This window comes from Artibeus jamaicensis, unplaced genomic scaffold (assembly GCF_021234435.1).
Source record: "Artibeus jamaicensis isolate MK-2021 breed Jamaican fruit bat unplaced genomic scaffold, CSHL_Jam_final contig_332, whole genome shotgun sequence".
NCBI classification, from domain to species: Eukaryota; Metazoa; Chordata; class Mammalia; order Chiroptera; family Phyllostomidae; genus Artibeus; species Artibeus jamaicensis.
Genome location: NW_026521788.1, coordinates 2533645 through 2655540, shown reverse-complemented (window position 1 = coordinate 2655540; position 121896 = coordinate 2533645). Strand labels below are relative to the sequence as shown.

The window sequence follows — 121896 nt, the reverse complement described above, 5'->3', positions numbered from 1 at the left end:
CTCTGAGAAGAGCGTGGAAAAATGCAGAAGTGGGCACGCTGAGGATGAGCAGCTGTGGGGAACTGGACAAAGCACTGACCGGGGGGGCAAAGGGTGGCAGGTGGCTCTGAGGGTCTCCTCTGTGACCGGAGAGGTGCCCACTCCACCCTAGGAGGAAGAGGGGGGGCTCCTGCCTGGGCCCATGTTCCAGAGGGCCCCCAAGTCACAGCCACTGAAGAGTCACTTTTTATTTTGTTTGGACATGTAGAAAATTTTTTGAGAGTTTGGTAAATGATTGAGCAAATAGGAGTTAAGGGAGACCCTCCAGCTGAGCTGGAATTTCCAGGACAAATAATGAGGGGCCAGAGTTCACAGGGCCTCACCCACTCCACCCTGGGAAACCAAAGAGAAGGGGCTGCTTTTGTGTGAAGCTGACCCTCCTCAGATCACTCACAGTGGCTGTCTGGACAAGTTTTCTTTCTCTCCTCTGCTCAGTGGGGTAGGCCAGTTACCAAGTTATTGCCTGTCATTTCCAAACACACCCTTCCTTACCTGGTCTGTGATCATGCAGATGGACCGTCAAAGCATTTTGCCTTTGCTGCAAGCACAGTGTTAAGCTTGGTCAGCGAGAACATTGGAAGGACCCTGGGGGAGGATGAGGCTTCTCTTCCTAGTTGCCCTGTGCTTGCCTTTGCTTCTTCTATTCAATCCTACTGCAAAGCAATAGGAGCTGTTGAACGTGGAACATCCATGGATGCTCCCCTACCCCCACCCCAGTGCCCAGATGTGCAGGGCTTGGGAAAACTTGCAGCTTTGGCCTGGTGACCGCCTCACCATGGCCCGGCTGCCATGAGTAACTTGGCATGTTTTACACGCCCACGTATAAAGAACACGCACACATTATACTATCCATAAATAAATGACATATATATGAAGGATGTGAGTTAGCAATGATTACCTCTATGCTGTGGGATTATGAATAATATTTATATTTATATATGTCAGAAATTGAGGCCGAAGAAAAGAAAAATGAATTCTCAAATTTTAAAAGGTAATCGACTTTCTCCCATCTTTCAGAGGTAACAATCGCCCCAGCTAAGCTAGCATATATCAGGAGATTAACTTTCCTCACTAAGTGCACAGGACTATTAAACTGAGCTACTGCATTGCTTTGGACCCCACGAAACACTCAGAAACAGAACAGTCTCTTCGAGTCTAATTACCTGCCACCAAGGACTGTAACAGCCCACCTGGGAGGGCACTGTATAAGATATAGAAAAAGGCATTTTGTGTTTCTTTCTCCACATGTGGGAGGTAGGAGGAGAAATTAAAAGGAGTGAGGAATGCAAATAAATATGAGTGATTATATGTGCATGTACGCACTTTTTCTTTTGGGGCGTTTCACTGTACCCTTGCAAACGTGTATTCCGTAGCCGCACAGGGTGATTGCATCTACCCTGAATCTGCACCTTAGCTGTCCTGTTGCTTTTGGTGTTCCACGGAGGGAAGGCCACAGCAAGGAGAGGGGGTGAGGCGTTGGGGGTGGGTTGCATTTGCAACAGTAATTCTGCTATAGTATTTATTAAGCCCAAACTCTCTGCCTTCTTTTCTGTGGCTTAGAAATGTTTGCCTCTGTGTCAAAGTAAATTTATTCTTTGGCATTTAAAAGAAACACCCAAGTAACATAATCTTAATGTGTTCCATTAATTCGAGTTTCTGAGAACTGAAAGAAAGTGTGTGATCGTGTGTGACTGTGTATGTGTATTTTATGTATGTCTGTAAATTATTTTCCAAGGCACTTGAATTGTACTGAAACCATTGTTATTTCTTAAGAATAGATCCTTCCTAAGTCAGCCACTCATATTTTGAAACTGGCCAGGGTTTAGAATAATTCCATGCATTTTTAGTGCCAAAGTTATCTTTGGAGGAAAAGTTCTACACACCAAACGTTCACCCCAGAAAGGGGGACTCTAAAAATACAAATTTTGGGTCGTTCGTGCCAAGAATCCAGGCTAGAGGAGAAGTGAATTTATGCCTACCCAAGTCAGAGAGAGGAAAAAACCCTGCGGTGTCCCACAGCGAGGCTCCACCACCGCCATCAGGGTTTAGCCTGTGACCCTTGCTGCCCTGTGCTCGCTGACCTCGCCACGCTGGGAGGCGGGCGATGTGCGGAGTTTCCTTCTCAGCCAAGCAAAAGGAGGAACGACCCAAGACGGCCACATCTGCCGAAGAGCTGGGTGCATGGATGGAACGGGCTGAGATGGAGTGAAATCTTATATCATGTTATTAGCCAAGAAACTTTCCCCACTTTTTAAAGCAGTTGTGTAGTCTAGAAAATATATGACTTTCTTCAGGGAAAAAAATCCATCACGGGAATGTCTGTGCACGTCAGGACTGGTACCATGTCGTCTCTGGGACAATTGCTGCTGCTCTGACTAGGATGGGAGACGCTGGCGACATAACCAGTTCTGATTCCGCTTGAATGGGAACACGGCCAAGCTCTTTCAGACAGAGGTTACGGTTTCTCTAAGACGCTCGGTTACTTGGGCTTCAAAGCCCATTCATTTCACAGCACTGCATCCACAATACACACAAATAAATGACCCAGATATGGAAGATTCATTTGATCACAGATGTGGATTTTGTCTTCCAGCCTGGATAACTCGTGCTGCTTCTTTCTGGAAAACTCCCATGCACATGCTCTCTCATTCCCCACAGGACACACTCGTACTTATCTTTCCTGGTGCAGTTTACATGCCCACTTCACCCCAAAGACCAGCCTGAGTTCACTGCCCTTCCTCAGAGCTGCTCTCTCACCCCCTCCTCCCTCACAGCACTAACTAAGTTAGACTGTGGCTGGTTTACTCATCTGCCTCCTCCCACCTGACAGGGACTTCTGGAGGGCGGTGACTGAGTGCTTTATTTCCCGCATTCCGTTTGGCCTAGGGTGGACTCTCCACAAATGACAGGAGAGTTGGCAAGATGCCCTTACCCACAAGGCTGGGTGAGGGTCCACTGAGATGAGGCACAGAAGGTTGAGTTTCAAATGGCAAGGCCCTTCCTGTATGTTAGGTAGTTCTGGCAAAACAGAATACACATAGAACTTGTACTATTGTGTTTGTATCTTAGTGGACGTTTGGAACAGATGATGCCACAGTGAATGAAGGGAGCTGGGAAGTGAATGCACATTCTCTGATCCCTTTGTCTGACCCAGGGTCTTTTCATATACTCTTACCAATCCCTCCGGCAATCCTGGAAGTATGTATGAACATCTCCATTTTCCAGATGAGAAAACTAGAGCTCAGAGAGCCCGAGACATTTGCCAACATCACACAGCACGTAAATGGCAAAGCCAGGATTTGATCGCAGTCCATCTGCCTTCAGATCCCTACAGGATGGGCCTTTGCTTTCCTACCTGGGGCCACTTTTGCCAAGGAGAGACTCTTGCGTCATAGCCAATCACCCCACTTACACCCCCACCCGGCCCTGTTCCACAGACCTGAAAGGGGGGGGCACCAGGAGATATCGCCTAGGACATGCAGCCCAGTGGTGGCTGAGCTGGGGTACCAGTCCAGGACTCTGCACAGGTGCTGATGGATGCCAGAGCCAGGACAGGGCTGCGCTCTCTGCACAGCAAAAGGAAAAGATATCCACCCCCAAAGCAAGGCAGCAAATCCACAAGCCAACGAAGTCTGATAGTTAAGTATATTTTTTCAAGCTTCAATTCTTTCCCCACAAGGGAGAAACATAAGAATTTAAAAAGTGGTGGTAAAAGAAAATCAATATTATATATCCAGGAAGGGGAGGCTGGGTACTGTGTGTTATAACAGCAAGCTAAATTATTACTAAGAAACAGTCATTTACTTAATATTGTATAAATTATATTTTACATTAGATAGAATGTTATATATTGTTTTTATTAGGACAATAGAGTAAAATCTTGAGTATGATGTAAATGCCTATTTGACTACTATGTCCCAACCTTTCTAATATGTGACCTGTACATTTGTGAAGTGGTTTGTGGGTACAGGTGGAAAAGCAGGATTATAGCATCAGGCTGAAGCACATTTGAATCTCACGTGGGAGGTATACTTATCTGTCACCTGAACACATCATGCATTTTAATAGTTAACAAAGGACTAGCTTCCTTTACTGAGGCTGCTCCTTCAATCATGAAGTGACACATACGTACATACACACACCCCTGGAAAACTATGCATTTTTCAAGGTCATGTGCAAGTGTAATGTGTTTCAGAAGTCCTACCAGACACACTTAGGGAAAATTAATTACTTCCTCTGCATACTCATAGATCTTTGTACATACTTCTGCTGTGCTTTTTTCACACCGTGCCATGGTTACATACCTCTACTCCTAGAGCAAGAAATCAACAAGAGTAGGAACTATGTTGACATCTCCATATTCTCAGAGCCTACCTCAGTGCTAAGCATACAACAGATGCTCAGTAAATGATGAACAGGACTACCTGAAAGGAAATGTTTATTGCCCTTTACACCCTCATTTCACCACTAGAGGGCAATATGATCAAAATTACAAACGTCACTCCTGCCGTTCCAGCTGAATAAGAAAAGTAGCTTTTGAAAAGATGTATCTTATTTCTCAGATACATCTGAGATGTGTCTTATTTCTTTGTATATTTTTGACATGCCTTTTATTCAATTTTGTATCTAAATTTAAGGAGACATTCCAAAAATGTAAAAAGAACACTTGAAACAGAGGCTAAATGCCAGAGTGCCAAGGAGTCTAGGAATTAATTGCCTGGCATGGAGAGAAGAAACTATAAGCTACCAAGGAGACTGGAGGTGCCCCTTGCTCTCTCAGATGTGAGAAGCAGCTATCTTAATAGTAGTGCTGTATCTTTTCACATTTTGAAATGTTTGACCCTTCACATTAACCCCAGGGTGAATGAAGCATCACGGCATTTAAGAAAATACCGAGAGACAGAGAATAAGCATTTCTGGGGTGAGTGCTGAGAGAGTACAAACCAAGCACGACTTCCGGTCTAGAACGTTTCTGCATGTCTATTTCTGAGGCATAGCAACTCTGAACCACAGCTGGTTTTCCTTGTCTAGATTTTCAGGTCCTTGATGAGACAAGAATTCAGCGGGCAAGTTTCTAACGAGGCATCTCCTTTGTCAATGTAAATGAGCCTCAGAAGAGATCCCAGTGATCACCGCCAAGGTGCCAGACAGCACCTCCTCGGTGACACCTTTCCCGACCCTCCAGCTACGGCTCTCCACGGGGCTCATCCCCACAGTCCTCTGTGCCTCCCTGACCCCTACCTCGTGTCCCGTTTATGTCCGAGTCTGCCTTTACCCTCCTCCTGGACCACTTTCTCTTCACACACAGCTGATGGAGCAGTAGCACTTATCCACTTTAAACTCGGGTGGACTCTTGTGCAACCAAGAACTTTCCTATCATAAACACTTAGAGCCCGTGCGACCACTTAGCTCCCAGTGACACACAGATGCACACCTCAGCGATGCCTCGAGTTGGGCTCCTGGCCCCCATGCGGTAGCAAGTAGTATCACAATAAAGTGAGTTGTAATCTTTTTTGCTGATAGAGGGTCTTTGTATATAATTTGTAAAAAACACAACACCGGTGAAGCGCAACAAAACAAAGTGTGCTTGTACTAATTTAACCTAACTAGTTCCTTCATCTGTTTTTTCATGGGTAGGGTGTCTAGGAAAATAATAATTTTTTGGAAACAAATTAAAAGCCAGTGTCCCTTTTATTACTTTCCTCTGCCCCTGAAGCCTATGTTTTGAATGATTTGGCCAATCTAACTGCATTTATACATACAAATAAGTGTATTATTATCTCTCTAATGAATTCAAAACAGAAATAATTGGAAACAGTTGAATATGATACTGAGTTGATTGTTGGGAGCCGCCCTGCCTGGTTCCAGAAGCTGTAACCACCCCCATGGCTAAGGCTCAGTGAGTGACCTTCGGACCATAAGCCACCAAGGAGACAAAGCTTATCTCCCTGGCAGGAGCTCCGCTTCTGCCCCTTTTACTTCATCCATAACTGGCCCCCAGTGCTTGATCAGTTAGCCAATGACAGGTAAGATTCCCCAAGGGGGGAACGACCTAAGACAGGCAGGATCACAGGGAGGCCCCAGGGAAGGACTTGGGGGGCTACAGCAAAAGGGGGTGATGGACCCTCGCTCCTCAGCTTTGACATAGCCTGAGTCTTCATTCTGTCTGTAAGAATTCTCCTACTCTCTTGGCTGCCTTACTTCCCCTGCCTGACTTAAGTCTGAAACAATGCCTTAAGCCTGAAACAATGCTGGTGGTGGGTACCGCTGTGTGCTGGAAAGGGCAGGTTCCTGGGGCAATCAGACCTAAGAAAGAATATGTAAAATCCTGTGAAACCTGCTTTGTTCAGAATGCTCTCAATTAAACAATAAGAGTCCAAGGGAGAAGTGGGTTTGTTCCTCAAAGTTTTATGGTTCTTTAGCTATCTGACCCTGACTCAGAATAGGCCCTCAGAGTTCTTTGTATGTTTGATTTTCACTGCCTAATAATGATCGATGAACTTTACCTGTATTCCTGTGCAAAACAAATCCAATAAAAGCTTGTCAAGGCAAGGGTCGGGGTGCTCTCCGCTTGAGAGAGTAGCCGTGCCGTCCCTTTTCCTCCACTGGACTCCATAGTGCATGTGAATTTGTCTCATGTCTCACCCCTGATGCACGGGCACTGCAGACCGGTGTGTGTCTGCATCAGTTGATATCATTCTACCTAAATCATTTATTTGGTTTTTTTTTTCAATGAACATTTAAGTACCTACTGGGTATCAGGTTCTGTTCTTGGTGTTGGGGGTAAAGGTAAATAAAGAGATGCGTACCTGCCCACGTGGTCCTCAAGCTCCATTGGGGCTGAAACCAGTGAGACTTGATGGTTATCAAGACCAAGTGAATCTGTGTAGCAGTGTTTGATCATAAATGTGTGGCTTGACATGGGCCTTTAAAAGTGCGAAATAGCCTTTTAAAGGCTATTAAATAGTTTCACACTTCCCTGCGTCTATGCCCCCTCCTCTGTCTAGGGAACTGGTGGACTAGAAGCATTCTGAGGACCTTGAATATTTCAGTTGCATCTTTCCTGAGTATCAGTTTTCTACTGCGGTATAAAAAAATGAGCACTGCTACAGACACCACCCATTTATCACCCTACTGTTTTGTAGGTCTGACGGCTGGGCAGCCTTGGCTGGGTTCTCTGTTGAGGGCCTCACAAGCTGAGGCCAAGGTGTTGGCCAGCCGGCTCTTGTGTGGAGGCTCTGGGAAGATCTCATTTATAAGCTCATTCAAGCAGTTGGCAGACCCAGTTCCTTGCGGTTGTAGGCTGAGGTCCATTTCCTGCTGGGCAGTCACTGGGGACCCTCTCTCACTCCTGCCTTTTCATGGCCTCCTCCCTCATCAAAGCCAGCAATGGCGTCTGGAGTCCCTCCCACACTGTGAGTCTTTCTGACTCCACTGAGGGCCAGAGAAGCCACTCCACGTTTCAGGCCCATGTGATTAGAGGAGGCCCACCTGGACAATTGTCCCAACTTCAAGTCAGCTGTGCCACATAACACAATCAGGGGGTGAGCTCTCCTCACAACTCACGGGGCCTGGATAGCAGGGCGGGACGTCTCTGGGGACCATTCAGGCATCCTTCCTACCCTACGACCAGTGACATTTCTACCTCAAGCGATCAGTCATTCAGAGACCTCTGCTGCCAGACAGGAAGAAAGGTTTCGGACCCATGATGCAGAGAAGGTTTTTAGAATCATATGAGACCATTTTACTTAACCAAATGGGGGTCTTCTCCACACACACACACACACACGGACCCAATGGAGGTCTTTTAAAAGTGCACGTTGGAATTTGACAGAAACTTTTTTTAGATTGTTTGGTCCCTTTTCCTTCATGTCCTTTCCTTAGAAAACATTATCATTATAGGCTGATCACAGATACAATAAGCACGTTCTAGTACAAAGAATATTACCATCAATGAGCTGTCATTTACTGAAAACTTTTTATGCCTAATCTTCTAAGATGTAGGTTGATAAATGATATAATTTTTGGCCATTTTAATATGCCATTCATTACATTTTAGTATTTCACTATTTTGTGGACAGAGTAAGTTATGATGAGCTGAAAGGCCAAGATGACAGAAGGGTGCATATCAACTTTTATACAGGATTATTCTTTCCCCTTTTATGGAGTTGAAGAATAAAGGAACTATAAGTTTTGTTTAAACTTTCTGATCTATTGACCATTTGAGGTGACAGTTCCATTTTCACTAAGAAACGATTACTTAAAGCCCATTTTCTCCACTTTACCACGTAAGAATCTTAACTATTGTCGTCATGGCTGCAATGAAATCATTTCTATGATAGCAAAGCAGAAAACATATGATTTTAAATTTCAGGAGCATTTATCTATGGCCAAATATATTGGCCCTGGCAAATACATTATGAACAAATGACCCAAACCTTCAAACTATAATTCACTAAATATGACTTAAACTTTTCTTATCAAACTACATATTTTCCTTAGGGGTTTTCCAAACTAAGTTTATGAGGCAACACTTCACCCTCTGAAAGTGATGTCTCCCCAGACATTAGACTAGACCCATCGCCACCTGCTTTGGAATCACCTGGAATAGCTTGTTCAAAATGAGGATTCCTGAGCCCTCCTCAAGGTCACATAACAGCAAGGACTTATTTCATTGCAAGTAACACAAAACGAACAGACAGATAAAAGCAAATGCACGCACAAACTTTTCTCAAAAGAAATAGCAGTTTATGTCAAAGGAGTTGAGTGACTTGCCAATGTCATTAAGCACTGGGTTCTGTTTCTCTCCCTCCCTCCCTCTCTCTCTCTCTCTCCAGCTTCCATGGTGTCAGCTTCATTCTGCAAGAGGCATCCCCAGCTCCCCGCAGAGAGGTACTCCTGACTCCTCATAGGTTGGCGGAGAGAGGAGCTTGTTCCCCAAGGTTCCCTATGTAACGAAGCATCCTCCCCTAAAAGTCCCCAGAAAAAATTTGTTCACCTCTTGTTAAACCAACTTGGGTCATGTGCCCGTTCCTGAGCCAAACACTGTGATCAAGGGATGGGTTTGTGCTGACGCACCCTGAGCTGCGTGCCAACTCCTGCAACCAGACACGGAGACATGGTTCCGAAAGCAGGTTGTGTGTGTGTGTGTGGGGGGGGGGGTTGTAGTCAGCAAAAGAAAGGGAAGACACCACAGTGCCCACTCTACTTTCCGGACTCTACAGTCACAGGGACGGTACAGTCACATTCCAGACAGTACCAGTTTCACAGAAGACAAGGTGAGGGCCTACCCTCCCTCCCCACACCACCTGATGATTTTGCGACGTGACAGCCCTAATCTCTGGTGAGGTCTGAAAGTCTGCATTTTAAGAAGCTACCCAGAGAGTCAACTGCACACAAAGTTTGAGGACCACTGCACTGCACTGTGAACTTCCTGGGGGATGGTTTCATCCTTCTTGTATCCTAAGTGCCCAGTCCAATCTGTTGCCTACTACACAGTGATTAACAATGTTGGTTAGTTGGTGATGGAGCTACTGATTCTGTCACCCAGACAGAGGTGGTCAGGAAGGCCTCCCAGCATGAGACCTTTCAGTGGCACAGCACCCACAGCAGGAGAACTGAGGGTGTCGACACTGGGTCTGGCTTCTCCGGGCTTATGGACAGCGGTCTCAAAGGCAGCGATTGACAACAGAACCTGCCAATCTAATAGGGCCACGGCTGGGAATCCAGACTGGTCTTTAGAAATGGGTTTCCAAAAGAGCTTTGTAATGAGTATGATTACAAAAGCCCACGGTTTTCAAGGTAGTCATGGAACTTCATGACTTTCACTATGCACTTCTTTGTTGGTGGCATTTTTTCAAGAAGGAGATGTTTTAGTGCCATTTAGTGTTCTGCCACTAAGCAAAGCTCCTTCATGATGATGTAAGGATCAGAGGTAAGAAGCAATGGTCCATGATCATCAGAATGCATCGGTGCAGACTCTGAAGCCAGGTACTTGTAGATGTGCCAGAGGGTACTTTGGCACAGATGTGCCAGATGTGCCAGGTACTTGTAGATGTGCCAGAGGGTGTCCTCATGCTGGCAATCCCCACCGCCCGGGACACCCTTTCTTATGAAGAAAAATATGATAGAAATAGACTTGCCCCAGCCCTGGCCAGGCTGGCTCCACTGGTGGGACATCATCCCACAAAGCAAAAGTTGCCAGTTCAATTCCTGGTCAGAGCACATGTCTGGGCTGTGGGCTCAGTCTCAGTCGTTCAGGGCGTGTAGGTGATGTAACCGATTGATGTTTCTCTCCTTTCTGCCCCTGTCTCTATAAACGAATAAGTTTAAAAATAATAAAAGTAGAGTTGGCCCAGGAAGTTCTGATGCACCTGCTTTGTTTCAGGAGGAGATTTACCGTGTACATGCAGCCCATTAGTGCGAACACCTATTGCCTAACTAGTAAACCTGGGAACCCTGATTTCATATTCACCAGCCCTTTAAAAACCAGCTCTGTGTTTCAGGAACACAGGATTTACTAAAATCTTTCCAGAATGTCTTCTGTTGCTCTCCTAATCAAAATATGATTGTCACATAGTAACATTTGCAGATTCCCAAACAGCAGGGTCTTTGAAGCATTTAACATTAAACCGTTCAATAATGGTTTTTTCAGCCTGTGGGCCAGGAGTTTGCAAGAGATGAGGGATCTTCTGTACCAGTCATCAAAACCCTCTGGAGGCAAAAGAATCATTAGCCAAAGATTATTAACTTGGACTGCAACCTTAATAAAGGGTGATTATTTCAGTATCTCCAGTAGAAAACATTCTATCAGGATGCCAGGCAGCAGGGAGGTGCTGGATAGGCCTTCATTCAGTAAGATTCCTTTATTGTGACCACATCTGCCAGTTTATAACATCCTAATTGGTATACAATTACAGGTCCTCAAAAGAAATGAAATGCACATCTATTCCTGCCATAAACATTTTTTAGCAACTATTCTGTGTTTTGTGTGATGAATCTGCACAGTTTACTAGACATCATCCCTTGATTTTCCCATTTTTAAAAGGGGGTAAGTCCCTGCTCTACAGCAATATTGAAAATAGGTTCCTGACAATAATACGTGAACCAATCCTTAGAAAGTGCTTGCACTTACCCAGTAAGTGTTCATCAAGTTAAATTTATTAAAATGCATCATAATCTGCAAAGCACTTTTTAAAAATTTTGTTTCATAACACCTATGCACAAATAAGGAAACTAACTCAAAGACACGGAGATGTTGCCAGGGCCTCATTAATTAGTTAAAAATGGAAGAACCAGAATTAAAAGCCAATTTTCACAACTACTAATTTTACTTTTCAAATATCTTGAGTTGAAATATTGGAGCCTCTTTTCTAGTTCTGAAGAAGTTCATATGCTTTTATAGAGGTTATTATAATTTCTTAACTACTAATCCTAGAATTAAGATGACACCTTTGATTGTGGTTGTGTCTTAACAGCTGAAACAACAGGCTAAACCAGGCAAAACTCAACCACTTGACCAGTTCTGGCGCTTGTGTTTGGCTGTGAATGATAGAAAAACCAATGAACATGGATTTAAACAAAGATCGGAATTTGTCTAACAAAATAAGAAATCCAGAGCTAGGCCGTCCAAGCTGGTGTATCAGTTCCATAACTTCCGATATGTCCTGGATTCCTTCACGCTTCCACTATACTGTCCTCCGTGTTTTGACATTCATCCTCAGACTTGCAGCCTTCTGGTTGCAGGGTTGCGGTGCCTTACACACACACACACACACACTCCTTTTGGGCGGGACAAAGACAGCAGAAACCAGACCAATCATCCGAATGAGGGACACCCATCCCTAGAAGCATTCCAGGAACTCTTCTCTGACACTGTCTCCAGAGACCCTTACAAGCCACATCAAGAAAACATCTGGTTTCGTTTACTCAGAGCTTACCGCGTGCCTCCTGGACAGCATACTCCAGGTACTGCGCTGTGAGTGCAGCTTCGAGGAATGGTTAGACACAGCCCTTCCTGTCTATGCTGTGACCTGTTGGGGTAACAGACAGCTGAGATGTAACGTGATAGGTGTACGAATGTGAGTGTGTGCAGCATGCTCTCGCAGCAGAAACAGTTGATTCTCACCAGGACATTAAGAAAATGGCTTTTTTTAAAAAAAAAATTCAAGTGAATGCTATACTAGGAATTTCAGAGTTTTGCTTTGAAAGATTATTGAAGTGTTTTTAAACAAAGGACTGTCAACAAGTTATGTACTTTGAATAGGTCATTCTATTAACAATTGCAGCAGGCAAAACACTGAAGGCAAGACCAGCTGGCAAGCTATGCAAATAACCTGGGTTAGAGATTTGAGGGCCTTGAGATTAATGGCTATGGGAATCCAAGGAAAAAGAATCGATTCAAGAGAGGTCTCATTCAAAATATAAAGCTTCATGATCACCTGTTCTTCAGTCTTGGCTACATATAACATTGTGCAATTTAAAAAATCATTCTCTAAACTCAGATTTTCTACACCATTGGGGATATTCTAAAGAATGAGTTGTACAGATTCAAACAGTAGGTCAGGATGTCCTGTTTTCATAAAAACAAACCAAGAAGCATTATGTGTGGATGGATAGGTGGACAGATCAGACAGATAACAGACAGATTTTGTAAAGCTATGAACCAAGGTCTTAGTGATTATCTGACATTGGGTAGGATCCAGAGTTTATTTTCTTCACTTTGCCAATCTGTATTTTCTATCTTTTTATATAATGACAATGTATTGTTTAGGTAATAACAAAAAGCTATTTTTAAAAGTAATTTCAAAAAGCTACAGTCATTAAACCCGAGGAACTGTAACAATGTTTTTAACAATGTTGACATGGCTAAAATAAGTTTAGTTCCCCAAGTTTACTACTTTGGGACAATGCCCAAGTTGAAACGTGAGCTATTTTCTTTAAAAAAAAAAAAAAGTTCACTATTTCATTGCTATTCCTTCTATAGTTATTAGTTATAAAGCACTCCTAAAATACCTGTCAGAACTTACTCTGCTATTGTTCACTAGATTGGTATCACTGTACATAATTACAATAGAATGTTATGTATAACTTAGACCTTCCATTACCTTGCAATTTGACCCTTCCTTTTCTTCCATGGAAATAACTAGCGCTCTAACTTTTCCACACCTGCCTTCCAAACCCATCTTCCCCACAGGTATAATGGATGAGCACAGGTCTTCCATCTGGACTTAGGAAAGGTGAAAGGTTTGTCCTGCCTCACCCCCAGTGGATGCTTGGATGCCACCACCATTGCACTTCTCGCCGACACCTGGCATAGCTGAAAAGCATCTTCTCTACACTCTGTATAGAACTCCGTCTGTCCTGTCCCACAACCCTCTCTCTCCCACCTGGGCCCCGGGAGCGTGTTGGTGGCAGCTGGGAACGCGTCTCCAACACACTATTCCCTGGAGCCACCGCTGCAGCTTCCAGAGCCCCTTCCCGCGCTCCAGCTCCCACACTGGGGTACATGTGCATGAAGGAAGGATGGGGGGACCCACTGAGAGCAACACATTTAGCAGGAAGTAAAAAAAAAATCAACAAACCACTTATTTTTGGTATGTAACTCACAAGCTGGATTATCTCCTCCGAGGCAGTAGCAGAAATTAAAATTTCTGACTTGCCTTGTTTTGCCAATATTTAAGTATTTTTTTCTACTGAATGTGACTACGGATACGGACAGACACACTTTTATTTTGTCATGCATATGAAAAGAGAAAGCATAAGGTATATAATTCTCATCCAAATACTATAATAAGAATTACTACATCCAGTTGAAAACAGTAGGAAAGAGAATACTTTCTCTCCTAGGATCCTATCAGCCTCGCTTGGCAGCACAAAATATCTTCAGTTGTAGTTAAAATAAATGCTTTTATTTATAAAATAGCATCTGAATTACCACTGTACTAAAAGATCAGCATACTGACCTGCTAAAAGTGTGAAATAAGTGTACACTTCTCCATCTAGGATGAGTATTTCTGAGGTTTAAGAAGGAAAGAAAATCCTGAAAAAGAATTTTAAAAATAGTAAGGAGGAGAAAGCTTCAAAGTAGTGTATGTATATATAATTTCCCTCCAAGACTAATTAGCAACAAAATACCTTTTTGATGACTATATGGCACTTACTCCCTACTAATTAACATTTTAAAAGTTATGGCAGCAACTCTATTAAAACCAGAAAGCTTTATTAGTAAACGTCAGAATTTTAATTTACAAGGTAATCTTGAATACTAATTATTATTATATTCATCACATTTTTTGCTTCAGATTTGCGTGTTTCAAGTTCCGGGTTTGAAAAACACGCAACCTCATCTCATGGTGCACTGTAACTAGTACTTAGTTATGCTAGTAACAGAATTACGTAAGACAATAGATTAACATAATCCTTCAGTTTGTTTCAGATATATTTTGGGTTCTTATATTTGGATCTGAATATCGTTGATCTGAAAATTCACTCAACCTTGCTTGGAGCGGAGGGTAGGGGAAAAGGATTAAGCAAAAAGGAAAAAAGACTCATGGACATGGACAACAGTGTAGTGATTGGCAGGGGGCGGGGGGACGTAAGGAGATGAAATGGTAATGGAAAAGAAAAAAAAACCTCATCCAACCTAGAATCAAATAACAAAGCCACAATCTAAAACTCTGGAGTTTTTGTCTAGAGATTTCCTATTTTTAATAGGGGATACAGCCTATTCCTACTCTCTCCCTTCGCTTAGATCAGCAGGTGTCTCAGCCCCTCCTACAGACTGAGAAAAGGAAAGGAGGTGGCAATGAAAAAGGGAAGGAAATTGTCTTGGGGGCTTGGGGTTGGGGGTTGAGGGTTTGTTTTAATTTTCATTAAAAGCTCTCCTCTTGAATTTTAAAGTTCTTACCCATGTGAATGATCTGACATTAAGGATTATGCAGCAGAGTTTGGGTCTGCCCATCTGTAAATGACAAAAAGGAAAGGAATAAGGGATACGACGTAGCAAAGGGATACAGGAGAGAACAAGACGTAGGCGCGTGGGAACGGGAAGACAGAGGCGGACTTGGCAGTCAAACGGGCTCCAGAGGAACAGAAATGGAAAGTGTGGCCGGGGCCGTCAGGCCCTGTGGTGGAGAAGGTGGAGCCCACGACGTCTCCGTCTCCCTCCCCCTGCTTTTCCTTTTTTGAAGGGGGCCCTCGGAGCCTCCAGACTGGGCCGGTTGCTTAAGAAAGGGAAGACTGTTTCCTGAGGATGGACAGGCGGGCAGACAGAAATGGCAAAACGCGCAGCCGCCCCTCGCAAACCGCTAGGCGCTGGGGAGAAGACCACCAGCCTAGATCCCGCCGGTCTGGACGCCCTCTGCCCCGGCGTTCCGAGTGGGGGAGGCTGCCACGCTCGCTCCGCCCCACAGGCGCCCCGAGGGCGCGCTCCCTCCCGTCCGGTCTTCCGCGGGCTTCGGCGGGACAACCCCCCAGTCCAGTCCCTCCAGTGTGGACCCTCCGCCCCATCTTCCCCGACTGACGGCGAACGACGGGCGGCGCGTCCGCTGTAGGGCCTCCTACCCAGGCCGCCGCGAGGGCGGTTGCACCCCGCACCTTGGAGCGCGGAGCGTGGAGCTAGCGGGGGTGGCCGCGGGGCGGGGGAGCGGCCGGAGCGGCGTCAGCGGCCCGGCGCGCGCGGGGGCGGGGCGGGGCGGGGCATCCGGGCGCGCGCTGGGCCGGAGCGCGGCGGAGGCGGAGGCGGCGCTGGCGCGGCGCTGCGGTGGAAGCGCGGCCCAGAGCCCTCTCGCGGTCGCGGCGGCAGCAGCGCCAGCCCCAGCCGCAGTCTGGCCGCCGCTGCCGCTTGGCGCTCCCGCCGCCCGGCCCGACATGAGCGAAGCGGATCGGGTGCCCTCGCCTGCCGCGCCGCCGGCGGGTGCGGTGGCGGCGCCGGAGGAGAAGAAAGGGAAGGAGCCGGAGCGCCAGAAGCCACCGCCGTTTGTGTCTACGGACGTCGGCGCGACTGCGGTAAGTGCTGGGTGGGAGCCGCGGGAGCCCCGACGGCGGGCATCGGCAGGGAGGGCGAGGGGCACCCGGGGGCCGAGTCTCCTCCGGGGATCCCCGGGCTTCGCAGGGCGAGGCGCCCAGCCTCCAAGGAAAGAGTTGTGCCTCTTGGACAGCCGCGATCACTTCGCCAGCTGCACCTTCCACCCTCGGGAAACGAAGTGGCCGCGTCCACTGGCTGTTCTTTGGTTGTTTTCTGGCTTGAGGGCAGTGCGTTTTCTCTAAGGAATTGACCAGCGTCTTGAGGTTGGCGTTATCTGTTGGATGAGGATAAGGTGTCAGGCAGGCGGGTATGGGTTTTCCACCGAGCTGCCTGCCTGCCTGCCTGCCTAGGCGCCTTTGAGGAGCGGAGACTCTGCCTTTTTTTCTGCTTCTCTCTCCTTCCTCCTCCAAATTGAATGGGTTCCGCGGCGAGTTTCCACTTGTGACCCTCCGTTGTTGTCAGGGTAGTGGGAGGCAGATGCCTGGGGTGATGGTTTTATTAATATTTTTTATGGTACAGACATGACGTAAGGTGGGGAGGCTTTTTAAACCTTTTTATTTAAATTCAAGTTATCTAAGCTTGACAGGGCTGATTTCCCAGCCCGATTTTCTTAAAGATTATTTGATGAACACTCTCAGGCTTCTTCAAACTAGATGTTGCCAGATGATGTAATGGCCCCCTTCCCTATTTTTGCTGGTGGATATGACTGGTTACTTTGGAAAACACACACAAAAATTAACCTCTGATATTTTGAGATTTTTTTGAAATAATATTTAAATGCTGAGAGGTTGCTTCGGTACATTTAAAGACCACTTTGTCAGGCAGCTGCGAGTGACAAAATAATAAAAGTTAGAGAGCATGATACGTTTTCTTTATTTCTATGTGCAATTCATTTCTTAAAACCTCCCTCTTACATGACTAAAAACTTATGAGAATAAGTCATTCTTTAAAGTATCAGGAATAATGTTTTGACTTGGTACATTTTTCAAAAATAGCTAAGGACTGGTAACTGGAAATCGTTAGAACGAGCTCTTTGTGTTGCATCAGTGCAGCAAAGTGGGCAGTAGTAAAATGCATTTTAAAATATGGCTACAGTTGATTGGAAAGTTGGGGTTATGGTTAGGAATTACTTTGGCAAATCCTTTGAAGGAATTTGTCACCCATCTGCTGGCAGAACCAGTTCCTTCTGTTGGTGCCCTGGGTTTTCAGAGCTCATCCAGGGAGTTCTTAATTTGCCAATAGCTAGTGTTTCAACAGTAGCTATTCTAAGTCAGTTGTTTTTGACAATGAATGCATGTCATTTTAGAAACAGTAATATGAATGGGCTTAGGTCCTCAAGTGAGCACTCTCCCCAAAATATTTATTTACCGCAATGTAATTGAAAAATTGAAGGTTTGGAATAAAAGCTTGGAGAAATTGGTACAGTGTGGACACAGGCCCATATAGACTGTTATCTGAAACCCTTGTGGCTTTGGAGTTTAGAGTTTTTCAGATTTTAGAAAGGCAATTCATATTACCTTTCAGTACATACATGTAATATCCACAGCGAGGTTCTGTCTAGTTCTCCATAATCAAGTGTATTAATAGCTCTTCAGTGAAATATATGTGTGTTCACACTAAATGAAGTCAGATTATAAGTAGCTTAATATCAGTTCAGATCAAGTTGGACTGTCACCAAATGAGCTATGAAAACCTTCCAGTTTCAAGAGCTTATAGGATTTGGAAGTGTGAATAAAGGATTATGGGCTTGCACTACTAGTCAAACAGAAGAGAATTCAAGAAGTTTTTTAAAATCTTAAGTCTTGAAAAGACACAACACAGGTTTAATTAGAGAAGGAGGATGGATAGAAAAAGTTGAGATTTTGAAGGCAATTTCTGGTGCCTAGAAGGTCTTTCATGGTTGGTAGCTGTTTTGTTTTGTTTTGTTTTGTTTTGTTTTTAAATAAGACATTCAGAATTTATGGCTCTTTGAACTGACAGGTTTGTCATTAGCACTGAGGTTCTGAATCATGACAGGAAGGAAAAGGACTTTTTCTCAGGTTTTGCAGCATGAGTTAGAAGAGCAAGGGAGCCCTGCATGAGTAGCTCAGCTGTTTGGAGCAGAGCATCATCCATACGGGCCAAGGTTGCCTTGGATCCCAGTGGGGCACACACAGGAAGCAACCAATTAGTGAACGGATGGGTGGAGCAATGATTGATGGTTCTCCTGTTTGATGTGTCTCTGTCTCCCTCTCCCAGATCAATTAAAAAAAAAAGAGCAAGGGGAAGGTGATGATGATGATGTGTGTACATGTGAATGTGTGTATATACAATATTTGTTAAAGAGAGATGGCTAGATCTGGAATTCTGAGTTAGAGCAGTAAAAAGCACAGGTCAGGGAAGTGTGTACTTGGTCCTGTAGAGCGGGGGTGTCAGACTCATTTTTACGGGGGGCCACATCAGCCTCACGGTTGCCTTCAAAGGGCTGAATGTAATTTTATGACTGTATAAATGTAACTACTTCTTAACCGTTAAGTGAGAGCTTGACACTGCTGCTGCGTAGAAACAAAGTGCAGCCAGATAAAACAAGGTGGGGGCCCTTGTGTTTGCCACCTGTGCTCTAGAGGGTGAGAAAGCCGGATACTGGGATGGTAACTGCCCACTCTAGGGTAGGAAGGCCTTGTGTAGGGGCAAGGAAAGGTAGCTAGTGGCTCCTTTGGTTGTTTTTCAGCCTCCACATGGATTAGAGTTTCTAGGGGTTTGCTTAGGAACCCGATTGTCATCAATAACTTTTTTCTTTCCGCCAGTTTAGTGATTCTTCCTTTTTACCCCAGGTTAACAGCTCCGTGTAGACAGGGTTTGTGACTCCGATGACGTACTGCTGCAGCCCTAGCTTTCTCCCCAAAATTATTGTGTCACATTTTTATGAGAATTTGGATTTAAAGTGATAACTCTCTAAAATAACTAGAAGGCCAGGTTATGAATTTAAAGACTGGTACAGGGGTGAGATTGAGGGTGCCGGAAAGAGGAGACCCAAAACATTTGATCCTAAGATCACCAAAGTGTGAAGGGAAGTCCATTCTAACCAGGAGGTATCTAACACAATGGTCTTAAATCTGAAGGACCACAGAGTTACCTTGATAGCATGTTAAAGTCTTAATTTACAGACCTCTCCCCAGAGAACCGGTTTTTCAACCTTTGATGCACAATAGAATCATCATGGGGAACTTCGGAAGCCATATTTGGCCAGGCTCAAATGCAGGCCCATCATACCAATTTCTGGTCATGGGGCTCAGGCATATATTTTTTAATTGCCAGGTGTAGCTAAGATTGAAAATTGATGCTCCATTTACTGAGTAGAAGAATCTCCATGGACAGAAGAATCTGTATGGAATCTGTGTTTTAACCAGGCTGCCCCAAGTCCGTACTTTGTTTAGGGAGCAGCTTTTGAACTGGACTAGACTAGTGAGAGCTGTGGAGGTACCGCAGAGAGAAACGCACTGGTTCAGTGGTTCTGTTGGAGCTGCCCAGGAGGCTTACGATAGAGCCCTGGAGGACTGTCAGTGTTCGGCTTTGGCCTCTCAGCTGGGGAGAGGTGGTGCAAGCCCACAGAGTGGAGGGTAAGGCACTTGAAGTGGTGCATGGGTGGGAAGGTCTAATGATTGAATATTGAATCTACTGAGGCTGACAGATTGGACTGGAGAAGAATATTATAAATTAGTTGCTGATATAGTGCAGAAGTTAGAAAAATTTGTGAATGGGGAAGGAGAAAAATAGTCAAAGGAAAAGCAGGAATAACAGTGACAAGTGAGGATGAGTTTGTCCACTTCAACCTGTACATCGGGGAAATAGGAAAAAGGGAGGTTTTCCATGGAAGAGGGTAGCAAGGATTGAAGGTGGGTTCAAAGAGGAGCCGGATTTTAACTTAGGTCAGGGAGGTGAAAGGAAATGGAAGAAACCAGTCTCGGATTTTAAAGGGAAATGTGCCCCCAGTGAAGGCCAGGAGACTTATCAAGCAGCTGGAAGGTGAGGGGGAATAGTTGAGGGAAAGCATAAGGTGTGTAGAGAGGAGTTGACAGGCAGTAATAAGAATGAGAAGTCTGTATATGTTATGTCAGACATACAGAAATGGGCTGTGAAGTCGCTGTGCCAAGATGTAACTGCCAATTATTGAACATCCATTATGTTTAGCTTCAGGGTAGATGTTACAGAAAACACAAGGACAAGAGTTTTTTGTTTTTTCGGAAAAAGGTTCTAGCCTCAGGGTAAGCAGGGCTAACACATGAAAACACCACAAAGCAAAGCAGTGTGTAAACACCACATTGAGCTCCAGAAACAATTTACCCTATAGGAGATCAGAGAAAGGAAGTCTGTTTGCAGAACTGTGTAGAAAGGCCTTGAAGTTAAGGTAGTTATTTAAGCTGGCTGGCCATTGAGGATGATAGGACTTGGATGGGCAAAAGAAAGTGGGTAAAGCCATCCAGTGGGGAAAACAACATGAACAAAGCTTAAAGGGAAGAACTGGGGAGTAATAAGGCAAGCCCAATGGGAGCATGCTGGGAATGTGTGGGAGGTGAGTACGCTTGCATGGGGCTGGAGCCAGATCACTAAGCAGAGGAATTTGGACATTTTTTCACTGTGGTTAATGGGAAGCCATTGGAGTTTCTGAAATAAACAACACAGTGAAATCAGTGGTGGTGACTGGAGGTACCTGGACTGGAAGAAAGAGGAGGAAGAGAGCAAAGGAAGGAGCTTTTAGTTCATTCCAGAGATGAAGGGCACATTCACTAGGGTGGCGGCCAGGTGTTAACACGTAAGGGATGGAAGAATCTACGTGATGTGGAATCTAGCTAGATCACAGGCATGAAAGAGAAGGAAGTTTTTAGAGAGAGTCTAGTGTTCTCAGACGAGTTCTCTCACAGAAAAATGTTTACGTAAAAAGGCAATTCAGCCAGCACCACTCTGAATAAACACACGTGCATGTGTGGACTCACGTAAATCATGCCCATCTAGGTGTCTGAAACAGCCTCCTACGTGGAAAATCTTGTGCGCTTTGTCCATTACGTTCCCAACAGGAGCTGAGGCAGCAGAGCCTAAAAGTTGTGCAGGCAAAGGTGTTTTAAGCAGTTAAGTAAATCACAGATTATTACAAAAGTACATCATATGTGTGTTTCCCTGCTTTTTCCCCCTAGTATTGTAACTTAGTTCTGTGGGTGGGGGAACACTTCTTACATTGCAGAAATGTTAGACTTCTAAGCCTTATGTTAATAACTACTTGTTCTTCACTTGATATTTGTCACTTGGTGACATTTTGTAAGCTATCAGAAAACATTTTGGGGGAAGGAGTATAATAAATGAACATGCCTCTTAAAAATAGAAATTACTGACATTTTACTAATGGCGTTTAATTGAAGGCAATCTAAAGTTTGAGCCTAATCATTAAGAAAGCTATATGTCATATAAACTTGGTTTGAACCATATGTTTTTATTAAAGCATAAGAAATTGGTCAAGGAATTGTGACTGCATCAAAGCTCGCGTTTTACAAATAGTCTTTTCCTGCACATGGTTAGTCCTGCTGATGCATTTTCTTCTTTCCCTGTGTCGTAAAGTAAGTGAGTAAGATCTCCCATGCCACCTTGCCTTTCTGATAAATCCTGAAATTTCTGAGATCAGACCAACATTTCTTTTATATTAAGTCGGGTTAATTTTCAGTTATCTCTAAGATCAGTTGTATTGTGATTTCTTTTGGTGTCGCGATTTTGTTTCAGAAGCCGCTTCCTCATTTCCTAGTCTCCTGTGACAGATGTGATTTATATCACCAAAAGGAAGCAGTTTCACTGGGATCGGTGTTATTTAGTTTGGGAGGGAAGTTCTTACCTTGAAAGTGGCTAATTTTTCATATCTTACTAGAAAGATGTAGAACAAAGTTAGCACTTCTAATTTTATAACCCAGCATCCTAACAGGGAACTGTGAAGAGAAAAAAACATGCAAGAAGGAAAAACAAAATAACTGTACCCAGTAACAGGCCCTAAAATAGCCTCCTTTGTAGACTCTCAGTACCGTTGAGGCCTCTCGTCCGATGTGTCCTGAAATGATGGTTTAGGTCAGTTTATTTAAAAAGTTGGTAAAGGAGAGGATCTTAAATGCCTTTTATTTTAATCTACAACATAGAAGGATGTATATTTTCTTCACCAATCTTTTGACACAATAACCTTTGCCCAGTATCTCAGGAAGCCTCTCACCTTTTGTAAAGTAGCTTTTCCATGCATCATAGATGGTCCCTGGCCTCAGTGAGGCTGAAGCGATTAACCTACCACTGAAATATTCAACTCTGAATTCAAAAAATAAATTTCAGTGAGACGTGGCCAGCAGTGTTCAGATTGTCATTGTTACTTTTCTAGCAAACCCTTCTTCCTAAACAATGCAGGGAAATTGTGAATCAGAATAATAATTCTATTCTTTTTTCCTGAGGGTGCATGTTGGGTTGGACCTAGTTCAGGAAAATCTAGAACAGCTCTGTCCAGTTAGAAATATAATGTGAACCGCATCTGTAATTTAAAATTTTCTAATAGCCACATGAAAAGAAATAGCAATAAAGAGATAAAGTTAACTTTGATAATATATTTTATTTAATCCAGCATATCCAGAAATGCATCATCTCAACACTTAATCAATGTAGATGCTTAAGGAGACTTTTGTCTCTTTTTAATACTAAGTCTTTGCAAATTGTGAATTTTACACTTACTAGATATCTTAGTTTGGACTGGCACATTTCACGTGCTCCAGAGCCACATGCGGCAAATGAGCATGTGGGGATTTAAATATCTTCTTGTCCTTCCAAGATTTCTCAAATGCATCCTTAGTTCGAACTAACCTTCATCCGTGTGTGGCAGTCCTCAAAGTGTGGTCCTCTACTTCCTTTCAGAGGTCCATGAGGTCACAACTGTTTTTCCAGTGATATGAAGATGTTCTTTGTCTTGTCTTCTTCCTGCCTGTTGTCTCACTGTTGGCAGTGTCACTTTCTGGAGGCCACGCGACACGTGAGATTGCAGAAAACCTGAGTGCAGAAGCAGGTATCAGAATCCAGCTGTCTTCCGTTAAAGCAGATACTAAAAATTGATTTACAAAATGTGGATATGTATACCCAGTTCGGAAAAATAAAGTTTGCAGCTTGATCAGAAAAAAAAAAAAAAAAATGTGGAACAGTACCATTCTTCTCACTAGCTTTTTGTTTGCTTTTTGGTTTGGAGAAATAGTTATTTTTCCATAAATGGTTTTGTTATTCTAAAAGGAATTAGTACCAATATACAATAATTTTTAAGATTGTAAAGGAGTCCTGAGACCAGAAAGTTTACAAACCCCTACCCTAACGTGTGTTGGATTTCCATTCTGCCATTACCTTTAATGCTTTTTACTTGGTGTTAATGACAATAGGTATTATATATAAGTGAATTTTCCAACTAACCAAGTGCTGTTGGACACTTTGGAGCACCCCATTGTTATGTACCATATGGAAGGTCCTCCAAAGTGCATTGTGTACATTCCTCTCAAACTGAGCACATCCTGGCAACTGGATCCCCCGCGACACTTCGGCGGCAGAGCCAGCGGAACCGGAGTGCGGCCCCTCTGCTTATGTGCTTGCTGTATGCTGTCTCTTTAGTAAATAAATAAGTAAATAAAACCTCTTTCAGCCTGACCCGTCCAAACAGATAGCTAGAATACAACATAATTTTTACTTCATATAGTTTAAAATGCAAGCATTTCCAGCTTGTTTGCAAAGCAAGTAGTTTAAAATGTTACAAATAATGAATTTCATAGACATAGAAATTCCATTCAAAATATTTTCATTCAGGGACTAATGTAGTGAGAGACTATGTCTTTTTAAAGTTTCATTATGAAGCCAAATCAACAATTATTCTTTTATCAAATTTGTTTCAGAATATGAACAGAAATGTTTATCTCCTAAAGTGGCTTTTGGGGATAGAAGGTGAACAAATTAAGTCTTACCAGAGTTTGAATATAATAGAACCTGATGTTGAATACAAAAGCTGTCATGGAAAACCATGAATATCCTCCTTATTGGCATTTGATAGAAAAATATGACAAAACTCAACCCTATTTAAAATGTAACTCAGCTGTAGAATGTCCCTCAGTAAAGGTTGAAAGCAGGAACTTGTGTATTACAATAAAATTTTAAACCAAGTCGGTAATCTTTAGTTATGTGTTAACAGGAACAAAACTGGTACTCTTAAGTATTTGCCTACTTAAATTCTTTGATATTATTTTATATTATAACCTTACCTATAATCCACGTGATTATATAGTCAACAGGACTGTTGAGGTCTGTGTTAGGTACTTGTGAGCTATGAACATGAAATTTTTCTGATGTTTACTAAACCATGGTCAGCCTTTGATTAGACTCATCTATTATTATGCCAGGTTTAAATATTTTGAATTTTTTCCCAGTGAATCCTGCAAATGTCCCCCCCACTGTGTTCCTTGTTTGCACTTATCTTCAACCTGTATCTTCAACCTGGAACAGCTGGTCGGGTGTCCTGCTCCTCTCTGTTCTCCAGCGCATCCAGCTCGTACTTGTAGACTGGCCACGGTCCAGGACTTCGTCTGTAGTGTTTTCTTCTGCAGGACTCAGAGATGACACTTCCCAGACTCCCAGCAAACGCGATGTAATAACTGGTAGAGACAACGCTTAGAAGACTTAAAGTAATGTTCTCTAGCCTTTAATGTAGTCTGAAGTTTGATGCCATATTAATACCCAATAAATTCTTGATTTGATTCTCTAATTTTCAGTTGATCAGTTTACTGTCGCACAACATACCGCCCTGCTTTTCCTCACGAAAGTCTTAGGTTATGTGTAAGGTTTCTCCTGGGTGTGCTAGAATGGGGCAACTGCTATTTGGGGGTTGCTCTTACTAATCTATGATGCACTGTCAGCCTATGAAATTGTGCATGATTAATTTCATGTCATCTCAAGTATAAAGGTATCAAGAGCACAGTCACTTGACAAACAAGAGATTTAGTGGACAAAGGTTTTTTATTTCGTGTTGTTTAAGCTTTTTTGATCACAAGGAGCAGAAAATCAGGCCATTTATGCCTCCTTCGGGGAAAAATGAGATTTAATGGAATGATGCACACAGCTTAGAACCAGAAAGAAAACAGGAACAAAAACCGGCTGTTCTCTGCTCCTGAGCTGTTCTCTCACTCCTGGTCAGTCACTCCATGTACCTCCACCTAAAATTTGGGGAGACCGCCTCTAATTGACATCCTAGGAAGTACCGTTGTCCTTCATGCCAGGCCACCTGTGTGGCCTGCAGAGGGCTGCCTTTCAGCTGAGCGCCCATCTCTGCTCCAGTCCATGGCCATTCCTGCACAAAGAGTAGCAGCAGTAATGTTCTGGGGACCAGAGAAGCAAGCTTTGGATTCAGCAGCTGTAAGCCGCTGGCCTTTCTCCCTTTCCGTAAAGCTTCAGGGCAGAGCAGCCCCTGCTCGTTGCTTTCACCTTCTAGGTTCCTATTTGTTTGCCCGTCCATTTTGGAGGAGTTTCTGCCACCCCATTTCTCTGCATCTGTTGTCTCCACTGTCCCGTGATTTCTTAGTTCATTCTCGTAGGCTCATTTGAGACCTCACCACTCTTCCTCGTGTGACATTGTTGACCACTATTTTTCTTGAAACTTTATCCTTCCTTAGCTTTTGACAGAGTGCCTTCTCGGATATCTTATGTCTTTGGCCATTCACTCTTAATCTTTGTCAGTTCCAATTATACATGCCAATATTTCCCATGGTTTTGACCTTGTATTAGTTCTGCATAACAACTGATACATAACAGTAACATGATGACCCTATCAATTAGAAGACTTGTTGTTTTGGTACGAGAAGCATGCCTTGGCCTCATGAACATTATTAGTTCCTTTTCTAGTCACTCACAAATCATATATTTATATAATCCACTCTGGAGTTGTCTTCAAGTTTTTACACATTCTAAAATTATATATGCCCTCTTTGGGGGGAGATATCTGGTATGTCTATTCTCCTGAAATTTAAAATAAGTCATTTTATTTGGTTTATTTTGTTTATTTTGCAATTTATGGAAGGGTTCTCTGATTCTCACTATGCTTCACACTTGGACCTGAACTAGCTGTTACCATTTTGCCGTTGCTTTGGTCCCGGCAGTTGTTCTTCATTCCCCGTTACTGTTGCTGGTTTAGCTTCTCGTATTAACTCCCCTTCAGTCTGCTCCCTACACCACGGCCAGAGGGATTTCTCTGAGGGGTAGATGTGATCACACCGTGCCCTGGTTATGCGTCCTCACTGATTTTTCTCTGTCCACTTCCAGGATGAGCCTTCAGGAAAGGTCCCTGCTGGCCTTTCTAGTCTCTTCTCACTGGGCCATTTGCAGTTTCTGGTTCTGTATTCCAACTACACTGTTCCCTGAATCTTATTGTTGATCAGTGTCAGATAACATCCAGGACATTTATCGATGAAAAAAAATGCGCTTGATATATTAAGTTATTGTAGATGTTTACAGTAAAAAACAAAGCTCTATTACTGAGGGGGACACTCAGCAACCTCGTTTTACACATTGGTTCCTCTTATTAATTGGCTATTATTTAAGATATTTTAATAGAACAAAACATACAAATGAGCAAACTTGGCCCAGTAGTTAAAGTCCTTCCTTAAGTGTTCTAATATTTATGGCAAGGAATGATTTACTCTTTCAAATGTATAGTTTATTTTGGTTTTATTTTCCTAATCAACATTCTAGTTCTGAGAACTTGAGCATATTGCTTCAGTTTACCAAGATTGTGCGAATTGTTATTACTAAGACTGTTTTATAGAAAAGTATTGCAAATCATTGTCTTATTTATCTCTTTCTCCAATTTTCCCTGTTCTCCTTGGGAATCTACATTCTAAATCTACTGAAGATTAGAACTAATGCTTGTTAAATGGCTTTGTTGATTCGATCAGTTACTTGTTATTTTTTATCATTTGGAGCTTTCACAGGTGAGCTAAGCAATGCTCTGGGGGGGCTTCCTTTTATTAAGAAGCGGTAACAGAAGGGGGAGGAAAATAAAATATTGAGCCTCTCCTAGATTGCTAGGACATAAGGGTTTCCCTAATGTACACTTAGTTTTTCTGCTTCTGTTAATTTTCTCTGGTAAGGTGAGTTGCTCCTAAAGCTATTAAAGTACATTCAGTATATATCTACAAAAGTATAAAAGATAATATCGGCCACAAAGGTTGTTGTGAAACAGGCTGATGTGTGCAGCACACCAAGTATCCATGATAAACCCTAATGCATGAGAGTTACTAGAGTAAGAGACCCTGAAATTTCATTGAGCGCAGATGTCAGGGCCATTCTGGCTCGAGTTTGAATTCCCACCTACCAGCTCTGTGGACTTGGACATGGGACTTTAATTTCCTCATTGTTAAAATGGGGTGGGAATACATATCTCATAGAATGTTGTATTAAAGCACCTAATAGACCACTAGGCATACAGCAGGTACTCAATGAATGACTTGCTTTACTATGTCGTTACCGCAGGAGTGATCATTTACCGACCACCCATTGTGTGGCAGTTCTGTACCAGAGCCTGGGTAGGAGATATTGTCTAGGATTCTGAAACTTCAGGCTTGTAACTAAAATCTATTAGAAGACTACTTAATTTCAGTTAGGCAGTATGTTTAACTTTTATAGGCTGAATCATGTAGGCTAATCCTAACAGAAATATTAACTCAGATTTCATTGAGCCTAAATTTACCCAAGAAGCAAGCAGAAGCGAGTAAAGCTGACAAAAAAAAACACAACAAATTCTATGAACAGGCAAAGATGTCACACACAAAAAATTGTATATAGTATTTTCCTCACGGAAGTTTTCCTCAAGTTCTCGTCTAGCATCTGTCACATCTCTGTTGCTTGTTAGTTGGATGACTTCAGGTGAGTCTCAGATGATCCCAGTTTCCTCATCTGTGAAATAAAGAACTTAGGTAATCAATCTCTAACTTTTTCATCCTGTGTGTACAGTATATGAAGTTTATTCTTAATGCTTCTTTTCTATACTAATCTCTGTTATAAAAAGGAAAACATAATAAATTTACTGCGAAGTACAGGATCAATGCATAAGACTCACTGAATGTCATGCTCTGTGGTAAGGAATTCCTGTCCAGCGTGAAGGATCAGTACGAGAACAGTTATAATTTCAGTGGAATAACTTAAGTGAATTACAAGCAATAAATAAGAGTAATTGATTTTTGTGGAAATGGGGACCACTAGAAAAGTCCTTGCAGAGAAATTATGATAGGACAGCTTATGCTGCATTTAGAAAGTAGCCCCAAGTTGCAGCCTTTGAAAATTTTAAATAGTCATTGTTAATGGTGGAATCTAACATTGGTCAGAGTGGCAGAGACCCTGGCCAGTGGATGTTCTAACACTCATGGTGTCAGTGGGGGAAGAGAGAGGGGAGCTCCCGGTTTGCCCACCTACATGCCTTAAATGCATTGTACTTCCTTGTCCCCTAAAGTCATTTCTATTTGTGGCCATTAGAATGGAGCAGATAGCTCCACCTGTTTGGAACAGAGTGGGAAATACAGGAGAGTGACTGTTTGGTGAGGGTAAATGTTTTTGATACACATGGCACATCAACTGATTTTAAAAAGGAAATCAAGCTCATGAGTGGGGAAGGAGGAGATGAAAAAGAAAGTCCATCCTATTAAAGCAAAGAAATTACACTAGCAGTAACGAAGTGAATGCTGAGGAGTTAATTACTATATTCTGTTAAGCATCTGGAAGTTAGAACGTACCATAATCTGGAAAGAGCTGAGAGCTGAGAATATGCATAAGGTAACTCCACAGCTAAAATACAGATCAGTTATACCCTATGAGTCTTACAGTTATTTTGTAGTCCACCCAAAGTGTAATCACAGTGCTTAGAAAGAAATGAACTCTTATGGGTTTATCTTTTTATCTGAACTTTTAAAATTGCGTCAGAAGGCAAGAACACCCTCCATGAATTGGCCTGAGAAGTATCACATGTACGTTAACTATGGAAAATATTTGTGGAGGTCAGAAGAATAGTGTTTTCTAAATACAAAGTGAGGATGGCAGTCGACTGGAGTGGGTGCTTTGTGCAAGGAGCTCTGCTAATTAATTTATACGCGTTATTCCAGTTAAACCTCACAATAACCTGTGAGGAAGTTACTGTTCCTATCCACATTTCCAAACTTTATTAATTTGTAAGCAGTTAGAGTATATTATTTTTTCATTTTGTACCTAAAATAATTTGATCCTAGGAAAGGTAAGTCAATGTTGTATACATGTTTTATCTGTCTACCCTATACCTACCATGGAATTAAAATCTACTATAAATGTTTATGATTTCTACAATGAAATAATTTAAATATAGCTACTAGGAATTATGCTGCAATGTTAACTTTTCTGCTTTTAGGGTTTGGACAGAGGATCCAAAGGCCAAATTTCCACCCTCAGCAGTTTTGTTTCAAGTGTTAGCCAGAAGAAGGAAGCCGCTGAAAACAGAAGTTCACCTACACATCTCGTTTTCCCTAACATCAAGAATGGTAACATAAATAAATAAATTATGTGATCATAGTTATTAGAAGTACACATAATCTGTATATCTTGACTGAAAGTGTACTTGCAAACTATTGAAAAAGTAAATTTTGCCCTGACCAGTAAGGCTCAGTTGGTCAGAGCATTGTCCTGTAACCAAAAGGTTGCGGGTTCAATGCCTGGGCTTGGCGCGTATGGGAGGCAAGCAATCGATGTTTCTTTCTCACACGGATGTTTCTCTCTCTCTCTCTCTCTCCTCGCTCTCTGAAAGCAATGAAAAAAATGTCCTCCAGTGAGGATAAGAAAAAACAAAGAAAAAGTAGATTTTAATTATCCAGCATTGCCATGATTATTTATGGTAGGTCAAGGTAATTAACATAATGAGAAAAAATAAATAAACTGTGTAAATATGTACAGAAAGCAGCAAAGTCATTTTTAGGTGACTGTTATGTAGAGTAAGAAGAGTGAAATACAAAGCTCATGAATAATAAGAAAGTATGGTTAGGGAGCCAGACACAATGCAAATGCATGAACACTCGGTAGATTTCCTTTATTTGAGCAGCAGTTAGCAGGCTTAATGGAAAATATATTAAACACTTAGAAAAAACCTAGAAGAAAGGGAGCAAAACCTACGTGAGAAAAACTATAAAACTATCAAAGACTAAAAGGTGGGGGGATTGGAGAAACTTACATAAGTATTATAGTGATGTGAGGTACACCCAGTTTGCTCTCTACCTTCAATAAATTTCAACGGCTTTTGGGGGGAACTTAAGAAAATGATTCTGTATTTGATCTATAAGAATAAATGTCTGGGAGGATTCAAGAAAAAAATAAGAGAGCTCATTCTTCCATGGTACCATATGTTATAAAGCTGCATAATGATAATGCTACCACCGAGATAACCAAATAGGTGGAAATAAATAACTAAAGAATATTGTGTATAAATGGTATTATTTAAAAAATGGAATTAGGACAACTGGCTAAACCGTTGAAAACAGTAACTTTAGATTTTTTAAACTCTGTAAAAGTACTAGAAGAAAACTTAACAATATTCTTTTTATAATAAAATTCTTGGAATAACAATGCCAACAGCCATAAAACAAAAGCTCGGTCAGTTTGAATGTAAAAGAAAAGTTGAAACTTCTGTAGGAATTTATAGAGAACAAGTGGGCAGCGACCAGAGGGGAGAGGGAAGGGAACTTAAGGGGAAAAAGGGGGAGGGATGTTGAGGAACAAGTATGAAAGACACAGAGATGAGGACTGGGGTGGGGGGGAATGGGAGGGAGGGGGAAGACCGGGGGGGGGGGGGGGTGGGATGGGAGAAATAGATTTAAAAAAATGTACTTGAAAAGTAACTAAAAAAAAAAACCATACAGTTCAAGAACAAGCATCTCATTGGTAGAAAACATGTCTTTGACTCATTAAGCTCATTAATAAATCTGTAAAATGAATGTTCCAGTAGAAAAAAACAAAGGATGTGAACAGATTAATCAAAAAAGGAAATATGAACAACTAGTACACATGTGAAAGGAAGCTCAATCTCACCAGAATTTAAAGAAGTACAAATTAAAACAAGGAATTACCGTTTCCCAACTCAGCTGTAGAGAATAAAAGGATTTGTATCTGCACTGTTTTGTAAAGAGTGTGAAAATTGGCACTTTTATGAGTGAAGGGTTTGAAAATTGATAAAACCTTTCTGGAGGGCAAATTATGGACATATATTCAGATTTTTAAATGTTTATATAGTCAGTGACTCAATAATTTTATTTCTAGGAATGTATTCTAAGGAAATAACATAGGTACAAAGATAATGTGGGAAGAATGTACATTATGTATAATAGTTATAGTGAAAGCAATCTCAGTGAATAGGTTAACTAAATTATGGTAATCTTATTGTAAATACTATGCCTCTATCAAGAAAAATGTGGTATGTATATTAAGTGTCAAAGAGAAATGCCCACAATACATTGTAAAATGAAAAATGCAAGTTACACACTAGTAGGTACAAAATGACTCCAATTTTTTCAAGTGTGGGCAAACCTTTTTTACCTTTTTTGAGCACATAAAGAAGTAGCAGAAAACATTCTGTTACTGGCTTCCTCAGGAAGGTGTATTATTAATGTGTTCTGTTTCTATATACTACTCTATATTGTTTTAGCACAGGAAATGTCCATTGCTTGCATAATTTCAAGTGCCTCCCGCTCTGTAACAAAACAAAACAAACCTGTGAAAGTTTAAATGTCCCTTAACACTGAAACAGACCAAAACAAACCTAGAAAAGTTTAAGGACACAGTTTCTGGCCAGTTGGCAGTGTCCACAGACTGCACGCAGCATCGGTTATTTCTGCACAGGAGCTTGACATCCCAAGTGAGCACACTAGACCCGTTGTCCACTCTCTCGGGCTAGCACTTACATTATGTCACTCGTCAACCTTTGCCTTTGATAACTTCTTTCTTCCTTTATGTACACGCACAGACGCACACACCTATTCCATCACCTCAGCCTTACCCCAACGAGGCACCAGCACCGACGTGTCTCGGTCCCCCAGCAATACACCCTATAACTGTGATACCATTATAGAAATAAAGAAAATGAGATAGAAATTATTTCCTCATTTTAAGGGTAAGGAAATGGGAGCCCCAGAGAGTTTTAAGCGACTTGCCCTGCATGAATTTACAAAGCTAATGAGTGGCAGAGATGGAAAGAACACAGGAGAATCAGAGGTCATTTTGGGTAGTGCCCTCGTGAAAAGGAGAGTTGGCGAAAGAAGAGGAAGTGAGCCCTGAAGGAGATAAGAGAACTAGGTCGTCCTATGACTTGGAAATCAAGGAAAAAGAAAATTCCAAGAAGAGGGTTTGGTCAAGAGTGTCATTGCCAAGAGAGGACAAGATGAGTAGGCAGCGGGACAAAATAAGGGTTCATCACTGAAGAGAACAGTTATAGGGTGTTATGAGGAGAACTCAGATTGGAGGAAGTTAAAGGGTAGATTAGTGGTGAGGATGCAGCAATAATGCAGGCCGCCTTTAGAGTAGCCAGAACTGAGAGAAAGAAGAGAACAGTGGAGTCTTGCAGAGTAGTGTGGTCAAGGAACGGATCTGATAGAGGGGGCGTGGCCCAAGTTGTGTTAGGAAGGAACGTAGAATGATAAAATGAGCAGATGGAACAAAGAAGTGTTATGAGGATGAGATCAAGGAAGGATACGTGCACTGGAGCTGAGGTGCTGGCTCTAGGAGAAAAGTGCACTTCATACTCAGGCTGTGGAATACAGAGAAGAGAGGCCGTAGGAGGAGGAGAGGGAGGGCAGAAACCCACTGCTTGCCTTGAATTCAGTTGTCTCCTAGAGGGTGTGTTAGTTTCCTAGGGCTGCCCCATACCACAAACTTGGTGGCTTGACACAGCAGAAATGTATTGTCTCGTGGTTCAGGATGCTAGAAGTACAAAATCCAGGTGTTAGCAGGATTGGATTCTTTAGAAGGTTCTGGGGGAGAATCTGTTCATGCCCCTCTTCTAGCTTCTGGTGGTTGCCAGAAATCCTTGGTATCCCTGGGCGTTTAGGTGCCTCACTCTGATCTCCACCTCTTGTTTCACAAGGCATTCATTCATTCTCTCCTGTATGTCTTTTGTGTCCAACTTCTTTCTTCTTACAGAACACCAGTCATTGGATGGGGGCCCACCCCAATCCAGTATAACCTCGTCTTAAATTGATTATGTCTACATCTATTCCCTAATAAGGCCACATTCACAGGTCCAGGACTGGGGGTCTAGGGCCGTAACATATCTTTTTGGCAGACACAGTTCAGCCCACAACAGAGGGTTAGGAACCTTAAGACCACTGAGATGTCTGGTGTGGATAAGGTTAAGGAGGCAAGAAGAAGGGATGGACAGCACAACCTTCCTTGTTTGGACTGTTCATTCAGATTCCTTAGCCTTTGATTCCACACTGATTCCTGTTCTCTCTATACTAATATCTTGATCTCTGAGCCCAGCTTGCTATCTTGTATGTGCACAACCTGCCTGCCTCCTCCCTGGGTGGATGTATTGACTCTGCATATGGTCCACTTACCTGAGCTCCCACCATGTGTCTGCTTCCCTCTCATCTGTGCTGCTCCTGTGGAGCCGGGTCTCAGTCCCAACCTGAAATTGGAGTACTGATGTACACCAGTCTAGAGGAATAAACCTCTTAGCAGACTTCCTTTACCTTGTTGGAACTTCTAGTGCAGATTTCTCCTAGCTGTTCTGTCTGGATGCCACCTGAATTCAGGTGTGGCATGGAATTCATGTGTCCCGACTACTGTAGAAGGCATTCTTTCTTTGAATGGGAATTAGTCGACTAAGTCTTCCAAATGTAAGCATGTTTATAATTCCTTGATCTTTTGGGAAGCCTCTTTTACTTGCCAGTATGATGGTTTTCTCAACGATGCATCATTCTTGGCAGTTAGTGCAGCTTTCCTCCCTCTTCTCTAGTAGCAAGACCTATGGTGGGTATTCTCTAACAGCTTGTCTCCCCGTCTGATCTTCGAGTGGTATTAGAGAAGCTTCAGAAGCCCGGCGTGGGCTTGCCTCACAGCTGAGGGATGCCTTTCCTCCCTGTAGATCACATGACTTGCTATGCCTGTCGAGTTGGCTGTCCTTTTCAAGATCAGCGCAGTGTAGGAGTTTTACCTACTATAACAGCTGCTGGGGATGAGGCATCTCCAGAGAAACAATATACATGATAAGTAATGGTGGGGGGAGGGGAGCACTGTGTTCTCGCTTACTGTTTAGTATCCTCCTTGCTAAGTGATTATGCTCCTTTCAGACTTATTTAACACATCTTTAAACAGCGGATAACATCTTTAAAAGAAATGAAGTGATTTTTCCCCAAACCTTTTAAAATATCTGCACTCCTGGTAATCTGGGAAAGAATAGGCAGGGCCCTGGTTCCTCTCCCAGCTCAGTCCGTTCCGTGAGTTTACTCCGGGAGAGCCCCACCGTGACATGGTGGACAGTGCAGTTCTTGCACACTCTGGGGAAATGCGTCCTTCATCTCTGCCACTCCGAAGTAGCCGAGGGGAGAACAGACCAGTCTGGCTCAAGTAGTGATTGGATCTGTGTCCGAGGGCCTGTCCTCTATTCGCCGGCGAAGTACCGCAGACTTCTCAGTTTCTCCAAGACCAACTTGAGAGGCAGACAGGGAAGAAACCCAGCACAGGACTTGCCACCTGGGGAGAGGAAAGGAATTGGCGATAGCTGCTTTAAGAGTCCTGTCCTGGAAGGATTATCTCCAGGGCCTCAAATGACCCCATCTCCAGGTTTCCTTGGAGAATGAACTGGTTTGGGACTAAATCTCTAAGATGCTTCCCTAGGTCAGAGTGAGTACCTTACCCTTGACTTTTCTTTATTTATATATATATAAATATATATATATTTTAATTTTATTGTTGTTCAAGTACAGTTTTCTGTCTTTTACTCCCATCCCAGCCCCCCCCCCAGTTCTCCCCACCTCCCTCCCATTTCCACCCACCCCTAGTTTTTGTCCATGTGTCCTTCATACTTGTTCCTATAAACCCTTCCCCTTTTCCCCTGAAATTCCTTTCCTTCTCCCCTCTGGTCACTGTCAGCCTGTTCTGAAGCCTGTAGTTACCGCATTTTGATGAGAAAAAAATGTTTCGGTCTTCTGCGCTTGGTCACCCACCAGCGTCCCTGTTGGGAGGTAGACGTGAGTCTCATGGTAGCTCACAAACAGTTCAGTACTCATTGGTTTCAGCACTCATCACGGGTTCCAGAACGAATTAATGACCAGTACTGAGATACCACTGTATTGATTTACTTATCAGTCTCTACTGGTCTGTAATCTCCTTAAGCTTTTCTTTTGGAGAGGGAAAGGGCTATCCTTTTTATTTTTTATGTTAATTTTTTGAATAGATAATGTATTTACATGTTTCATATATCAAAACTATAAAACTATGTTTCATTTGTCTCACTTTCACCCTTTTCCCTGCTGTCTTTTGTATCCTTTCCTGTGTTTTTTATGCAAGTGAAAACAGATATAAATGTATACTCTCATTTTTCACCTTTTCTTAAAGAAAAGGTAACTATATGCACATTGCCCAGTACCTCATTTTTTTAGTTAATGTATCCATTATTTCTATATCAGTACATATTTCTGTATCAGTACATAAATGAGTTTCTTTGTTTTTTTACAACCATGTTATACTGTATTGGACATACTATAACTTCTTTAATAAGATCCTTTTAAAAGAGTTGTGTTCATTCTTTTGCTGTTGTAAACTAAGTCACAATGAATGACTCTGTACGTATGTCATTTTGTTCATATGTAGATGTAACTATAGGATATTCCTAGAAGTGGGACTTTGGGGTCCAAGAGTAAATGCATTAACGATCTACTTGAGTCTTGAACTCATCTCTGCATCTTCAGGATCCGGCTCCCACGGTACATGGACTCTTTACTCAGTAAGCGATTTACTCTATGAGGAAATATTTGGGAGGCACGTTCTCTGGGTTTCTGGCCAGTTTGCCCTGTTGGAGTGTCAAACCTGTCTCAAGGCTGTACCCAGTCTAAGGCATCTATTCCATTAGAGAAAACCTTCTCTGCAGAGGACTTGGGATGTTTTTATAACTAGACCCATACAAACACACACACACATTTAACTCTGTAAGAAAAAAATGCATCTTCAAAAAGCAGTGAATGCACCACTTTATTTGGCTCTGATGGCTAACGTCCTATGAGTCAGAGTTTTGTCCTCCCTCTTTCTTCCTTTCTCTCCCACCTCAATTTTATTTCTTTCCAAATGTTAAAAAAAGTCATCCTATAGCCCATGATGTAAACAACACCTGTTATGACTAATTCCCTCTGGTCTCTCCCTGTTTGAGCTCCCCACTGCGACTGAAGTAGCCAAAAGCAGTGCCCAAGTGCTGGATTAACTACTACCAACAACTGTCGTTGTCACCTTAGACAAACTTAGCTCTCATGAGCTCTCATTTACTCGTTTGTAGAAGGAGGGAGTGAGGCATTCATTAAAGTTGTAAAGTATCTTCTTCACCTAAGGTTTATGATTTGAAGGATTAATTTTTCAACATACTGATTTTGTTTGATCCCTGTTGAGTTTTGTTTTGTTTGACATTTCACAGTTCACTAGCTCCTACCTGCACATAAATGTAGGGTTCAGTTTTGCTACTTGTCTTTATACATGATAGGTTTTGCATTATTTGACAGTGGAAATAACATGGGTTTTATAACTTCACAGGATGGGTTTGAACCCTGGCTCTGTAACTTACCAGCTCGATGATCCTGGCAAAGGTATTTGACCTCTCTGTGCCGGTTTTCCCATCTGTAAAATAGGATAGTAATAACTGCCTCATGAGGTGTGAGGATAAATGACAAAAAAAACACTTGGACATATTCAGTGTCAGGCCTCATGAGATTCAGTAAATGAGTGACAGTACACACGGCTGAGCGGTGACATTGTGGGGGAAGGGAGGGTCACAGGCAGACTTTTCCATTACTCTTCACCCATGAGCAGCTGCACAAATTAACAAATTTGGAACATGTCACACATAGAATGAACTAAACACTTTTATTTGGTTTTAATAACAATGAAGTGAAAACTCATAAACTCAGCACTCAAATCAGGAAAAAGAATGCTACCAGCCTCTTAAAAGCCCCAGTGATTTCATCCCGGTAGCATCGCCCTGCCTTTCTGTCCAGAGGTACCTTCTGCTCCCTTGATTTGTTAAAGAAGCTTGGCGTGGTGAAGACACGGTACAGTGTGCAGACGACGTGTTGTAGAACTGTGCACCTGAAACCTGTATAATCTCGTTAACCAGTGTTCCCCCAGTACATTCAATAAAAAGGAAAAAACAGTTGGTTACCAACTAATAGACACAGACAATAGGAGGCTGGTGACCAGAAGAGCATGGTGGTTAGGGAGAAGGGAGGAGGGGGAACGAGGAAGGTCAGGGGGGTCTAATACACGGTGACGGAAGGAGACTAGACTTTGGGTGGTGAACGCACATTGCAACATACCTATAATATATAATAGAATTGTATGCTTGAAACTTAATATAATGTTATTAACCAATGTTCCCCAATACATTTAATTTGATAAAAAAAGTCATGTTACCTTTGTATATTTCCATGAACAAATACGACTAGTTTTGAAAACCTGAAAAGCAAGTACAAACCTGGATATGTAAAATACAGTACTTGCCACTATTTCGTAAAGATTCCCAGGAAATGATCATCTAAACAGAATCTCAGGATGAAACATGGCTCCATCTTATACATAGTCCATTCTGCAGAGGTCAGTGGACAAGGTCACCAGTGAGTCCTGGGACTCAAGGACAGCGACTGGGGTAGCTGACAGACCCGTGATCTGAACTATGTCTGCAGTAGACGTCTGGCAGAAATGTGGCCTCTCCAGCTGTCAGAGGACCCTGCAGGGTTAAAGCAGTGAAGTGAACTGAGTGTCCTCGGCTGATTCAGATAGCAGAGCAGAAGAATGATTTCCTCGCCCACTGGCTAGACAAGCCGAAGTACAGATAATGTGGGAGAGGTTCACCTTTCATTCCATCTTCAGTTAAAAACGGAGAGTACAAAGGTAGTCAGAGTCTTGGTGATGACAGGCATTAAAATTATTCTCTTCTAGTCTATGCAGAGTATAGCTCTTATCTAAGTCTTTCTGACCCTAGTTCTTTGTATCTCTCCACTTTTTACCTGTGTCTCTGTGTCTCTGGAAGCTTATAGAACCATCTCTTTGACTTGGGGCGTTGCAGTTGCACAGTGCTGCGCCTGCATCTGTTTCCATCCTGTGTGCTATGCATTTGGAAGATTCTCATTCTCCTCTGCTGCTGCTGCTGTCACCTGTGCTGGCCATCCAGGAACAGTCCTCAGTCTCCTAATCATGTGGCCAGTTTCAAATGTCTGACTTCATTGAAGGCTACAGTGTGGAGAGCTACGTATGACTAGTGTTCAACTAGAGTCAGCCAATAATACAGCGCCTTGAAAACACTGAGCTGGCAAATTTGCCGGATCATCTCAGACCCTTATGCATAGTTGTATTATGATCGTCACATTTTTAAAAATATACAGCAAGGCCCCACCATAACTTTACCCTTCTTGTACTGGCTCCAAGTGTTTTACTTAATGTTTCTAAGCAACCAACTAAAATTGGCAACACTATATTAAAAGACAGGGAAAGTGATTACTGCTTATCATTTTAGCACAGAGCGTTCCCATGTATTGGCTGAATGAAAACTAAATGACAGGTTTTCACTGATAAATATATTTTGGCCTTTTTCAGTGTGTTACAAAATTCTATATTGCAGAAAAAGCTCATATGGTGGAACAAAGATTTGCCTGTTCTATTTATAATATTACTTTGAGATTTAATTAATCTCTCACCACCACAGTTATTGATTTTCTCTTTTGAATTAGAGTTTAATAACCATCTGGGAGAACAAGCTGAAAGCCTGTCTCTGGAAACAATGCCTTGATATTCAGGAACATAGAGCAGCTGTGAGCTGTTATTCTTCCTTTCTTAATAGCTGAATGTCACATCCTGTAGTTTGGCTTTCATTCAGTAATGTGAGCAAAGGATTCTGCTTTATTTCTGACTCAAGTTCCATTACCGTAGTACGTTAACATTTTACATTACTCTTCAGTCCAAGTTACCTTCTGAACTGAAAATAAATCCCATCTGGCCCTGTGGTTCTAACCTCATCCGGAATCCTCTTGGCATGGCATTACTATTTCCCCTGTATAAGAATTTCACCACTCTAAGGCTTTGCCAAAATCCAGTTCTCTTCCTAATTAGAGTTCACTCTTCCACCTGAGCATGGTATTAATAAAAATGAGTGGGTTGAAAAGGTGCGTATATGCTCTGTGAGTGAATAAGGTCATTTATATTTGAATGAGTCTGTGTCTCATCGTGGGTGTCTCTAGCCAGGTCGGGAGAGGTGTGTGTGGGAAGGTGTAGGAGAGGGTGAGTCTGCTGAAGAGGAAGAGACTGTAGAGAAGCCTCAAAAGATCATTGTAATGGGACCGGGTGGTGTTGGAGAAAGGAGACTGTCCTCTATTTCTTCCCCATTAATAAAGATTTTCAAACACAATTCATAAGAAATCATTTGTTGAAATAGCTAATTGAGCTGAACCATCCAATTTGTGCTTAAAGTACAAATTACTAAAAATTGGGTATTTCCACGTTTATTACATTTCAGTGTAATGAAGGTATAAAAACCAATTATAGAACGAATTAAAGAAATTTAATTATCTGTTTTATATCGTCAGCTCATTGCTCTCTCCTAAAACTGGTGAACAGTGAACCTCAGTATGATCCCCAGACTAGCAGCATCGGCATCATCTGGAAACATGTGAGAAATGCAGATTCTGGGGCCCCAACCCAGCTCTACTGAATCATAAACCTTGGGGGGAGGGCCTAGTAATCTGTTTTAACAAGCTCTCCAGGTTATTCTGTCATAAAGTCTGAAAACCATTGCTATTGAGTATAAGAAATTGGTATCTCTGTACTATGTTCTAATATTGAAATTTACTGTAATATACATCCTAACACCAGTGAAATGTATTAGTTTATTGAAGTCAGTGACAGACCTTAAGGACAGATGCCTGACTGTGAGAGTGGATAAGAAGGGAAGGAAGACCTGATAGTTATGTTACTGCCGTGGTGACTGATACAGGTGTGCTTGCTCACTCGACAGTACATCCTGATTACTTTAGAGTAGAGTTCAATTCTGGATATGTACATTTCATCATTGTCGAATTTAGAATCCATAAGATAGTAGTCTATTCTATCAATTTGGAAGTATTAATACTTGAGGAACTATGATAACCAGTACAATAAAATGCTTAGAGGATGTTGGGCTCAACAGCACAATGAGAGGACAGGAATTAGTGAACTGGAATACAGAACAATGGAATTACCCAATCTGAACATTGGAGAGAAAGTGGATTAGAAAGAAAAAGTGAACCGCTTGGAGACCTGTGGGACTGTAATGAAAGATGTTACATTCTTGTCTTTGGAATCTTGGAAGCAGAGGAAAAAGAGAGCAGGCTGCGCAGGCGCTCACAGAAATGAGGAAGGCTTCCCGCTTTTGTCCAAGAGACACGACCTACAGGTCCAGGAAGCTGAGCAAACCCCGTACGGCATAAACCCAAAGAAAGCCACATCAGGACATATAATTAAATCTCTGAAAACTAAAGACAAGAAAAATGTTGAGAAATATGACACCTTAACTTAAAGGGAAAAACCATTCAAGTAACAGCAGATTTCTCGTCAGTAACCGTGGAGGCCAGAAGGAAGTGGCTGAAAGAACTGCCAGCCTAGAAGAATCCTGTACCTAGCAAAACTGCTTTCAGGCAGGGAGGGGATATCAAGATAGTCTTGATGAAAGAAAAGTAAGAATTTGTTTCCAGTACACCTATGCTAAAAGAATGCATTTAGAAGTTCTCTAAACAGAAAGAAAACCGTAAAAGAAGGAAATTTGAAACATCAAGAGCAAGATAAGCAAAAAATTGGTAAATACAATAGCCTTTCCTTTTCCTTTCATGTCTTTTAAGTGGTGTTTAACCGTGGAAACAACATTATAACACTGCTGTGGTTTTACATGTATTAAAGAAAATAGTGATGCAGCCAAGTTGGAGGCATAGGTGGACACACTGTGCTTCCTAGCACAACCAAAATTAAGGACAACGAAAATTTAGAAACGAAAAAACAACCAACAGACAGAAAATTGAACTGCACGGAAGTCCAACAACCATTCATTCAGACTGGTTAGAGGGGCGGAGTTGGTGGCTGGTGGAGAGGGGTCATGGCAGGAAAAAGCGGAGGCTGGCAGACCCTGGCACGCAGGCGGCACAGGGCTAGTGGACCCCGGGTGCTGGGAGGAAAAGAGCAGACCCAGTGAGGTGTGTAAGGTGGCTGGCAGACCATGGTCACACATTTGTGCACAGATAAACCAGGCAAAAACGGGCAGTGAGACAGACCATGCAACCCAGGACCCCAGTGACAGGAAATAAAGCCTAAAAGCACCAATTGAAAAGACTTGTGGGGGTTGAGGTGCTGGGAAAGACTCCTAGCCTCACAGGAGAGTTTGTTGGAGAGACTCACAGGCTCCTAGAATATGCACAAGCCCACCCACATGAGAATCAGCACCAGAAAGGCCCAGTTTGCTTTCAAAGGGAAGCAGAGGAAGGGGCTGAAATCTGACAGAGAGTGGAGCAAGCGCCATTGTTCCCTCTCTGACTCTGCCCCCACATATAGTGTCACAACCCAGCAAGGTGGGTTGCCCGGCCCTGGTGAACACCTAAGGCTCCACCCCTCATACATAACAGGCATGTCAAGACAAAAAAAAAATGGCCCAAATGGAAGAACAGATCAAAGCTCCACAGCAAATACAACTAAGTGATGAAGAGATAGCTAGCCTATCAGATCCACAGTTCAAAACACTGGTGATCAGGATAGTCACAGAAGTGGTTGAATTTGGTCACAAATTAGATGAAAAAAATGAAGGCTACACTAAATGAAATGAAGGAAAATGCACAGGGAACCACTAGTGATGGAAAGAAAACTGGGACTCAAATCAATTCAATGGACCAGAAGGAAGGAAGAAAGGAACAACCAAACAGAAAAGAAGGAAGAAACAAGAATTCAGAAAAATGAGGAGAGGCTTAGGAACCTCCAGGACATCTTTAAATGTTCCAACATCTGAATTATAGGGGTACCAGAAGGGGAAGAGGAAGAGCAACAAGTGGAAAACTTATTTGAACAAATAATCAAGGAGAACTTCCCCAATCTAACAAAGGAAATAGAATTCCAGGAAGTCCAGGAAGTTCAGACAGCCCCAAAGAAGTTGGACCCAAGGAGGAACACAGTAAGGCACATCATACTTACATTAGCCAAGATTAAAATGGAGAGAATCCTAGAAGCAGCAAGAGCGAAGGGGAAAGTCACCTACAAAGGCGTTCCCATCAGACTGTCAGCTGATTTCTCAAAAGAGACCTTGCAGGCAAGAAGGGAGGGGCTGGAAAGAAGTATTCCAAGTCATGAAAACCAAAGACCTACAACCAAGATTGTTCTGTCCAGCAAAGCTTTCATTTAGAATGGAAGGGCAGATAAAGCACTTCTCAGATAAGGTCAAGTTAAAGGAGTTCATCACCACCAAGCCCTTATTATATGAAATGTCAAAGGGACTTATCTAAGAAAATGAAGATAAAAATATGAACAGTATGAACAGTAAAAAGACAGCAAACTCACAGTTATTAACAACCACACCTAAAACAAAAGCAATCCAAGCATACAACTAGAACAGGAACAGAACCACAGAAATGGAGATCACATGGAGGGTTAGCAACAGGGGAGTGGGAGGAGTGGGGGGGAGGTACATAGAATAAGTAGCATAGATGGTGGGGAGAAAATAGACGGGGAGGGCAAGAATAGTATGGGAAATGTAAAAGTTAAAGAACTTATGACACATGGACATGAACTAAAGGGGGGCATGTGGGTGGGAGGGGCTGTGCAGGGTGGAGGGGAGTGAAGGGAAATGGGACAACTGTAATAGCATAATTAATAAAATATATTTTAAAAAAATATTTAAGATGGTTCCAAATAGAACAGTAAAGAGATATAAAAGGAGGTATGAATTCAACTGGTACCGTTGAAAATGATGATGATGGCACCGGTAGACTCTGATAAGTTAATGTGTTTATAATGTAGTATGTGGAGCAGCTTTTCAGAAACACTGCAGATAAATCAAAATGGAATTCCAAAGTGTTCAAGTAACCCACCAGAAGGCAGGAACAGTAAGAGAAAACCAAAATGAAAGACGTAAGGCCTAACATATCAATAATTAACAAACGGTCTAAAAGGATGAGTGGGACAAATCACCAAAACCATAAGGTCCCCATGGTGTTAGCGCTGGGCAGGTGTAAGCAGAAGGAAGCATCTGAGAATGGGAGGCTGCAAAATGAGCAGCAGGCACTCGTTGGAGAGCTCAGGAGGCCAGTCTAACAACAAAGACTGACCCTGGAGGGGTTCTGCCAAGAGCAGGGGAATGCAGAGGGCCCATGCTAAATCAGAAGGGAGCTGGTGAATTCTCAAAACTGACTGACTAGAGCCCTCCTCCAGGCCAGGGCCCCGTACTGAGATTAAATTTGATTAATTTGAGAGGCCTCAGGACAGTAGAGACTAAGGAATGAGGGAGGATATCTGAAGTAGAAGTGGAGCCAGGGGAACAGGGCCTTGAGATCTCAAAAAGCCAGCTACCGTGTTTATGGGTTCCACGTGAAAACATAAAGTGGGGCTACACCTCCTTCTACAAGTTTGGGAAAAGTAATTTCAAATAATATTGGCAACAGAGAGATTATTGAAAAATTCTATAATTTTTAATTACAAAATTGTGATAAAAGAAACAGCAACAGCCCCTTGAACAATGACCGCACGCACGCACATCAGAGACAGCCACAAAGATAGATAAAACCCTACTTCAAGAGCAGCTAAAATTCGTTCAGAAAATATGGCACCTGAAAGAGCACAGAACTGCAAAAACTGAGAAGTGAGGTGACAATAAAGGAATTAGGAACATTTTAAAAAGTAAATTAGTAGGAACACAAAAGTAAACAAACATAAATGCCTTATAGGAACTAGATGAAAAGGAAGAAATGTTTAGTGCGTAAAAAGAAACAAAGAAAGAGATAAAAATTTGAGGAAATTAAAATTGAGACAGGCAGAGTCTGTCCGACCTCCCGGTGGTTGGAACGAGGAGGGCTGGCGACCCTGTTCCTTGACTGATCAGCGGTTTCAGAGGGATTTGCCTTGTAATAGTTCACTAAGCCACACATTTGTTTTCTGACGTTTTTATATATTTGTCTTATTTTATAATTAAAAGGTTATGAAGTACAAAAAAAAATAATGAACTGGCAACTGTTTCCAAAAATTAAAATAAAAATGCATCAAAATGTTATGCAAATTGAAAAAAATTCATGAAAATGCTAAAACTCCCATAAAGAATTGCTGAGAATGCTAATAAGTGATTTGGGCATATTCAAAGAGCTAATGAACATTAAAAACACTGAACTTCACTGAAGTATTCCCTGAAAGACAGCTTTTGGGAAAAAATAAAGGGTAAGGAACTCTGTATTACAACTATGGATAAGTTTCACTGTACAGTACAGCATAGTGTCTGTTGTGAGAGAAGTCGGGGTGGGGGGAACGGACCTTCCTGTAAGTGCCCTTCACTGTGGTAGGTTTTTCTGTCGTAGGCCCCAAGGTGAATGCAAAATACAAAATAATTTGGTTTTTGTTCGTGTTGAATCAGTCTGGCATTTTATAATTTGAAAGATGTTTATGATTAATTACATCAAATACTTTTTTTATCCTTCACAGTGAAAGACCCACCACCAGTTTGCCTTGATGTTAGACAAAAACAGCGCATCTCTACAGATGATGCGGTCTCATCTGAAATGAAGGCCCCAGCTGCTCCAGAACCTGCCCTTCCTACCCAGCCCAAAACTATGAAGGACTTTCAGTAAGTTTCGGCTCACTGTTACATAAAGATGTATAGTCATCTGCATGTTAGTACTTCATATAATATAATATTTTGTGTGAGAAATTGAATTTGTGGATCATTATAAGGTATTAGCCAAGCGTGAAGACACAAAAGACTAGCTGTCTCAAGTGGAAGGTGAAAACAAGCGTATAAATAACAGGTGTGGGGTAAATAATGTTACAGCAAAGGAAACGTTAAATAAGAGAGTGTGATCACAACAGGGAACGCAGGAGGTAAAGGCAGTGGCAAAATAATAGCGTGCTTCCTTTTTAAAACACAAGATTTCGGCCACTGGGTGACACATAAAACTATAACAGCTGTGTCACTACCAACAAGGAATCCAGCTGCATGTTTGAAGGCCCAAGGCACAATGAGAAAACAGGCAGAATGTAAATACGATCTCTGAGAAGTTTGCCTCTGAAGTGAAGGGAACTGTGAATTTTAAGGAGCATGTCAAGAAAGAGCTTCTTAAAAAACAAGTGAAAGAGCAAGTTGAAGCTGAGTGAATACCCTAATCTGATTAAGAATTATAAATCCATAAACCATGTTTACATTAACTGGAATATATTTCTGTAATCGGCGTCAGTATTTCAAATTGCATGTTTGGTGACATTTATTTTTGAAGAAGTAATGCTATTGTATCTAAATAATATTTCCTATCATTAAGGTTAGTGCATGTTTTCATTTCAGGGAAGATGTAGAAAAAGCTAAGTCATCAGGAGATTGGAAAGTGGTACATGATTTTTACCTAACAACATTCGATTCTTTCCCAGAACTAAATGCTGCATTTAAGGTAATGATACATAAACACGTTTTTTTATTTTTAATTTTACCCAATACTTTTTCTACCCAACACCAACTTAAGCAACTGTTTACAAGTATATGTGTGTAGTACTTTATGAAATTACTTGTATCACAAATAAATATTACTTAAATGGTATCTCAAAGATTGATTTTATTTGTACTAAATAGTAATGTTTAACTCCATTATTTCAGTTTTAAAAGAATGTTATTAAAATAATTCTTATACATTCATTTTGAGTTTTATCAATTTTGCACTAAAAGTTCTTTTTCTCATCACACCAAAAATATTAGAAATTATTAAGGAGCAGGTTCATATACTACTTATGAACAATCCTTAAAATGTTATATACACTTAATTCTTTAACTGACTTTGCAGAAAGATGCCACCACCTCACTTAATACCATTGAAGACTCTGGGATCAATGCTAAATTTGTGAATGCTGTATATGATGCCTTACTTAATACTGTAAGTATGATTTATGAACACAAGCAAATAGTATCATTCTTTGTCTCACACATTTCAAAAACAGCTACACAGATATAAAATCACTGATACAAATATTGTAAAAATTATTCTGATACAATTTTATAGTAAATGTAGCTAGAATTGTCAGAAAGTTAGATTGTTTTATTTTTATAACTAAATGAGAGTTAAGTCCAGTCCTGGTTTAGGAAGGCTTGCTAAAGTAAAATTATGCTTTACTTAAGCAAAAGTAAGTAAGTTATTTGACTGTATTGGCATTGCACAAGATGAGTGTTTGTTAAACTTTATCATGCATCAGAATCACGGGAAGGGCTTCTTAAAATATAGAGTCCCAGATTCAGAATGTCCAGGATAGAGCCCAGGACTCTGTGTTCCTAACAAGCTCCCTGGAACAGGAGCATCAACGTATCACGTTGACGTGTCACATGATAAGTTGATGCTCCTGTTCCAGGGACCCTGTTCTGAGAGCCCCACTGCTAGAGACCAGTGTATGAGGAACTTACATCCTTTCAATCCATGTGTGTGGTGCTGCCCTCCAATTACGTAAATCTTATTTAATTTCTCTTGGTAAGGCTTTGTATTTTTCTGAGTAAAGGTTTGACATATCCTGTTACATATATTTCTAAGTACTTGATTTTTTTTGCTGCTCTTGTAATTTCATTTTCTAATTATAATTAGTATATGGAAATACTTTCATGTATTTATCTTTATTTACCTTGCCAAATTCATTCATTAATTCTTATAGTACATCACCGGATTAGAATTTCTATGTAAACAATCATGCTGTTTGTGTAAATGAGAGTTTTATCTTTTCCAATCCTTGAATGTATATACATACATATGTATGGTTATAAGTATTTGCCTTATTGCACTGGTTAGAATTTGTTGTACAATTCTGAATAAAGTAAATAATAGCACAAACATCTTTGCTTATTCCTGATCTCAGTACTTCACTATTAAATATATGAAAGTGTAGTTAATAACCTCTGTCATCTGAGAAATAAAGATAATATTACACATCCATCCAGAATTAGTAAAAAAGAAATGTTAAGAACCTTACCAGAGGAGTTCCAGCCAAGATGAAGGAGTAGGTAGAAATGCTTCACTTCTTTGCACAACCAAAAGAAGGAAAACAACCTATTTAAAATCAGTAAACAACCAGAAGTACCAGAAAATCAAACTGCATGGAACTCCAACAACCAAGGAGTTAAAGAAATATTCACGTAGACCGGCAGGAAGGGCGGAGGCAGGAGACGAGCAGCAAGCAGAGAGGATGCGCAGCGAGGAGGTGAACCAAGCAGGCAGGGCAGGGCCGGCTGAATGGGAAACCAGAGACTGGAAGCTGGCGGTAAAATACTGCAGGGGTTTCCACAGTGGGAGAAACTCGCAATCTCACAGGAGAGTTTGTTGGGAGGTGGGGCGAGAGCAGAGCAAGCGAGTGGCATTGTTGCCTCTCTGACCCCTTCCCCACAGACAGCGACACACTGCAGCAAAGAGGGTTGCCCCTTCCTGGTGAACACCTAAGGCCCCGCCCCCTTACAACTTAACAAGTGCTCTGAGAAGCAAAATATGGTCCAAATGAAAGAATAGATCGAAACTCCAGAAAAAAAGCTAAGTGACAAGGAGACAGACAACCTATCTCATGTGGAGTTCTAAACACTGGTAATCAGGATGCTCACAGAAATGACTGAGCTCAGTCACAAAATGAAGGAAGAAATGAAGGCTACCCAAAGTGAAACAGAGCAAAATATACAGGGAACCAATAATGAAGGGAAGGAAACCAGTACTCAAATCAACGATTTGGACCAGAAGGAATAAACATTCAACCAGAACAGAATGGAGGAATAAGAATTTTTAAAAATGAAGAGAAATTTAGGAACCTCTGGGACAACTTTAAATCTTCCAACATCTGAATCATGGGGGTGTCAGAAGGAGGAGAGGAAGAGCAAAAAATGGAAAATTTATTTGAAAACATAATGAAGGAGAACTTCCCCAATCTGGCAAAGGAAATAGACTTCCAGGAAATCCAGGAAGCTCAGAGAGTCCCAAAGAAGTTGGACCCAAGGAGGAACATACCAAGGCACATCATAATTACATTACCCAAGATTAAAGATAAGGAGAGAATCCTAAAAGCAGCAAGAGATAAGGGAACAGTCACCTACAAAGGAGTTCCCATCAGACTGTCAGCTGATTTCTCAAAAGAAACAGGCAAGAAGGGGCTGGAAAGAAGTATTCCAAGTTATGAGAGGCAAGAACCTTCATCCAAGATTATTCTATCCAGCAAAGGTATTATTTAGAATGGAAGGGCAGATAAAGTTCTTCTCAGATAAGGTCAAGTTAAAGGAGTTCATCATCACCAAGCCCTTATTATATGAAATGTTAAAGGGGCTTATCTAAGAAATAGAAGAAGATCAAAAACTATGAACAGTAAAATGACAACAAACATAATTATCAACAACTAAACCAAAAAAACAAAAACTGAAACTAAGCACACAACTAGAACAGGAACAGAATCAGAGAAATGGAGACCACATGGAGGGTTATCACTGGGGAGGGGAAGCAGGGAGAATGAGGGAAAAGGTACAGGAAATAAGAAGCATAATTGGTAGGCATAAAATAGACAGGGGGAAGTTAAGAATGGTATATGAAATAGAGAAGCCAAAGAACTTATATGTACAACCCATGGACATGAACTAGGCGGGGGGATTGGGGGGCGTGCTGGAGGGTAAGGGGTCCAGGGTGGAGGAGAAAAAAATTGGAACAACTGTTATAGCATAATCAATCAAACATATTTTTTAACCAAGGGGGAAAAAAAGAACCTTACCAGAATTGGCAATATTGTACAGCAACTAGAACTTTTGTGGCCTGATTATGTTGGTATAAACTAGAGTGATCACTTTGGAAAACTGCTTGACGGCGGTACTGCTAACACTTAGCATGTGCGTACTTGTCTCCGAAAAGTTCTACTCCTGGGATGCTTCTCTGACTTCTGACTTGGAATGATGTTAATGTTTTATGGGCACTACAAAACTAAAAATCTACAACATGAGGGAAACATGGCATACAAACAGAAAAAATCCTACCTATACTTCACATGAGTACTATAACCACACTTAAAAAAAAAAAAAAACTAAGTCAAGTAACTTTTATACACAGTAGTACTTTATATAGCTTCAGTCTAAAGATTTTTAAAAATCTGTAAATAGATCTTCAGTTTTTCTTAGTTTTTAGTATTAAGGCATTATAATGATGGGATTTTAGTAAATGGACATTCAAGAGTGTGTGTGTTTATTTTCTGACCCTGTTCACCGAAAGGGCCTAGAAGCAGTAACACCCAGTAGCAATGAGCACTTGAGCATCCATGATTTCTAAACACCATTCCTCACAGAAAGTAATAAGGGCTCCCTAGAGAAGTGGCTCATTCCAGGACTGAGGGAAAATACAAGATGAACACATCTAGTTTTTACCATTAAAACAACGTTGGCTGTCATTTTTTTGTAGATTTTTAAAATCATATTTAGGAAATTCCCCAGTAATTTCTTATCATGAACTTTTTCTTTATCATGAATGGGCTTTAGATTTTGTTAAATACTTATGCATTTATTGATATGATTATGTGATTATTCTTCTTTGCCCTATTGATGTGTTGAATTACATTAGTTATTGTCAAATGTTGAGCCAGCCAGCCTTGCATACATGGAATAAATTCCACTTGGTCATGGTGTATAGTTCTTTTTATACATTGTTGGATTTGATTTACTAATGTTTTGTTGAGGATTTTTACATCTGTGTTCAGGACAGATACTGATCTGTAATTTGTTTCTTGTAATAGTATCTTTGGATTGTTGTTAGGATAGTGTTGACCATGTAGAATGAGTTAGGAAATATTCTTTCTGCTTCTGTCTTTTGGAAGAAATTATAAAGAATTGGTATCCTTCTTTTCTTAAATTTGCAGTAGAACCCACCAGTAAAATCTCTTGGGCCTAATATTTTCTGTTTTGGAAGGTTATTCATTACTGATTTTGTTCCTTTTATGGATATAGTCCTATTCAAATTATCTGCTCTCTGTGTCAGTTTTGGGAGATTGTATCTACCAAAGACTTGGTCCATTTTATCTAGGTTTTCAAATTGCGGGCATAGAGTTGTGCATAATCGTCCTTTATTACTCTTTTAATATCCATGGGATCAGTAGCAATGATCCCACTTTCATTTATGATATTAGTAATTATTGTCTTTTATCTTCCTTTATTGATTAGCCTGGCTGCAGGTTTATCAACTTTATTAACCTTTTCCAAAAACCAGCATTTGGTTTCATTGATTTTTCCCTATCAGTTTTCTGTTTTCAATTTTATTGATTTCTGCTCTAACCTTTATTATGTATTTTCTTCTGCTTAATTTGGATTTGCTCTCTTGTTTTGTTTTAATTTCCTACAGTTGAAAGCTTAAATTGTTGATTTTAGATATTTTTTCTAAAATATTTGTTCACTGTGTTTGCTGTACCCCACAAATTTCCGTGAGTTGTGTTTTCACTTTTTACACAGCTAAACATAGGTTTACAATATGACCCACCAGTCACACCCTAGTTATTTACCCAAATGATATGAAAACTTAGGTCCATCAAAAACCTGCACACAAATTTTATAGCAGCCTTATTCAAAACTGCCAAAAATTCGAAGCAACCCAGATCTCCTTCAATAGGTGAATGGATAACCAGTCTTTAAGAAGTCACACAAGTAGTTAATCCTGATTATCTTATGATTTTCTTTTGCCTACAGCCTCAAGACATTCAGAAGACAGTATTAAAGGGGATCATTAACAGCCTGTTACGAGAATGGAAAGGGTAATTTTAGCTAGTTGATATAAATGGTTAATTTACACATCTTGTGCATGTTTTAATACATATACGTGTATTTTATTCTGAGTCAATTTTAGTTGTAATAAAAACGTAGATGAGAAAGAAGTTATAAACCATGTTTTACAGTTTTTTAACTTGCGATTTGTGACTTCTCAGGAGAATCCATAGGTGCACTTCAGAGGCTCTCTGAGCCCTTTAAAATTGTGCATAAAATCTGTTGCGTACAGACATGTGTTACACAGATAAGGCGTGGGTAGTCACATGTAACCCAGGGCGAAGTAACATGGGCATTCAGTTTAACCTTGGACTTCCTGATGGAGCAAGATTTTTTTTCTCTTTTTAAAAAAAAATCCTCACCTGAGGATATGTTTACTGATTTTAGAGACAGGAAAGGAGAGAGAGAAAAAGAGAGAGAAAGAGAAACATCAACATGAGAGAGAAATACCAGTGAGTGCCTCCCAGCTACACCGTGACCTGGGATCAAACACACCGCCTTTCGGTGTGTGGGACGGCGCTCCTGAGCCACTGGTCAGGGCCAGAGCAAATTTTTTTGTTTCTAATATAAGGAAGTGTAAGTTTAGCTACTGAGATTTTTTTTTTGGAACTAAATATTGAGTCATCTTACCAGGAATAATGGGCAATGCAACTGATCATCTTTTGAACTGTGAATGTGTAGAAAACAAAAAATATATTTTTGAAAGTACATATTATTTACATTGATATTAAACAGCACTATAATTTAAATAATAGCTTCTATTAAAGCCATATGAATACCATTAAATTATAATTCAAATATTTATTTTAAGCTAGTTTAAAAATATTAATGAACTAGAATAATGTCAACTGTACCCTATATATTTTAATAACATTGTTCAGATTTTCAAAGAAATGCCAGATTACAGAAAATGTTAAAAAGTCAGAGTAGTGTAAAAAAAAGAAAAAATGTTTATATTTTGCAGATTTTGTCTAGTCATCTTTTAAAATAATTGAAATCATAACATAAAATTTCATGTGATTTTTTTTAACTTAAACAGTATTTTTCCTAATTTATCATTCCAGTAATATATTTGCATCTTCCTTGAATTTTATATTTCTGGTTGAACAAATAAAAATGAAGAGAGAAATTTAGAGAGAATTCTTAGAATGAGGAAGTCCGCCCTCGGCTCTCGGGCCCCTCTAACGGGGAAACCCACAACACTTCCTTTCTCTGCTCTTCAAAAGCGTCCCAGACAGAGGAAAATGATAATTTAATGTGACTTGTGTATCAGAGGAGCATGTAGCCTTTACCTAAAAATCTTGTTCTGTTTTGGATTTATTTATAACAACAAGATCTAGTTTATTGAACTAGTATGGGTTAGGCACCTTCCTAACAATTTTACATGTATTTCTCATTGAATCTTTACTACAGTACTGTAAAGTAGGAAATATGATTATTTTCATTTTACACTTGAGAAAACTTAGTTTCTAGAGAAGTTAAGTTAAAACTGCCAAAGTTAACCCACTAAGTGCCTCAGTTAGGATTAGAACCTAGTTAGCTTGGCAAAGAGCCTGTGATCTTAAGCACAATTCTATACCCAGAGTTGTGTTCTGTCCTGAAATACTAGTGCATGGACCAGAAAATTGGAAATTGTAAAGGCACAGCTACTAAATGGAAAAAAGTAAGACTCTCCGATCACTGGGAGTTTTAATCTTTATGAATTGCCTTGAGCTTTTTAATATATTTGCAAATATCACTTCTAAAACAAAACATCAGTTCCATTGAGAAAGTGGACAATAGTCTGGACATTATGTAGACTGTTATGGACAGAAATAGTTTAGACTTGGTTTAAACTTAAATAATTTAAATCATCATGCAGTTCAGGTAATTCTTCCACAAAGAAATATTACTAATTTAAAATGTTTAGATATTGAAATACATATGTATTTTTTCTAATTTTAATATATGTAACATATATTTATATTTCAGATTATGTAAATCCTTACATTGCAGCTTTATGTTTTGTAAAGGTCATCTAGTATATTTTGGACAGTGATTTATGTTTTCATATTTGTTTTATAACTATAAAAGAAAAGTAGGTCAATACTTGGTCATTTTATTTTCTTAAGGGGAATTCAAGGAGATACTTGGAGGTGAACCATTTTTTCCCCCAACATTTAATATTGAAAAATTTCGAACTACAGAAAAGTTAAAGAAAATGAAGTCCATTCACCCTTCACCTGGATTCACTAGTTGTTAATTTTGCTTTCCCTCCCTCTGTGTGTAATTTTTAAAAAGTAAATAAAAGATGTCATAACTCACTTCATCCCTAATTACTTCAGCACGTGTTTCCTAGTAACATTTTTTTCTGCAACCATCATATCGTATCACACCAAACACATTGAATATTCAGTTAATAATACTCTTTAAAATGTAGTCCACATTGCCATTTCCTCCATTTTCGTAACACTGTTCTTTATTATCTGGGTTTTATTTTTCAATCCAGGATCCAATCAAGGATCATGAATTGCATCTGGTTATTTATTGTACAGGTGACCATCTGTAATCCAAGAAGTTACCTCCAAATATTGCAAGTGTGTGTAATAGCTCTAGAGAGGGCGAGTAATACTCATCAGCTTTGGGAATAACAAAACGTAGATCAGGTGTGAAAATGTGAAAATCCAAATTGACGTGGAAAAATCAAAATGTAGGTATTTTTCAGAAGTATTCAAAATATGATTTTCAAAAAAATTTTCCAATCTCTATTTTTAGAGAGAGGTAAAGGGAGGGAGAAAAAGAGGGGGAGAAGCATCAAAGTGAGAGAGAAACATCAACCAGTTGCCTCTCACAAGCACCCAAACTGGGGACCGAACCCGCAACCCAGGCATGGGCCCTCACCTGGGATCCACCTTAGAAACACACTAGACATATTCAAAGGGCGACTTGGTTTGCAGGCCTTTCTACATCTGCCACTTCAGTAATAAACCTATAAACACGCATATTTCTTCTTCCAGTGCACAGATATTTTTGAGATCTCTGTTACCCTTCGTTAAAACAAAATCATAAGTATTCTAGAATTGTTCATTATTTTTCAGACTCTTAACCGTTTCCAGAGTTAGTCATGATATTTACCTCATAAAATGTAATAGTCTACTCGGTTTTTAGGTATCTTCAGAACCAGCCTAAAGTAGGCACAAAGGGACCTGTATTCTCAGCATATTATGGATATGTTACTGTCTCAATAGCAATACATACTAATTTATGTCTAGTTTTTGCCTTTTATCAATTCAATTCTCACAGAAACATTTCTTGATCATTTTTATTATATACTGTAACCTCTAATCAATTGTGCTTCTTTTTCAGTCCACGAACAAAAGATGATCTTAGAGCATATTTTATACTTTTACAGGTAAGAAGCAAAAATTTCGTTGTTCAGATCTCAATCTATGCATGTGTAAGTGAAACGATATCAAATATTAAGTATTTTTTGAGCAACATTACTGATACTTTTTAGGTTCTAGTGACTTGTAACCAGAGAATTAAAGCTACAATAGATAAACAGATGACCTCTTGCCTCACTGCTGTCGTGTTCAGGAGCACACAGGGCGGAAGTGTTATCTTCCTCTTCCAATCAGTCTCCTTTCTTGTGATTAGCATCAGTGGGCTCCAAAACTTTCTTGTGTTGAATATTTGCTATGTATTTTCACCAAATGCTTAAGTTAGAATATGAATGGAAAAATCAAAATGGTTGTTTATATTTGTGAAAGCAAACGTGATGAACTTTTTTTTTGAGAGCTACAGATTCATAGATAGAAAAAATAAGTTAAGATCTACACAAATGAAAAGCACTGTTTAGTTCTGTCTTTTTAAAAAAGGATTATATTATTATCATAACTAACATACTACATTTGTGTCATTCTTTATAATTTACAAAAGATATTCATTATACATTATTACCTCATTTAAAGAAAAAATACTAAGTAAGATATAGTGTTTAGTTCAATATTGTGTCCAATAAAAGGAAACATGCAGGACAGGGATAAAGAAGGAGGGAGAGAGGAAAAAATAAAGTGCAGGGGAGGGGAAATAGACAAGAGGTAGCTGAGAGACGTAAGGAGGGCAAATAGGAGGAGAAAGACAAAATTAGAAAAAAAAAAAACAGGTATGTGTGGAGATATAGTGAGTGCCCGAAAACAACCTGCAGCTCAAGAGTTTGCATACTGGATGCTGGCCGTTAGCTCCGCTCTCCCAGACCCCCATCTGTCTTACTGCCCAAGCCCATGCTCTTCCTGCTCTACCACAGTGGGCATCCCGGTCTCTGTGGGTAGTTAAATAACGAAACAAATAGATGACTGTTTTAAAGGATTTCACCTAGCTCATTAAATTCAGTGTTTTTCCTTCACGTGCTAACAAAACTTTAACACAGTTATCTTTAATATCTTTTTCAGAATCCTCAGTTTAATAACACATCTACGTATGTCATCTATGCTCACTTGCTACGACAGATAGCTGCCTTAGTGGAAGCGGACCATCATTTCTTAGTCCACTGGTTTAAAAAGTAAATCATCCTATTGTATTAAGAACTTTTATAATCTTACAAGTTTTAAGTTTGATGTTAGTAAAATATATGAAATGTGTTCGGTCTTTAGAAGTGATACTCCTACTTCACAGTGCCTCAAAGGGCACTTATCAGTACTTACATTTTAGTACTATGTAGAGGCCAGTTAAAAACCTGTTTCTAACGGAAGTAACCATTTTGCTTGTGCAAGATCTTCGTGAGCTTTCCGTCCGCTGCTTTTGCTTTTGCACATTCCTGTCACTGGTTTTTCGTGTATCTCAGTGATGGTGACTGCATTCATTCAGACATTAGTATTTTAATTTTTGTTCATATTTCCTCACTGCATATCAATAAGAATTACCACATGGGGCCTTTTCCTTCCCCAAAGCATCATTGTAAGGTGTCGGTTAGCTATCAATATCAATTTATAAAGGTATTTGTACTTTTATCATAGAACTATACTCACATTAACAATTACTTTTCTCCACAACTGGTAAAAGTTAAAGAGGCAAAATATTTTCAAATTTTAATTTAAAAATGCAGTCAGTTTTCATTATTCACAACGGTATGTTCTGTAAAATTACTGCAAACAGGGAAGTAGCGAATACTAAACTTGCTCCTAAAGGAAATGAGGGTGTGGCCCCTGTGAGCTTTCAGTCACCATTTTCATCAACTAATACAAAACCTTGCTTTATTTGTATTTCTATTGAAAGACACCTTATTTAATATAAGTTCTTGTTTCATTAACACTGAATTTATAGCCAGCAGCACTACAGCTCATATCTGAATGAATTTTATCTAATAAACTATATTTTCTGGGTAGCGTATGACAAACTTCTTAGACTTAGGAAGACTAGACAAAACTTTGGCACTGCTTTTGGGCACCATTTTAAAACAATAAAATCACGAAGGAAAAGCACAAAAATTGAAAACATGATTCTAAGAAAGAAAAAACACACGCTAAGTGGATTGCATACAGGCCACTTGCATACAACATGAGCGCTGCCTCCTTCAAGTTCAGCGGGGAATGTGCCCGTTGGGCAACTACAACTTCCTGGCACTGTTTGCACATCCACAAATGGCCACAAAAGTGCCACAGTTACTGATTTGGGGGTTACAATTAATTTTAGCAAGTAGGCGAATTTGCAAACACAGAGTCTGCAAATGATAGGGTTGACTGAATGTAGAAAGCCTTAAAAGAGGAATGTTTTATACTAACTTTATAGTGATGTTAATGTTTATCTAGTATTCAGTTAAGAAACAATATTCCAGGTAAGATTTTCCATCTTTTCAAATGTTTGGCATTTTAAGAAATAGGATTAGGGGGAATATTCTAAAAGTTGATGCGTATAGAATGCAGTTGACTACCTAATGAATATGTTGCCAAAATAGACAATGTGAATTTTGACTGGAATCATTTCAAAATCTTTACCAGATTATCCCAGAAGAGATTCAAACAATTGGTTGAAAGATTGCTGCAATTTATTTCTTTACGGCTGTTTCCTGCAAAGCCTGAAGAATTTCCACCTATAACAAAATGTTCCTGGTGGATCCCATCAGCATCTAAAGTGTTGGCTTTACTTAGTAGGTTTTATTCTATCCTCTTTTCTTTTCTTTTGTTAAATATTAGAGACATTTCCAGTAAGAACTCAAAGTACTATAGAGGCATTTTTACATTTTAAGCCATTTCTTTGATGAGAAGAGTTGTAATTTATTTTGATAGAGGAGTTCATGGTTAATTAATAAGCATGAAAAAGCTTTACATTTTTTATTGGGCAGTATTCTGGGCTGTGGTTGTCAACTGCATATAACCTGCTAAGTAGTGGGAGACAAGAACTTCCATGAATTCCTGGGGGGTCCTGAGGGGAGAACACACGGACGGGGGACGGAAGGACCAGAGCCACCTGCGCATTCCCTTTACTTCACTGTCATCATCCCCACCACAAGTTCTGTGGGACAAAACAAGAAATTGTTGCCCTCATTTTGACCACAATTATAAAACTGCCTTTTCTATTTGGAGCTACAGTAGCTTAAAATAGGAGTAGATAAAAGGTACCGGGTAGACAGACATTAAAATGTTCTCATTATTAGAGTGACTCCTGCGCATGTTGGAAAAGATCATTATGCTAGAATTTACCTTTACAGATACTGCAAACAGTCTGGTTCAGCCTCCCCTTATTCCTTATACTGATTTCTATAATTCTACACTGGATCACATTGATCTCATGGAGGAGTACCACACCTGGCAGAGCTTCGGGAACTCTCACAGGTACAGATGCGCATCTGATTACTCACCTAAATGAAATACTATTTAAAATAATGCCTGGGCTTTGAGTTTGTATAAATAAATTTAAATATAGCCATACCTTTACATGTGAACTTACAGTTTAAATATTCAGCCTTGAAATACTGTATTTGTTAAAGCATTTTCTTTTTCTGTTACATTTTGAATTCATGTGCATGTTAATTTGGTTTTGGTTTGATTAATAACATCCTCTTAGGAAAGGCAAGGTACTTTGTTAATATGCAGTTTCTTAAGGCTTCTTCTTCTATATGCTAATGTCCAGGGCAGGGATTAACAAACTTTTTCTGTAAAGTAGTACACAGTAAGTAATTTTGGCTCTTTGGACTATACAACCTCTGGTCCATAGTAGCACAAAAATAGCCTCAGGTGCCATATAGTCTTAGGCAACCTTTGATCATAGTATTGTATCTTTACAAACACATCTCATTGCATATTTACTACACCATTAAGTGTAGTACTAACAGCAACATACTTCTCCCTGACTTTTATATTTTTAAAAGATTTTATTTATTTATTTTTAGAGAGAGGGGAAGGGAAGGAGAATGGGAGAGAAACAGCAATGTGTGGTTGCCTCTCCTTTGGTCTCCACTGGGGACCTGGCCTGCAACCCAGGCATGTGCCCTGACTGGAAATTGAACCAGCAACCCTTTGGTTCAAAGCCTGTGCTCAATCCACTGAGCTACACCAGCCAGGGCTCCCTGACTTTTATTTATTGGTTTAAATTTATTTCTTTGCTTTCTGTAGTCCTTGTAAGATTTCCTCATTTTTGAAGCTCACACATCAGAAATATTCATATAATAATGGATTCTTCCATTGATTTCTGTACTTGAACTTTCCATTCTAATCCTCCCTCACCAACATTTCGGCCTCTTGGTTCTGGTGCTGGCCATATCTTTCACAGGTAGTGACGCACAGGTGACCAGACAAGAAAGGAAATTATTTTTATAAACAATATGAGTTATTAGCAGATAGTTCAGAACATTAGATGTAGCCTCCTCTAGAAAATAAAGGTACTGCACACCTGTTAATGGTGCATATTTCACAGGGTTGTGGTATTAAAAGAAATGATGTATATAAGCTCATTTCATACATGGTAAGACACAATTCAAAAGTAATGTTTGATATTGTTAGAAGGGGTACCTTAGGTTCCCTTAGTATAATTTTGCTAAAAATACGCAATTCTGCTTTTTCTGTTTTCACTTGTTGGGCAGGTTTTCCTTCTGTCAGTACCCATTCGTTATTTCTATAGCTGCAAAAAAAATCATTATTCAGAGAGACTCAGAACAACAGATGATAAGCATCGCAAGGGTAAGCCAGCTACATAAGCATATTTATGCTGACTATGAGCAATATAGTAAATACTTTAATGAATAAATTAAATGTTTTGTGACTTGTAGTGTAATTAAGAAATGTTAAAAGTAAAATTCACATTATATTCCCCAAAAAAGGGCTTGTGATACAGGAAAAAGATATCCCTCATCAACTTCTCATTCTGTTATAAATACAGGAGGAAGAGTAAATGCCTTTCATGCACCCAAAGTGCTGGGAGCTCTTGGACATCACTTTGTAGGTCCCATGGTCTGGCGTCAGAAGCTAGCAGAACACTCACGGGCGCAGACTAGAGTAAGGGCAAGGAGTGTCCTTAAGAGCAAAGCCCTCGAGCCACTGGAACGTTTTCTTGGTTTTATGAGAACCAAATAGAAACAACCCCAAAATTAGAAGATGTAATAAAATATATAATCTTGGAAAACTGAGAAATATGTCCAAAGAAGATAAAAGATATTTTATTGCTGCTTAGGAAACCAAAGTGCACAGAGTCACATGGAAACCGGGGCTGCGGTCAGGCTGGCTTTGGGGAGGTGACAGAGCAAGACGGACTTGGTCTCTGGGCCACCAGTACCCCTGCCTGCCACTCGGGTTCCAGCACAGCATGGTCACGTTATGCCCTTTACCTACTAGGTATCAGACTGAATGAGCTTTTTTATGTTAGAGCTCTGGGCTGTACATTTAAATGAGCATATATTTTGAGTACAATTCCAATTGGATAAACAGGCTTGGGCAAGCGGTGGGATGGAACCGACTGGGCTAGTGGAAAGGACCGCCATTGCTCCCTCCCTGACCCCACCCCTACACACAGCGTCACAAACCAGCGACCTGGATGGCCCCACCCTGGTAAACAACTAAGGCTTTGCTCCTCTTAACGGCACGAACAGACCAAAAATGGCTCAAGAACAACTCAGAGCCCCAGAGTCAATAAATCTAAGGGATGAGGAAATAGCCAAACTTTCAGATGCACAGTTCAAAACACTGGTGATCAGGATCTTCACAGAACTAGTTGATTATAGCCACAAATTAGAGAAACATATGAAAGCTAAACTAATTGAAATGAATGGTAATGCAAAGGAAACCAATAGTAATGGAAAGGAGATTGGGACTCAAATCAATGAAGTGGATCAGAAGGAAGAAAAAAATGATCAAACAGAAAAGAATGAAGAAGCAAGAATTCAAAAAAATGAGGAGAGGCTTAGGAACCTCCAGGACATCTTAAACATTCCAACATCCAAATTATAGGGGTACCAGAAGGGGAAGAGTCATGAGTGGAAACCTTATTTGAACAAGTAATAAAAGAGAACTTCCCCATTCTGGCAAAGGAAATAGACTTCCAGGAAATCCAGGAAGCTCAAAGAGTCCCAAAGAAGTTGGACCCAAGAAGAAACACACCAAGGCACATCATCATTACATTAGCCAAGATTAAAATGAAGGAGAGAATCCTAGAAGCAGCAAGAGATAAGAGGACAGTCACCTACAAAGGAGTTCCCATCAGGCTGTCAGCGGATTTCTCAAAAGAGACCTTACAGGCAAGAAGGGGCTGGAAAGAGGTATTTCAAGTCATGAAAACCAAAGACCTACAACCAAGATTGCTCTATCCAGCAAAGTTTTCATTTAGAATGGAAGGACAGATAAAGTGCTTCTCAGATAAGACCAAATTCAAGGAGTTCATCATCACCAAGCCCTTATTATATGAAATGTTAAAGGGACTTACCTAAGAAAAAGAAGTTAAAAAAACATAAACAGTGAAAGGACAGCAAACTCACAGTTATTAACAACCACACCTAAAACAAAAGCAAACTAAGAGGACAGCTAGATCAGGAGCAGAACCATAGAAATGAAGATCGCATGGAGGGTTAGCAACAGGGGAGTGGGAGGAGGAGAAGGGGGGAGAAGGTACAGAAAATAAGTAGCATAGACAGTAGATAGAAAATAGATGGGGGAAGGGTAAGAATAGTAGGGGAAATACAGAATCTAAAGAATTTGAGACACATGTTCATGAACTAAAGGGGGAAATGGTGGGGGAGGGGTATGCGAGATAGAGGGGAACAGAGGGGGGAATAGAACAAATGTAATGGCATAATCAATAAAAAAAAGTTTAAAAAAATATATAGACTTGGGATACTAAAGTGTTATCTACTGATATGCAAATTAAAATATATGCAAATTAACTGCATATATTTAAAATGTCTGAAATGATCATCTTTAATCTGCACAATAATTCATTTTCTTTGCTACCAAAGAAGATGAGATAGGCTAAAAACATTTAGATAAATTAAGTACATAAGCATGTAGACTTTATATAATAAAGGATATGTATATATCTCATATATTTTTATTTTTGTTTTTAAAGATATTGTTTATTTATTTTTAGAGAAATGGGAAGGGAGGGAGGAAGAGAGGGAGAGAAACATCAATGTGCAAGAGAAACATCGATTCCTTGCGTCTCGCATGCCCCCCAACCAGGGACCTGGCCCACAACCCAGGTGTGTGCCCAGACTGGAAATCAAACCAGCAAACTTTCAGTTTGCAGGATAACGCCCAACCCACTGAGCCACACCAATCAGTGGCAATTTCTTATATTTTTAATGTGTTATTTTTTACATACTCATTGCTTATATTTTTAAAAAACATAAAATACATTAATTTTTAATCACCCATGTTTTCATTACCCAAACACAATTATTGATAATATCATAGATAATAAAAATTTTCTATTAATAATAAAAAGTATAGATAATATTTATATTATCTTTTAAGGGTGACAGAGTTCATTATTACATCCACAATTTTGTTCCCTGCTTTTTTTCAGTTGTGTCTTCCTCAGACATTTTCCATGTTATTCATTGTACATAGTTTTTATGACCATCATTTTTGATAGCTATATTTTACAGAGATACAACTTTAGGATATTTCTAAAGTTTTGCTTTGATAGTAATGCTATGATGAACATCTAAGTATGTGTAATATTTTCTAACTTTAAAATTCCTAGAAATGGAATTATTAGGACAAAGGATATGAGAACATCATTACTGTTTCTAATAAATACTGATAAACTACTTTCTAAAGTAGACTAATTATGCTGATTGGGATTAATTCTGTATCTAAAACAACTTAAGCCAAATTTATCATCAAACTATAAGCCTTGTTTTAAGTGTTTGTACTCTATTTTTATATTTATTAAACAGAAAACCTTGCTACTTAAGAGATGAGACACATGGAAACTGAAATATAACACTCTTTTCTATAGAAAGTGAATTATTTTCGGTCCCCATTTTGTCTTCCCTTTGGGTTATCATTGTTCCAAAATGAAATAATAAGGCATTTTCATAAGTCAAAACCTGTATAACTGAGTTTTTTTAATTGTTTATATGAGATATGGCATAGAGGAGAATATGTGATTTTTACTAGTGTCTAAAGGTTTTAAATAAAATTACAGTTTAAATAAAAGTGAAAATGTTTCCTTTCTTTTTTAATTAGCAAAGTCTGGTGGATAAAGTATCTCGAAGACAGAGACCTGATATGAATATGTTGTTCCTAAATATGAAAGTGAGGAGGACACATCTGGTTAGCGATTCTCTTGACGAGGTATAGATCATTTATTCCAAAGTGATACTAGTTGATTAAAGCTCTACATAAAGTCTAAAATCTTAGTAAGCTGTCTTTTATTTCTTTATGCTAATAAGTGTGCTTCCCTATGTTTTGATACCATAATTAAAATCAGTTCTGAATTTACAATTAAGTCTCATGCTCATTTTTATATGTTCATTAATGGTTTGCCGCTAATCTTCCAAAAGGGATTTTATATAGAACAGTTTTAAGTAATTCATGTGTATGACTATGTAACCTAGATTGCATACCTACTTTTTTTACTGGCTGGGTGTGTGACAAGTCATTTTAACTTCTCCAAGCCTCAGGTTACTCATCTAATAAAATTAGAAGTCTAATCTGCGGGGTATATTGGTCTGTCTAGGGTCAAGCATACATTGTATGTACATGTATTATAGAGTTTCGTGCATGTACAGTTTTCAGCCAGATCTGCACATGGCTATTACAAGATAAAGGCTGATTTAGTTATATGATTATTTTTAAAGTTTAGTATTGAAGGCAGCTTAAAGAAAAGGAAATGAATTACTTTATGTTGTAAACTGCTAACTTAAAACCTAGGAGACAATACGAACCTGGAAGGCAGTAACCTTGGGCCAGTACCTGACCTCTCTAATTCTGTTTCTTGCTCTACAACAATAAGCAAACATAATACCTAGTTCACGCAGTGTCTGGCAGGTGTATTGGGTGGGTGAGTGGGTGGGTGTTTTGTGACATTGCTAGTAAGATTCTGACTGCGTAACACATTTCCCAGAATTAAAATAAGTTAATTTCCCTTTTCTGCCATTTGTTCTCCTCTACCGTATAATTTCTTTAAATAGTTAACCCGGAAAAGAGCAGACTTGAAAAAGAAGTTGAAAGTTACATTTGTAGGGGAAGCTGGTTTGGATATGGGTGGCTTGACTAAAGAATGGTTCCTTCTTCTGATTCGCCAGATTTTTCATCCAGACTATGGTGAGTATTTAATTTTTACGAACAATATTTCTTTGTAATTGTTAGATTCAAATAGTTACTCTTATTTTTACTTCGCCCTATGGTTTTACAGAGGTTTTTGTCAATCATAAATCTTGAATAATTTTTTAAAGACTGTTATTTCTCCTTTAAAAACTGACCAAATTGATGATTAAAAAATGTTCATTATTTTATTGGGAATCCTACACAAAATGCATAAAGACTTGAAAGTATGCATTTGTAGGGGAGCATCCACTTCTTTCCTGAATAAGCTAAATGCGTGAAAATTTGACATTGAAATAAAGAACATTTAAAGTTAAAAAATCTATAGTTTGCTCTTCTACACTAATATCTGAAGCTTCTTTCATTAAATTACAAGTTATTTTAATAAATGAATTCATTAATTGTTAAGATAAAACTAAACCTCTGAAATTTAAATTTGGTTTATTTTATTTAGAGAAAACATCTGTCTGATCATTAACTTTGGTTGTTTTTCTTCAGAGGAGAGTTTTAAGTGTTATTCTTTATTTGTCTATACTTTGTGTATGTATGTGTGTATATTATATATATCACACTTCTGGTAATGGGAATTAGAGATGACATGGAAAAATTGAAATCTCCACAAAATCCTTAAAATTAATTTTGATCATAGCTAATGAATTATGAAACTATATTTTTGTAGAAGAAAGTCAACTGATTTTCTGAGTTTCTGTCTTCTTACTCCATGGTTCCACCCTTGATTCAGGGTACCACTGAACAGTAAAGCACACCTGCATGGTCTCTATACATATAGATTGTATATTTTAACATGAAGGATGGGTTTGTAACAGATTACTGAACTGTTTTGCTTCAGATAAGATGTCACATATATTTTCACCGCTCTGATTTTCAAATCAATCACATTAATGGAATTATGTTTCTTTTTTCAGGCATGTTTACATATCACAAAGATTCACACTGCCATTGGTTTAGCAGCTTTAAATGTGATAACTATTCGGAATTCCGATTGGTTGGAATTGTATCCTTTAAACTTTCCACTAGGAGGTGCTAGTAGACTAGAGATTTTTTAAATAATTTTCTGAATTTTGGAAAACTATGCTTATAAAATATTGTATTCAGATTAAACATTCTTGTTAATTACTAAGATTTTAATCGTTATTATTTGTAATATCATAGCTATATAATGTCAGCAGATTTAATTAATTGAAAGGAATGATGGAATATTTTATATTTCTGAAAACCTTGAAATAAAAATGTTTATTTTCTATTTCATATATTGTCAAATTTATCAGAAAATTAGGACTTTTTAAAAACCAGTGTATCTTTTCTATTCGTAATGAACTACTTTTCTGTTAGTTCTAAGTACAAAGTGAAAGGACTAACAGAAAAATAGTTTACTTCATTCTGTTTACTAAATTAAAATTGTGGAAATTAAACCTAGGTCTTTTATATGCGCCCCCCCAAATTCCAAAGTATTTAATAAAAATCAAAAGTTGAAATGAATTGGATTACTTAAAATACCTGGCATTATTTCATTGTGTTTTTAAAATTACATAATTCCCTGTACCATCCTGCGATCCCTTTCCAGGTGTATTGGAGGGACTGTGCGTGTGTTGGGTGGGAGATTGGACAGGACACCTTCTGCATTAGCCTTTTTAACTCTCAGAAATATAATTGCGGAAGGAAGGATGAAAGAGTAAATGAGCAAGCACTGGAGGCACATAGATTAAAGCAGGAAAAGAAGTTTCCACCTCTAAGTCGTTTACCATGTAGATGGGCAGATGACCACCATGCAAGGTAGTCTGTTCTCAGTCAAAAGACCATTTGACGTTAAGAGAGAAGGGGTTCTGAGAAGAAGAAGATTCAGGGTAGTCTTCCCACAGAAGGTGGACACGTAAAGTGAAACCATTGGGTCTGATTAACACAAGGCTGCAAAGAACAGGACGTAGAGTGACAGGATGACCGGAAACAGGCTGCACTGTGCTGGACCTGGCGCAGGGCAGTGTGGAGGGCCACTGGATTGACGGACGCAGAGGACACACTGGGAGTTTCAGGGGACACCTGCAGAAGGGTTAAGAGCCATCTTACGATGGGCTTTGAGTATCTGTCTTTGTTGCATTTGTCAGAATTAATCCTGAAGAATGTATAGGGAAATTGAGACACTAGGTGGAAGAAAAGCTTGTAGAGACAAAACTATACCTTGAAAGGGTAAATTTGAAATTTTGTGTATATTGTCATGTCCAAAGTGCCAAGTTCCATAGTATAAGACACTTAGCAATTCTTAGACTTTTGTTTCTATTGTATTATTTACAGTAGTCATTTATTAAATGTTACTTCACTGAAAGCCTGAGTCATTGTTGCTTCTCACTATACTCAGTTATCTGGGTTTTCCGATATATATGTTTTCATACTTTACATTCTTATCACAACCTCGATTTGGGTGATATTTTGACTTACTAATATTTGTATTGCACTCCTAGATCTTACTTAGCTATCACATTTAAACTAGTGTTATACATAAGGTCATGAATTTGCTAATTGTTTTCTTTTGCAATAGACATTAGTTTCTATTTAATCATTAGCCAGAGGAGCATATTAAGCATATTCACATATGTTACATATTTCACATTAAACAATTACAGTTAAGTTCTCACTTAACATTGACAATAGGTTCTGTGACTTCAAGTGAAATGACATACATATAATGAAATCAATTCTACTATAGGCTAATTGATATAAACAAGAGTTAAGTTCCTGCAGCATCTCATCAGCATAGTGAAACAACATTGAATAAAATGTTATTCAAGGTCCTGCTGTAAATCTAAAACTATTACAGCCACCACGTCACATTGTTAATGTGCACTTGCTCACAAAAAGTAAACTGTAGCAAATAAGACCGATGCCCCCCCCCCCAGCATGACAATAGGTAGGAAGAATGTGAGGTGATGGGGGCAGTGGTGATGGAAGTGGTTGGGAGACCTGTGGAAGGCGAGGAGAACTAAAAGTTGAGAACGGGCAGGTGATCGAAAGAATTTAGTTCGTTCTGTACACATCTCCAGTTTTTAAATTTCAGCATCAAAAATGTGTTGTTCTAATAGTTCCAACAGTCTTGTTTCTAATACTTCATTTTCAAATTGTGAAGGCCTTGGAGTTTCCGTGAAATGTTATAGTAAAACCTGTGATAAGTGTAATTTTTAAAGATTGCACGATGACATAAATATAACTCTTACCAAGTACAGTTAGTTGCTCATACCAGAAGGGGCGCCGGAACTGAGAGCAGGAGCAGAACAGTGTGGGCCGGGCCGGCACACTCTGCTCTGTCTGCACCACACGACACCTCAGTGGCTGCAGAAGAATTCCTCATCCCCATTGGTGCCTCACCCAGAGCTCTCTGATTTAGTGCGAAGTGAAACGTTACAGTCTGCTTCTGAAAGTTTCCTGTAGAAATCCCTGTCTGCCTACACCCTTACCGCTAAAAACTCACCTTCACAGTTGTAATTAAAAGAACTTCTCAAAATGAAAAGTGCTCAGAACTGACACTACAGCAAATGATCATAAACGGAACTACAGTAGTTTTGTGGTTGTTGTTGTTGCTGTTACACAATTAGAGCCTCTTTTTAGTGTCTGTCCCTTGAAAACACCGCTCAGTCCCCCCCCCACCCCCCGTTAATGTGGTTGCCTATAAAATAGCACATCTGTTTCTTAAATTATTAACCTCACTCTGCTTTAGCAAATGGAAGCACTGGCTATCTTCTCATTTAAAAAATTGTTTGCAATAATTTGTCCAGCCCGTATTTTGAGATTTCCTTTTGAGCCTATAAAATTAATGGCTTCTTTAATAACTTGACATAATAATCTTATTTGGCAGTTGAAATAGGAAATTTGTTCTTAAACCCCTTCAGCAAATGGATGTAACATTCTGCCATATAACTGAGAAATAAAATACAGTTGGACAAAGTTTACATGTAAATATTTGTAGCTTGTTAACTTTAGCCCTTTGAGTAAATTCCCAAGTAATAAAGGCCTTTCAGATATTGCTGTAGGAAATTATCCTGTTAACTTATCAACAGTGTATATATAAGCCTTTGTGTGTGTTCATGTTTACTCAGTTCAGCTCTCTTTACATAGTCTGTATTTAATTTTAAAATAGTTCAAATGGTCCCCCAAATCAGTCGTGTGTTCTGCAGTGAGTTCTACTGAATGAATTGCTGCTGCTACTTATAAAATCACCATGTTGGTTTAAATTTAAAAATTCAAATGTTGAAAATGTTTTATATGTTAAATAATTTATAGATATGTCTGAAATTATCTGTTGTGATCTTAGCTAAAATTTTCTAAGGAAATCATTAGGTACTATCAACTGAACCCCTCCTTGATACATGACTCTTTGTGATCAAGTAATTATATGATGTAAAAAAAGGGGGAAATAAATGAAAGGAATGGAAGTAGGTGGGATTAACTGGAAAGTCAATGTAAGATCTGAAAGAAGTATGCAAGAAATAGACTGATGTATAATTCAAAACTCATTTGTTGTCATGGATTTATGTTAATACTTAACATTTAGTATGCATAGCTTATGGGATTAGCTGTTTATAACAGCATTACCTTGGATATTCGCTTCCCCCCCTGCTGTTACAAGAAATTATTGAGCCCTCCCATCGTTCCCATGGATCAGAACACGCCAGTAGGCATCTGCAGTGTCACCACTGACGACTTATGTCAAATTATGCCTGTAAGTATAAAGTTACTAGCGTCTTATTCCTTAATGCTAATCTATTCTGCCTACACAGTCTTTCTCCTCCTAATGCTATTTTTATTTTTAAGTATGATTTCTCTCTACTTTTGTAACCCGTCTAGCTTTCTCTTTCCTTATGGAGACACAGCTCCCACTTTGCAGCACTCTTTAGCTCTTACAAATATTGGAGCTTTGAAGTCAGAGGCAGAGATTTGAACTCCAGCTCTGCCATTTATCAGCTCCGTGACCTTGGCTAAGTTCTTTAAAGTTTCTGAGCTCTACTTTTCTTCTGGGAACAATGAGCAGTAAAACTCATGCATCGGGGGATTGCACGAAATAATGAAGCACTTAGTAATTGATTATTTCTGTCAATCCTCATTAAGATGATATTATGCAATACCATTAACGGTGTATGCAACATCATCTCTAAAATCAATACAACATGAATTTCATGGAATTATAACAGTCCTCAGTTCAAAATTCAGATTTCTGATCAAATTTAATACAGTTAAAATTTAGTAGAGAAATGGAGAGTATACACACATCCTCCTGATAATCCCTTATAATAATATTTTTTACTGCTTGCAAAATGGTGCAGGCTCTGTTTAAGAAAATGAAAGATTTGCCTTCTGTAGTCTTGTATCTACAACATACTTAGCTTTGACCACGAATGATTCACTTAATTTTCTTACCTATAAAACAATGGAAATAGACTAATCTCTGAGTTACATTCTCATGTATGATTTTTAAAATTTTTGTCACATTCCATTTTTGCTAAATTTCTTACTAATTTCATAATTTTACTATTGATTTTTGTCAGTAAATTGCCTCATTTTATGATTGAAGCTATTTGAATTTAGTTTACTTAGATCTAGCTCTTTTTAGTTCACAGTGGATATTTTATGAATGACTATGCCAATACGCTGTTTTATATTATGGAGCTGAAGATTTCACTGAGCTAATACTCTTTGATTAGCTCTTTTTGGGGGGAGATTATTTATGTACTTCTAGAGAGAAGGGAAGGAAGGGAGAAAGTGAGGGAGAGAAACACCGATGTGAAAGAGAAACATCTATTGGTCGCCTCTCACACAAGGGACTGTGCCCTGACAAGGGACTGAACCCACAGCCCAAGCACATGCCCTGACCAGGAATCAAACCAGTGTCCTTTTGCTTTGCAGAATAGCGTCCAACCAACTGAGCCACACTGGTCAGGACTTGCTAACTCTTTAATAATGAATCTAGGTTGTGCATATACTATGAGATCAACTATTGAAAATAAGTTTCTGTGTGCATGCATCTATAAAGATTGAAATGAAGCAGAAAAACTGCTGCTGTGTCAAGATAGTGGAAAGTGGGTAATTTATAAAAACATTTAATAGATTGTTCATTTATTAATAACATTTATTGAAAAGTAGCACCTAATTTCCATTTCATATATGTGAAGAACATATCCTAAAATTGTTAAATGCTTTTTTATTCAGTTCTTTACCATATGTATTTGTACACTGTTTTCATGAAGAGTGAACAGGAAGGTGAAGAGAAGCATATAGTAAATGTCTTTCTTAAAGATAAAATCTGTGAATATGGGGCAGAAAGTACAGAAATTAATCAAAATATTCCTCAATGGTGCCTTCAATTTTGTGTTAATAAATGCAATAATTTCCCATGACCACTCTCTGAGAGGTGGTCTGTGACTCAAAGCATCAGAATTGTCCAGTAACAGCATTAAGAAATCTTCCCGGCAGTGTGAAAATTACACTTGGGGGTTTTTGTTGAAAGTGGAGGAGAGGCAAGTATAACCTGGAATCGGTAATGATATTGTCTCTTAGTTCTGCTTAAGCCACTCTCAGATATGCTCTGTGAAATACAACCATGGTATGTAAACCGTGCAAAAACACTATTCTGTATTTTCACCCACTACTTATTATAGGTTTACAAAATCACTTAAAAAGTTGAACTGTATGGATAACAAATAAAATTTTAGAGGTAGCATCTTACAGTTAAGAGTCTAAAATTGACAGTATCAGTGAAGACAATGCTCAACAAAAATTGGGGTTTGAAACTACAAGGTCTGAGATGAAAGGTCTGCAGTCCTGAATGAGGCAGATCTGAGTATATGACTTCATGACTTACTGACACTGTATTTTGTCACTAAAAATGTAATCTTTGAGAGATGGTAAGCCCTTTACCTTGGACTCATTTCCCTGAAGTTCTTTTTTTTTTAAATTTTATTTAGTTATTTTTCAAGTACAGTTTTTTGTCTATTACTACCATCCCAGCCCACCCTGCCCCGTGCTCCCCACCTCTCTCCCATTTCCACCCCCCTTAGTTCTCATCCCTGTGTCCTTCCTATTTGTTCCTCCAAATCCCTCCCCTTTTTTCCCCTTCCCTCTCCCCTCTGGTCTCTGTCCCCCTGTTCTTTATTTCAGTGTCTTTGTTTTTATTTTGCTTGCTTGTTTGTTTTGTTGTTTAGCTTCCTGTTAAAGGTGAGATCATATGGTATTTGTCTTTCAACACCTGGCCTATTTCACTCAGCATAATGCTTTCCAGTTCCATCCATGTTGTTGCAAAGGGTAGTGGCTCCTTCTTTCTCTCCAGAGACTAATGGATCTCCTAATTTCAGTTTTCAGCATCCATAATTTTTATTAGTAATTGCAAATCTATGCCCATCTAAATCTATATAAAAGTTTGTTTTTAATAGGACAGAAAATGTATTATGTATGTAAGTATGTAACATCATTCCAACCATGCTGTTCTTTATCTTGTTATAATTTAAAATAAATTAAAACTTTTTGTAAATCTGAAAAAATTTAATATTTGGTGGTTCTGTTTGTAAATCTTTGCTCCTTGGTAACATGACTTGCAACAAAGCAGGGAATGTTTTTCCAGTGTCCCGGACTTCTTGGGAAAGAAGGGCGCTGTAACTGCAGTGTATACCTTATTTACGTGCATGAACTCTGTGTTTTTATGTTTAAAAGATGTATCCTAAAATATTAGCATATTTTTAAGACTATAAATTAAAAATGAGACATGCTACAAATTGACGAATAATAATGTTGAAGAAAGCAGTGAATTATGATGAGAATGATGCTCTTAGCTTGCTGCCTAAGAATAGTTCGAACTGGATATTTTCCTCTTCTATGACTTTTTCCAAAGAAAAGGTAGATAGTAGACATTATGAATAAGCATTCTGTGCTCCAGAAAATACATCTCAAATATTATGTTTATTTCAAACTCTGAGAGTTTCACTGCTCTGTCTTACAGGTAAGTGAGCTATAGTAGCCCTGCTTAACTATTGTAGTTAATATTATTTGGTTTAAGAAACACAGGTAACAGATTTGCATTGACAGGAGCTGGCCCACGGGTTAAGTGAACTCCTGTCCTATGAGGGCAATGTTGAAGAAGATTTCTACTCAACATTCCAGGTACTTACTGCTGAGGGCAGGTCGCTTTCTGCCAACCATGTGTTTCATATGTGAAAATGGCCATTTGTAATGAACCACTCATTATCAGAAAAGATGAACAGGATTAATTAACCCCCACCATCCCCTATCTTCAAGGAGCTTAACCTGATAAAGTAGACAATGAAGGAGACCCAAGTAAAGGAGCAGTTGACGTGTAAGTGCTTAAAGAAATTCACCGAGGGTAAGGGTGCTGCTCTGCCAAGCAAGGGGCACATGCCCTTGATTCCAGTACTTTCTCAGAGCTTTTTAACCTCTAAAAATTAGCCTCTCCTATGGCTTCAGTACAGAAGCCAGGAGCAGAGACTAATGGATCAGAGCAAAGCGTGCTCATTTCCCCTCCCCTAACAATGCCTAGGAGATGGGAACTGCGGTAACCCACACCGCTCCAGAGGGTAGTACCGAGGCGGCCTCACAGGTTTGGGGAACATCCGTCAAGTACTTAACTGTGTTCAGCAGAGTTAAGTTAAATACCTACTTTTTGACCTCACAGTAGTTTCATGACACTTCATTCTTAATCCAAATATCGGAAGAGCTTAGTATTTCTGTAGTTTGTGTATTTCATTGGGGAAAACTGCCTTTTAAATTTTACAAAACTGTTCACTGAAGCCTGTCAGTATATCAACCATACCAGTAAATACCTTGTGTTGGAATCTCCCATCAGGTTTTTCAAGAAGAATTTGGAATAATTAAGTCCTATAATTTAAAGCCAGGTGGTGATAAAATTCCAGTTACCAATCAAAATAGGAAAGGTAAGTTAGATACCATTTCTTAATTAAAATGCATTAGTATTTACCATTTCCTTCTACTTTGTAACAAATGGAAAATTGCTTTTCAGAATATGTACAGCTTTATGTTGACTTTCTTCTCAACAAATCCATCTACAAGCAGTTCGCTGCATTTTATTATGGATTTCACAGTGTGTGTGCTTCAAATGCCCTTATGGTGAGTTTAAAACTTTAAGGTACACTTTCAGTTAGGTTTTGTAATGTGGTAATAACTGACAAATAGTTCCTTAGATATTTTAGCAGATAAGCTTTTAAAATAGAAAATATTTTCTCCCCTCTGATCACTGTCAGCCTGTTCTCTATTTCAGTGTCTTTGGTTATATTTTGCTTGCTTGTTTGTTTAGGTTCCTGTTAAAGGTGAGATCATATGGTATTTGTCTTGGAATTTCAGGGGGAAGGGTTTGCAGGAACAAGTATGAAGGACACATGGACAAAAACTAGGGGGGTGGAAATGGGAGGGAGGTGGGGAGCACTGGGGGGTGGGCTGGGATGGGAGTAAAAGACAGAACTGTACTTGAACAACAATTAAAATAAATTTTAAAAAATATTTTCTACTTTTTAAAGGTAGAGCTAGAAATAAAAATACTCCACCCATTTCAGCCTTAACTCTCCAAAAGGAAAAAAGACCAGTCAGCTCCATTTTTCTCCCCTCATATTATGTCTTATATTATGTCTTTTAGGGCTTTAAAAAATGTCCCAAGTATAGTAGATGAAGAAAGCCTGTGGGCTGAAGGTCTTAATACTGAGGGACAAAGCACAAAAAACAGTTCACACAAAAGCTCCAGAGCAAAAGCCACTTCTTACTGAGTAATGAAAATATGACTGCTGCTTCAAGGGTCCCTCCACGACTCTGAGTTGACCTTTCCCCACAGGAAGTAGTTTGTCTCCAGAGTAAGGAGGGACTCCTGTTGGTTTGAGTTAGTGAACCCTGTGACTGTGAGCCAGCTGCCGTCTAGAACACCACACTGAAATAAGATGAACACATAGTTTCCTAAAGAACCGGTGCTCTTCACCCCAGCTACCCAGGGCACACTCCATCACACCACTTTTGTTTTCCCTCAGGTTTATTATGAGGGTTTGGAGTAAGGTCTTCCATTTGAATTTATTTTTCATAGGAAAGCTTGTTTTAGAGTAACCACTGTCACATGTTTGTTGTTGAAAGTACCTTTGAAAACGGAACATTTCGTTGAGCTCTGAGTTTTGTCTGTGACACTCTGGTAGTCATGGGGGTGGAAGGGGGAGTAAGAATTAAATGGCATAGCTTGTCTTCTCTTTTTCAGTTTTAATCTCTTTAAGTGGAATACAACATATTTTGGTTAAAAAGTATACAACACAAGCAGACTGTAGCCAAGTGCCTACACTCTACAGTGCACACATGCTGTACACTGAGGGACATGGACACAGGGACACCAGAGGCAGGCGGTGGACAAGTATAGGTGCTGGGGTAGCTAAGACAGTTTCAGGCTGGTTTTTGAGCAAGAGTTGTAATTTGGATTCATGCTTAGTCATCTGCGTGTTTTTCTGGCAAACTGCTAATTACTGTTTGCAAAAGGGAGCACCCTAGTAGTTTGACAAGCTTTATAAACCCTTTAAAGCAAAAATATCTTACCTCAATAAGAAAAATATAAGTGGAGATTTTTCTTTACAAAAATGGTTTGATTTACCTTTAAGTCATGATTTTTTTGGAGTTTGATTCAGTGAAAACAGTTCCAATTTAACTTTTTAATGATCACTTTTGATAAATGCACATTGGCAGCTGCTTCGTCCAGATGAGGTGGAAATTCTGGTGTGTGGAAGTCCCGAGCTGGATATGCACGCCCTGCAGAGAAGTACGCAGTATGACGGCTACGCAAAAACTGACTTGACTATAAGGTGAGCGCTTCATACCTCGGGCAGCGAGGCTGCAGAACGGGGAGTGAAGAAGGTGGTTCCTTTATTTATGTAACTTACAGTCTTGGAGTCAAGTCAGCTGAAATACAGTAGCATTACACAGTGCCTTATTTTACTCTTGAAAAAGTAATGTGAGAGTATTAAATATGAAATAACTTAGCAGTCCCCTTGGGAGAGAGTGGTATAAATAAGTTTCTACAAAAGTATAGAAACTTTGCCTTTTAAAAAGTGACTTTGGTTCTAGAATTTCGGGAACTTTAATAGCACTGTGCTGAAAAATAAGAAAATTGGCTCTTGTACTACCCACTGTTGGGCTACTTTTATAATTTTATAAACATGCATTTTTATAATAATGTTAGTCAAAAATCTAATTCATAGATAGAAGCTTGTCACTCCTTAATTTTACAGTAGGAGTGCCATGCGTGTTTAGAGAAGGTTTTTTTCTTTCAAGCTTACTTTATATTACTTAGTCCAGCGGTTTTAAACCTTCTTCATCTGGTGGCACACATAAACTAATTACTAAAATTCTGTAGGACACCAAAAAGTATATTTTTTGCCAATCTGACAAAAAAAAAGGTATCATTTTGATTCATTCACCCAGGACAGCTGTTGTCATGTTGGCCGTTGTCACTTTTTTATTTGCCATTCTAAGGGAAAAGAGGTCAGTGTCCCAGACTACACAGTCAGGTACTGCATGTTTTAAAAATTCTTGCAGCACTGTTTGCAAACCACTGCTTTACTCCAGTCTGCAGGGCTTTTTTAGGACCGTTTATATGCATCTCCTTTGTTGTCCCCTAGATACTTCTGGGATGTCGTGCTGGGGTTTCCCCTTGACCTTCAGAAGAAGCTGCTGCACTTCACTACGGGCAGTGACAGGGTCCCTGTCGGAGGAATGGCTGACCTGAACTTTAAAATCTCAAAGAATGAGACCTCTACTAACTGGTAAACTTCCAGAGTATAATTTTATTTTTCATCTGCAACTTTTGCTAATAATAATAGGTTTATAATTAGAGGCTTCTTTCATTGCGAAGTCAACTTCATAGAAAAAAATCTTGGGAGTAAGTATGGTCTTGAAATGAAAGAGGCTGTTGCTTAAGGCTCTGTATTAATTTTTCAGATATACCACTAGTAACTGATGATAACTCCTTTCCGTTAACTTTTTACTTTGCTAAGTCAGTTGCTTCATAGTCTCTTTTAAAACTAGCTTCCTTTTAGTAGTGTATTGCCTAATCTTCATTTTCATTTAAAGGTGTTTTTGCCCTGGTTGGTATGTCTCAGTGGATTGAGTGCAGGCCTGCGAACCAAAGGGTTGCTGGTTCAATTCCCAGTCAGGGCACATGCCTGGGTTGCAGGCCAGGTCCCCAGTTGGGGGGGGGGGTGAGAGGCAACTACACATTGATGTTTCTCTCTTTCTCCCTCTTTCCCCCTCTCTAAAAATAAATAAATGAATAAAATATTTTAAAATAAAGGTGTTTTTATAAAAAAAAACTAAGGCGGGGGTTGGGGCTATAATAATTAGTACTAAAAATGCCTGTAGTACTAATCTTGTTTTTTCTTTTTTTAATTTAGTGCTCTTTATATATGAAAACGGTGATGATAATGATGGCTTTAAATTATTTCCTAATAATGTTGATGGATTAATACTGACCCACTTACTTCTTTTCCCAACCGTGTCATTTCTAAAGCTGAAATGATACAATCATGTTGTTCTGCTGCCCCTTAGATTCCCTGAGTTCTGTCCGTTCTTCCTTCCATTTTGGAACAGGAATGTCTCCTTTCCGTTCCCACTGCCTCCACTGACAACTGTTCTGGTGGCTGGGAGTTCGTAAAGCCAAGGGTCTAAGGAACCTGTGGAAACCGTGAGGAAAGATAATGATGCCCCAGGTGCAGGGTGGACAGTGTTGTGTGCGCATTGAGGGCAGCACGTGGAAGTGTGGGGGTCCGGTGTCGCAGAAGTGTTCTTCTGTTGTTTGTTTTGTTTTTTACAGTCAAGACGGAAATAAGTTATACTCTGTACCGTGCTGCTAGGTGTTTTATATAAAATGCTCTTTTAATCTTCTAAACAACCCAGTTGGATAGTTTAGCCTGTCGTGGTGATGAGGGAACTGAGATTTGGAGACACGAAGACACTGGAACGAGGCCCCACAGCTGAGAAGTGAGGAAGGCAGTGTATTCAAGTTCAGACTTGTCTGAACCCAAAAATAATGCCTCTAGATCGAAAGTTGCATGAGAGCAGAGACAGTGACTCTCTTGTCCGTAAACCCAGCCAGCCTCCTGTCTGGGAATGGGTCTGACACATAGTAGGTACTTCATAAGTATTTGTTCAATAAAGGAAAGCATGAGTCTTCTCTTGGGAAAGTAACAGACATTTGAATGTATGTGTCCTGCTATTTGAAAGTTGCTTAGCAGTCATTCTACGTGTGTTTTAATGCTTGGTATCTTTTTAAATTTTTTTTGCCTAGGTTGCCTGTGGCTCACACCTGCTTCAATCAACTTTGCCTTCCCCCCTACAAAAGCAAAAAGGACCTGAAACAGAAATTGATCATCGGAATTTCAAATTCGGAAGGTTTCGGACTTGAGTAACCTAGAAGACTTGAAACATATTTTATATGTAGCATTCACTTCCCTCTTATTGTGCCTTTAACCTTTTCATGTTTCATCTCAAAACAACTTAACAGAGCTCACCAACTTTAAAATACTGACTTTTTTAAAAAATCATATATGAAGTATGTTGGTGGAGGCATGATTTTCTAAAACCACAGATACTGCTTGAGTGGGGAAGAGACCAGATGGCAGGTGTGGGTTCAGCCCTTCTTTTTTATAGCACTTTATCATTCTCCATAAGTAGTTCATCATGGGTGTGTTCTGCTGGGAAGGCAGGTGCAATAAAGAAAGCACTGATGATACCATGGACCCCAGTGTAGAGTGTGCGCCGCTGGGACACGGTAGCAACACAGAGAGCTACATTATCGTTAATGTAAGACATGCAGTCATATTTTCACACAGAGGGAAACAACAGTACAATTGCAAATGCAATTTACAGGGTTTTTCATATACTGGTTCTGGTCCTATTATAAGATTCTTTTCAACTGTTGCTGCAAAGCATGTAAATAACTACAGAATAGGCTGAGAATAATGGGATTTTGATAGTGCAATTTATTGCTAAAGATTTATTTTTACAAAGTAAATTCAGGGTTTTAGATGTGTATACAGCTTTTACAAATCAATAAAGATGACTGTACAAGAGTGTAACTATTTTCAGACTAATTGGATTCAGGTTATATTCTTTTTAGTATCGTTAGTCTGCATGCACACTGGCAGTAGGAACTTTGCGTACTCTGTAATATTTGTATAAAGATCATTTCTTTTCAAGGGTTGGGATATTAAAGAAATCAGATAACTAATTGATAAATTAAGTCAGTTACAAGCACAAAAGAAAATGTTTTTATATATACTTTGATTGATGTACAAGGCTTATTTGTAATATTTTTTGATCATCAGTTGTACTGAAACACTAATTTTTGGAAAAGGTTAGGATAAAATATTTGACAAAAGTGAATACACAACATTTCTGTCAAAATGACGTACTTGGCGTAAAATAATCAAGTTCAACATTTTGATCAAAATGTCTGTTTTTCACTGGATTCTGAATATAGTAAATTCAAAAGTACCCCTTTAGGAGTTTCTAATAAAGTACCATGTAAAAAGGAAATGTATTTTAAATCAGACAGTAAATGGTTTTCTTTTTAATTTACAGCAAATGAAGCAGTTTTATTAGCATGGTATATAAATATTTCCTAATCAAGACTTCTTGATGTTCCTTCAGAAAACTCTGAAGATATGTTTGCAATAATAAGGAAGCCAGCATTTAGTACCAGCATATGGTTCACATGCAAATAATACTTTCCCACAATTTTTTCTGAGCTACGTTATTTTCTTATCAATATGCTTCCTGCACCCAACCAGCAGAATTCTTTTAGGGTGAAGGAACTAACTCTGCTTGTTTTCTGGCAGTTCTGAAGTGAGGCCATGAATCTTGGTTTACTGTTCTCTTTGAAACAGAAGTTTCTGCTTTTTCATTTAGATACACTATTTAAAGGATTTTCTTAAAAATCTTGGAAAGCCTAAGAGAGTTCAAGACATGTTGGTTTCATTTTGTTTGCTCTGTTTTTAATCTATATGCAAATAAAACTGCTTCTCTCTTACCCTGCTTGAACTAGAAAGTGAGATGTTTAGTGTAGGTTACTACTAACTAATAAGCACAAAAGAACCACGTACAAGAAGCCAGATTGAAGTGTTTTAAATAAAATGAAAATAGAGTTTTTTATTTGGTAGAGATGGGAAATTGTACTGGCTTCGTCTGCATGTTTAATGACGTGCTTGTATAGCAATAGGTATGTCATTTTTAAATAAGAAGTATACAAGCAAGCCGGATTTTTAAATGACAGAGTCCATAAGTAACTGGGAAACTCTTGTTGTCTGTTATTAAGTTGAAATCTATAACCATTTATCACTTAATTGCACATTGCCTTTATTTATTTATGCTGTTTTGGGTTTACAGTGTAATAATACCTCATTTTTTTAAAAAAACCACTACTGTTAGATTTCATTAATTTAAACAGCTAAAAATTCATGTTATTGCTTTTTTATATAATCTGTTAATGAATTCTTGTTTTTTTGTATCTGCGACAGTAACTTAAATCATTACACAGTATTTATCATCATCTACAAAATGTCGTGTCCTTTTTTAATCTTTGCTTAGTCATATTTTTGTCTGTATGATCAGAGGTTTTTAACCTGTTTTTTTGTACAAATCTGTATTGTATTACGTTGTTAACTTCTGGGTAAAATTTTTCAAATATTAAAGTTATACAATCAGTCAGGTTTTGGTTTATTTTTTAAATATTAGGCAATTAATTAAAACTATAATTTAAAATGTTTTATAAATGCAAACATTCTCTTCATTCTATTGTCTCTTAAACTAGTGCTTAGGAAAATCGCTAATACATTAGCTTCAAAAGTGTGTGTTGTGATTGACACCAAATATAACGAACCTCTTTACCATGATTTTCATTCGGAAACAGTGCTATGTCCCGCATCTGGATGGTCACATGCATTCCACCAAAGTAGTGTGAGGCCACCCAGGAATGAAAGTGACATTTCACTGGCTGTAGACAGATGACTTCAAATCTTAAATTATTTCTTCCCAAACTGTTAGTGTGCCCTTTTTATCCTTGCCCACATTGCCAATGCTTAAGAAAAAAAGAGAGTATGAGAATGAAGGGAGAAAATGTCATGAGTGGAAGGAGACAGGTAGTTGAATGGAAGAACGACTAGGGTAGGTTTTCACAGGGGAGGGTACAAGGTCAGTTCACCCAGATGGCCCCATAGCCTTTAGGCCAGAGTAGTAGTTAAGAATTACACTGTGGCCCTGGCAAGTTAGCTCAGTTGGTTAGAGCATCATCCCAATATGCCAAGGTTGCAGGTTCAATCCCCAGTCAGGACATATAAGAATCAACCAATGAATGCATAAGTAAGTAGAACAACAAATCAATGTCTGTCTGTCTCTCTCTCTCTTCCTACCTCTCTCCGCTGCTTCTCTGTCGTCTTCCTCTCTCAAATCAATAAATTTAAGAAAAAAGACTTCATTAAAAGAAAGGAATTGTGCCAGACTGCCTGGGTTTGGGTTTACTGTTTCCTGGTACAAGTGACTTTATGTCCCTGTGCCTCAATTATCGAGTGAAAATAATTTGTAAAACAGAAATAATAAACCTACTTATTTCATATAGAGGGTTGTAGGGAGGATTAAATGAACATATGAAAAGCACTTATTGCCTGGCCTACGGTGAGCAATATAATGTGATACCATCTTACAACCACTGCTTCCAAAGCCTGGAGGTTTTTGACTATGAGACATTGAATGCAACTACAAAAGTGCTTTGGGGGCATTAAAATTGTGTTAGGATATTTGTTATCCGAGACAGTGCTTTAGAGTTTATCCTTACAGATGTCTCAGCAGGCAGGGGTTTTTGATACTGTTTTAGAGATGTGTAATGATAGAATTTTAAAATTCAAAAATAAATGAGTTTATTTTTAAGAAAACATTTCAAATGTAGAGAAAATTTTCAGCAAGTAACATAATAAAACCATGTTCCTGCTTTTTTATATCTAACAAATGTGAACATTCTGCGAGAGTTTTTAAAAATAAAATGACGGAGTAGAAGCCCCTCTCTGAGCACTTCTCCAGTGTCAATATACTTTCTCTCTTTTCCCCATTGAAATGCATTTGGTGTGAGTCCTTCCCACAGAGTCTTATGTTTGTATTACAAATGTGTCTCTCTGTAAACACTACACCGTATCATTATAGTTGTGTATCTAACATCACACTCTACCTTTACAACCTTTTTACACAATGTTGTCTTTTCTAGGTTTATTCCTGACTACACATTTCTATATAACTCCAATTTTAATGTCAGAATAGAAGCCTATTAAGTGAATGTACCACCATTTCTTGATGCATCTTCTCACAGACCACACTGAGATTTTTTCTCCATTGTGAGCCAGGCATTGACGAGCACCTTGCCCATGGTGAGTGCACATGCACCAGCATCCCTAGTTTATAGCCCAGATGTGGAATGGCTGAACCACAGGGTTCATATCTCCAGCGTTACCAAATACTGTCCAATTGCTCTTCCCAGAGTAGTGGTTCCAGCATTAATTTCCACCACGTTGTAAGAGTTGTCATTTCTCCACATTCTTCTCAACACTTGGCTTTAGCCCACCATTTTTTATTAGACCAGTGTGTTTTCATTTGCATCCCATAATCAAGCATCTTTTTGTACATTTACAGGCTATTCCATTTTCTTCTGTGAATGGCTAGCGCAATGTTCTTTGCCTAATTTTTTTCTATTTTCCTGATTGGTTTTTAGGGTTTTTTTTTTCTGGATATTGATCCTTTGTTAACAGGAGCAGCATTGCTTCAGTATGAATTCAAGATCTGCCAACAACTATATGACTTTGGACAAATAACATCTCACCTCAGTTTACCCATCTGTAAAATAAAGAAGTGCTACATAATTCATACAGAGGTCTGTCCAGAAAAAGTCAAGCCACTGTTAATATAACGAGAACAGTTTGCATGACATCAGTGTAACCTGGCAGCCAAGGAGAGTGGATTGGAGTGTACATGCCTGAACAATGACGACTTCACTGTACTAGTCAGTGGGAGCAGTAGATGCCGTTGAGTGAACATGCGTACTGTGTGGTCATAGCATTCAAAATGACTGAGTGAGAGATCCAAGATGGCAAAAGAGTAAGTGGAAGCTATACTGACCTCCTCCCAGGACCAATCTGGAATTACAACTAAATTGTAGGGAAATCATCCTGAATAACCAACTGAACACAGGCTAGAGAGAAGCTATATAATGAAGGACAGACAGAAAAAAACCACTTCCCCACAATAAGACTGGTAGGGAGTATGGAGGAGACACAAGAGGACTGGTGGGGCTCCCATGGGCAGCAGCTGAAAGTTCTGGAGGGATATTTCAGTGGCCAGGCAGTTCCCCTGAGAAGCATGGGATCTAAACCCTAAGATGGGCTCTCCAGCCTACAGCACCTGAGCCTAAAAGGAACCCAGGTAACATCCAGTTGTGAAAAGCAGCAGGGTTCCCATCTGCCAGGGAAAGATGGCTAGAGATGCAGAGACACTTAAAAGGCCAATACACAAAATTTCAGTTGCAGCCATTTACCCTGGACTCTGGCAGAGGGAAGGCAGAGTGGGCTAGAGATGCTTGAGGAGAATCTGAGTCAGTGGCTCTAGGGAGAGAAGTGAAGGAACAATCTCCAAGATCACTATGCTGAGTCATTTGCCATACTGCAGAAGCCATCTTTCTCAGGCAGAGCACTCCTCTCCAAGTGGCATCAGCCTGAGGGGAAGCAATAGCTCTGCCTGCAGGAATTACTCTGCCCCACCCTGTGGAGCTTAAGCCAGGCTGCTGATAACAGTTTGATTAGTTTAATAACTAATTAGTTTAATAACTAAGGCTGAAAAGAAAAAGAAGCACACAAAGTTGGAAGACAAAACAGACTCTAAATGAAAATACAAGAGAATTCTCCTGAAAGAAAACTACATGAATGGAGGCAAACAATTTAGCAAATAGAGAGTTTACAGTAATGATTATAAGAATACTCAACAGCATGAAAAAAAAGACATAGAAACCATAAAAAAGGAGCAATTAGAAGTAAAGGATGCAATATCTGAAATAAATAATACACTGGAAGGAATAAACAGTAGGTTACATGAAACAGAGGTTCAAATCAGTGATTTGGAAGACAAAGTAGAACAAAATGACCAGGCAGACCAGCAAAAAGAAAAAAAATTTGAAAAAATGAGAGCCTAAGAAACATCTTGGACAACATGAACTCTAACAACATTCATTTCACAGAAATACCAGAAGGAGAAGAGAGTGAGCAAGGGATAGAGAACCTATTTGAAGAAATACAGACTGAAAACTTCCCTAATCTGGTGAAGGAAAAAGACACACAAGTCCAGGAAGCTCAGAGGGTCCCAAACAAGTGGGACCCAAAGAGATTTATGCCTAGACACATCATAATTAAAATGTCAAGGCTTAAAGACAAGTAGGGAATCCTAAAAGCCACGAGAGAAATGCAGGTAAGTTACCTACAAGGGAGCACCAATGAGGCTGTCATCTGATTTCTCAACAGAAATATTTCAGGCCAAAATGGAGTGGCATGAAATATTCAAGGTGATGAAAATCAAGGACCTACAACCAAGGCTACTTTACCCAGCAAGTTTATCATTTAAAATTGAAGGAGAAATAAGGGGCTTCCGAGACAAGGAAAAGCTAAAGGAGTTTAACATTAAACTAGTACTGCAACAAATGTTAAAGGGCTTGCTTTAAGAAGAAGGGGGGGGGGAAGAAAGAAAAAAAAAAAACAGTGGAAAACAGTCTAACAATAAAATGGTACTGCATATATATCAATAATCACCTTAAAGGTAAATGTCTTAAATGCTCCAACCAAAAGACATAGAGTGCTGAATAAATAGGAAAACAAGATCCATATATATGCTGTCTCCAAGAGAACCATCTCGAATCAATAGATACACACGGGGTTAAAAGTAAAGGGATGAAAAAATACATTTCATGCAAATGAAAAAGAAAAAAAAAAGCTGGGGTAACAATATTTATAGCCAATAAAATAGACTTTAAAAACAAGGCTGTAGTAGGAAACAAAGAGGGACACTACATAATGATAAAAGCAACAATCTAACAAGAGGCTACAACCCTAGTAAACATTTATGTACCCAACATAGGAGCACCTAAATATGTAAAGCAAATCTTAATGGACATAAAGGGAGAGGTTGACAGAAATACATTCATTGTTGGGGATTTTAGCACCCCATTGACATCCATGGATAAATCTTCCAGGCAGAAAATCAACAAGGAGACCATGGCCTTAAACAACACACTAGATCAAATGGATTTAATTAGTATCTATGGAGCATTTCACCCCAAAGCAGCAGAATATACATGCTTTTCAAGTGCACATAGAACATCTAGGATAGACCATATGTTAAGACACAAAAAAGTTCTCAATAAATTTAAGAAGATTGAAATCATATCAAGCATTTTCTTCAGTCACAATGCTATGAAACTAGAAATCAATCACAAGAAGATTGCTGAAAAACACACAAAGACTTTGGAAGCTAAATAACATGCTATTAAACAATGAATGGGTCAACAACAAGATCAAGAAAAAGGTCAAAAGATACTTTGAAACAAACAAAAATGAGAATACAACAATCCAAAATCTGTGGGACACTGGAAACACAATCCTAAGAAGGAAATTCATAGCATTACAGATCTATCTCAAAAAAAAAGAAAAGAAAAAGTTCAGGTAAACAATCTAACTTTACACTTAAAGGAACTTGAATAAGAATAACAAACAAAGCCCAAAGAAAGTAGAAGAAAGGAAATAAAATCAGAGCAGAAATAAATAGAGTCTAAAAAAATGATATAAAAGATCAATTAATCCAAAGACCTGGTTCTTTGAAAAGATAAACAAGATGGGCAAACCTTTAACTATACTCATCAGGAAAAAAATATAAAGGACCCAAATAAATAAAATGGTAAATGAAAGAGGAGAAATAACAACTGACACCAAAGAAATACAAGGGATTCTAAGAAAATATTATGAACAATTATACGCCAACAAACAGGTCAACCTGGATGAAATGGATAAACTCCTAGAAACATACAATCTTCCAAAACATAATCAGGAAGAATCAGAGAATCTGGATAGACAGATTACATCTAGTGATCAGAATACTCCTAACAACAAAAGTCCTGGACCTAATGGCTTCCCAGGTGAATTTTACCAAACATTCTGAGAAGAACTAACACTTCTACTTCTCAAACTATTTGATAAAATTCAAGAGGAGAAAAGGCTCCCAAACTCATTTTACAAGTCTAGCATTATCCTAGTTCCAAACCAGATAAAGACACTATAAAGAAAGAATATTGTAGGCCAATATTTCTGATGAATATAGATGCTAAAATCTTCAACAGAATATTAGCAAACTGAATACAGAAATACATCAAAAAGATCATACACCATGATCAAATGGGATTTATTCCAGAAATGCAAGGTTGGTACAACATTCACAAATCAATAAAAGTGATTCACCACATACACAAAATGAAGGGGAAAATTACATGATTACATCAATAGATGCAAAAAAGCTGATAAAATCCAACACCCACTTATGATAAAAACACCAGAAAAGTGATAATAGAGGGAACATACCTAAACATAATAAGAACCATATATGACAAACATACTGCCAGCATCATACTCAATGGGCAAAAACTACTAGCATTCATTCCACTTAGGATTGGGAACAAGAGAAGGATGTCTGCATTCACCTCTCTTATTCAACATAGTTCTGGGAGTCCTGGTCACAGCAATCAGACAAGAAGAAGAAATAAAAGGCATCCAAATTGTAAAGGAAAAAGTAAAACTGTATTTGTTTGCAGATGATGTAATACTGTATATAGAAAACCCCAAAGATTCCCCCAACAAACTATTAGAGCTGATCATTGAGTTCAGCAAAGTAGCAGGATACAAAATTAATATCCAGAAGTCAGTTGTGTTTTTGTATGTCATTAATAAACTAACAGAAAGGGAAATTAAGAAAACAATCCCACTCACATTTCTTCAAAAAGAATAAAATACCTAGGAATCAATCTAACCAAAGAGGTAAAAGATCTTCTGTATTCAGAAAATACAGAAAGATTTTCTGTATTCAGAAAATTATAAGACACTGAAGAAAGAAATGGAAGAAGATACAATAGGTGGAAGCATATACCATGTTCATGGATAGGAAGAATTAACATCTTTAAAATGTCCATACTACCCAAAGAAATCTATAGATTCAATGTAATTCCTATCAAGATTCTAATTACATATTTCACAGCACTAAAACAAATATCTCAAAAAATTTATATGGAGCCAGAAAAGGCCCCACATACTAACAGTGATCCTGAGAAAGAAGAACAAATTTGAAGGAATCATAATACTTAATATCAAACTGTACTGTAAGGTCATAGTAATCAAAACAGCATCATTCTGGCATAAAAGTAGACACACAGATCAATAGAACAGAATAGAGAGCCCAGAAATAACTCAACACTTTTATAGTCAATTAATATTTGACAGAGGAAGCAACCTTTCTGCACTGTTGGTGAGAATGCAGACTGGTGCAGCCACAGTGGAAAGCAGTATGGAGATATCTCAAAAAATTAAAAATGGATCTTACCTTTTGAGCCAGTGATCCCACTTCTGAGAATATATCTGAGGGAACTTAAAATACTAATTTGAAAGAATATAGACTTCCGCCAAGATGGAGGCATAGGTGGAGACAGGTGCCTTCTCACACAACCAAGTTTAGAGACAACTGAATATTAGCAACAGAAAACACAGCCAGAACACAGAAAATTGAACTTTTTGGAAGTCTGTTAACAACAAATTCTTCAGCCTGACCTGTAAGGGGCAAAACCAGCAGCTGGTGGAGCGGGGTTGCGCAGGAAAACTCGGTCAGACGAACTCAGGCGTGCGGAATCCAGGCGCACGGTTGGACCTAGTGAGAGACCGAACAAGCGACCAAGCAAGCGACCACGGGGAAACAGAGAGGGAGCAGGGCTGCGGGTTCACTGTGGTAGCGCATTTGTGTGTGGATAGACAAGCGAGGGAGTGGGCAATTGGACCGGGACCCAGCAGGTCCCCACAGCCCGCGTCAGCAGTGGGCGCCGCCATTTCCCCGCTCTGACCACGCCCCCACATATAGCGTCACAACCCAGTGACCTGGGAGTCCAAGCCTCCGCTCCTCACACTTAAAGGGCACGAACAGACCAAAAATGGCTCAAGAAGATCTCAAAGTCCCAGAGCCTATAAATCTAAGTGATAAGGAAATAGCAAAATTCTCAGGCGCACAGCTTAAAACACTGGTGATCAGGATCCTCACAGAACTGGTTGATTATAGCCACAAATTAGACAAATATATGAAGGCAAAACTAATTGAAATGAATGGAATTGCACAGGAAACCAATAGCGATGAAAAGGAAACTGGGACTCCATTGATTTAATGGAGTGGACCAGAAGAAAGCAAATAATGGCCAAACAGAAAAGAGTCAAGAAGCAAGAATTCAAAAAAATGAGGAGAGTCTTAGGAACCTCCAGGACATCTTTAAATGCTCCAACATCTGAATCATAGGGGTACCAGAAGGGGGGAAAGGCACAGCCACCAGTGGAAAACTTATTTGAACAAATAATAAAGGAGAATTTCCCCAATCTGGCAAAGGAAATAGACTTCCAGGAAATCCAGGAAGCTCAGAGAGTCCCAAAGAAGTTGGACCCAAGAAGGAACACACCAAGGCACATCATAATTACATTAGCCAAAATTAAAATGAAGGAGAGAATCCTAGAAGCAGCAAGAGCTAAGGGGACAGTCACCTACAAAGGAGTCCCCATCAGACTGTCAGCAGATTTCTCAAAAGAGACCTTCCAGGCAAGAAGGGGCTGGAAAGAGGTATTCCAAGTCATGAAATCCAAAGACCTACAACCAAGATTGCTCTATCCAGCAAAACTTTCATTTAGAATGGAAGGACAGATAAAGTGCTTCTCAGATAAGATCAAGTTCAAGGAGTTCATCATCACCAAGCCCTTATTATATGAAATGTTAAAGGGAATTATCTAAGAAAAAGAAGTTAAAAAAACATGAACAGTGAAAGGACAGCAAACTCACAGTTATTAACAACCACACCTAAAATAAAAGCAAACTAAAAGGACAGCTAGATCAGGAGTGGAAACATAGAAATGAAGATCTCAAGGAGGACTAGCAACAGGGGAGTGGGAGGAGGAGAAGGGGGGAGAAGGTACAGAAAATAAGTAGCATAGACAGTAGATAGAAAATAGATGGGGGGCAAGAATAGAATGGGAAATATAGAATCTAAAGAACTTGAGACACATGGTCATAAACTAAAGGGGCGGTAATGGGGACAGGGAGGTAGGGTGGAGGGGAATGAAGGGGGGGAATAGAACAACTGTAATGGCATAATCAATAAAAAATAAAAATAAAAGAATTTAAAAAAAAGAATATATCCACCCCTATGTTCATATCAGCATTATTTACAATCACAGATATATGGAAGCAGCCCAAATATCCATCAATGGATGATTGGATAAACAACTATGGGACATTTACACAATAGAATACTTAACTCAGCCATAAAAAAGAAAAAAAGTTACCCTTTGCAACAGTATGGATACACCTGGAGCACATTATACTAAGTGAAATAAGCCAGTCAGAGAAAGACAAATACCATATGATTTCATTCATAGGTGAAATCTAATGAACAAACTGAGCTAATAAGGAAAATGGGGACAGACTCAAAGATGGAGCACAGGATGACAGCTAGTGGGAGGGGAAAATGAAGAAATGGAGGTATTGAGCAAAAAGGAAAAAGCACTCATGAACATGGACAACAGTGTGATGATTGCTGGGTAGAGGGGTGTATAAGGGGAGTGAATGGTAATTTAAAAATACAACAATGATAAAAAGAAAAGAAATGACTGAGTGAGTAGAGCAACAAATCTGCATCAGATTTTGTGTAAAGCTTTAACATTCCTCCACAGAAACTATCCAGATGATTCAGAAGGCCGCAGATGTGGGCAACTGGTAATTGGCAGCTCCCTCATAACAAAACTCCCACTCATGCAACAGGTCTTGTGCATAGTTTTTTTATGAAACATCAAATCGCCCAGGTGACTCAGCTCCCTCCAGCCCAGATTTGGCACCCTGTGACTTCTGCCTTTCCCCCAAATTAAAATCACCTTTGAAAGGGAAAAGATTTCAGACCATGATGAGATTTAGGAAAATACAACAGGGCAGCTGATGGTGATTGGGAGAACTGAGTGAAGTCCCAAGGTGCCTACACTGTAGGTAATTAAGGCTCACTGACCTATATACAATGTTTCTCATACCTTCTATTTTCTTCAATAACTTCTATTCTTTATATTAAATTGCTGAATACTTTCTGGAAAGATCTTGTAGAGTTATTAAACAAACCTAGGTATAAGTATATCTAAGTATGTGTGTGTATACTTATATGCATATATCATAAAAATGTATGTAATATGTAAGTTAAATAAGTTTATAAATTTATGTGTACATATAAAGTATATACATACATATATGCATACATAAAACATATACTTATATATAATGCATTTAACTTACATATATATAAATAAATATTTATATTTATGCCTGACCCATAATAAGCATTATGTGTTTGGTTATTACTATTACTATTACTGTTATAGCTCATGCATTGCAAAGATCTTCTAGTATGTGGCTTGACTTTTATATTTTATAATAGAATTTAAAAATTTTAATGTAGTCCACAAAAATGAAACGTTTTTGATGTTTGTTTAGATTTAACTATGCACAGTCATACCTCAGTACACATTGGCTTCAGAATTTGTCGAACCCTATACTGGTCGACTGTGATGAGAAGAAAATGTTTCAGCGCTCAGCGCTTAGCTCTTGCTCGAGACTCCTCACACTTGCTAGAACTTGTATGAGTCGGTTTAGGCACTCATTGGTTATGGCACTCATTTCTTCTGGAACTCATCACAAATTAACGACAACTACTGAGTACCACTATATTTACAACTTCTTTGCATTTCCTCATCTATTGTTCTTTACACCTAACTTTGGGATCAGTCTTCTTTCTCTTTAATTATATTTATTATAAGCTCCTTTAACTAGAGTTTGTTAGTATTAAATTCTTTTTTCGTTGGCCTGAAAATCATTTTATTCACCTTTATTCATGAAAGATTCACTAAACATGCATTTCCCTGTTGATAGTTCATTTTCTGTTAGGACTTTTACTATCTTTGGGTTTCATTGTTGACTATGAAGTTAGTTGTCAGTATAACTGTGATTTCCTGGTAGATATTCCCTTTTTCTCTGGCTACTTTTAAGGTATTTCTTTTCTCATGAAACTGCAGAACATCAAAGACAATGTGTACATTGTATATTTTTATCCTACTTAGGATTCATTATGGTTCTTGAATTTGTATCTTCCAAGTCTAGAAAATTCTTCAGCCGTTTTTTTTCTTTGACTATCATTTTCCCCATTCTCCCTAATCTCCTATTCAACATGTGTTGGACCTGGTCATCAACCATTCCATCTGTCTGTTACCTAATCTGTTGATTAACAAACACCCTGAGCTTTTTCTTTATTTCAATGGCTATATTTTTCATTTCTAGAAATTCTTTTGATTCTTTTTCAATTCCATCTGCTCTTTTTTTATATTGTTCTTTCACACGTTTTTCATTCTTTAATAATTTTCAGCCTACTTGTTTGATACTCACTCTTAGATTGTTCTACTCCCTTCAGCTCTTGAAGTATAATTCTTTATATGTTCGTATACAGGCTCTCATAGTGATTTGTGTTCTTATGTATTTGTAACTTCATATTTTTGCTCTTTTGATTTAATTTTGTGTCTTAAATAGTACAAATGCCTTACCAGAGGTTCACATTATTCTCAACCAAGGCCCTTCAAGTCTCCCACACCATTTTCTATGTTAACTTCTTGGATTAGGTTCCTTTTCAACTTGTGTAACTTTGTGACCCCTCACCTAGAGTGGAACAGCTTGGAGCTATGAGTAGGGTTTTTCTGTCCCCATTTCATAGGCACAGAAACCCTTTTAAACTCTAGGCTGCATGAGCTGGGATCAGTGTTGGCTCCTCACAGTGAATTCGGCCTAAGGCATGTCTGTTGAACTCGTGTTGGCATTAAAATCCATTGGAGAGTTTGTCATCCTCATGAGTCACCTAACCCTGCTCATTACTTTTGGCTTTTTATTTCTTCCTCATTTCCTATAAGTGGTGATTTCCCTTCTTTTCAATCTTAGACAATTATACTTTAAGATTTTTATAGACATATGTTGTCCAAAACTTATAAAAGTTAATCATCGTAAATGGCCTCTTCCATTGCCGCACGGGCTGTACAAGCACGCCCTGTATCCTTTTTCCCTAACCAAGGTATAAAACTTTTGAGTATATTGTTCTTTGTAGATTATTTGCACCAGTGTTCATTAAAATTTGTTAATTTAATGTTTTTTAATCCTCACCTGAGGATATGTTTCTTGATTTGAAAGAGAGAGAGAGACATCAATGTTAGAGAGAAACATCAATCAGTTGCCCCCCCATAAGTGCCCTGACTGGGGATTGAACATACAACCTAGGGTATGTACCCTGACTGGGAATCAAACCCACAACCTTTTGGTGTACAGAATGATGCTCCAACCAACCAAGCCACCCTGCCAGGACTAACACGGGGTGACATTTCACTGGAGTATGGATCTATGTACAGAAAAGCTGCCCCAGGCCTTGCTCTTCTCTCTAGGTCTCCAAGTATTTAGGCATGCTTGAGCCCAGGCACATGGGCATGGGATCTTCCGGTCCCCCTATGTCAATGGCCGCCCCTACAGATACCCACCATTTCTACCTGCTCCATTTGCCTGTGGGGAAGTAAGTGCCAAGAGGAGATAAGTCAGAAAAGACTAAGCTAAAGTTACAAATAGATGCCTCAAACTCAGCGGCTTTGTATAACTGTCCATGTCTAACTCACTTACCATATTTTTCAGACTATAAGATGCACTTCTCCCCGACCAAATTTGGGAGGAATAATAGTTGTTAATGCTGCCGTTGAGTTCTGTTTACATTTACATTGGTGAAATACTATATTATGTTATTAAATATTTTACCACATTTTATGCTTCAAAAATTTTTCCCCTATTTTTCTCCTCTAGAACCTAGGTGCACCTTATGGTCTGAAAAATATGGTAACAGTTCTAGAAGGATGTTCAGATCAGCAGAGCAGCTCTCTCCTTCATAATGCCCAGGCTCTTTCTATCCTATGGTTTCACCATCCTCTAGGGCTTCACTGACATCTGTGTCCAGCGGGCTGAAGGAGAAAGTATGATGAATTACTAGAAGGTTTTCATGGACCAGGGCTGAAAACGGTACACACTGCATCTGCTCACACTGCACTGGAAAGAACTTAAGAGAGTTGCAGACTGGATTCTTGGAAAGCAGGTGCTGACATGAAGTTTGGGGCTGCACAAAATGTATTAGGAATCATGACCTGTGGAAGGAAGGGGGAGGAAACAGAACTGGGCAAAGGGGGAAGTCAAGCTGTAACACAATCCTGACAAAAGCAATGGCCGACCCAGTGGGGAGCTCTAGAGCAAATAGTGCCGGTTGAAGTCTTCCTCTATTGGGCCAAGATGGCCAGGCTTCTCTGTCCTGCCTCAGGCAGTGAGACGGAAAGCAGTCACAACTTGGAAGGGTGTGACATTGGGCAAGGCAGCTCACTGCAGCTGAGATCTACCCCAAAGGCACTGACAGCCAGAGATTATCTCCTGACTGCACTTTCTACCCCTAAGCAGCAAGACCTTTCTTGAATGACACTCTGCAGACACACCTGCATTTCTACCATACCTGACCACACCTAACTGCAAAAGAATCTGAAAAATATAGTCCAGCCCTGGGCCTAAGAAGAGGGGGAAGCAGTGTGGTGACAGCTAGCAGTAGCAGTCAGGCATGATGCCAACATGTCTTCTAAATTGATTTTACAAAGGAGCCTGTTTGTGGGAGTTAAAGGACACAGCAGGTAGTCTGATCTCCAGTTAGCCAAGTGTGTTCATTCCATCTGCTAGAACCCTGAGGGGAGCAGCCCAATGGGGGCAGGAACCTAATCGTAGCATAATGACCAACAAGTGCCTGGACTGGAGGTGCTAGGTCAATGTGGCTTTAGTCTCCAGCTTCTATTGCTGAAATCAGGCTTCTCTGAGAGTGTGAACAGCCCAGCTCATCCATGCCCTGAGTAAAAGGGGAGATGAAAATGGTCCCTGTGTTACACAACTGCCCTTGTTCATATGTGGGCCTGCCAGCCTTGACCTCTAAGGTGTTGAGGCCTTACAATCACTTCCTGAGCCCAAGACAGGAATCTGAAGACCTAGAAAAAAAACCAACTTTGTAGCAAGCGACCTACTATTCTCTTTTGACTGTCACTTCTGAGCTTCCAGTGCTCGAAAGAAAAGTTGGGAAGCTTTCTGTGTGTGTCCCAGCTAAGGACATATCCCCTAACATGAAAGCACTGGAAATTCAAACCAAACACAAGTTCTGACCAGCCAGGTAGCTCCTGATCATTTGGAACCATGGGGGAGCCAGGACTGGGTACTACCCCACCTCCTTGAACAGGGGCACTACCAAGATGGGTAAAGGGCAGAAGAGTTGCAAAGGAGGGCCTGGCTGGATGGGCAAATCTGGGCCTCGTCTCCTCTTGCCATCCCTCAGTGATGCCCAAAGCCTGGTATTCCCTTTAAGGAACAGAGGATCTATCATAGCACCGCGAGTAAAAGACCATCTCAGGGTCCATGCACATGCTTCTGGACACCAGTGGGCTCCTCTTTGTTATTTTTTCTTTTTGATTTTGAAAACCTAAAATGACTTCTGCAAGCTAACTTTGGCCTACCCGAGGGCCATGTTATACTGAGTTCCATATTAGTTCCTGAACATCTGGAACCACAAATGTGTCATTGTTTTAGACAGTATTTGTATTTGGATCCAATGGAGACCAAATTGCATTTCAGCATGCAAGACACACAAATGAAGGTAGGTGTACTAGTTATCACTACTATAACAAATCACCACAAGCTTAGAGGCTTAAACAACACAAATTTATTACAGTTCTGGAGATCAGAAGTGTGAAACTAAGCTAAAATCAAGGTGTCAGTGGGCCGCACTCTTTCTGGAGGCTCCAGGGGAGAATCTGCTTCCTAGTCTTTTCCAGCTTCTAGAGGCTGCCCACATTCCTTGGTTCATGGTCCCCTTCCTATATCTTCAAATCCAGCACTGCAGCATGTTCTAATCTCTCACTCAGCCCTCCCACTCCCTCTTTCTCTTATAAAGGCCCCTGCGGTTATGGTGGGCCCACCAAGATAATCCAGGATAATCTGCCCATCTCAAAGTCCTTAATTTACTCACATCTGCAAACTCCCACTTGGGACATAAACTAACATAATCACAGGTTCCTGGAACTAAGACATGGACATCTTTGGGGGCCACTACTCTCCCTTCACAGACAGTCTTCCATTTGTTCAAACAGTCCAGCTGCAGACAAAACGGACATAACAATAAGGAATGGTCAAATGGCGAAGTGAGTCTTTTCCATTTATGCACTGATTTCCTGTAACAATCTGCCTACGATTGCTGTGGTTTTAAAATTTAACTGCATCTAAAGTACTAAAAAGTAACTTCATATGTTCTCTTCCTAAACACAGCAGAAATGACATTGAAAAGAAAAGAAAGCAAGCTTTCTAGGCTTCACAGTTTCCTCCCTTTTCTAGCTCCCCCAGTGCATTATGAAGACATCTTCTTATTGAAGGGAAAGAAATGGACAGGCAGGTAGTGACAGGAAAGATGTCCAAAATGCATTGTTAAGTATGAAAAGCAACCTTCATAGCACCAAGTAACTTGCTAATACTGTGATCCCATTTCCATAAAATAATAGATGTATGTTTGTTACCACACAGAAAATATGTACAAGAATCCACACCAAGCTACTAACAGCGTTATCCTGGGGGCTGCAGGCAGCAGGGAAGAGGCAGCGATAGGATCCCAGGAGAGTTTTACTTTCTAAATCGTAATTTCTGTAATGTTTGATTGTACTTATATTGTATGATACACATTTTATTATATAATTATTATTTTATCTACTATAGCTAATTATTACATTGTATTTTATCTAATATTATGTATTATATATAAAATATTATATATAACTATATACAATAAACACTTGTAATTATGAAAATAGGACAGTGCTTATTTATGTTTAAAAATTAAGGGGCTCTTCTGAAATAGAACTTTTTCTGGAGAATAGCATCGACCAGCACTTCAGGATTCTGCCCGATGTAAGCTTTAAGCCTTACTTCTGAGTACTGCCTACTCCCTCCTTTCTTTCTTAGAAAACTTAGATCCGCCCCCTGCCACTACAAACATAGGGAATGTAGGTCAGGTAATTAGTAACCAGGGTTTATTTTCTTTGGAAAGTACCCGGAACATTCAGGCCAGTTCCCATTTTCAGAGCAGAATCCTGGAGCTTTGTCCAGGGGCAGGACGCCGAGGTCACTGAAAGCAAGCCCCTCGCTGGACCCTGGGGCCCAGCACTAACTAGGTCACCCGCTAGTAAACAGAAGCACTGGGGTTGAAGCCAGGTCTGTGGGACTCCCGAGCCACGTTCTTGCCACTCCACTACTGCACCTGGTCTTTCCTGGGGTTTCGAGCTGGGCTCCAGAGAGCTGGCAGGGCCCACCTATGCAGTGATGGCTCCACACGTGCCCCACTTGGCCTTGAGCTGGGACACTGGTGACCACGGGGAGTGACCTTGAACATCTGTCACCCAAACAAGCAACCCAGAGATATGTGTGTCACAAACAGATCAGAGGTTTTGGGGTGGGGGGGGAATGTGCGCTGCTCTTGCTGCAATGTGGCACCACCTGCGTTAACTCCACAGTATTGATGATCTGCTAGGTGGCCTTTGGCTCTTTAACAATTAGGCCATGCTTTAGAGGGAACTAAGTGTGATATGTGTCACAGACCCCAGGATGGTTCTGGCCAATGACGCCATGAGTGCAGACAAATGGGAGCAGCTTCCAAAAATTACTGGGAGTATTTATATCACCCACCAAGCACTGGGTGAACTGGAAGAGTCTCATGCAGAAAAGCCTGAGATCCACACCAGGGGTGAGGGCAGGAGGTTATAAGATACAGCAGCTGCTGCCCCAGGGCTCATCAAGGAGCAGGATGGAAAGGCAGCCCAAATGCTGACCACCCTGGAAATGCTACGTGGTATTTTCTTACCAGAGTCTTTGCTGGCATTGGTGTGGCCACCACACTCTCCCCCAACTGGGTAGGATATGCAGTGGAGGATGGTGAGGACACATCGCTTCGGTGAGCAGAGGAGAACTGCTTCTTCTGTGTGACACCCCCAGGGTGTTACCACCTGTGAGCAAAGCATGACCTGGAAAGTCACCAAGCTTCGTCTTCCAGGACCCTGAATCCCAGTGCCATGCCACACGGATCTAGCCACTGCATGCTCCATTCTCTGGAAAGCTAGAAAGAAGTGCTTTGTTCCACAGGGTGAAATGAATAAGAACTGGAGCACCTACTCCAGCTCAGCATTCTTTCATGGCCAAAGCCAGCACCTCCAGAGTCATCTAGAATTTCAACCTCATCAGACCCAGCTCTCAAGGGCTCACCAGTGGTTTACACAATTAGCGGTTTCCTGTGTCAGAGGGGTGGTCTTATCCTACCCAGGAGCTCAGAGAGGGTGTTGGAAAAGAAGCCACTCTCTCTGCCCCACTCGCTATGCACCAGCAACTGCATATAAGCCTGTGCTTCATAAGTGGTCCACCACCGAGAATCCTATTTGGGATGGCCAGTATTGGAGTGTAGGGTGGATGCGAGACCAGATCTCAGACGCCAAGAAGCTCTATCTTCCAAATGGGGGCATTTTGTTCCTTCTGAGCTCTGATGTTCAAAGGCCTGGAGACTATAGTGAGATGATTTCTGCACCACTGAAGCTTGACTTTTGAAAGGCCTGCTTCTTTCTTGCCTCTCTTGCCGTGGCCAATTATCACAGCCTGGCTGCAAGGAAGAACAGAGCACACAGGACCTTCTAAGCTGAGTCAGACCTCAGAGACCACCTAGGAAGTATCAGAGTCACACCATCGGGGGCTTTGTATGCAAGATCACAAAGGAGATGAATGATCTTAGGGACCACTGAGCTCTGGGAGGGGAGTCATCTCAGGACAGTAATTGCTTTTGTGCCTCAGATTTTCAGTTTCACTACCCAGAGTGTGCCAGAAAGCAAGAAAAGGCAGGCAGTACCCGGGGCCCAACCTCCCTGGCGGTCTCCCTCTCTCCCTCCACCTCCTGGAGAGCAGTGACTCATCCCAGCACCTCCCTTCCCTTCCTAAGGCTTGAAGATTCCTCCGTATAGCAGCGTGAGCTATGGAAGGAGCTAAAATAGGCCAGGAGCCAAGTTAGGAGCCAAGGGTAGGGCAGAACAGGGAGAGGAGATGGGAAGGACAAGGACAAGGAGAGCAAGAAGCAGAGGAGAGGATAGGAGAAGAGGTCATGTACCCACCCCTTTAAATACAATGCCATGAAGGTACAGTAAAGAACTAAGTGGACACTCCTCACAGTCTTCTGCGTGTATGCACATGCATGCATGTGTACATGTGTGTTTATGTGCACCCGCCTATGGCCTCTTCTGCAGAGGGAAGAGAGATTTCCACTCTCTCTGGGGAGACCTGGACTGCACCGGCATGAAGGAGCCTTCCCTCGAAGTATGGAAATCAGCTAAGAGACAAGCTGCTTTGTTTGAGACTGGCCACCTGACCTGGGCCTTGCAATTCCCCCATGCCTCTTTGCAGAACCTCCAGGCTTCCAAAACCCTAAGTTGTAATAGTCACCCACCCAAACCAACCCCTTCAGGGAAAGAGTGGCAACCTGCCTCACACTGTCACATACCCACTAGGGCCAGGCAGGGCTCTGCTCTGGCTCCCCAGCAGCTGGGCCTTTACCAAGCCACTCTCCCCCTTTTCTTGGAACTCTGATAGCCATGTCAATTCACAGAAAGGACTGTGGTTGCATCATAACTGATGCAACCTTGACAGTTTGCAAAAGGATTTGGAACTCCTGGCTCCTCAGAGCTGGGTGGCCTGGAGCTGAGGCAAGTAATAGGGATAGAGGTCCCTCCTCTGTCCCTCGTGCCTCTAACCAAGCAACTGCATAGCATTGACAAAACACTCTGGTCAGAGGCATGACAGGGGTGAGGGAGGGTTTGATGGGCGGGCCAGTGGCAGGTCTTTCTGGTGCCTCTGAAAGGGCAGTCCAAACAAGAACATGAGAGTGATGGATGTGTATAAAGCATTTGAGATTTGGTTACTGGTTGGCATCAAAGCCTCTTATATCTCTTGTCCACTTCACTGACCTTCCTTCTCTTCCCTAAGTCCTTGTCCGGGCAGTTAATACCCAAAGCACTAGGATCTCCACCCTATACCATCCACTCATGGGACCTTTGTCCCAATTCACCAGCCTCTGCCTGTAGGACCTCAGGATCCTTCCTGCTAAGGTCAGCCCCCAAAACTCTGCCCAATGGCTCTACACCCACGCTTGTCTATACAGCCCAGCTCAGGGCTGCCTTCTCTGCTCGCTTGGCATTTGGGCATGGAAAACACAGGGATGAACTAAGACCCCCAGCCCCACCCTAGCAAAGCTCTCCACCTGGTAGAGAGCTAGGTCTATATGCACTGGTCCCCTAGAATTTATGGCACCAGGTGCTGTAAGAGAGAATTACCAAAGAGCCATGGAATCCCAAGACAGGAACCAACATTTTTAAGTAAGCAGACCCAGGACAGCTAATGAAGGGTCAGAGGGTGAAAAGATGATGAGTAAGGGACTTTTGGTTACGCAGAGTAGGTAACTTCCACTTCCTGCTGTGTGACTGTGTACGTGTTAACATCTCTAATGTGTAGGGATAATACCCACCTCACAGGGTTATGGAAGACTTGAAGATTGTGTCCTTGGTGCTTGCCCCCTGGTGGTTGCTCAATAGGTATTATTTGCACAGAGGAGGAAACAGTGTGACTTCTCAGAAATTAAGGCCTGCAATAGAGTTTAGGACATGAGCTACGGAATCAGAGGAACTGAGTTTGAATCCTGACAAAGTATGTGGCTTTCCTGACCTTCAGTTTCCTCATCTATAAAATGGGAATGATAATAGGACCAAATTCAGAGGTCTGTTGGGAGGACTAAATGGAATAAGCACATAAGAAAATTAGTTCAGGTCCCAGCATTTCATAAGCACTTAATGAATGTCAACCACCATCACAGCTTATGGGCTCATGCAGCCTGGGCCAGCTGGTACATGTCACTCACTGACCCAAATGCCTGTTGAGGGAATTTGGAGTGAAGGTCTCTTGGAGACCATAGAGAGAACCAACAGAACCATGGGCTTCTGATGAGTCCTTTCACAAAGGGACTGCTCTGCCAATGTCACACGGGCTCAACTGGTTTCAACAGCTTGCCTGTTGGCTCCTCCATCCCATGAATTCCCACCTCTGTTTGTCTGAAACTTTCTTCCTGATGTTTACTAGTTCAACTTTGAGTAATTAATAGTATCATCAATATAGTCCACCAATTCTTCCATTTAGTCACTCTAAAGACCAGTGAGGTTGGACTTTGATCTTGCTTCTGAGCTATTATAACACAATAGTAAATAATATCTGTCCAGCATATGCAGCATTTTTACCACACGCTGTCACACTCAATTCTCACAACACTCCCATGAGACCCATGGGGCAAGGATGTCCCAGCAGGTTAAGAGCAACTGGACCTTCGGCAGCTGCTCTGAAGAGCAATCTGGAGAGGGGATTACCTTGAAAATTGGTGTTCAGAGAAAGACCCTACTGTGGGTTGATTTGCAGGTGGCTTGGAGAACCAATAACCACCCCTGGGGAATACCTTCTATATCATCAACTCTCTCATTGCACAAATGTGAGAAACTGAGGCCCACAGAAGGGAAGCAACTTAGCCAGGGTCACAAGGTGGTCAATGCAAAGCTGGGAACAGGACCCTAACATTGTGTTGACCACCTAGCAGGTGTCCAAATTAGATAGTATGTACAATGTTTCTTTATTGCAGAACTTTATTGTCAGTCTTGATTACAATAATGTGCATTAATTTCTACAAGAAAGGAAGATTATTTTTAAAGTTTTTCTAAAATTTCTAAAGGACTTTTCTAAAGTCCTTTTTCCCCCTCTAAGAACATGTATTAATGTCTTGATAAATAACACAAGTGGGGTTGGTATCATCCTGCTTATTATTTGCATTTAAAAAGAAATTAGTTCTTAAGCCAAAAATCAATAATGATTAAGAAGACAAAAACAGGAACTTTCTCTTGAAAAGAAAAAATGAATTCCAAGAAAGGTTCATGTGAGCATAAGATTACCTTGACTCCAGGTCGTTCTCCAATACCCAATGCCTGGAACTTAGTTACTCACCTAACAGCAGGTAAAGCTTGAGGGAGTATGCCAGATTATAGTCTTCAAAGATGGCTTCAAAAATATCTCTTGTCCCTCTCTTACATTCTCTCTCTTACAAAACAACTTTGCCATGCCCCCATCAGAAGACAGAGTCAGTTTCATTTCTCCTTCAATCTCAGTGGCCTTGTGACTGCTTTGACTGATAGAGTATCACAAGAGGTAACACTGAGTAACTTCTGGAGCTGAGTCATAAAGAGTGATGCAGCCTCTGCCTTGCTCACTGGCATACTCAGGGCCATGTAAGAAGTCCAACTATCCTGAGGCTGCCATACTGTGGGGAAGCCCAAGTCACATGGAGAAGTCCATGTAAATGCTCTGGTCAACATTCCTGGTCTTCAAGTCATAGCAGCCAAGGCACTAGACACATGAATAAAGGCACCTGCAAATTATTACAGTCCCTACCTGTCTAATCACACAACCTTTGAATCTTCCCAGCTGAGGTCTCGGATGCCATGGAGCAAAGACAAGCCATTTCCTTTATTCACTGTCTAAAACCCTGACCCAAAGAATATGTAAGCATAATAAAAGTGGCTGTTGTTTTGAGCCACTAAGTTTTGGGCTAGTTTGTTATACAGCAATAGTAATTGGAATAGGGAGAGTGTATATATAATATGGCCATGTGTGGGCATATTTAAGTTGATGGTGTAGGTTGGAATCAATATTGTCTTTAATATCAATAAGTGATTCTCTCCAGTATACTTTTTTTGATTGGTTTCAACATTTTGACTGGGGACCCATTTATCCAACAATACATATTAAGATCCAGTTATTTATGAAATCAAAGGGACAAAGGAACAGATGTGTTACCACCTCCATGGAGTTTCTGTTCCATGTGGATACTTAGTCAAATGCTAGTAACATGCAACCGGAAATACTCAACAGGAGGGAGGGACTGAAGGTGGGAAAAGACAGAGAACCCCCTTGGTAACCAGGAGATAAATAAAGCTCTGGGTGCTTGAAGCCATAGAGACAGTAAGTCAAATGGCTTAAAGTCGGAAATGGTTATCCAACCAGCTGCAAATTTGAAAATCCCATATGTGGTATAACATTAAGCTGCTATTTTAGAAATTCTTTCATCTTTTTCAGAGGCATCTCAGGAGCCCTTCCTTCCTCTTGGAAAGCAGCCAGTTCTCTGCAGAAATCACTTCATCAGCAGGAGCTGAGGCATTACGTATGCAACTGTATAATTGTGGAAGTGTAGCTTAAAAAATATCTCTTCAGAAAATACATCACAGAGCAGTGTTTCTGTAAGCTCCAGCTGGGCAGCCTTGAATGCACTTTTTCTCCTTGTTTCTCTCCTTTGAAATGTCAGAATCCTGGCACCTGCAGGTGAGTGTAATTCAGCATTGCTGGTTTTCTCAAAAGATTGATGACTTTGCTTCTGGGTTACTGGGATTTTTTTCATTATCACCAGTGTCCATGGCACCACTAGCATTCTCCTAGATGTTCAACTGAACTCAAATATTCATTAAGCATTTGTGTGAGTCATTGCATCAGGAGTTGAAGATGGAGTTATGAACAAGGCAATCCTAATCTCTGCCTCTGCATAACCCACACTCTAACAGAGACAGCAGACATTAGACAATTGTAAGAGGAACGGCTACCTCAGAGGGAGAGGATGGTGCTGGGCGCAGGCAGGGGCTAGGGATGTTCGCTCTAAGCAGACTCTAGAAGAAGGAGTAGGAGGTAGCCAGATGGAAGGGAGGAGCACAGCTGGTGGAGGAAAAAGCGTGGCCAAGGTCTGGCCATTAGAGAGAACTGGAGGTACTTAAGGAAAGCTACTGGATGGAGATAGGAGAAGCAGCAGGAGAGAAGGGCAGGACTCAGGGAGTCTTTGAGCATGTTGATCATTTGGATGTTGTCTGAAGCACAATGGGCCAACACTGATGTATTTTAAATAGGGTAGTGGAATGAGCACACACTAGTGTCTTGGAAATAGCACTCTAGCTTCAGTCTAAAGTATGAGTGGGCTAAGAATGATGGCAGGCCAGGTAAAAGGCTACTGTGATAGTCCAGGTGAACAATTGTGCTGGTCTGGACTAGTAGTGCGAGGCCATAGAGGATATAGAAATAGGAGCTAAGAAGCCAGGAACTGACTTCTGTTTAACGAAACACTCTGATTGGGCCTTTTCATTGTAGTAAGAGGTGGTCCAGAGGTGGAGGAGTCAGACCAAGCAATCTGGGTTCCTGGCCTAACAATGTAAGAAGCTGAAGTCTCCATGGGCAACCTCAAGGGAAGGGATGAGGAAGCACAGGAATGGGCAGGCACTGACACAATGGGAGTAGAGGGGGGCCAAGCAAGATGGCAAGAGGCTAGGATTCTGGGGAGAAGCAAAGACCAGGGAGAAGTCTTAGGAGACAGGGAGCATACAGGGACATTTAAGGATATAGGTTTTGTACTGTGCTGCTATAGTTTAACAAGCTCTCCACCCACACCACCACTGCTTCCTATTCCCTCAGAATCTCCCGAGAGCTACGTGCAAGTAGTGCTTGGAGGAAGTGAAGGGAAATGGGCCGTCATCCACACGTGGGTGGGCACTTGAAGGAGAAAGGCAAACAGCCTTGAGAAGAGGATGTTGAGACTTTACAAAAGCAGGAAATTGGAGCAAGAGGGAACCATGAGTAGTATCCAGAGAAGGGCATAGGGCACCAGGGTTTTCCACAGCATGTGCAAAGGCAGGTTGAGGCATCCGTAGTCATATACCACCAGTGTGATAAAAATATATTTGCAGACTTGGGATTCTAATTTGAAAAACAACTCTATGAGAAGTAATTGAGCTTTCTGGCAGTGGTGAACTCCCTACAAGAACACGCCTCTCACAAAGGATCTCCTTCACCCCTTCGTCTCTCTCCAGAAGAGAAGAGGAAACACAGGAGGAAGTGCCTCTCATACACAGCCCCGGTTCTTATGTAATGGGTGTGAAATGCTCAGATGCTATGAAATCACTCACATGTAGCCATGGACACTAGGGTTTGGTGTTTTGGCTGCTCCACTATCTCTACCAAGTACGAGAGGAAAAGCAAGGCTCACAGAAAAGTGCCCCCTCCAAATACAACTGAGTCAGAGAAATTTGAATATGAACTTGATATTAGCAACACTTAGTAATTTACTATACTTATTATGTGATAATGGCATTCTATATGGATAGGTTGTTTGGGGGGGTTGATTCTAACTGATTCTTTTCTGTTACAGCCATATACTGAGGTATTTATGGGTGAAATCGTACATTACATCTGGGATTTGCTTTTAAAATGTCCGGAGGTTGGGTGGGGAAACATACACAGTAAAGTCCCGGACCCAGATGGCTTCCCAAGAGTGCTCTCCCAATTCTTAAGGAACAGATCATTGTAATGCTATTTAAGTTGTTCAGAATACTGAAGATGTACTCAGTCATTTCATCTTTGCAACAACCCTCTGAGGCAGGTAGTAAGTATTCTTGCTTTACTTATGAAATCACTAAGTCACAGAGACTGGAGAATCTAGTCTGAGGCCACACAGTTGGAGAACATGGAGATTTGAAACCAGGTGATGTGATCCCAACACAAGTGCCCCTAACCCAGGGCTGCCACATATGATCCTTGTGAATAGCACCCCATGGAGTTGTGCAGAACACAGCACGAACTTCAAGAATGTTCATGTGGGCTTACTTTAACCATATGCCGTTCAGCCTTTCATACATCAATAAATGAGTGAATAAATACATGAACAATGAATGAATGAACTCTCTCCTTTGATTCTTACTACTTTCACTCTCAGAAGATGTGTTCCCTAAACACATCCCTGCCTTATTCTCAAGAAGGCTGAATGCAGAGCTTTCCACGCCAAGACTGTAGTGTTTAAGTTCCAGCAACCTCTTAGCTAACTCTGTTTTACTGCTGGGGAACAAATCAATTGTCAAAATTGCCTGTTGAGAAATGAAGTGATGTTGGACAAGTTTTTTTGGCTATCCTGGCTTCCTCTAACTGACAGGGACAGTAGTCAATCCCCTGTCAGAAGCCCTGGCCTGAGATCAAGGAAAAAGCCACCAACACAGTGGGGTGCAAAAGAAGGGGTGCCTCCCCACCCAAAATTACTTAACTCCCCGGATTTCTTTTGTGCCTGAAACTCCTGCCAGTGGCTTCTCTTGCCTGGATTAAGGCCCAGTCAAAAAAATGTGAATCTGTAAGCTGAGGGTAAAAACACATGGATAACCCTTGGTAATACTTGAACATAAATACACTGATGATTTCTTCATCAATGAACTAAGAGAGAATAGGACCAAGACAAATGGTTTCCAGATGCATATAATGAAGGGAGAGAGGAGCCCCGAAAGTCCCAAGTCTGGAGCTATTCATTGAGAGGAACCTGATTCTGTCTGGTGCCATTGTGGAGGGAGAGCTGGCCTGGGAAGATGGGAGACCAACAGAAGAGGTTTGGGGAAACTGGGAGCTATAAGAGAGAAGACTGAGAGAGGGTCATGATGGATGTGTTGGTTTTCATTTTTGCACGTCCAGCACACTCTCAAATGCTCTTTTCATTGTCTTCTTGGGGAATTCCTCCCAATTTCATAAAGTCCCTGGTGAGACTGTCAACCAGTGTGTCAGCTCATTCGGTGAAGTGAGTGCGGTATGCAATGCTGGCCAACCACTATACCGTGAGATTGCTACACAGACACTGAGAGAGCAAGGTCTGCCACTAACATCTTTTTTGTTAATTTTTAATTTTAAAATTTCCAAATAATTCAAATTTATAGAAAAGTCACAAGAATAGTATAATGAACTTAGTATGTCTTTCACCTAAATTAACATTTTGCCAAAATTGCTTTATTATTTTCTTTTTATCTTCTCCTTCTCTACCTATTCTATTCTATTTTGTGCTATTATAGTATTTTTGTTACTATTGTTTTAACTATTACTGTATTTGAGAGTAAGTTGCAAACATCTGGATCCTTTATCCCTATATACTTTACATTTATCTCTTAAGAACAAGGACATTCTTTTACATAACCACAGTACAGAGATCAAATTCAGGAAGTTTAACAGTGAAGCAATACTATCATCTAATATACAGTATATTTTTTATAACAGTTTTCTCCCATCCAAGATCAAATCCAAGATCTATGTTGGCATGTTTCATTTAGTTTTCATAAGTGAAAATGAGTCTTTAGTTTCATTTAATTTGAAGAGCTTCTTAGCCCTTCTCTGCCTTTTATAACATTGGCATATATATATATATATATTGCAGTTATTTTGTAGAATGTTCCTGAATTTAGATTTGTCTGATCTCTTCCTCATGGTTGGATTTACTTTTGGCAGGATTAACTTTCTTAACAGTCAAGTAAGAACAGCCAGTAGGAGAAATGAAGCCTCACAGAGACCAAATGAACAGAGAGGTAGAGAAAGAAAACCAGTCCTGATAAGCTCCTTGATCCAGTATAATTGAAGTTCCCTGAAGCTCTGGACATTCTAGTTACATAAGCAAGTACACTTTCTCTTCTTTCCCTTTTTTTTTTTAATTTTGTTTTCTTTACTTAATCTGAGTTGGTTTTGTGGCTACTCTGACTCAACTCATACCTTAGGTAATAATCTTGGGCCACACAGTATTTTCAAAAAGCCCCAGATCAACAGGACCAAATGAAGTCTGACCAGGACGTAACCAAGGCATCCCACATGAAATTTATCATGACCCCTGCAACAAGTCAGAGGCAACAGCAGCAGGAACTACTTTCACTCGATTCCCACCCAAGAATCCCTGCCCCTGGAGAAAGCTCATAGCCTGCTATGGTCTGTCCAAGATCGAGTGATGCAGAGAGGAGTCTGGCTTATCTATGGTCCACGGATATGGTCTTTCTCTTCTCTCTGCCCCCGCTTCTTCTCCAGAACCTCCCCATAGGGGCCTCACCTTTGTCCACCAACCTGTGGTCACCAGATGTCCTATCTCCATTTACTTCATTACGTCTCATTACTATCTCTTTATAATAAGTACAGTTATACAGTACCCTTAGCCTCTGGAAAACGAGATTGAGTGGGTATAGCCCCTTCTCCTGCAAAGGCATTTGTTTGATCTATTCTCCTGCCTCACCCTATTCTGACCACCAGATTGGACCATTTTTCTAAGTTCCTGCTTTGTCAGTTATAACTTGCTATATTTACCTATATGTCAGCTATATGTCAATATGTCAATATGGAAAATATGTTAGTTTCCTAGGGCTCTCACAGCAAAATACCACAGACTGGGTATCTTAACCAAAATTTATTTTCTCACAGTTCTGGAACTAGAAGGCCAAAATCAAGGTGGTGGCAAGTTTGGTTTCTTCTGGGACCTCTCTCCTTGATTTCCCAGTGGCCTCCTTTCTCCCCGTGTCCTCACATCTTTTTCCTTGTGCATGTCCCTGTCCAATTTTCTCTTCTTACAAGGACACCGGTCATACTAGATTAGGGCCCACCCTGACATCCTCCTTTTAACCTGATCACCTCTTTGTAGGCTCTATCTCTAATATGGTCACATTTTGAGGTACTGAAGGTTAGGGATTCAACACATAAATTTTGAGGGGACACAGTGCAACCCATAACAGAGAAGAGTACATATTACATTAGTTAGATATGTATGCAACCTACGTCCAACCTAACAATTACTTACACAATCAAGGCATTAATATTATCTCATGACAAAAGAAATGTGGAGATATTTTATTCCCACAATGGCACATTGGATTAGAGATATTACCAGGGACCTACCATATTTTCGACCATAAGACACACCTAGGTTTCAGAGGAGGAAAAGAGGGAAAAAAATTTTGAAGCCAAAAATGTGGTAAAATATTTAGTAACAAATAACATAATATTTCACCAATGTAAATGTAAACAGAACTCAACAGCAGCAGTTACAACGATTATTCCTCCCAAAATTGGTGGGGGGAAAGGTATGTCTTATAGTCTGAAAAATACAGTAGTTTCTTTTCACCTGTCCCCATGCTATCTTTGATGTATTGGAGTTTTGTCCTTGCATGTGTCACAAGATGGTTACCGCAGCTGCAGGTGCTATCAGTGCACTCTCCTCTTGCAATTTATTGGCCAGAACTGAATTATATGGCTAGTCATAGCTGCAAAGAGAGGCTGACAAAGCAAGTGTCAGACAAAGAAGAATGGATAGTATGCAGAAGAGAGTTAACTTAGCAGGCTTGAGACTATATCCTTAGGAAGGCCTGCTTATGAGGCTGGCCCTTGGCTAACATCTAGAAACTTGGATTTTGAGAGCATTCCCACCATTCTCAGTTTATAAGAGTGGCTCACCATGCTCACTGTGCCAAAACTGTATGTGCAAATAACATGGCTTTGCTGGACACCTGCTTTCCTTCCAGGGGTGTGGAATGTTAGTACATACTAGGCAGAGTGTGCATAGGTGAGCAGCCCCCAATAAAAACCTTGGGCACTGAGTCTCTGATGCTCTGCGCTGGTAGACAATGTGTCACATAGACTGTTACAGCTTGCTGGAGGAATTAAGCATGACCTGTGTGAGTCCACTGGTAGAGAACTCCTGGGTTCCTCTGGACTTTCTCCATACACAATTCCCTTTTCTGATGTGACTTTGTAGCCTTTTGCTGTAATAAACCTTAGCCATGAGTATAACTATGTGCTGAGTCCTGTGAGTCTGCAAATCTCTGGACCTGGGTGTAACACAGGTGCTCCTAACCAAGGAGCTGCATTAGTGTATGTAATATTCAAAAAAATCCACCCAGAGGACCAGCAGATGTGAGCAGGCTGTGGATGTGCCATTTATCACTCATGTTACCGGGGAGTGCCCAGTGGCAGGGAGTCAGGCAGGAGAGACGGAACCCTGCTTCCAGCCTTGGTGCTACTTTTAGGGTTGGGGAGGGAGCAGTGGCAGCAAGAAGGGAGCCGAGGTAGCGTGTGAAAGTGCTACAGGGTTTGATAAGCACAGGGGCCTTGAGAAGGCTGGGACTCCAGATACAGGCTGCTGCCCTGACACTTTAGGGCTGCTGGCTAGGCAGTCATCTGTTCTCTGAGATGCAGGAGCCATGTCTTGAGCTACCCCACACTGGGGTGGGCTTGGGACCTCTGACACAGGTAGCCACCGTGATCATAGACTCATCATCTGAAGCTGGTCACGTTGGAGGTTTGTCAGTGGAGAAAAGGAGTGGAATGCCTGCAGGGAATGCCAAAATGGTCCATCAGACATATTAATACTTCAGCACCAGATATACTGACTGAAAATACCTGGACACCTAAAGACATCTGGAAAGCTTTTGTCACTTTCGACCAGCAATTCGTGACTTATTACAAAGATAATAAAGATATATGTCACAATTGGAACAGAAATCTAAATTGTAAGGAACCTTAATGATAATGTCATTCAAATCTACCTTCTTTGGTCTTTTATTCTGTGGAAATAAAGGCCACGGCATTATTGAAAGGAAGTATAGGAGAAAATTCCAGATGCCAGTGACATGATGACTAGCGTATTAACCCACTGGAGGTAGGTTTGCACTCTGAATGAGAGCGAATGGTCCCACACTTGTAAGTGGTCGAGGTTCAGTGGATATCCCTGAGAGTCACAGGGTTTCCAGTCCCTGAAATTGGCTGGCGGTTCAGTAGTTAATTCTTATATCACAGAATAATCAGGAGAGATGACTCTCAAATCTGTTTTCATGCTGATGTTTTCCGACTCTGAATAACCAACCTTGTTTGAAGAAGAAAATAGAAATGGCTCCATACAGTGGGATATCCAAGTGTTTTCCACAGTGTTGGCAAAACCCAGCATGACAAAATATGAACATAGACACAGAGAATGATGTTTAGCTAACAAAGACCTTGGAGGAAAGTTCTGGACTATTGAATCACTCTGCCTCTCCCAAATCTCTTTGGCTATAGTTTTCCCACATTAACTGATTAATAATCCCAGTTTTGGTGTGAGACAGAGAGATAAGAAAGTGAAAGGCATGGTCTGTGTCCTCACGGAACCTGCACAGAGCTGAGGACAAAAGAAATTAGAAGCAAAACTGTGGGTCCTCCAAATGGCACAGGCAGTGGGGGTCAGGGAATGGGGTAGTTGCTGTGGGCTAAAATGACCGAGCAGGCTGGCTGCAGACAGGAGTTGAACTAGGTCTTGAGAGATCAATGGGCTTTAGATGAATGCAGGAGAGAATGGGAACTGTGCAGCAAAGCAAAACCCGGAGGCAGAAATCAAGCCAGTACAGTCAGGGCTCACCAGGGAGGCTTCCATCGGAAGGAGCAGGAAACCTGGCCAGTAAGTAGGATGAGGCCAGGGAGAGAGGATATTTAAAACAGATGGAGAGCAGAGCGAGGAGTTTGAATTTGGTGGTTCCTGCCAGCCACAGCGGCAGGCGATGCAGGCTGTGGGACAGTGGTGTGGCTGAGGTCCAGCTGAGGTACGCAGGGAGAACTGGGACAAACCCCCTGAGCCCGAAACAGAGGCCTGGATTTTGGAGGCTGGAGGATGAGAGTCAGCCGGGCAGATTAAAGAAGCTCAAATAAAGGCAGAAGGGCAGAGCTGCAGGTTTAGGCACAGAGGACAGACTCAGAGACCAGGAGGCCTAACTCCAGGGCAGGAGACCAGCATCTCCCCTTGGGTAGGCTGGAGGACACTAACAGCTGCTCCCCATCTGCATTAAAATCACATTTACACCCTGGGGTGGTTAGGAAATGGCTTGGCAAGGCCCCCCCTCCCTGGCTTTTTGGAAACCCCTCTGAGAAATGTCGGCTCCCCTCCCCTCCTCTCATCGCCCCCCTGCTCTCTCCCAGGATCCTCACTCCCCACCCCTCTTCTCTGTCTGTCTCCTCTTGCTCCTCTCTTTTCCTCCTCCTCTTCAAACTTTGTAGCTTCTAGAGGAAAAGTAGCCACAGTCCCCTCCCACTGTGCCCCCAGTTCCTTGAGGACAGACCCCCCCATAGGGTCCAGAAGATGTCAGGGAGATACCAAAACACTGCCTACCGCTTCCACCAGCCTGGCTCCTGCAGCCTCGCCCCCAGAAACTTTCCAAAGGAGAGAGTCCAGTGACAGAGAGCCCCTATTCCTCTCAAAACTCCCCATGCTGCTGCCAACCACCTTGGAAGGAGAGGGGACACAGTGACATTTAAGGCAGGAAGGACATCAGCTCGCTAGGACAGCTGGCTTCTATTGCAAAGGGACCAAGTGGTTTTGATCTCATAAATATTTTTTTGTTTCTTGTTCATACAACGAGGATTTATGGAGGCCCTGCCGTCAGACAGGCCTGTGCTGATTGCAGAGAAGGATACAGAGGCATGCAAGGCTGCACGCAGCCTTGAGGGGCAGCTGATCCCATGGCTCAGAGTCTGTGGCCGGGTGCAGCCCTCTGTCTTAGTAAGTCTCCTCAAGGGGGCAGGGCTGCCTCTCCTTACACACATGGTATAACCCACCCAACATCAGGAAAAAATAATTTTATTGCCCAGTTACTAGGAATGGGCTCTTGCAGCTCTAGATGGGAATGTAAAGCTCCAGGTCAACACGGAAACAGTGAGCCATAGTTGACGCAAGAAATAAATCCGGGTGCTTGCGAAATCCTGAGGGAGGAGGGGAAAGGGGGAAGGAGGAGGGCGAGGGTAATTGCTCTGCCTGTGGAAGGCATCTGACCTACATAGGCTGAGATTTCTCAGCCTCCTTCCTTGTGCAGCTGTCCTCCCAGAGAAAAATATGCCCTACTGTACACAGTGCTCTGCACTCTAGAGGTGCCCCACAAACGCTGCGCAAAGGGATGTGGATTTTCCCAGAGAAGCCTCAAACCACCGGCAGTCTTGGCTGCAGGGTGGCGGTCTCTACTCCAGCCTGTCCCATCGGTAATTTATCCAAAGCCATTTTGGTTGAGCGAGGAGCCCTGAAACGGTGCACACCTGCAATGCAGGTGATGTTTATTTCAAGACTTACAAGTAAAGGGCACATCCTGGAGGGTTCTTTCCAAAGATCAAGGACTGGAGGCTGTGACCAGTGTCTGGAATTTGCCCCCAAAGTACTGCTCTTCCTGGAGACTTCCTCTCCCATACAAACACTGAGACACATATGTACATGTGTGCACACATTTTACCATATTCAGATGCATGCATAATGACATACACTTTCTTCTTTTTTATTTTATGCAAGCTTTTTATAATTAGGTAACAGGCTTTCTGCCATAAGGCAACTATTACAGAGATACTGCTTTAAAGTAATAATCTTGATCCCTCTATGTAATCAGTGTTGGCAGTGTGGGGCGTATCTTTCTCAAACCTATAAACATTCATCAGGGGTTTTTAGATCTAAAAGCAGGATCATTGCTAAACTTGTTTTTTCAGCAATTTGCATCTTTAACACTATATTTTGGGCATTCCTTCCATTCAGTACATGTGGATCTAACTCTGTTCAATGGCTGCACACACGCACACAATCCACATCTATTTGTGCTGACACAGACACGTGTGTGTAATATACACAAATACAACCCATCCTACCCCATCCCTAAGGCTTCTCCTGCTGGCACTGCCCCAGCCTGCCAAACCTGAGGTTATTGTGGTGCAGTTTCCCCCTCGCAACCACCTGCCAGGCCTCCCTGGCTGGACTCTCATAGGTGGTTAAAGGCGGTTCACCCGGCCCAAGCTGAGCATCTGAACAGGCTGCTCATGAATCTTCTCAGCCCCTACTCAGACTTCCAGGGGTAAAATCTTTAGCCCGGTAACACGGACCAAGCTCAAGGCCAGGCAAACACATTTGAAGGCTACTGTGGTGATGGGAGGGAAGAGAGGAAATTCGCCAGCCCAAAAAAAAAAAAAACAGGGGGTCTCTACTGGAGCAGCAGCAGGCCCCCTGAGCGTAAGGATAAGAGGCCTGGGTTCCAGCTCTGGCCATGACATTGATTCACTGTGTGACCTTCAGCAAGCCTTTACCCTCTCTGAGCCTCTGTTTCATCTCCATAAAACAAGAATGTTAGGGTTGATGGATGTTCCCAATGCCCTTCCAGCACAAACACTGGGTGTGACCAGTGAGTCTGGCTTCTCCTTCTGTGCTTCCCGGGAACTTCTGCTGACATCTATCCTCCCCTGGTATTCTGCTCCCTCCACCCTCAAGTTTGAGGGTCACTAGGAGGGAGCCAGTGAGGCCAGGGGAGAGGCTGGGTCTGACCATATAGGGTGGCAGAGAGCCGTCTTGAAGGCCAGAACCACAGTAGGGTTTCCTGGGCCAGGGCAAAGCCTCACCAACTGCTCCTCTGGCAGGAGTGCTCTCACGGTGCTTTGGAACAATGCCACACATAATTACACTGGCGACACCATGTGCTTTTTCATCTTTTAAAAAACACAATATTCAGCCAACTCTGAGCATTTCTACCTTGCTGAGTGAGTGCTTGTCTGACCCCGTATTGAACTGCGGGCCCCTAAGTGCAGCATCTACTACCTACTCATCTCTACATCCCCAGGGTCTAGATCATTCCTGAGATGTACGAAGTGTGCAGTAAATATTTCTGTCATACTAATTTATTCTAATTACAAATGCAATACACTTATGTTGTTTAAAAATCCCAGTAATTCTTAGTATGTGGCAAGTTTCCCAAAACATTTCTCTCTCTCTCTCATAAATAAAACTTCCTGTTTCTGATTTTCTGATTCCCAGTCTTCTGTGGTCATAGTCCATTTACTCATTCTTTCCTTCACTCACCAAGTAGTTATTAATTGTTTACTATGTGCTAGGAACTGTGTCCATAGGTATATTTAAAATACTGAGCTAGAACTAAATTTTCTAGCGCTGCCTTCTTCCCAGGTATTTTCAACCCCCACGATGAAGACAGAGAGAGAATGAATCATCCTCAGATTCAGACAGTTGCACCTCAATATCCCACCGGTGCCGACTGCCTCCCTCCCGGCTCCCTGCCCACACCCCCATCCCATTAGCAGCCATTTAGGCTAGGAAGAGAGAAAGGGGCAGAAAAAAAGAAGAAAAAAGGCAAAGGGTGTTGGCAGGCGACCTTGGCTTTCCTTGGCATGGAATAAATTATACCCAGAAAAACTAGGGCTCTGGGTCCTCTCAAACCCACCACCACAAATGCCGGGCCCCTGAAAGAAACCTCTGAGTACTTTGTGAGTGTCTCCCTCCCCAGGTGCATTTAATCCCAGTCTTGCCCAACTGGTCTCAGCCTGAACTGGTTCCCCGGGCTGGTTTCTGAGTAGAGTCTGTGGCTGCCCTCAATTCAGGTTACTGGCACAGCCTCCCAGTATTGACTGATTCAAAGATTATCGTTGAGCAAACAGGAGCATGTTAATTTTTAATTTCACTTTGTTGATTGATGGTCAGGCTTCCTCTTTCTCCTATAACCTATAATTACCTGGTCAGAAGTAACATACGATCATTGCCCTGCAATGGAAGTCCACTCATCTGGCCCTCCGGGCCCAAACTGGACTTTTTAAAGCAGCTTCCATAGAGATTTGGCCTCAGCCAGCAGTCAGAGAATTAAAAGATTTCCTCTGAGTTGGGCAACCAGAAGCAACAAGAGATCCAAGCTTAGGATCCTCTAAGGATTAAAGAGGAATTTACACTGGAGGTCTTTGAGCCTTGGACTTTAGGGTAGGGATGAGGCCTTTCTTCTAACAAAGGAGAGGATGTGACAGAAATGTTTTTCTCTATGGCCCCCAATTAATGGTAAGTTGCCCCTTCCATAGACACCCTCATGTTCTGGAGCCCAGGCTGTTCCCAGCAGACTCACCCACAGCGCAATGTGAGGGCAGAAAACAGCAGTGATACTTCTCTGCCCCCATCCTCACAGGAGCTCTGCTGTTCCCGGAGTCCCTCAGTTCACATCAATCTCATGCGGTCCCTGGGAAGTCACGGTCAGCACCCCAGGGGGTGGAGGAGGAGACAGGAGAACTGGCCTTCCCAAGGTGACACACCTCATATCTTCAGGGGGCACGGTCGCTTCATGCAAAGATCAGCCACACACTTCTCTTTCCCCTTTTTTTTGGGGGGGGGGGGGGCCAAAGTCATTTCAGTTTGAAAACCATGATGAATTTAACACAGGTCAATCAAAGCCACAGAAGCAAGTTTTCCATCTTGTAGGGAACAGATTCTTCTATTTTATGTCATTCATCTACCCTGTCACTGACTGTGGAGGGAACATTGTCCTTTGTGGCCTCAAGCCATTTTCCGGTAGGACAAAAAAAAAAAAAAAGCCAGAGGAATGAAAAATGTGGTCAGAACCTAAGTAAAACTTAAGTGCTCATCAGAGACCCACTGAGCAGGGATTCACTCGGTTATTTTAACTAATGCATCCTAGAAAAAAACTGTTTGAGCACATGTGATGTATATATATATATATATCTCAACTTCATTCACAGATGTTGGAGAGCGACTAAAAAAGGAAGGGAAATTTTGGTCAGTGTTCAGAGATGAATATACCAAATTATACAAGCCCCACAGGATTTGAGAACTGAAAGAAGACTAAGAAATTGGTAGAGTTAAGTCAAAACTTGTAACCTCTTTCTGGAGAGCTACTTCTGAGTTTTCCTGAATTTTAAAATCATAAGAGACATAATTCTTGATGTCTCTGGAGAAGAAAAGGGTGGAGTTTACAGAGCACATAAGGCTATCATTACATGCTTTCAAGTCTCGAGAATCTCCCACTGCCTACAGGAGCATTTTTGTGGAACAGCGAATTCTTGGGGTCCTCCTCTACAAAGTTCCACATGGTCGCACATGTCCGGGAGATGCTACATGTCCTATCCTTCTCTTGGATATTTACAATGCACACCCACTGAAGAAGCCCCGGAATAAAGAATACCTCGTTAACTTTATTTAAACCAAGCCCTCAGCCTTATTTTGTGATTATATCAGGTAGCATACAGCTGCAAGTGACAACCTCCATCCTGAAACTGCGATAAACAATAAGGATGGTAATGGTTCACAAAACAGATGTTCAGTGAGGTAGGGCGGACTGTGAAGGCGCTTGCTCAGGTTTTTCTTTCTGGCATCCCCACAGTCAGCCTTCTCTCCAGGGGGACACTGTGGTGGCCATGCCAGGTGCCAGGCTCAGGCCTGGTACGTGGCAGAGGAGGAAGACACCATGTGTTCATAAGGAGAAATCTTCTCACAAGGCATCTGGTATTCATTCATGCCTCATTGGCCAGAAGCAGGTCCCATGACCACTCCCGAATCAACCATTGGCAAAAACAATGGTATTTCCCTCTGCTCAATCCCCCTGGAGCTGGGGGTGGGTTAGCTTCCCTGAAGCAGGTGTCTGCATGGAGCAGAAATGCATTTCTGAACAAAACCAGGGTTCTGGTAGGAAAGCAGAGGAAGTGAGTAGGCAGCCAACAGTGCCCACCACAACCACTGACCCCGTTTTACACCTGGCACTTGTGGTGGTTAGTATGATGTGTCAACCTGACTGGCCCATAGTGCCATGCCCTGACATGAGGTCAGATATTAGTCTGTGTCTCTGCGAGGCTGTTTCTGGGTGAGATTGATGTTTGCATTGGTAGACTCAGTAGAGCAGGTCGCCCTCTCTGATGTGGGTTCTTAGGAGGATTAAACAAGCCAATACCTGGGAGGGTTTTGAACAATGGCTGGCACATGTTCAGCGCTCAATAAAGGTAAGGGATCATTCTGGAATCCCACACATTTTGCATGTCCCTCAACAAAAGGGCACTCCACACAGTAATGAGTTACTTGCTTACATGTCTTCAAAGACAGGAGCTCTATGGTGTTCCTCCTTGAGACTTAGCACAACAGTACTTGACGAGTGCTCAACAACTGCTTTGTAAACTAACGGTTGAATGATCTCCACACTTCAGGAAACTGAAATTCCAAAACAGTGAAGTGCATTTCACAACATAAGACAGGAAGTGCCAGAATTCAGAATCTGGGTCCCCCAACTTCTGAATTCAGGAGCTTTGCACAACACCTCGAGATTTCTTCCTGCCACCAGAATGACTGACTTCTCAGTCTTACAAGTTCCAAAAGCATGACCTCCCGGGAATAGCGTGCACACTCCTGGCCTGCCGCTGTGGCAACCCGGCAGGCCCACGTCTGACACCTGGCCAACTCTACCCTTCTCTCGTGTACAGCGAGGCTCCTTCCTCACAAGCCACAGGGCACACTTGTTTGCACCTCTGCACCTCTGCCGAACTTCCTTTACTTCTCAGTCTGTAACTGGCATCGTCTACTTCTTTAGCTTGGAATCCGAACATAGTCACTCCTTTTTTTTTAATTTCAATTAATCCCTGGAGGTCTTGTATACTTTTATTCAAACCAGAGTTCTCTCTATCATACTCTCCTAAAATCTATGTAAGAATCCCAGGGGATTTCTAAGTAATGAAACTATTTAAGTTTTCCCAAGTCACATAGAATATTTATTTACTCTGGGATTATATTTCTATCCCATATCTTTACCTAAAGTAGAGACTATAACTCCTAGAACTACCCCAACTTGATGAACCATACTCTCCAGTGACTTTAATAATGCTGAAATCATAGCTGTACCTTGCGTTGAGCCTAAGTCACAAAGTCAGACTCCCATTCCCTTATGGTAAGCTCCTATCTAGACACCTTAGTGTGATTTTCTGCCAGTCAGTGAAGGTCTTGGCCACCCTGGGCCACCCCCATCAGATATTCTTTGGTTCCAAACTCTGTAAAAGAAGGTTATGCTCCTGCCCTTCCCCACCCAGAAGACTCTGGTGCCTCACATGCAAAATGATCCAACATTCTTCAGAGTGCTGCAAACCAAGGACAGGCGCAGCTGACAATACGCCACAAAAGAAAAGAAGTCCCCATTACACCTTTTCTTCCCAGCCAATAGGCGGCTGCTGTATTTGCTTAACTAAGAGACACCATTTGGGTGACTCTCCAGGAACCCAGGTGACCGGACATGTTCTGTGTTCATCTTCTCAGAGGTGAGCTGGCAGCTTCCCACTCTAAGGCTTTTTTTAGCTTGTTCCCTACCTAGTCACATATTACACATCTTACCCTTCAAAGGCCCTGAAAAATCTAAAGCCTCTCCTCTAAAATGTCTATTGTGTTTTATATAGTCCATCTCCCAACTTACTCATTTATCGAACAAATGTTTATCGAACACCGAGCCACTGGAGATGCAAAATTAAATGGGCCACGGTTTCTGCACCCTTCTCCAATTGCTAGAACGTGCCTAGCAATTGGACTTTATATTGGCCTTTATGGTGGGGAGTGCAACGGTTGCCAAATCCTTGTGCCCACAGCGGTAATGCCAGAAGGCCACTCACTCTATTACAGGTGATCTGCTGGGTGATAGATAATGTTGCAACTTCGATCGAATTGCAGCCCAGCTTCTGCCTACTCATGATCATTAATGTTACTTCTTTCTGCCTCCCAGCCTGTCAATACCTGCTCCATTTGAAAGGACCATGAAAAACGATCTCCTGCCACCCTACAGAAATATTTATAAGCGATAAGCCAGCAAGCATCTTAGCTGAGACCTACACACTCAGGATTGGGTTGGATTTCTGAGAAGGATATAGCCTGGTGTATTCAATGAAAAACTAATTCAATTCCACAAATGTTTCTTTAGCAACTGCTACACGAGGAGTCAATTCCAATCATCATTTTGGGCTTTTCCTCTTTTTTTTTGTTAGTTGGGAGATGTAGGTATATTATTATACCTATAATAGGTATAATAAACCTATTATACAGAGAGTTGTTTTGTAAATATAAATTCTTCTTTGAGTGAATGGGAAGTAAAAGAAAAAGAAATGCCCGAGAGTGTAGTTGAATGAGATGCCGGGCATTGATAAAACTTTCCCAGGCTTCAGGGGGCCAGGTGGGAGAGACATGGCAGGTTTCCGAGTGAGTGCAGAATTCAGGAGAAGCAACCATAGTGCTTCGTGGCCACAAAAGAGCTGAACTGGATGTCCAGCCAGAAAGGATCCATTTTACCCAAGAGCTGGCACTGAGCAAACGAGCTGGCCAGGCTGGACAATGAGCGAATTGCACTCAGCCGTGACAAGCTGGACTCTGAGACACTGGAGCGTACCTGTAAATTGCCCGTTTACATATCACATATGCACAGAAATTCCTCAGGGGCATCGAATTTAGCTCTGAAAAGGTCGTATGGTTTGGCCGACTCACCACAGAATGAGTTAAAGAGAGAGAGAGGAACAAGAGTCGCATCTTAGGTCTTAGCTCCCAGGCGAGAGAAGGGAAAGGTCTCCGTTCCTTTGGGGCTGGAAGTTGCCAACAGGGAACAGGGTAGCCCCTCGTTTGAAGGTGTCCCAGATCATGTTATCATCCAGGAATTAATCAAGAGCTAAGATAAGAATTATTTGTCTACTGGGGTAGTGACCACGAGGTATCTGATAAGGGGCCTGTTGTCGGGCACAAAGCAATCACACTGCACACTTGGCCGGGTCCCAGCTGCAGCCTGGCTCTGCCCTAAGCGGTGGATCCCAGGGGTGCCCTCACGGTCTCGAACTGACTGGCACGGGGGCGGGGGTGGCTGAGAGGGAGACCCTGCCTGTGTGAGCTTTGAGGCAAAGCACAGTTCTGAAATCTTAGTTCATTGTTAAGGGTCCCCCACAAAGAACCCTGGAGGAAGAACTGGCCAGGACATCTTGATCCAGGGTTATGCCTCAAGGTTCCAGGGAGTCCCCACAGTAGGAAGAAGCCATGTTTTGCTCAGAGACATCATCTGGGGTTTAGGATAGGTCAGCTTTCCAAAGCACTCAGGGAATTCAAAGGAAAATTTCTAGGGAGATGATGGGTGGATGGTTCTAAGGGCAAGAGATCAGAGTATTAGGATAAGGGGAAGGGTTAAAAAGTAACAATTGTGGAATATCTACTGTGCGCTGGCTCCTTTCTGTGCTTTATCTCTCTTATCCTGAAAAAAAAAAAAAAAGACCGCTCTAAAGGAAATGTGACCTTCCTGCATTTGACAAATGAGGGAACTGACTGAGAGAGACCGAGAGCTGCCCCAGATGCTAGTAAGCGGCCGAGTCAAGGTGCAAAGCCAGCTGTCTTTTTTCCCCCCCAGAGTCTGTGTTTTTCCCAATTAGACTGAAACTTTAAGTCAACAACAACAACAACAAATATTAAATGTCTACGATTTAATAAGGACAGGACCAGGGCCCTGTGGGCACATACCAGTATGAACAGCACACAGTCCCTGAATCACAGTGGTGGGGAACTAACAGCACTTAAAGCAGTCCCTATTAACAGCTCCTCAGTCTCATCTTGCACTCCTCTCCCCTGGGTCACCAGGTCGGACTGGACTAGACTTCTTGCTGGTCCACCCAAGTCTGGCTCACTCCCCTCCCGCCTTACAGTCTCTGTACTGGCCCTTCCTTCCGCCGGTCTGAAACTTCCCAGTTCATGTCACTTTCTCAGAGTCCCTCCCCTATCTTCTCTGCACCTGTACACACACACACACACACACACATGCACACGCACACACGCACGCGCATTCCCACTCCCTTCGCCTGTTCCTGGTTTTAGTTCCTTCCTAACCCTCAAGTGCAGGTTTTGAAGCCTTCCTGCCTGTATTCCAGTCCTGGTTTCACCACTTGCAAGCTGTGTGATCTGTGAGCTGCGTGATTCAATTCAATGCTAGAATTGAATTAGTGACTCCCTGAGCTACAGTTTTGTCTGTCAGCAGATACAAAATTAATTGTACACAGTGCAGAGTGAAAGCTATTGTTTTTATTTATTAATGGGTCTACTGTGTTTCCTCCTCACTACAATGTAAGCTGCATGAAGGCAGGGATTTGGATGGTTCACCACGACCCCCTCAGGGCACAGCACATACAGGCCACATTAGACATTGGTTGAATGAATAGCTAACTTTCTATGTGCCAGGCATGGTTTATCCAACTTAAGTTTCACAATAACTCCATAAGGAATCAACTATTACCATCCTCGTTTTACAGATAAGATTCAGGAAGATTAACTACGTTTCCTGAGACCACAGAGCCAAAACAGGGGGAGCCAGGATTTGGACCAAGGCGCTGCACGGCGTTATGCCACTAGCTCCTAAGCCAGGGAGGCTGCGAGAACGCAGGGGCACAGAGAGATGAGCAAAGGGCTGGGGGCCCTCAAAGAGGAAGGGGAGCAGATTGTCCTCTGACCTTCAGTTAAGGTGTCCAGGCAAGACTGGGTGAAAGGAGGGAAGTTCTGAGTGGGTCTCTGAGTGATAGGGGACATTCATAGGTGAAGATCCAAAGGAAAGCATTTCTTGATGAGAGAGTGAAGGAGACAGAGTACAGACCTGAAAACAGAAAGCTCTGAGCATGTTTAAGAAACAACAGGTTGTGTGACCAGGACATGAGTGTGCCAGGGTGTGACATTTTGACTCACTGCCGGCCACAGTAACTGATGGAGTTGGTGCATATTTGTGAAGTGATGCCTGGAGGTGGAATTGTGCAATAACAGCCTCTTCTGTGTCCAGAGATAGCAACAGCAGGTTACCTTGGAGCAGATTTTTATGTTTACGAGAAAAATTACTTGCGGGACCGTTTGTCCATGGAAAAGAAGGAACAGGGAATTTTTCCTGGAGTCTAGCCAAGGCTGTCCCCTTCCTTTGCCTTGTATGTAGAGTCCAGGGCCCTGGGAGCAGAAGAGGGTGAGAAGCAGCTTGCGAAGGAGCCCTTCTAGAGGGAAGGAAGCACAGCCACACCCAACTTCCCAGAGAGGAAGGCTAAAGCTGAATGGCCCAGACTAATCACCACCCCCCACCCCAGGAAGAAAGAACACCAATAGTCCCTGGAGGAACTTGCCACAAGGTAAAGACAGCTCCAGGCTGGTGTCCTGGGTTTCATAAAAAGTTAAGGCAGTTGGTGTTACATGGTGAGGGCACAGGACTCAGGGTTTCTTGGACCCCAGCCACCCTGACCAGGATAATGCTTCGGAAGCATCTGCGGAGAACTGTGACCCTGGGTCCAAGAGTGTTGCCCACTGCGACCACTCAGAGCTCTCTGCACTGTGGGACCAATGTCCGTGGTCAACGGGATAAATGCTATAACCAAAGCAGTGGCACTGTTAGAATCATGGAACATTCCAGTCCTCTGTCTGCCTAGATTTGGGAGTGGTATTCATAGCCACTTGTGATTTTGGGCTAACTGTCAAGGAGGTGGGCTTCCAAAGGAGGGTAGATGACCTTCTGCTGCTGAGAGCAGAGGAGCTAGAGCAACTAACTGAAAAAATATCTATATTCTCACATCTGGGGATATATCCAAAG

The 121896-nt window shown here is 40.9% G+C and overlaps 1 protein-coding gene across 2 annotated transcripts; it reads left to right on the top strand.

Annotated features, from left to right (window-relative positions):
• Positions 1-15815: 15815 nt before the first annotated feature.
• HECTD2 (HECT domain E3 ubiquitin protein ligase 2) lies at positions 15816-79772 on the top strand. Of its 2 annotated transcripts, none has more exons than XM_037156649.2 (21): positions 15816-16047; positions 29508-29637; positions 45029-45170; positions 45882-45984; positions 46372-46461; positions 51255-51319; positions 54675-54720; positions 55760-55869; positions 57305-57453; positions 58015-58138; positions 59386-59482; positions 62984-63091; positions 63931-64063; positions 64990-65078; positions 68634-68792; positions 72146-72220; positions 72921-73008; positions 73095-73201; positions 74801-74916; positions 75733-75876; positions 77397-79772. In XM_037156649.2, exons 1-21 carry the CDS (start codon positions 15910-15912, stop codon positions 77515-77517), a joined length of 2334 nt encoding a protein of 777 aa, XP_037012544.2. In that variant the 5' UTR covers positions 15816-15909; the 3' UTR covers positions 77518-79772. The 2 variants fall into 2 exon arrangements, with proteins under 2 accessions (XP_037012544.2, XP_053519997.1); XM_053664022.1 differs by lacking the exon at positions 15816-16047 and adding an exon at positions 39919-40001 and having other exon boundaries at positions 29560-29637.
• The last annotated feature ends 42124 nt before the right edge of the window (positions 79773-121896 follow it).

Bases quoted from the DNA above. Each gene is read 5' to 3' on its own strand.
- HECTD2 (XM_037156649.2), top strand. From the start codon at position 15,910: ATGAGCGAAGCGGATCGGGTGCCCTCGCCTGCCGCGCCGCCGGCGGGT. The intron at 58,139-59,385 runs GTACAGATGCGC...CTTGTTGGGCAG, and splicing joins AGCTTCGGGAACTCTCACAG to GTTTTCCTTCTGTCAGTACC. The intron at 65,079-68,633 runs GTATCCTTTAAA...TAGTATGCATAG, and splicing joins AATTCCGATTGGTTGGAATT to CTTATGGGATTAGCTGTTTA.